This window comes from Sorex fumeus, unplaced genomic scaffold, assembly GCF_029834395.1.
Source record: "Sorex fumeus unplaced genomic scaffold, SorFum_2.1 ptg000109l, whole genome shotgun sequence".
Classification (NCBI taxonomy): Eukaryota; Metazoa; Chordata; class Mammalia; order Eulipotyphla; family Soricidae; genus Sorex; species Sorex fumeus.
In genome coordinates this window covers 5,179,600-5,323,778 of record NW_026606166.1, presented here as the reverse complement: position 1 = coordinate 5,323,778, position 144,179 = coordinate 5,179,600, and the positions used below count along the sequence as shown (strand labels likewise).

General features: G+C 41.7%; 1 protein-coding gene across 6 annotated transcripts; it reads left to right on the top strand.

Moving 5' to 3' along the window:
* Positions 1 to 27,007: 27,007 nt before the first annotated feature.
* UACA (uveal autoantigen with coiled-coil domains and ankyrin repeats) lies at positions 27,008 to 117,894 on the top strand. 6 transcript variants are annotated; one of them, XM_056134927.1, is made up of 20 exons: positions 27,008 to 27,183; positions 70,539 to 70,669; positions 78,088 to 78,176; positions 78,998 to 79,062; positions 80,022 to 80,079; positions 90,084 to 90,154; positions 90,258 to 90,364; positions 93,440 to 93,621; positions 94,727 to 94,764; positions 95,601 to 95,720; positions 96,330 to 96,398; positions 98,841 to 98,948; positions 99,387 to 99,419; positions 99,925 to 100,023; positions 104,472 to 104,508; positions 105,311 to 105,363; positions 107,514 to 110,252; positions 112,080 to 112,232; positions 114,516 to 114,581; positions 116,041 to 117,894. In XM_056134927.1, exons 1-20 carry the CDS (start codon positions 27,097 to 27,099, stop codon positions 116,110 to 116,112), a joined length of 4,377 nt encoding a protein of 1,458 aa, XP_055990902.1. In that variant the 5' UTR covers positions 27,008 to 27,096; the 3' UTR covers positions 116,113 to 117,894. The 6 variants fall into 6 exon arrangements, with proteins under 6 accessions (XP_055990902.1, XP_055990901.1, XP_055990905.1 ...); XM_056134926.1 differs by having other exon boundaries at positions 70,536 to 70,669; XM_056134928.1 differs by lacking the exon at positions 27,008 to 27,183 and adding an exon at positions 67,563 to 67,886 and having other exon boundaries at positions 70,536 to 70,669.
* Positions 117,895 to 144,179: the final 26,285 nt, after the last annotated feature.

The window sequence follows — 144,179 nt, the reverse complement described above, 5'->3', positions numbered from 1 at the left end:
CCCTACCATGTATATCCTGCATATGAGAGAGATCATTCTGTATCTGTCCCTGTCCCTCTAACTAAACTCAGCATGACATTCTCCAGATCCATCCTTGGAGCAGCAAATTTAATGATTTCATCTTAAAAAACATCATTTATTCCCCCCCAGCTATACAAGTTAAAACCTAGATATTTGTCATTAACTTTCTACTCGCTTACCTACAATATCCAAATCAATCACCAAAATCTGTTGATTAGATGCTGTCCTCTCTCTTCTCCTAGTTTCCATCTCTACTTTAATTCATGTGTCAGAAGAATCTCACACCTAGACTACTCTATCTCCCTAGCTGGTTTTTGACCATGTAAATATTTGACTTACCCCCCCAAAAAAATCATTAAAACGAATCCTACAAGAGGAGAATTGTATGAAGGATGCTAATCCTTCATCCTAACAGTCTGAATAAGATTCTGAATGAATAAGGTAACAATATGAATGGTTAACTTAATGTAATATATACAGCTGCTGGTTTAAAATAAGTGTGTCTCACTGGGCCTCACAGGATGGGGGTGGAGCCAGCCCTTTCCTCCCCGCCCCAACAAGACCCCAAGTCGTCGCCCACGAACGGCCTCTCTGGCTCCTGATCAAGCTCTTAACGGCCATGATCCCAGAGATTCAGAAACAAATCTTGAAACCCAGCGGCTTTTGGCAGAAATGTGTCTGGACCCCGCAGTAGGTTACTGTCACCGGGCCACCCCAGGGGGGAAAGGGTGCTGTCCCTCCACCTGCTCCGCTTTGGCGGCTCGGTGACTGCCATCTGCCAGAGGCCATTGGACTGTCAGGTTTGGGCCCGCAGTGACGAGACATGCGGGGGCTCACGGGATGGGGATGGAGGCAGCCCTTTCCTCCCCGTTCCAATGAGACTCCTAGTCACCACCCACTAATGGCCTTTCTGACTCCTGATCAAGCTACTTAACGTTAAGGCGATGATCCAAGAGACTCAGGAACAAATCTCAAAACCCAGCAGGTTATGGCAGAAATCCCTCCATATTTAATTGTTAAAATTTTGGAATTTCAAAATCACATGGCCACTACTGCAGCCATGCGACATCATACGTTATTCATAACCAGCAATAGAACACAAATTGTCTACTGTTGCCTTTTCAGCAGATCTGAGTGTTGGGGTAAAATCCCAAATAATATGGTGGGTCTGGTGTCAAAATATTGAATGTAATCAAAGTAGAGAGAGAGTAATGTGGAAATCATCTGCCCCACAGGTGGGATGGGGGTATACAGGGGTTTTTGGTGGTGGAGAATGGGCACTGGTGAAGGTACAGGTGTTTCATTGTGTGACCGAGACTTAAACCCGAAAGCTTTGTAACTGCTCTAATGGTGATCCAATAAATAAAATTATAAAAAATGGGGAAAAAAAGTAAGGTGAAGTTCAGTCCTAATTCAATCAGCTAATCAGTGGCTGAATAAATAGCGGTACTCTTACATAAAAAAAAATAAGTGTGTCTGAAACCAATAGAATGTTATAAACTGGTGTTACTGTGAGATAGCTGAATAGGAGGATTTGTTTATCTCCTCCTGCAATCACAGCAAATCTACACCCAAACTTGCGTTGATTATAGAGACCAGCGTGAAACCTTGACGAACAAGACTTTCACAGTGAGGGGTAAGAGAGTACCCAAGTAGATTAGAGTCACAGAGACTCCCTCACCAAGAAAGAAACCCTAAGGCTGGAGAAATAGTACAGTAGGTTGGGCGCTTGCCTTGCAGACAGCCCAGCCATGTTTAATCCCCAACACCCTTTATGGTACCCAAACCCTGATATGAGTGATCCCCAAGTGCAAAATCTGTAGCAAGATTTGAGCACTTCTGTATGTGCCTCCCCAAACAAAGAAAGAACAAAAGAAGAAACCCTAGCATGCATGGGCCAACAAGCTACAGTTAGGAAGTCATGTCTAGTGTGGTCCTGGGGAGCAGGGTGTGGAGCAGTTTGTATCAAACACCGTCATCCCATCCCATAATCCACACTCTCAGCACTGGAACAGGAGTCCAGAAACTATCATGTACAAATAGGGGTCAATCATAGTTGGGTACCATCTTGGTGGCCTCTCTCAACTGCTGAGAGCAGGGTTGGTGGACATCTTCCTCACTTGATCTCACTGTCTACAGCCCCAGACCCTGAGGAACCATCCATGTGAGAAGACCCACTCCCCTAGCAGGGAGTTAAGCTAACTGGGGGCTGAGATGGCCTTACCAAAAGAGCTAATGCCTAGCCAACAGACACAGCCTCTCCCAGCCCACACTGCTGGCAGCAAGCCACGGCCCTACCAACAGAGAACCCTGACGAGCTCCCCAAGCATCAATCGGTAACAAGGGGGCCCCGGTACCTGCTGTGTCCCATGCTCTCCCATGCCAGCCAGTCTCTCCTCTCGACCTTGGTGCTGCAGCAGGTACCAGACACTCTCAGCTCACGCACTTCCAGTCCTTCCCAGGTCTTCCCAATTTAGAGCTACAGAGGGAGTCAATTTCCTCTAACTGGGAATCTTCTGATTCCTGCCCAGGTCTACTCAAAGTCTTTATCCAGGTCTTCATGGGTTACCAGCTATGATAAGAGAGATGTAGGAGCTTACCTGTGCCGATGGATCAAAAGAGAACTCTGTCTGTCTATCTGTCTGTCTCTCTGTCTCTCTCCTTGTCTTTCTCTCTCTTATTCTCTTTCTCTCCAGGTAAAAATTATCTCCCTTATTGCCAGTAATATGTGGCAGTGGCCTGGCTTTACACCGTGAGACCTTAATCAAGATACAGTCAAATAACTATGGCCGCAGATTCTTGTGCGTGGTCCACAATTCAGAACAGACAGATTTGGGAAGGAGCATGGCTGGGGGGTGAGAGGTGGGACAGAATGGCAGTGGTGTGTCAACTGTCACAGAGGCCCTGGCTCCCTCGGGGATTGGCTAAGGCCAGTGCACCCCACAGAACAATGAGAAATTGGCAGCATGGCCCTGCCCACAACAAGCCAGGGGCCCATTGAAGATACCTTTCAGAAGGTATCTGTGGGCCCAGGTCATCCTGTACCCACAACTTTTCATCTGGATTATTTAATTAAAAAATGGATAAGGTAAAAAGGTAAAGGCCCTCCCGTTGATCGTCGATTTGCTCGAGCGGGCCCAGTAACATCTCCATTGGAGACTTTGTTGTTACTGTGTCTGGCATATCGAATAAAAAATGGATAAATTAACTTAATCACTTAACTTCCCGTTAGTCGTCAATAAATTAAAATTCAAGCAAAGCTTGGTCCTGTGGATACTGAGCCAAAATGTCTATAGTTTTTGATGTGTGTGTGTGTGTGTGTTGTATGTTGTGAGTGTGCATGTGCACGTGCGTGCACCATGATGACCCACATATCTCCAGAACTGCAGGGCCTGCGCAACATTGAATCTTTGGACCTTGTCTTTAAGTTGGATTTTAGTACGACTTCCCCAGTAGTTCTAGTTCATCTCAGTATAGAGTGCTACAAAGAGTTCACACCACCAAGATGTAGTGTTGAAGCATGCAGACTGTAATAAGTGTGGTGACACCCTGAAATCAAACAAGAAGGGCCCTGGGACTTTCACAGGGCATGTCACAGACCTCTGTCAACAGAACACAGAGGAAGCCACTAGAATCAGTCCACTTATTACATATTTTATTATTTAATTTATCTATTTATTTGTGTTTGGGGCTATATCCAGTGGTTTTCAGGTCTTACTCCTGGCTCCGCACTCAGGGATGACTTCTGGTGGGGCCCAGGGTACCATATGTGGTGCCAGGGATTGAACCTGTGTTGACTGTGTGCAAGACAGGTGCTTTACTCCTGTACTATCTCTACAGGCCCAAACCCCATTAATTTTTTTTCTTTTTGGGTCACTCCTGGCGATGCACTCCTGGCTCACGCACTCAGAAATTACTCCTGGTGGTGCTCAGGGGACCATATGGAATGCTGGGAATTAGAACCCAGGTCAGCCACATGCAAGGCAAATGCCCTACCTGCTGTGCTATTGCTCCAGCCCCCCATTAATATTTTTAAGCATCTATTTTGTACCAAGTTTTTTCAAGACATGGGAATTTAGGAGGGAATGAATCAAATTCTGGCTTCTTGAAGTTTATATTCTAGTAGATATTAATTCTAAATCTAAAGCAAGAAAATAAAACCTAATATATATGTATATATATATATTCTTCCATTTTTCAAAAGAGTATTTTGTGCAATCTTAGGGAACCCTGGCCTTGGCCACTTGGCTGGTCACTATTTTATAGGATGGTGCTGAGATTTGAACTGTGACTCCCCAAAAAAGATGTGTTCAATTCCTACCCCAGTGCCTATGAATGTGACCTTGTTTGGAAATGATGTCATTGCAGATATAATTAATAATGATGAGTAGGTAGGTCCCTCATACAAGATGATAAGGGACCCAATAACAGAGAAGATATGCCCAGAGACAAAGGAATGTTGCGTCATCTAGGGAGAAAGATGGCATGTGGTAAGGGAGTGAAGGTTGAAGTGCTATATCCACAGTTAATGATGTTAAGAACTGGGTCCAGGGGATAACTCAGTAGCTCAGAGAACCTGCCTCTCAAGCACAAGGCCTCGAGTTTGATCCCGGGTGCTGCTGTACGTACTCAGTACAATCCTGACAGCTCTGCAGACTTTGATCTCCAGAGCTGTAGGCAATTTCCCGCTTTGCTGCACCAAACACTTGCGAGCGTGTGCATGCGAGCGTGTGTGCATGTGCATGTGTGTGCGCATGCATGTGTGTGTGTGTTTGTACGTGTGTGTGTGTTTGAGAACCGCCACTAGAAGATATGACCCTGCAACTACAAAGAGATCAGGTGCCTCTGAAAAGCACCTCTATGAGCAGCCCACCACCCCTATAACCAAAATGCATGCGAGCATCATAACTAAGGGAATATGACACCCCCCATCCCACTGGTGAGCCGGAAAGTAATATAGCACCATAGCCTGTGTGTGTGTGTGATAACCCCAGTCTTTGCAACAATGAAGAGGAAGAGGGGAATGGCATAAACTCAGAAACACAAGAAGATAGAAGAGCAGGGTTCTCCCCTGAAGGATCCCAAAGAAGGGGTTTGGTCCTGTGCACAAGCAGGCTGTTAGGTTCTAGTCTCCAGAACTGGGAATGAAACAATTCATTATTGTTGTTCATGACCGTGACGAGTGTGTGGGTCTTGAAATAACTGCCCCGGAACACAGTATAGACGGTGTCTAGAGGATGATGGAAGAGGGTTCTGAGAGGAAGCTGGAGTACCAGCAGGACAAGGTGACCCAGGAACCAACCTGGGTAGGTGAGAGCTTAGGGGAGAAGGTGTGGGCAATGGTGTGAAATGCACCCGGGGAAGCAGGAAGCTGTGAGCCACGCTGCAGGAATGTGCTCCTGAGGGCAAAGGCTGGGAAAGCTGGCACAGCAACCCTGAGAGCAAGGGTGGGACTGTCAGCAGGGTGGAGGGAGATGTGTCAAGGTGGTTTGGGAAGGGCCCTGAGCGCCCAGTTCCTTGCTGCTCTGGGCTTCCCTCTTATGGCCTTGAGTCTACATCACTTCCTTTGACACACACCTGGACTTCCAGGTGATCTCCATTACAGGTTTCTCTGTTCCCTTTCCTACACACAGGACTAGTCGCAACTTTTCCATCTCGGCTGGCAGAAATTCTACCCAATCAAGTCACTGCCATAGGGCCCTATTTGTAAAGGTTTCATCAGTGGTAGCATCTCTATTTCTTGGCATGTTAAGTAGCTGTATGAAAGATAAGGCACAAAAGCATTTTTCTTGCTTATTTTTATATCACAATGCTGTCAACACAAAGGTTAGACAATGTCCAGTTCTGCTAGACTTGACTTTCTGGGCTCCCATAAAATGAAACCAGAAGTCAAAGATTTCACCCCAGGAAAGGGGAACTGGCTACCAGAAGAGGAGGGATTGCCAGCTTGCTCTTCAATGTATAGACTTTTGTTCTTAAAGCTTGGCTTACCATGCATACGTATTACTTATTAAAATTAATTTAAAAAATAAAACATTGGTTCTTCCATTTGCAATGCCATCCAGTGGGTGCCTGAGGAAGAGATGTACTACAGTTAAACTGAACACAGAAGGCAGTAACTGAGGACCAGAAAGATGAGTTTGCTAGAGTTAATAATGTCCCTGGAAAGGGTCAGATATTATCTGCTGAGCCTGAAGACAAGATTATCACTACATCAACTTGTATGAAAGAATAGATATATTAATTTATGTATTCAACAAATACTAATTTGTACTTAGCCCAACTAAGTACTAGTCTGGTGCTGGGAATACAGTAAAGAAGGAAAGTGTCAGATCATAGTCCTTACGGTATCCTAGTCTTTATAAAGCAGCCTGAAAGTTCAAAGGAAAATAATTTAAAGGTTTGTATTTCAGTGTTTACCAATGTGTCAGTCACTGAATAGTCAGAATAATGGTCTGGAAAGCTCCCCATGTCTAAAGCTAAAGAACCCACTGAAACTGTTACCTTATGAGGCAAAACAGCTTTTGCAAATGAGATTATATTATGGTCTTAGGGAGTTATCTGGAATGATCTTTGTGGGTTTGACTCAATCACATGCTTTCTCAAAATCAGAGAGTCTTCTCCAGTTGATTTCAGAGCCAGTGAGGGATATGACTGTTGAAGAATGGACAGAGAGATGGAGAGATGCTGGTTTTGAAGATGGAAAAAGAACAATGAAACCAGGAGTGATCGAAGACACTGAAAGCTGGCAAGGAGTAATCTGCTGCTATCTTGATTTTGCCCAGTGAGACCTATGTCAGATTCTAACTTACAGAGTGGTGTCGCTTTAATTTCTTATATATTTTTTTTCACATTCACTGTCACTGTCCTCCTGTTGTTCATGGATTTGCTCGAGCGGGCCCAGTAACACTGTGGCACTTGTTACTGTGTTTGGCATATCGAATACGTCATGGGTAGCTTGTCATGCTTTGCCCTGTTTTCACATTGAATCTTTTATCTACAAAGTTGTTCATGAACATAATTTTGGGGTTTTTGTTTGATTGTTTTGATTTGGGAAACAAATCAAAACTGGGAAGTGCTCAGGACTTACTTCTGATTCTGCATTCAGTGACCATGCCTGGTGGTGCTCAGGGAACAAACTCTGGTCAGCAATGTGTAAGGCACTGCCCTATTCACTGTACTATGTTACAGCAGCAACAGAGAACCAGTAAACAGAATTAGCTTATAGGCATAAAAAGTTGAATAAAAAAAGATCACTTTCCTAAGATGCTCATAATTCATTAGGGGGAGAAAGAAAGAGAGGTTAAACAGTATAGTAAATACTAAGACTGAAGTGTGTACATGGGCCTTTTCACTTAAACATTTCATTATTTGGGGAGAAGAGAAAGAATGCAAACAAAGTATAAAGACTAAGGTCTTTAAAATCTATTTGGAGACCTGTGGTTCATCTCTCCCATCTTAGACAAACTTCCCTCAATTCTATTTTCTCTGCCAGCTCCTGCCTCATTTCCTCGCTCTCCTTTGTGCTAAAACTCTTGAAGGAATTATCTTTTATTGTAGCTTCCAAGTCTTCTCCTCCCATTTCCTCTTAAAGTCATTGTAGCCAGGCCTTTGTGCCTATTACCCAATCAAACACTTGCTGAGGTCATGGCCCAGTGACCTCTGGTAATCCTCAGCCTCCCCGGGGACAGCTGGTCACAGCCCTTCTTCCTGATAACCTTCCTTTGTTGACTTCCAGGACTCCATGCTCTTGACTTTCTTCCTTCTCCTTGGAGGATGCCTCTCCTCCATTTCCTTTGCTAGCTCCTTGTGTTCTCCCAGCATACTAATGCCAAAGTGTTCTAGGCATCAGTTCTCTTGTTTTTGTCTACGTATTTATTTGTTCTTTTGGTGGTTGGACATCGTTTAATTCCAAGTATGACTTTCCAATTCTGCTTTCTATCCCAGACTACTCCTAGACTCTAGATTTACATGTCCAGTTTCCTGCTTGTCCTCTCCACATGGATGTGGCATAGTGTATATGTGTGCTACTGAAGTCCTTCTCCACAACCTGTCCCATTCATAGCCTCCTGAACCTCAGCAGATGCAACTTTCAGGCCCTGTGGTTTACAATTTTTTCACCTCAGGAAATTCTGTCAGGATGTTTTCTTAACTTAGTTGTCTGGATAGATCTATGTTTGGGTATCTGTACATCCAGAATATGCTCATTTCTATACTTCTATATGTCTGGTCTTACTTGGAATATTGAAAAACCTTAATATAATTTTCCAGATCACTCAGGGAAAAGTTGTGGACTCTTTCAACATTCTACCAGGTACTGCATCATCCAGAACCACCTTACATCTCTTAGACCACTGTCTCCATTTCTTGCCCTGATTCATTCTGGTCCAGCTAAATGTGTACTAACATTTTCATGCTCTTTGTCCTTGGAACAAGAATCAACCTGAGGAAACCTGAACAGTGCTTAGCTCTTATGAGGTACCCTTTTTAAAAAAAAAAAAAGGATTAAAGGCTATCTAAATGGAGAAAGAATGAATTTTTTCAACCACAACTTCTCACTTTGATTATTCCTGTTTTGAATAGTGTTGTTTTTGACATAGTTGTCTATAATCTCTCAGGTTTAGTCCTGGCTCTGCGTTCAGGGATCATACCTGGCAGTTTTCAGGGGACCAGATATAGTACCAGGGATAGGACCTAGGTCCCCTATGTGCAAGGTTAGCACTCTCCCCACTGTACAATTTCTCTAGCCCCTATAATTTTGATTTTGGAATGCACTATCTAGATTTTTGTTTAAAGTGACAAAAGAATGCTGTGTTGTTATATCACTTGAAAAATTGCTATATCATTAAAATCTAGGAAGCATGTCTAAAAAAAAATCCCTTCCACCCTAGGGTTTTATTTAAACTCTGGACTCTAAACCATATTTTTCTTTTGCTTCCTTTTGATTTGGGGGGGGTGGTGTTTGGGACACACCCAGTGTGCTCAGGGCTTACTTCCGGCTCTGTGCTCAGGGATCACTCCTGAAAGGGTAGGGTGCTGGGTGTGTAGGTGCTGGGTCAGCTGAACACTGACCAGCACCCTATCCAATATAATATCTACCTGACCCCATAAACCATACCTGTTTTTACATGAATCAGGAACGAAACTTGAAAGACAGAATTCTGAAGGTTCATAGAGTAATCACCTATGGCTTTGTAAAAGTATCACTCTGATGAATACTCATATTTTTAAACCTGAAACTAGAAGGTCAATGAATCTTTTGTTTAAGGTGTAATTAAGCTAATTCTCTGTCTATAAATTGCTTTCATACAGAGAACTTAGTCATTTATAATACATTATCCAATAAATCATCACCAGCTTCTCAGGGACTTATTTGAAGAAGCCATATGTTTAACCATAGCCTGGAATTACAGACATGTTGAAATATGGAAATGACCATTAAGGGAATCTCTGTATTAAATTATGTCCTATTCACTTAATCATCTCAAAAATTTAGAAAAGAAGAGAGAAAATAATAGCATGCAAAGATTGAACCTATTCCTATTTCAAATAAAAAAATAAATTCAAACAAGTACAATTCATGATGGGAATTCCCTTTTAATTTCATTCAATGTACCCCTAGGAAGATGGCTCTGATCTCAGACCTCAGAGAGCTCTGAGATCTTAAAGTCAAACAAACTCAAGGAAACAGGAGGATTGATAGTGTCAGGATCTTTATAATCTTTTTCTGGTGGTGGTGTGCCAAAGCTGACTTACGTTAGCTGGTTGGTAAATATTAAGGCACGTTAATGAGTTAGAACCAGGTAAGCAGAACTCTGCAACCTTGGACACCAGGCTCAACGGGACCCGGGAACAGAGATCCTCTGCCTGCTTCCACCAATCTTTGGCAACCCAGGGATTACACCCAGATGCCCCACCCTACTGGCATACCATCAGCAGACCTCCACTACCTCCACTACTCAGCCGCCGTCACGCTCCAGGCTGCTTTCCAGACTGCGCCATACATCATAAGACACAAAATACTCATCTTCCAAGTTCACTGCACCATATTTGGTGGGGTTCAAATATGGTTTGAACCATGGGAACACCTGCAAGGGCAATTAGAGGCCGCCCTAAAAGCCTCTATTCCTCTCAGGGAGCCTGGCAAGCTACAAAGAGTATCCCGCCTGGCAAGCTATTCATGGCGTATTTGATATGCCAAAACCAGTAAATACAATGGATCTCATTCCCCTGACCTTGAAAGAGCCACCAATATGGCAGTGTTAAGAAGGATGAGGAAGGAGAGGCCGATAAAATCTCAAGGCTGAACTATGCTGCCAAAACGAAGAAGGACAAAAATGACTGTCTGTACTTTCAATGCACATATGCTGGCATTGGATGCATCTATCGAGGACCTGATTGTACAAGAGCAAAAGATCAAGTATGATATCATTGGTCTGATCAAGACAAGAAGGCATCAATCACATCATGCCATTTTCAACACTGGAGAAGAACTGTTCCTAGGAACATGCGACAAAAGAGGTGTTGGTGCTGTTGGTTTTCTTGTCAACACGAACTTGGCCATGAGCATTGATTCATTCGAATGCCTAACAACCTGAATCGGACGATTACACTTGAATAGAGGTGGCTCACAGCTGGCAGTTTCTATCTTCGTTGTCTATGCACCAACATCCAATTATGATGAAGAAGAAATTGAGAAGTTTTACATGGAGCTGGAGAAGTTCTATAAAGAAGACCACATCTTCTACAAGATCATTGTCTGTGATTTAATGCCAAGATAGGACCAAGATCAGCTGAAGAACTACACATTAAGGACTCATGGCTTAGAATGGAACAAATAGGGTGAGAGACTATCTGAGTTCATCATGTTGACCAAGACTATCCATGGTAACTCACAGTTCCAGAAGGCCAAATCTAAATGTTGGATGAGAGTCTCTCGGTGGACAGTTCCACAACGAAATTGACCATTTCATATTCAATCGACGGTTTTGCCTGACCGATGTTGCTGCTGTTCCAAAATTCCAAAGGGGATTGGACCACTGTCTCCTTCATGCAAAATTCTACTTCACAGAGCAGGGAGAAAAGGCTACAAAGTTTAAGAAGAGAACTTTCAGAACGTCCACCAACTGGGAGCTCTTTGGCACTATTGCACAATATGGGAAGATGCCGTCATTGACAACATTGACAAGGAATATGATTGACTGGTTCAGCACCTCCATGATTGTGCAAGGAATGCCAAGAAAGAGATAGCCACAAAAAGATGCCTGTTTTCGAAAACTCTTGAGCTCATTCGCCAATGTGGCTTGGTGCAAGCCTCAGGCAACCACAAGCGAACGTCAGAGCTCGCAAAGCAGTGCAGAGATGTGATCAAGGAAGACCTCAAAGAGAGAAGAGCAGAAATGCTGGTAGATGCGGCAGAAGCAGGGAAAAGTATTCGCTATGCCCACCTGTCCTTCGCCAACTACAAGACCAAGATGACTGCCCTCTGACGTCATGATGGATCTATCACATCTTCCAGAAGGGCAACGGAGAAGATTATCCATGACTTCTATTTGGATCTCTTCAATAGCCACACCTGCCCACATACCAAATTCTGCAGGATGGATATGTCACTCTCAATGTTCTCCCTTCTGAAATCTGACACGCCATTTCATTGGTAAAGAAGCGAACAGCATCTAGCCCAGACAAGGTCAGACCCAAACACCTGAAGAACCTGCCATCAGTTTTCATCAATACGGTGGCTTGGCACTTCACATGCTACCTGTCTAAATGCAAGGTTCTGTCCCAATGGAAAACCAGCAGGACTGTACTACTGTACAAGAAGGGAGACATCCAGGACTTGGCAACTATCACCCAATCTGCCAGTTGTCTGTCGTCTACAAGCTGTTCAATCAAGTCATCCTGAATAGGATTAGTAGGACACTAGATGAAGAACAACCATGTGAGCAAGCCAATTTCCAAAAAGGATTCAACACAATCGACCATATCCACATGATAACCAAACTCATTGAGGTTTCTCAGGAGTTCAAGATGCCATTCTGTCTAACATTCATTGATTTAAAGAAGGTCTTTGATTCTGTTGAGACTAAAGCGGTCATCAAAGCCCTAGCCAAACAGGGCGTTCAAACTCAATACATTAGGATCCTCTGTGAGCTGTATTACAGATTCATTACCAGGATCTCACCCTTCTACAAGGAAGTGAACATCCATGTCAAGAGAGGGGTTCAGCAGGGTGATACCATTTCACCGAAACTCTTCAGTGCCACCCTCAAGAACGTCATGCGACTGGAATGGGAAGGAATTGGAGTGAAGATAGATGGTCGCCAACTACACCACCTCTGCTTCGCTGATGACATCATTCTAATAACACCAAACATTAGCCAAGTGGCACAAATGCTGGCTGATTCCTACTGTGAGTGTGGAAAGGTCGGATTACAGCTGAATTTCATGAAGACAATGTTTATAAGAAAGGGTCTCATTCCTGACGTTCCATTCACTCTCAAGGGAACGAACATCTCCGAATGTAACAGTTATGTGTACCTAGTTTGAGAAGTCAACATAATGAATGACCTGGCACCTGAGTTGCGCAGGAGGAAGAGAGAGGCTTGGAATGCCTTCAAGAGCATCGAAGAAATAGTTAAGAAGATGAAGGACCTCCGGCTCCAGGCACATCTCTCCGATTCCACTGTTCTTCTTGCATTAACATATGCCTCAGAGACCTGGGCCCTATGAAAACAGGATGAGAATGCTATTTCGGTTTCCCAAAGAGGAATCGAAAGAGCTATGCTTGGAGTATTATGCTTCACTTGAGTGAGAGAAAGAATCTGGAGTTCTGACCTCTGTCAGTGATCAAGAATCAGAACTGCTGTCTCGTTTGCCAAGGCATCGAAAATCAGATGGACTGGACATACAATGAGACTTGGAGACGATTGCTGGACTAGAGCCATTACCGACTGGATTCCACGGGATGTCAAAAGATCGCGTGGCCGCCCACCTAAGAGATGGTCAGACTTCTTCGTCAAGTTCCTGAATGATCTGTTTGAGGCTCTTCGTGTTCCTGGAGTGAGCAGATGCCATTGGACTACACTGGCACGCAACAGGGATTAATGGAGACACTACTGGCGCCCGCTCGAGCAAATCAATGAGTAACGGGATGTTAAGTGATCAAGTGATCAATGAGTTAGTTGATGCAAGGTTGATCTTTCATACACCAAGGTCAGAATATTTACATCATGAAAATTGGCAATAACTACTCACTAGGGATCTTTCTTTTCCTGAAACTGAAACCAGTTGTTAAACATATATCAATATTCCACTGGTTGAGTCTTTTAAATAGACTTGGTTGTTTCCACGGGGATTTCTAAATTTCCATTTTTCAGTGCTAGACTTTCTATCTGAACTTTCTTTTGTTTTTTCTTTTTTGACATTTTTGGGTCACACCTAGAGATTCTCGAGGGGTACTCCTAGTTCTGCATTCAGGAACAACTTCCTGGTGGTGCTCAGGGGACCATATGGGATGCTTGGGGTTGAAGGCGAACCACATGCAAGGTGAATGCCTCCCTGTTGTACTACTAACTCCAGCCCTATCTGAAATTTCTTCAAAGCGTTTTTTCTTTCTTTATTTTAAACTTCCTATAGCAAATTATTTACAGCAGTAATTTTCAAACTCCAGTCCATGTAGGACTTTCTACCTGTGCTTGAAAAACCAATTGCGGTTCAGCACACTGTACACATGGATAATGTAGTAGCTTTATTTACAGATATTAATGCAAAAATATCTTTATTGTAATAATTCAATACTTTTTCTGATTTGTAGCCCATTAAATATTTCTCCCATTTTCCTCACTCTGCCAATGTAAAAAAATTGAATAACATTCATTTGAATGTAAAGACCAGTTTTACTTAAGTTTGGCTTTAATCATGAACTAGAGTTTGGTTTTAAATTCATTTACATCTCTCCATACCAACATAAGGGGCCTGATTAATAAATAACTGCTGACTCTGTCCATCTTTTTCCATCTGATGAGCAAATGCATAGTCTTCAACATTAGTATAATTTAACCTTTGTAAGTTCCAGTCTCATCATTTATAAAAGTGGGATAATAACAGAACACAGGCTCCTTTAGTGGCTGGAAGTATTAAATGGAATATCACATGTCAAGAAGTTACACAGTTCTTGGCACAGAGACATCTTGGAATACACTTAAGGCATGTTGTAGTAACAGAAGTAGTATTACTTTGTGCTGTGGGAAGCACATGTGTGCTTACACACACACACACACACAATGAGAAGATGTGATGAATTAATTAATTTTTTGGCCAATCCTTTTGTAGCACAGAAACACAAATTAACTAATGTTTACTGCCTGTTCATTTAGATTTTTTGAAGGCTGCTCACCTGAGCTGACACCTTTGATGGTAGAAAGTTACCAGTCAAGGAATTTATCTTCACAGACTCTGGATAACACTGGGAATTTCTTAGATTGAGCTGACCAAGTTGGTATTGAGGAGCTATAAACCTGAAAGTTACACATATTTAATACCTTCTCAATTCTCAAACACCCAAAGTCCTGTGTCCTTACTGCCCATCTTTTACTGATGGCCATAATTCATGAGATAATGAAGAAATCTGATTAAGCCCGTTTTCTTCCACTAAATATACCAACTTCTATGTATCTTTACCATTATTTTTTGCCTGTAGCTTGTTACTATGGATCACATTTCTAAGCAGTTGTCTAAGGGATCACATTAGTTTTCACCTTCTCAAATATTTAACTCATTCTTAAGTATTCAGCTCATTCTTAAGGATTTAACTCTTCAGCTCTGTTAGGTAATTTCTTCCCCTTCTCCTGGAACTCTCAGTCTATAAAAAATTCCTTTTACTCCAGACCAACAGAATGGAAGCTCTGGTGATGGATTGCATGTATTGGTATTTACTATGTCCTTTTAGTGTTACGAGTGCACTGAACTGACTCCTTAACCTTCCTACATGTTTTTAAAGCTCAGCCACTGCTTATGCCTTACCCACTTAAATTCCCTGTCAGTTGGGGAAATAAAGCACTTAGAACTGGGTCAAGAAAGGGATAAAGTTCATTGAGTTCTGGTCTTGAGTAAATACCAGGCATTTACTAAAAAAGGGGCTTCATGCAGTCTGCTGCTACATGGTTTTCTGCCTGCTCTCTGGCCATTTCCTTCAAGCCTCCTTTGCTAATACCTTCTCATCTGCTTATTTCTTAAATATTGCAGTATCTATGTCTAGGCCCTTGGCCTACTTTGTATATATCTTCCCTGGGATTCTCAATGGGAAATTCAAACCAGCACAACCAACACAGAACTTTTTGTTTATTTTAGGGGACCTTACCCAGTGGGGCTCAAGTCACACTCCAGGACGGCCTCTTGTCTAGGGGACCATGAGGTGCCAGTGATCAACTATTAAATTTATTATTTAATATAGTAAATATATATACTTAGTTTATAAGTATAATCACTTAATCACTTAACTTAACTTCCCGTTAGTCGTCGATTTGCTCGAGCGGGCGCCAGTAACGTCTCCATTTGTCCCTGTCGCGTGCTAGTGTAGCCCAATGGCATCTGTTCGCTCCGGGAACATGAAGGGCCTCAAACCGATCCTTCATGATCTTCAGGAAGAAGTCTGACCATCTGGTAGGTGGGCGGCCACGCGGTCTCTTGACATCCCGTGGAATCCAATCAGTAACAGCTCTAGTCCAACGGTCGTCTTTAAATCTCATTACGTGACCAGCCCATCTGATTTTCGACACCTTGGCAAATGAGACAGCGTCCCTGATCCTTGATCGTCGACGGATGTCAGAACTCCGGATTCTTTCTCTCAATTGAGTGAAACGTGATATTCCAAGCATAGCTCTTTCTATTCTTCTTTGGGAGACCTGCATGGCGTTCTCATCTTGTTTGCGTAGGGCCCAGGTCTCTGAGGCATATGTTAATGCAGGAAGAACAGTGGAATCAAAGAGATGTGCCCGGAGCCGGAGGTTCTTCGTCCTCTTAGCTATTTCTTCGACGTTCTTGAAGGCGTTACAAGCCGCTCTCTTCCTCCTGCGCAGCTCGGGTGCCAGGTCATTTGTCATGTTGACCTCTCGACCTAGGTACACATAGCTGTTGCATTCGGAGATGGTCGTTCCATTGAGAGCGAATGGGGCGTCAGGAACAAGGCTGTTTCTCATAAACATTGTCTTTGTAAGATTCAGCTGTAGTCCGACCTTTCCACACTCACGGTCAAAATCGGCCAGCATTTGTGCCGCTTGGCTGATGTTTGGTGTTATTAAAACAATATCATCAGCAAAGCGGAGGTGGTGTATAATCATAAAAAATAATATTTTTAAGTATGCAAAGCTAACTCTCCAGCCCGCCAAATAGAACTCTGTAGTTGCCTTCAAAAGCAGAGTTCCTGGAATCTTCCCCACCTGGTAAATGCAGTTCACAGCCACTTAGCTGCTTCAGGTGTCACTCTCCATATTCAATTTACCAGCAAAGCTCTGTTTGTAGACAATATCCCAATTTGTTGCTTACTTCCCTACTTTCCCTTTTGGTTATTTCTGATCAAAAGCAGAAAGATCCCATTGACCCTTGACTCGTTAGCTTCTTATTAGAAAGTCAGTTAGAAAACTTTTCTTTGGAAAAAGATTTAACATCTTTACCTTAATCTTTATTTATTATTATTATTATTATTATTATTATTTTCTTTTGGGTCACACCCAGTGATGCACAGGGGTTACTCCTGGCTCCATACTCAGGAATTACTGCTGGCGGTGCTCAGGGGACTACATGGGATGCTGGGAATCGAACCTGGGTTGGCTGCATGCAAGGCAAATGCCCTAGCTGATGTGCTATCACTCCAACCCCTTTACCTTAACCTTTAAACCTACCATGTTGGCCATGCCTGCTTCTCCAAACTCATCTTGTTCAGAGTTTTCATGCTCTATGCGCCAGCCTCTTTGACCTTCAATGTACTCCTGCACTCCTCCATGCCAAGCTAGATCTTCTCTGGGCATTCTGCATTTGCTGTTTCTTTTGTCTGGAGTGTTCTGCCTTGGCATCAATAGTTGGCTAGTTCCTTCCTGTCATTCAAACTTTATTACAAAGTTATTTCTCCAGAAAGAACTTCCTTGACCACTCAACCTTCCTTAGATGCTTTTCTCCTCTACTTAGTGTTCTTTACTTTCTTCATATCCTGATATCGGAATAAATTTTGATCATTTATTTATCTCTTTGCCTCCATTCACTGTTGCTAGAATTAAACTCTACTCAAGCAGATCCCTTTGTCTATCTCATTCCCTGCTGGTATCCTAGTTACTGTCTCTGGATCATCTAACAAAAGATTTCTTAGTTGAAAAATCTAAACACTAAAATAGTAAGTGTCGTTGAGCAGATTGTCTATAATAATGTTTACTCTCCTATAAATAAAACCACATTCATATGGAACATTTATCTCTCATGCAGCCTTTGAAAGATCTACTTTTTCTGAGACCTTGCTGATATTTCCTTACCCATATTAACTGTCATTAATTATTTCCACATTTTTGGTCCTAGTTTCCTGTAAGCCATTTATTTAGGTGGGGGTTGGGGGAGGTACCTGACAGTACTCAGGGATCACTCCAGGTGGTGCTGGGAGGATCATATTCAGTATGGAGAATTGAATCAGGGTCAGCAGTGCAAAGCAGGCAACTTTATCTCTTTGTTATGTCTCTGGCCTCCAAATGACAAATTTTATTTTTTATTTTTACTTTTATTATTTGCTTTTTGGGTCACACCTGGCAAAGCACAGGGGTTCCTCCTGGCTCTGCACTCAGGAGTTACTCCTGGCGGTGCTCAAGGGACCATATGGGATGCTGGGAATCGAACCTGGGTCAGCCACGTGCAAGGCAAACGCCCTACCCACTGTGCTATCTCTCCAGCCCCAAATGGCAAATTTTAAACTCGGGGCCAGCAATAACAGCGGTTCTACTAGTGCACATAAATTCTCCCTTCCCTGGGTTTCTTCTTGTGCTTTCAGTAATATGGCAGTGACATTTTTTATAAGTCACCTAATTTTTATTTTGGAGAGAAGTGTCATTTAAACAAAATTTTTAAGTGCTAATACTTCCTCCTGGTTGTGATAATGTTGACTTAGAACAAAGTGATGCGGTGGAGAATGTTTTTGCCTACAAGGGTTAATGTGGCAGTATGACCAACCTGTATTTTCAGGTGAATTGCTGTGATTCATATTTGGAAATTCCACAGGGTTATTTAATTAGGGTTTGACTTAGCTAATAGGAGCCCAACCCTGTGCACATTTATTTCCAGAGTTTTACATTTGTTAGGGCTGGAGCGATAGCACAGCGGGTAGGGCGTTTGCCTTACAAGCGGCCAACATGGCCGACCCGAGTTCGATTCCTCCACCCCTCTCGGAGAGCCCGGCAAGCTACCGAGAGTATTCGATATGCCAGACACAGTAACAACAAAGTCTCCAATGGAGACGTTACTGGGCCCGCTCGAGCAAATCGACGATCAACGGGAGGGCCTTTACCTTACCTTTACCTTCATTTGTTAATACGGTGCATGCAGTTAGAGACCAAAAACTGATGAATCTTGAGTGTTTGTTTTTCCTCTCAGAAGTGCAAGTCTTAGTTGTAAAAGAAATGCACTTTTTAGCTTTGCCTTACAATGCTCATGCCTTGATCTGGGCACATTCAAGGACTACACCCTTTTAAGGTTCAAAGGAGCCATTCTTAATTGTTATTTAGGCCAGGGATGGTTTTGAAGTTTATGGAGCATGGTATATACATGCTTCTCTCTAGCCTGGTGAAATTAAATTAAGTCCAGAATATGAGTTTCAAATTTTTGATTTGTTATTTTATATTATTTCGTTAGTTCCAGCAGCATTTATAAAATAGAGACCAGAAAAGTTTACATTATCCATTTATGTTGAATATCTTTTGTTCAATTATTTGTCTGTGGGCATGCCTGGCAGTGCTTAGAGCTTACTCCTAGTCTGGGTTTAGGGGTCACTTCTGTCAGTGTTCAGGGGACAATAAGGGCTGCCAGAAATTTCAACCAGGGTTGGCCACATGCAAGGCAAGGGCCTTCCCTCCTTTACTATTTCTCCATCTCAAAAATCTTTGATATTTATTTTAAATAGATATAGATGATATGAAGAATATAAATAGTTAAACCACAGGAGCATAAAAATGAGCACATTTCTTTGAAGAGTGAAGGTATGTTTTGAAACAGCTGGGAAAACCTATGTGCCATGCTGAGCAATGCCATTATCTAAAGGAGTTGGGACTTCCTTTAAAATTTCCTCTCAACTATGCATTGGAATTAAGCACTGACTTAACAATACTGGTGCAAGTAGAAAGACCTAGTTTACTATTGTCTTCTTTTTTTTTTTTTTGCCTTTTGGGTCACACCCGGCATTGCACAGGGTTTACTCCTGGCTCATGCACTCAGGAATTACTTCTGGCAGTGCTTGGGGGACTATATGGGATGCTGGGAATCGAACCTGGGTTGGCCGTGTGCAAGGCAAACGCCCTACCCGCTGTGCTATTGCTCCAGCCCCCTACTATTGTTTTCTAGGAAGTAAAAGTCTGACTTTTTGGGTAACTAAATCTAAACATAAATATGTTATAATATAATATATAAACATATATGCATTAAGAAACATCAACTTTAATGATATCATATAATAAAATTATATTCAAGATTGAACTTTAAAAATATACATTTCCCCATACTTACATAGGTCCAATTTTTAATTTAAAAGTCAGTATGGGGGCCGGAGAAATAGTAAAGGGGTAAGACGCATGCCTTGTATGTGACCCGGACTGATTTGATCCCAAACACCACATGATCCTCTCAAACATTCTCATGTGTAGCTAGGGAGGTCCTGAGCACTTCTGGGTGTAACCATGGAGGCCCCCAAGCACCAATGGTGGTAGCCTGGGTGATCCCTGAAACCACAAGGACTAAGTATCACAGCTTCCCTGGTTCCTTGTGCTAAACTGCCAACTCGTTATTTGGTAATTCCTGGGAAAGTCTCCTTGGCCTCCTGAACAACAGTTGGGAGACCACTCCCCAGAAATGAAAATAAAATAATGATGAACATAAAGATGCAGGACTTATTAAGATCTTTTATGAGATCATTCTAAATAGTAGAGTTTCCTCTGATTCATTTCTTGTATTTCTGAAATACAGAACAACTAATCCAAAAATATCTATGCACATCTATGATCATCACGGTACTTAGTGCAATAGCCAAGATGAGAAAACAATATGAAAGATCAATGGCAGATGAATGGACAAGGAAGTTGTGGTCTATATCCACAGTTGAAGACTATGTAGCTATAAGAAAAGATGACTCATGCAGTTAGCTGCAACTGGGATGGAACTGGAGGGCACCATGCTAGTAAAACAAGTCAGAGTGAGAAGACAAATACCATAGGACTCATTCATCTATAGTGTTTGGGGAAACAGAACAAAGGCAGAGACAATAGTATCTGATAACAAACCCTGAGTCCTAGATACAGAACTGAGAGCACCAGATTGGCAGTGGGGGATAGAGGAAGGAGGCAATGGGTGGACTGAAAGAGAGGTAGGGGCATGAGTGGGGGACTTGGGCTCATCGGCGGTGGTGAGGTAACTGTGTACACCAAGACCAATAAATATCAGCACAATTGCAAATACTTAAGCTAACTTCACTGTCCTGTCACTGTCCTCCCTTTGTTCATCGATTTGCTCGAGCGGGCCCAGTAACGTCTCCATCGTGAGACTCATTGTTACTGTGTTTGGCATATTGAATACATCACGGGTAGCTTGCCAGGCTCTGCCGTGCGGGCTAGATATTCTCGGTAGCTTGCCAGGCTCTCCGAGAGGGGCGGAGGAATCAAACTTGGGTCGGCCATGTTGGCTGCGTGCAAGGCAAACGCCCTACCGGCTGTGCTATCGCTCCAGCCCTAAGCTAACTTAATATATATATTTGAATTATATATAATATAATCAATATATTAATACAATATAAAATAGATATTATGTGTGACTGAATATAATGACATAATACCTTCACATAAAACGTTTTAGGGGGACCATCCAAACAGTACTCAGAAGGCCTGGGCTACTTTTGGCCTTATAGTTCAGTGTGTAAGTCAGTGGTGTAAGTCATTATTCAGGCCAAGTGGTATTCAAAAGCCATGAGGACTATACTGGTCAATACCTGGGTGGGGGATGTTATTGGTTATCATACTTGGGACTTTGTGCATCACACAAGGCATGCACTCCAATGTTTTAGAGTATCTCCCCAGTTTTACATTTAAACAAAATCTAGAACTTTTAAAGAAAATCTATATATACATCATATTGTCTATGACCTTCCTTATGGTGTAACTTCAGCCACGGCCAATAGTAATCTTAATTTAGGTAAGAGCAGTGTTGAAAGAGCATCAGAGAGCTCACATTTGATGGCCTCAAGTGCATTTGACAGTGAAATCTACCCTGGTTTACTCTGTTAGTTTATTAGGGTGCTAAGCGAAAATTGGCATGGAGTAACTGTTAGTGGTGAACAATCATAATTTACTACTAATCTAATCGACAGAGTAAAATTACACACTAATATCTTGCCAGATGTTTCAAAGGTAAAAATGATAAGAAAGACAAGCTAATATGTTTATTTTTTTTCCTCTTTGGGCAACAGTCAGCAGTGGTCAGGACTTACTCCTGGATCTGTGCTGAGGGATCACTCCTAGCAGACTTGGGGAACAAGATGGTGTGATGGGAATTGAACCTGCGTTGAGCACATGCAAGGCAAGATCCCTGTCTCCGATGCTATTGCTCTAACCCCAAACTAATGTATTTAAAATATAGAGACAGCCTTTATTTTCCATAGTTTTAATTCAAAAGCAAGAAACTTTTCTATTTAAACTATTCAATATAGCTGAAGCCATTTGTCACATAGTCTGTGCATTTCCTCGTATTCTGGCTAAGATAAGAAAACTCCAAGGTCCAGAAAATGTGTACTAGGGAGTCTGACAAAATTCCTCATACCTAAACCAAACTCCATGCACATATCTGGATTCCAGGACAGGTAGTCATTTTTTTAAAAGGTAATCAGTCAACCTTAGGGTCACTGATCATTTCAGTAAAATGAAGCTGATATTTTTGGAGCTTTTTACAATTAAGGCATGATAACAAAAGTTAATTTTTTACCTATTGAGTCTACCTGTTTTCATGATATTAAACCTGAATTGAGGGTTTAATTCAGATAACTGAAGGTTCAATTCAGAGATAGCTCAAAGGGCTGGAGCACATGCTTTGCAACTTAGAGCCCTGGGTTCATTCCTGGCACCACATGATCCCCCAAGCACTGACGGAAATAACCTTGGGCACTGAGCTGGTAATAACCACTGTGTATTGCTTGGTGTGGCCTTCAACCCCCCAACCCCCAGTACAAAATACAAAAATCTTGAATTCAAAGAAATAATGGTAACAATTGACGGCTTTTAGGTTGATGCTCAAATTTTATTCATTTATTGGGTTGATACTCAAATTACATTGGGAAAATCAAATTTTGTTCCTGACCATGCCTCTCTGATTTCTTGATCTCTCAGAACTGAAACTGAAGGTAAATGATGCGTCACAGGTGAATCATAGTTTGTGAATGCCAAGGAGAAAAGAGACATAGGTGGAAAGGAAGTCCTCTCCAGGCGGTGAATGGAACAGTACCCCAAGATTGTTATAACACAGACACAACAACTCGCAGCTGGAAAAAGATAAAGTAAAAGTTATTTCTTCTTCCCATTTTTCTTCTCTCTCTAGTTTTCTAGGACGAAGTCATTGGAGAGCTTACTAGAAATGCAGATGGTTTTAAAATTAGAGTCAAAGATGACCTAGTTATTTTGTTTAAAGTGCTCTTATGCAATGTGTTTTAGTTTTGACTGTGGCAGGAGGAAAGGGTGTGAGAACCGTCCTGAGTCTCTCATTCCTAGGGCTGCAGTACGAGAACTGGGTGGGGCTGTTCCTCCTTGTGACCCCATCATCACACAGGGTTCTGACAGCTACTACCTTGTCACTTGAGCTGGGAGAGAATGACCAATGTCTTGGGCCTTCCCATGGAATTATCCACCAGCTTGGTGAGCCGGATTCCTGGGACTACCAGTAGCAGTAGAAAGATCTGAAAATGGAAAGGGAATCTGGAGTTCTTCAGTGAAGAACTTGTTGGATCATTTGGTCTGGAGATCTTAATGGAAGCTGGCTTTGAGGATCATTTTCTGTGCAAATGTTTGATTTCCTGTGCTCAGTTTTTGCTACCCCCCTCTTAAACAATTGTCTTTGTCATCTTGTCTCTATCATCTCATGCTATTAGTAAACAACTCTCAACACTGTACGATAGTTGCTCTGGACTGTCCCTTGGTTCTCCCTTCCTTGTGGCTGTTCTTCCCACCTCTGTACACTCACTGAAGCCCTATCCAATCTTGGGTACTCTCGTTTCCTGCACACTTACTTCCTGATCTTTTCCTTCCTGGAAACCTCCCACATCTGTGGTACTAGACAGTTCGATAAGCACTTGTTCACCAACTGAGCTATTTATATTAGCTTTGTTCCCCATCTAAAATACACATTCCTGGGCAGTGGGGCCAAGGGAAAGTAGACAGGTTTTCCTCTTTTGTTTTCAATGGAATATCTTTACCATATGCTTGTATAACCTATCAAAATAGTTTTTTTTTAATATGCATTTCCTTTCCTAGTTTTGTATACAGTAAAACCTCAGAATTAAAACAAAGGGGGGAAAGTCATCTTTTATTGACTAGTATGATAAAATAAAAATCTACCACATCCACCTAGTTTTGATACATGTCTTTCACTCAGAATAAAAAAATGACAGTGCTAATAAAAGTAAACCCAAATCCTGTCTGGCCTTATGCTAATAATAATGCCTTTACTTCACATGGGGGGCTTCCAGATTAGTATTTTAAAAAGTCATACTGCATATTCAAGCTGGTGCTATTTCCTTAGCTATTCTCAAATGGGAAAAAGCAGCCACCAGCTATCAAATTTCTAGCCTGGAAAAATCCATCAAGGCCACTGGACACAGACACCATGGGGACATCATGCAGACAGTTCATAAAAATAACTTGCCCAACATTTTTGGAACCTGATGCAAGTTGTACTTGCGACTCTGTCTGTTTCCATAGCTTTATCCAGTAACAACTTGAAAAGAGGCCCAGGCACCTGGCTCTGAGAACTTGGATGCTACAGGAGAAGCACAGTTTATCATTAAGCTGTAATTAATAACTCAACAGACAGTTAGCTTAGGGAGACAGAGCTACTGGAAGGCAGTTAAGACTTAAGATTTAGTTAGGGGTCGAGCTCGTAAACAGGTACTTATCTTCAATCCAGACAAAGGAGGTAGTACAGGTACAAGTATTTGAGCAGTACCTTGGTCCCAGATCATTTGGTGCTCACCGTAAGGGGAGTCCTAGTTCTGTGTTCTATCACTCCAGGATCACTGACTTTTCAGGTACTGGAGATACTAGTAGTATAACTAGCACCCAGACAAACTAATAAGGTATTTAAGTGTTCCCCTCATGTATGCCCCCTTCCAATCACTCTTGGGGGGAGTTGGATTATGAGAGATAAATGTAGACAAATGGAAAATTATTGGAAGAGGAATCAGCCTGCATATAAATGTGAATATTCAAAAGATAAATTTTGTGGATAATTTGAAGCGTAATTTGGGGGAGTTAGTGGGTCCATGTTATAGAGTAAAAATAATGCCAAGTAAAGGGGTTAACTTTTATTTACTAGTTGCTGAAGGATTATGAGCAAGAGTATTTTGTGAGAGTAAAGGGGTTAGATTTTATTCATTAGTTGCTAAAGATTTGGAGCAAGCAAGAGAGTAATATTCTTTGTTACTAATGATGTTTTAATTCTAATGATGTTTTGTAATTTATTAATGATGGAAAAGTGAGTCTAAAGGTTGGGGAACTGGTTGTAAAATGTCTGGAGTATTCTGGTATGGTATAATTTTGATTTTGATGACAGGAGAGGACAGAGTAAGGAACATCTATCAACACTCGTGTGCTCACGAAAGTGGAATGGCTGGGTCTGGAGCCAGTAGGTAGATAGGTAGGGTGCGTGCCTTGCACACAGCTGCTCTGGGCTGACTCCTAGGATCCCAAAAGGTCCCCTGAGCCTGCCAGGAGTGATGCCTGAGTGCAATGCCAGGACTAATACCTGGCCACCACAGGGTGGACCAAACACCCTTCCCCTGACTCAAAATGAGAGAGGGAGAGAGAGAGAGAGAGAGAGAGAGAGAGAGAGAGAGAGAGAGAGAGAGAGAAAGAAAGAAAGGAAAAGGAAAGAAAAATGGGATGTTTGTGGATCTTGAGGAACAGAAGTAGTCCAAGAAGAGTTCTATAGAACTAAATAAGGGACAATTTAACAAATTTCTCAGGTAGTTCAATGTTACTTTGCATTCACTAACACAGTCGATGAATGCTGTTTCTCCAAGGAAGTTCTGAAAGCTTGACAATATTTGAATACAACTTTGGATTCCTCTAAGAAAATCCAAAGGGAACAACTGACCTTTCAGGTGACAAAAAGAGTCCTTTGTTAGGCAGAAACGTGGACTGTTTGTCTTTTCAAATGGGTGCACCCTAAAATAAATATTTATCTGGGGGAGAAACAGACTCCAAGGAAGGCTTTTGAAGATAGCTGGGTAACAGCAAGATTAGGTGTTGTCGGCTTGCCTATTTCTGTATCCTTCCCTTTAAAAGATTCTCATCAGTGTAGGATAAGTGAACAGACATTTTTAATCTATAGTTTGTTTCTTCAGGAAACACTTTTTTAAGTGTCCATTATTTCTCACGCTAACAACCCTTGTGACTTGACTATGTGGGTCATTTTGCTTTTTATTGATATGATACCCACTGTCACCAATTTTTTTTCTTTTTTTTTTGCTTTTTGGGTCATACCCGGCAATGCACAGGGGTTACTCCTGGAGGTGCTCAGGGAGCCATATGGGATACTGGGAATCGAACCCGGGTCTGCCGCGTGCAAGGCAAACGCCCTACCCGCTGTGCCACCGCCTCTATCTTTTTTTTTCCCCCCGGAATTCAAAGTAGTGGGTTCTCACGTGTTTTGATTTATCACATTCGGTTTCAAAGTCTGTCGGTTCCCGCCCCCACCCCACCCCCCACCCCTCTTACTTTGTTTTTGGGCCACGCTACCGTGCTCAGGGCTACTCCAAGTTGGGTGTGGGAGGGGTGCGGGGAGGGGGGTGGTTGTCATTCCTGGCAGTGCTGGGGAGAACGTGAGGTGTCCAGGATCAAACTGGGCGTTCTGCAGGCGAAGCTTGTGCTCCAGCATTGGAGCAGTCCTCTCGAGCACTCAACGTCTGTTCTCAACACCCAGTCCTTTTGCGTGCTAGCACCTTTTCCCCCTAGAAGCGTAACTTGCTTCTGGAGCTTCTGATGTAGACAGACGGTGCTCTCGGTACTGGGGCTCAGCAGCGTGGGGAATGAGAAGATGAGAGCAGGTGTGTGCGCGCAGGTGATGCTGAAAGCCCACCTGGGACCAGGGGACCAGGTAGAAGGACGGGAACCTGGAAAAGCCCTGCAGGTGGGAAGAGAAGGGAAGGCAGGACGAGGGTGTACCTTACGCTCCTCTAGCGCGGAGGCCCACCACCCAGGCAGGCGGGCCCTGCAGGCTGGAGTCCAGTCCCGCGTCTGTCGGAGCCTCGGCGTGCCCACCTGCGCGTCTCCCCCGGGAAGCCGGAGCTCCCGACTTCTCCTGCAGCGGGCGGAGGAAGGGGGTTATTAAGTTTGAAAGGGAAGTCCCTCCCTCGTCCCGGAATCCGATTGGTCCCGGCCGGCCCCGCCCCCAGCAGAGCCGCCGTGCGATTGGCCGGGGCGGAGCCGGCCGCAGGCCCCGAGCTCTGGGCCGCCCCGACCCAGGTGGCAGGTGGGGCCGGACCGTCCGCGCCGCCGCCGCCGCCGCCTCCCCGCGCGCTCGCCGCCCGCGCACCGTGAGGACCGCGCGCGGGGAGCGGGACCGCCGAGCCCCAAGGCCATGAAGACCCTCAAGTCCCGCCTCAGGCGGCAGGACGCGCCCGGCCCCACGGCGTCCAGCGCGGCGGCCGCCGCCGCCCCCAGCGCGGTGAGTCCCGCGGCCCCGCGCGGCCCCCGCAGCGCGCTCCGTCCCGGGGGTCTCGGCGCCGGCCCGGCCTCCTCCCGCCGGCACACGCCCCGGCCCCGGCCCCGGCAGCAGCGCCCGACCCGCGCCCGGCTCCCGCGGGCCCCCCGGCGCGCGCTGTCCCCGGCGAGGGGCCAGGGCGAGGGTCGCGCCCGCGGGGCGGGTGGGCAGCACTCGGGACGCTCCTGGCTGGGATCCCCGTCGGGGCGCTGGGAGCGCGGGGCGGGCGGGGCCGGCCGGAGGGTGCGTGCTGGCCGCTGGCCGCTGTGTCCCCCCACCCCCCGCCACCCCACCCGGGGGTCGCGGGGCGGGGTGGGGGACCAGAAAACCCCGATTTGCGGAAGACGGGGAGGCGGGCCGGGGGGCGCTGGACGCCCTGCGTGGGGCGTGCCGCGGGGTCCACCAGCTGCCCGGCGTCAGGCGCGCTCCGGGCGCGGGGCCTGCGGAGCTGGCAGGGAACAGAAAGCTTGAGAAACTGCCTGGCTGCAGCTGTGGGGGGTGATCGCCGGCAGATGTGGGGGGTGATGGTCGGCGAGTTCCAGGAACCAGGCTCATCAGATCCCCTGTCACTCGCGGGGCGGCCCCTCCAGAAGGCCCCCAGAGTCACAGCGCAAAGGAGGCTGGACCGCCAGCTGCCCAGATGGTCATCGGAGTAAGTCAGGGGGTTGGGCTCCACTGCAGAGAGTTGAGCAGAAAGCTGAGAGAGAGAGAGAGAGAGAGAGAGAGAGAGAGAGAGAGAGAGAGAGAGACGGACAGACAGACACAGAGAGACAGAGAGAGAGACAGACAGACAGACACAGAGAGACAGACACAGAGACAGAGAGAGAGAGAGAGAGAGAGAGAGAGACAGAGAGAGAGAGAGAGACAGAGAGAGACAGACAGATACAGACAGATACATACAGATACATACAGATACATACAGCCACAGAGACAGAGAGACAGAGGGAGAGGCGGGAGAGAGGGAGAAGAAGAGAGGAGAGAGGGGGTGAGGGGGGAGAGAGAGAGAGAGAGACAGTGACAGAGAGACACAGAGAGAGAGAGACAGACAGATACATACAGCCACAGAGATAGAGAGACACAGAGAGAGAGAGAGACAGACAGATACATACAGCCACAGAGACAGAGAGACAGAGGGAGAGGCAGGAGAGAGGGAGAAGAAGAGAGGAGGGGGGGAGAGAGAGAGAGAGAGGAGAGAGATTATTCATTAATCTGTTTTTGCTTTTGAGTTAATTCAAAAGCTCCCTCCGCCCCTTTAAAGGGCAGACTGGAACTTGTAGCAGTGTTAGTTTCTTTAATTCTCACTTAAAGAAATAAAAAAAAAGGGGGGGGGTAAGCTTCAGATGGCACGGTTTTTGAAAATGTTGTTTGATAAAGCTTGAGGTTGTTTTATGGAAGGAGAGATTCCTTTGTTTCCCCATTATTTGAAAACTAACTGGCAGAAGTGTCATTTAGTGATCATGAAGGAATCTACAGTTCAGTTGCGTTTGGCAGGGCAGGCTGTGTTGAGCTTTCTGAAAGACACTTACGACTTCTGTTTCCCCCTTTTCTTTGCCTTTCACATGGGATTCGCATCCATTTGGAGGTTTATACGTCTTTAAAAAAATACTTTTAAGTTTTATACTGTTTTCTTAAAAGGCAGTGCATGTACTTGTTATTCGTGTTATCAGCATGCCAGTTTGCTCTTACACATTTGGAACACGAAGTGCCTCTCCTCCACTTAAATCTTCAGCACTCAGTTAACTCAGCATCCTATTTTGTGCTTGAAATAATAACATAAAACAAGAGAACATATGGTATGGATAGAACCGCTTCACTTAGGAAAAGGGAGCATCTCTGAGTTTAAGTTCAATATTAAATTCTGTAAAAATTTTAAGTGAAAGTAAAATGAGTGTTTTGAGTAATAAAGCCAAACCAAGAATTGCTAGAATAAAGTGAATGAGAGTACGGGAGAAATCGCTTCTTGCAGTTTTAGTCACTTGTATACAGATTGTTATGATCCAGTGTTCTGGTTTTTTTTTTTTTGCCTTTAAATATTTTAAATGTCTCTTATTTGCTTTCTAATACAGCAAAAGTCCCTCGCCCACCAGTGTCCTTCCACAGATCTGCTCACAGGGTCTCACGCCACACTGGTGTTACAGTTGTTGCATGTCCCTTCAGAGAGTTTTGCAGATGAAAGCAAATGTGATCATACATAGTCTTTATAGAAATGACAGGATGCTTTACTCTCTGTTCCATATTCTTTGAACATAAATTTGTAGACCAGTTCAAATCTTTTGCTAAAATGCTATGAGGACCAAGCCTACATATATTTCAAGCCTGTGCTACTTGTGTGCACATATTTTCACATGTATGTATATGTGCATGTTTATATGTTTGAAGGATAAATTCATAAAAGTGCAATTGCTAGCTAAAATAACATTTGTACCTACGTAAAATAATGTAACAAAATTTACATTTACAGTTTTGAAAATTTAAAATTTCCTTCCATGCATCATTATTATTTTAAATAACAATTGACAGAAATGTCATTTAGTGATATTGGGTGTGTGAGAAATTGTTTTCCATTTCTCTTTTTATGAATGAAGTTGAACATCATTTCATATTGAGTCCTTTGCATGTTCTTTTCTGTGAATAGTTTATCTTTTCCATTTTTATCATGTGTACTTTTTATTGAACAAATTAGTCTTTTCGGTGTGATTTTTAAAAATTAATTATTTGTCTTTGTTTATGGTAGGTTTTACTATGTAGAAAGTGGTTCTCTTTTATTCTAAATACAATTAAATTGATGAAATTTTATCTTGCAATTTAGGCTTTATTTTGTAATTTGTAGTACTAGTAGTACTAGATAAAATAACCTCCGCCCCCCAACCTTTTTTGCTACTAAGGTTTTGATTCATATCTATTTTTTTCTAGTTTATGGTAAGACATAGATAGTTTTCTCTTTTCCTTTCATTTTGTCCCTCAGGGTTACTCTAAAGCCTTCATTTAATTATCATGAAAATGATCACATTTTGCTCTGTACAACTTTGACTTGACACTGTCACTGTCCTCCCGTTGTTCATCGATTTGCTCGAGCGGGCCCAGTAACGTCTCCATTGGAGACTTTGTTGTTACTGTGTCTGGCATATCGAATATGTCACGGGGAGCTTGCCAGGCTCTGCCGTGCGGGCGAGATACTCTCGGTAGCTTGCCAGGCTCTCCGAGAGGGGCGGAGGAATCGAACTCGGGTCAGCCATGTTGGCTGCGTGCAAGGCAAACGCCCTACCCACTGTGCTATAAAATATTTTAAATGTTTATTTTATAAGTATTTAATGTTTTTATATGGAGATACATCTGCAGTAGATTGGGGTACTTATTATTGTATGGTATGATAGTGTGAAATACAACATATTAGCTTAACATGTTAAATTATAATTATATACAAGTTGCAGAAAAACTCACTTAAATATTTTGAATAGTATTATTTTTAAATATGCCAGTAGCTTTATTGTTCACTAAATGGGATGTGTTTATCACTATGAATAAATGTAGTTTTCAAATATAAACTATGGGTAAAATGCATCTTTTCCTTTAATTAGTTAAATCTGAAGATAGTTGCATCTTTGAATCATAAAACAAGATAATTTTTGTTGTTTCATTGATTTTTAATTACTAAATTGAAGGTTCACGTTTCTGAAGGGAATAATTAAATGCTTTCAGGTCTTGTCAATTATATGCACAATTATGTGTACAATTATATGTACAGTAAGAATAGACTTCCATTTCACCTAGATGAGGCTAAGACATTTGAGTAATTAAAATTATGGGACTCTCATTCTAGAACTAGTCCAAATACTGCAAAGCCAATATTGTACTAATATTGTAACTAGACTTTTTAGGCCACACCCACTGGTACTTAGAGTTTATTCCTGGCTCAGTGCTTAGAATTAATCCTGGTAGTGCTAGGGGAAGTATATGCATGCAGTATAGAGATCAAACCCTGGTCTGCATACGCACCTTACCCCTGTACTGTCTTTCTGACCTCCTTGTAACTAGACATTTTGGAAGGGGATTCTGCTTTGAGTTGTATCTATATTCAAAATTGTAGCGGATAAAATCCTTAATTATTAACCTCTGACCTGGGATTTTCTATAGTGATTATTTTTCTGTTCTTTTTCTAGGATGCTCTTAAAATGGGGGCAATGAAATGATTAATGAGCAACCAAATATGTTTGAAAGTGCCATATTAATATCTCAGAGCCCTGAGATAATATTTTTTTTCTAAAAGAATTTAAGAGCTACAAATATAGCAGTTGAAAAAAGTCTTCAAAAAACATCTTTTGGTTCCCACTGAGAACAGAATTTAGATACTCAGAAAGCAATAAAGGATTGAGGTTTTGTTTTTATTGTGATTTTGAGACTTAGGACTTGTGTCTTCCATGATTTGAGAGCTCTTTGAAAATATGTTGATGTTATTACTATTAAAATTTTTGGGTGTGACTAAGATTACAAAAATTGTTTAGTTTAGACGATTATGTTCAGGTTAAACTTATGATAATTGGGCAGTGTTTACTCATTTTCATGAAAGATACCAACCTTCCATTAAAAATGCTTACTCATAAAGGAAGCCTATTTAGACAGTTTCCTAGGGCTAGTCCTGCATTGTTTTTCTAGTAATTTTTTTTTTGCCTTTTGGGTCACACCTGGCGACGCACAGGGGTTACTCCTGGCTCTGCACTCAGGAGTTACTCCTGGCGGTGCTCAGGGGACCATATGGGATGCTGTGAATTGAACCTGGGTCAGCCACGTGCAAGGCAAATGCCCTACCCGCTGTGCTATCTCTCCAGCCTCTCTAGTGATTTTTTAAATAAGTGCATAATAAAGAAATCCTCCTAAAATTTTTGGATTTCATTCAGCCTAATAGCAGTTTTGTCCAGCCATGGTATTGATCTGAATTGCTGAACTTTATTATAATAGCCAGGCAAAGGACTAAATTACTTTTGGTAATAATGAATACAAAATAAGAAAAAGAAAAGTAGTTAAGGGTTTTAATTCTTTTAATAAGAGTGAGTTTATTAGCCTAAGAATTGAACCTTGCTCAGTAGTTACCTTATTCATTTTGGAAAACATTTATGAAACACTGAATTAAGGCTAAAGAATGAGTTAATAATTAGATCCTCAGTGAATAAATGGGTATTTTCAAGATGGGAGCAGAAATTGTTCATGATGACCAGTAATGGGATAGTTTAATCTTCTATAGGAATAATATGGTTTTAGTGGGTTGAAATCTTTAAATTAATAAGTTTGTAGTGAAAATAACAGCAAAAATATGGTAGCCCTGAATATGGTAGCCCTCTCTATCAAATCACCATTTTATAGAAAATACAGGAGACAGAAGAATGAGGAAATACAATGAACAATATTCTGATCTTGGTTAATTACAAAGTAAATGGCATAGTTTCTTCTAAAATCAGTTAGAAGGAGAAGAAGTGAAAAGGTGGTGGAGTTATCTGGAAAATGAGATTTAGGACATTATCCAATTGCAAGGGATGATCATTGAAAAAATTATCTAGGTAATAATTGAAAAAATGTAAATGCTTACAAGACAGCTTAGAAAATGTGAACACCAACTAAATGCCCATGTATTATGAACATTTTATTTTAAAAGGATTAAATGTGATGTTAGCAGTAAATGGTTGTATTTATAAAGAATTTTTGTCTTTCAGAGGAATGCTGAAAGTATGTTATTTACAGTCGAAATAAATGAAGTTTGAAACTTGCTTGAAAATCATGTGTGGGTAGATGAGTGGAAGTGAAAAGGGTGTAGTTAAAACAGACTTGATTGAGTTGTGGCTGGGTAGATCATGATATATTGTCACTGTCACTGTCCTCCCGTTGTTCATCGATTTGCTCGAGTGGGCCCAGTAACATCTCCATTGTGACACTTGTTACTGTGTTTGGCATATCGAATACGTAATGGGTAGCTTGCCAGGCTTTGCCATGAGGGAAAGATACTCTCGGTAGCTTTCTGGGCTCTCAGAGCAAGCTACTTATTATTTAGTTTTGTGATGTTATCTTTGCATATGTCCTGACAGTCCTGTCATAAGAAAGATCAGGTAAGGAATTTATGCTTGGTTAAATCTCTCTCTTACTAATTAGGGTTTATTTTGATGGCCTGGGGCCAGTTCTGGCAATATTCAACTCAGCTCTGTAGCCCTGACTCCTCAGTTCCTTTGACTTTCCTTCCAGTAGTGCCAGAGATCACTGGGGCCTCACGTGGAAGGGCTCTGGAGTCGATGCAGTGCCGGGTATCAGGCGTGGTATCTCATGCCCGCAGTGCGTGTACTCCCTTTGAGCTACCTTCCCTATCCAGTCATCAGTTTTAAATTACAAAAGTTTAAGACATCTAGACACAAAGTGGCAATACTAGTAAAAGCCATAGTCACTGTCACTGTCACGGTTCTCCCGTTGGTCATCAATTTGCTCGAGCGGGTCCAGTAACATTGTGAGACTTGTTATTGTGTTTGGCATATTGAATACACCACGGGGAGCTTGCCGTGCGGGCGAGATACTCTCGGTAGCTTGCTGGGCTCTCCAAGAGGGGCGGAGGAATCGAACTTGGGTCGGCTGTGTTGGCCGCGTGCAAGGCCATAGTAGAGATGTGTATCCATTATTGTGGAAACATGGGTGTGTTGGGTGGTATGTTCAGGCAAGAAGGGAGGAAGGTGACACTTGAGCCTGTTTGGAGAGTTTGAAGAGCTTTCCAGACAGAAGAACGGTAAGTGCAGTATTGTGAAGTTATGAAATCACCTACACTGAGGAAGCGTTGGGTCTAGAAAGGAATATGAACTATTGAGCTAATGATTGCGGCCAAGAAGTTTTTTAATTGACGTGAGATTCATGTAACATAAAAATCATAAGATTATGTAACATAAAATCATATGCTTCTGTATAACACTCTTAAAATAACAAGACACATCTTAAGCAATTCCAAGATTCAGGCCCAATCTTTCCTCCTACTGAACCCCCTTAGGACTTGCTAGGGTTCACCGAAGCTGACCTGAGACCTCAGCTCCCCTTCGTCTCCCCAGCAAACCCAACTCTATGACATTTCCTTTCTGCATTCGTTCTTGCTGTCTACTCTGAAAGGGATTTCATCCTTTCTTAGATCTCTCCGACCCACTTCTTTTGAAGCCTCAGACTGGTGGTTACCAAAGGTTAGGGGGAGGAGAGGTGGTGAGCAATTGTGGGTACAGGGTTTTCTTCTGCATTGATGAAAATGTCTTGGCACTAAATGGAGATGGTAGTTAGACAACACTGTAAATGGACAATATATCACTGAATTGCTCATTTTAAAATGATTTTTATGTTACATAATCATATGATTAAATGAGTTCTAGGTGGATTACTTTGGTAGTTGTATACCCAGGATGGATTTGAATAAATCTCTCTTAGATTTAGATTGATCATCCATGAGGTTGTGCGGTAGTATAGGCAAGAATGAATGAGAGTCTATACCATGAAAGTGTTGGACGGAAAGTCGAAGGAACTGCTTGCTGGTTCCCAATCGTTCTTACTAAGCCCCTGGGCTTGAAGCAGTGAGTGGAAGGCACTGTCCCTGAGTGGAGTAATGATACTCTAAGGGGAAAAGAACACAGTGGACATCTTCTGTGTTAGTAATTTAACCTTGTAATACAAGTGCACTTATGGCCAATTTGGATCAAGCATATGTTAATCATATATCAACTTGATCTGATAGAATTGCATATGCTCAATGTTCCCATGCAAAGTGAAAAGTACCTTTGAGAGTTTAACGTTGCAGGTGGTGATGTCTGTGATATTGGAATTTTGTACACGGGAACCCATCGTTAACAGTATTGTAAATCACAGAACCTCAATCAGTACAAAAAGTTAAAAGAGAGAGAGAGAAACAGAGAGAGAGACAGAGAGACAGAGACAGAAAATTTAACTTTGCAGATCATTATGAGCAATTTTATTTAAGGAGATATTTAATTGGTTTGCTCCAAGTTTTAAAAGCGTTTTCATTGACTAATCATTGGTTTAGAGAATTATGAAATATCAAGTGTTTAGCTTCATAGCTATCTGTGTGTCACTACTCGTACCACCAAAGAAACCCCCTCTCCTTCTCACTTGCCTTCCCTTTCTCTCTGGCAACTACCATATTTTAACCTGACACTAGGAGTTAATTTTGTTTTTTTCTTGCCAGTTCGTTTGCTTCAAAAATTCATATACCACATATGGAGTGAGATGGCAATTGTCTTTTGCTTCCTTGCTTATTTCACTTTGCTCAGTCACATCAGGCTTCATTGATTTGGTTCCAGAAGGTGTTATTTCATCTTTAACTGTGAGTCTGGTATTCCATTCAGTATACATACTACAGTTCCTTCATCCAGTCATCTGCTGATTGGAATTAAGTTGATTCTTTGTTTCAGATGTTGTAAATAATGCTGCGATGAAAATCACTGTATCATTGTTATCCTGTTGTTCATCGATTTATTTGAGCAGGCACCAGTAATGTCTACCATTTGTCCCAGCCCTGAGATTTTAGCAGCCTCTCCTTAACTCGTCTTTCCCAATGCTGCCATATTCGAAGCTCTTTCAGGGTCAAGGGAATGAGACCCGTTATTGTTACTGTTTTTGCCATATTGAACAACATGGGTATAATGCTGTGATGAACATAGGAGTGCAAATACCCATTTGAATTAGTGATTTTCATATTCTTCAGCTAAATGCTCAGGAGTGGTATTGCTGGAACATAGGGAATTCACATCTTTATCTTTTAAAGGAAACTCCATGCCAGTTTTCATCGTGGCTACGCCAGTTTCCGTCCCACCAACAGTACACCGGAGCTTCGTGCCCTCCACATTCTTGCCACTACTTATTCCAGTCTTGATATAGGCGGTTTTTATTGATGTGAGACAATATTGCATTATGTCTTTCATTTGCATATTCTTAATAAGAAAATAAGTGGTATTGAGCATTGTTTTATGTGCGTATGGGCTATTTCTGTGGTCTTTGGAGAAGAACCTACTCTGTGCCCATTTTTGATTATAGTCTTTGATTATATTGCTTTGTTGTTGTTGTTGTATGAGTTGTGTCTAAACATATATCTGAAGTTGAGATCCTGGTATGCATCACCTGTGTTCAGACCACAGTTAGGGTGACTATTGATAAGCACTTACTTATTCCCTTTCTGTCATTTATTTTCTAGTGTTTTTTATTTCTGTTGTTTCTCTTCCAGTAGTTTTTCTTTTTTGCATTTGGGTGGCTTACCCTGTGAACTCTCTCCATTTCTTCAGTTTTTCATCTAACCATTTTTCATTCATATTTTTTGGTGTGCTTAGCCATGAAAATTGTATTACACTTTTGAGTATCGCAAGAAGTTTTGTTTTGTGTGTGTGTGTGTGTGCATATGCTGGTATTGGCCCATCATCTTGTGACTTGTTTTTTGCCCTTTTCTTTCTCCCCTTACTTCTTCTATTGTTGTGTCACATCACATCACGTTACCGTTTACTCCCTTGCTCAAGATTTTGTGATCTTCTCTCTCTTCTTTTCAGAGAGAACAACTCCCTTTAACATTTGCAGGGGGCGGGGGGCAGACATGTCTAGTGGCAGTAAACTATTTGTTCTTGTTCGCCTTTACTTCTCTATCATATTTGAATGATCATTTTCCAGGTAAAGTATCCTTGGCGGGTAATTTGTGTCTTTCCATGGTGAAACTATGCCACACCACTCCCTCTACCATGTCTGTTTTTTTCCTAGAATTCTGATGAAAGTTCAGTATGTACCTTTGTATGTTACTTTTTTTCTTTTTCTTTAGCACTGTGCAGTATTTTTATCATTAACTTTTGATAGCTTAACAGTATGTCTTGGTAGAGATTGTTTTGGCCAAAACAATGTTGGTGTTCTTTCTGCTTTCAGCATATCTGTATTTCTTTCTTGGGTTTGGGGCATCTTCAGCTATTAATTCTTTGGACATAGTCTCTTCTCCCTTCTTTTTTCTTTCTGATGTTTACCTTTCTAATGGAGATGGATTTTTTTCCTAGATTTTCTTCATGTTCTTCTAAACCTTGATCTTTCTCCTCTTCCATTAGAGTCACTGTGTGATTTGCTTTGATTTTAATTTAGGTTAGTGTTTTGGGCCACACCCATGGGTGGTCAGCTGCTATTCCCAGTTCTGTGCTAAAGGGTGACTCCTGGTAGGATCAGGGGACCTTATGTGTGCTGGAGATTGAACCCAGGTCAGCCACATGCCAGCCAAGTGCCCTGCCCATTGTTCTCGCATCAGCCCCATTGCTGTGATTTTGTTATATTCAAGTTCTGACATTCTTCTCTGTGACAATGAGTCTGCTTGTTTTGCTTACTATGCCAGACTTATTCTGTGTGCTCTTAGTTGACAGAATTTTTCTTTGTGATTGATTATCTTCTTGGTGAAACACTCCTTGTGCTCTTGTAGTGCCTTTCTCATATCATGGATTTGCTTGTCTATGTTTAGCGTTGAGATTCTCTGGATTTATTTGGCTTGTTACAATGGGGCTTTCTCAGTTGTTTGTTCCCTCCTCCAATTCTGTCTTCTTCAAGTTTGTCCCCTGGAGATTTGTTGTTTTCTTTGAGGGAATATTTGTTTCTCTTTGAGCAGCATAGTTTACAGTAGCATTAATATTTATGCGTTAGGCATGCAACGTTATGTACCGCACCTATCACCAAAGTGCCAATACCTTCCACCAGTGCCCCAAGACCCCATTTCTTTTTCATTTTGAAGATGATTTTATTTTTTAAATTTGGAGCACAGTCTTATAATACTGTTACTGATAGGGTTTCATGCACGTAGAGTCGTGCATAGAGTGTTCCAGCATGACCCCTTTCACTGGACTAGCTTCTTCCCTCTGCCTTTGTGTCAGGCGCCCTTCCACCCACAGCCCCCTACTCCCATATTATTACGTCCTTGACTGCAGAATTTTTCTCCTGTATCTACAGTAAGCCTTTTTCCTGCTTCCTGCAGGTGGCGCCGTGTCTTTGTTAGAATTCTTTATTTCAGAGGTCCCTATCTGGAGCTGGAAGGAAGAAAAGGAAGAGTTTGGTCCCAGAGTCCCAGTGGGAGTGGACACAGAGGAAGAAATTCCTGCTGCCCCTTGCTATCAGGTCAAGTCCCCTCTTCTGTCATCAGTGTTCCTCCCAACCTCTGCTCTGGGCTATGACCGGATGCCGCCTTCTTCACTGATGAGGACAGGGGACAATGCCCTCAACCAGCTGCTAGTAGCCCAGGAACATGCAGGACTCACTGGTGTCTCTTTCCCCCAGAGTGCAGTCTGCACCTGGGACTGGCAGTCAGGCTGCTTTTCTACAGTGTTTGCCCGTCTCCTGCTGCTGGGTCAGGTCTGATGGCAGTGACGGCAGTTGGTTTGCGCTGAGAGCTTTCACCATCGATTCTGCTGCTGGCCGGGATCCTGCACCTTCAGGGACTGACATAGGCTCCCAGATAAACCAGGTGGAAACTTTCTTTTTTTCTGTTAAATAGTTAATTTTTGGTTGTTCTTTAGCAGGGAGATTTGCTGGACAGCATTTTTTTTCTTGCCATTTTACTGCAAATTCTAACCTTCTCTAACTATTAATTTTGATTAATTGAAAATAAAATTAGAAAGAAAAGCATAATGAACTAAGAACCATCTGCTTCGTATTAGATTCGAAGTTAATATTCTGTATTTGTGCTCCGTGTGGATGTGTATATATAAAATACACATTTTTTTTTCACTGTATGTTGCGGAAGTTGCAAGCATTTTATTTACCTTTAAATACTATCTTATCCACCACTTAAGAATGAAACATCTTACCATCTGTAATACAAGATTATATTTTAACTGTGACCCTTTATCTGTAGGTAAGGATACTTAGGCCTTATGCTTTATGAGGATGAAGCAGTGTTGATAGAAATGTTTTCTAGTTCTTCGCACTTCTTGCTATTTTGTGTGTATGTGTGTGTGGGGGGGGGGGAGTGGTTTGTACCACACCCACTGGTGTTCAGGGGTTACTCCTGGCTCTGCATTCAGGGTTCACTCCTATCAGTGCCCGGGGGACCATGTGGGATGACGGGGATCAATGCCAGGTATGGCTGCGTGCAAGGCAAATGCCCTCCCTGATGTACTATCTATCATTCAACCCCTCTTCACACTCCTTTATCTTACGTTGTGCATGCTAATACTGTCTCTTAAACTTCAGTAATATTGATGCATGATCCTGAATATTTCTGTGATATCTTTGAAACAATAATGTCCTCATAATATCCTTTTGAATAACTCCCTTATAAACACTGAAGTATCAGTAGGTTTATAGGGGAAACTATATAAAGACTAGTAGCAAAAGGGAAGCCGAGTGGTCCTCTGAACTTCAGGTATGATTCTTTGGAAAGGAGCTGCATGAAGGGGCCGGACAGAGGGAGGAGGAGGTTGGTAGATGAGCCGTGCTGGTCCCGGCTGTCAGATCTGGTACCGTACTGGTCCTGTCACTAGACCTAGCAGGGACCAAGACTTGGCTACTGGCTGCTGGTATGTGGTTTTCTCTTTCATTTCATGCTCCTAGTCCCTCTGCTACGCTTGTCCCTGCTGATGCTGATGCCAAGCAATTTAGAAACTAGGAGAAGCTGCCCATAGACTGTGTCCCCCACAGAGGTTCTTTTGCCTGTGAATTGTGCACATCTGCATGATGGTGTATAGACCGCCCTTCGAGAAATACTCACTTTCAGTACTCTGACCCTAGGACAACACTTTCCTGGTTGTCGATTGAACTTTGCTTCATCACAAAGAGTGATAGCTCACTGGATTCTTAAGCATTCATCAGTCACAGCTGAGAATGAACTCTTAAGAAAAGGCACATGTTGTATATACTGCGTATTAGACCCTGTCCCATAGAGAATGTAAATTTAAAAAATTGCAATGGTCCAGAGAGAGAGTACAGAAGTTGAGGCACTTGCCTTATGGTATCTGCAGCTGTGACCGCAGCTCCAGTTCCAGTCCCTGATATCTTATATGGCTTCCTGACACTTCTGAGCACAGAATCAGGAATAATCCCTGAGCACTGCCAGCTGTGGCCCAGTAACCAAAGAGATAAGAACCTGAAAACCACAAGCTATATTTTAATTATTTTCTTTAATTTCTTTTCTCTAACCTCAAAAATCACCAGGAATTTTATTTAAGAATTAAACGGTACCATTTGGATAGCATGTAAGTTATCGCAATATGTCTATATGTATATGTATATACTTCAATATGCATAGTAATCTACAAGTTAAATTTTTAATACGTCAAAATTTGACTGAGTGATTTAGACTGTTAAATACCTGACCATTTTGTTTTTTCATATTAGTTTATCCAAATATTTATACAATTTAAAATTTTTTCCCATAGCATAGACTGTTATTTTATTTCCCCCTGCATGAATAGAAGAGAAAGTGGGATGCAGTTTTGAAAGTATTTTTATTGCATTTTAGTGTCAATGCCATCTTAAGTAGAGAAATTTTATAAGCAAAAAAGATCAAGAATGATAAGATGTCAGAAAATCTGCTGTGAGTTCAGACTACTACTGAGAAGCCCTTTTGTACTTGGGCAAATCACTTAATTGTAGTTCTTTCGATTTTTGTTCCTGTAAGACGGTGATAATACTGCTTCCCTTTCTACTGTACCAGAGATTCTGGATAGTTAAAAATATGAAAACATTTTAGAAGTGATAGAACATTTAAAAAGGAATGTTCCATCCTTTTAAAGGATTTTTAAAAGGTTGTTATATACCCATTTTTAAGTTTTTTATATACCCATTGCACCCATACATTTGTTTTTGTTAGGTGTGCCTAAAATTGTATTCATCTCCTTCTGAAAAGGTAGAAGATTTTGCTTTATGAGATTTACAGTGACATTTATTGTTTATGTGTAGAAAGAAAAGATCTGAATTACAATTTGAACTTCTTTTCAGATTGGTTTTACATGAGTGGAGAATAAGAAGAATTAAACTTTTGTTTTTGTACAAAGGAGTTTTGAGTTGGTTAATGAAAAAAAAGCATAGTTGGGATGGAAAAATCCTTTATAAAGTAACAAAATACAACACCCCCCCACCCCCCAATAAAGTTTCATCATAGACTCAACAATGAGATTCAGAGTATTTGCAAGCTGTGGAAAATATTACAGTATATTTGACACAGAGTTGGAGCTGTGTAGAATGTTATAGTGTGACCCTTAAGAACTCATTCTGTAGTGTCATTTGTAACTATCAATGTGCTCTTTCTACTGATTAATGCCACTAGACAATATCCCGGCTCATTTTCTGGGAACAAATCTTTGGAATTCTGTAGAGGACACTTGTGTATTTGTCATTGTACCAGCTATAATTACTCTGGGACCAAAACTTTTTAGCAAAATTTAGTTCTGCTAATACTTGGCAGATTTTTACAGGTGTGTGTTGTGTGTGTGTGTTGTGTGTGTGTGTGTGTTAACACTTTCATTTCCTGCCCTCATTTTTTCCTCATTCCTAGGAACTTAGGGACTCTTTCCAGCCCTTGGGTCTGGTGTCAACCTAGTTTTTAGCCCATTATTAGTTGAAATTTAGAGAGGTCTAGGGCTAGAAAGACAAGTTACAGGGGTAGAGGCACTTACCATGCTCAAGGCCGATCATGGTTGGATCCCCAGCACCAAATATGGTCCCCAGACCATGGCCTGTAATCGGTATTTCCAGGCTTGATTTCTGAGTACAAAGTCAGGAGTAAGTCCTGAGAACTACCTATGTATCTCCTGGCTCCCTCATACACTCCTCCCTCCAAGTTAGAAAGAGTTCTCTGTTTTGTTTAGGCTGTAAAGTTCCTGAAGACTAACAAAAATATTTTTCATCTATTACATTACATTTAAATTCAACATGTATTTCTTTGGTACTGCATGCCACTCTCCTCTGCTCATTTGCTACACTTGAGTGGTGGGCCAGCAGATGGTCTTATACCAGTGTCAGTGCAGGGCTCTGCCAGCGTGACCCCACGTTTCATCCTTAGTCCTTATTTTCCTTCATGAAGCCTGAAAAGGCCTAGTTTTTCTTTTTGCTCACTTGCCTTCCTTAATTTTTATTTGTTTTTAACCTACAATCGAACTTGAGTTTTATGCTGTGGAAATTGTTACTGGTTCAGAGTTCTTTTCTTCTTGTTTAGCCAGGAATTATGATTTGGCACTGAAATGGCACTAATCTTTATTTCCTTTCACTTTCATACTTCATTTTCCCCTAAATGTTAAAACCTCTTATTGTAACTGGATTATTAACCCCCCCCCCACTAAAATGCTAATTTTGCAGAAATATCTTTGTTATTTTCAAGTAGGGGAAACTTCACCTCCTTTTTTTCTTTTTGCTGAACAAATTTTTAAAATTCATTTCATTTAATTTTCTTTCTGAGTCTTAAAATAATCTTACAGTTTATTTCTTTAACAAGAGCGAAACTGAAGTTTTAGCATTCTTGGATTGAAAAAGATTTTTAGTTCAGCGGTTAGATGACCCTTAAGCTTTTTTGAATACAAATCAGAGATTTATTTTCTGTTGTGATACATTTCCCATTTAATCCTCTTTGAATATGATGAGATAATTTGCACATGATTACATTATGATGTGGCAAATGAGGTTTTACAGCTGTAATTAAGGTTAAGGATCACTTGACTTGAGTTAGTTAAAAAGGGGATTATATAGGTGGACCTATTTTAATCATGAGTTCCTTAAAAAAACAGTTCTCCTCTGATTTATAGCAAAATTGGAAACCAGAGGGATTGGAAGGACAAGAAAGATTTGTTTTGTTGTTGCTGGCTAGAGATGGATGGGGCCATATGAGAAGAAATGTGAGTGTTCTTAAGGGACTGAGGTTCTGGACTGATGGCCACCAAAGAAATTGGACTCTCAGTTTTATAGCTGCTGTAGATCAGTAATTGACTTCTATCAGTAGCCTGAAGGGGCCTGCAAACGATTATTGGGTCAGGTCGGGTCAATACCTGGTGGAGCACAAGGGCTCTTTCTGGCTCCGTGCACAGTTGGAGATCACTCTTGGTGGTACTTGGAGCCCCTATGTGGTACCAGGGAATGAACCAGGGTCAGCCACATGCAAGGCAAACACCTTTATCCCTGTGCTATCTCTCAGACCTGGGAGGCAAATTCTCAGAGAAAAGCTGAATCTGGCTTGACCATGATTTTGGCCTTGTAACACCCTAACCAAAAGACATGACAAACTTAAAGGCATAAAGACATCACAGTCCTATAGGTCAGAAGTGCAGGTAGAGCTGATACTATCTTTTGGTTAGGGTGTTTATTTTTTTCTGCAGCAATACAAAACTAATAACACAAAACTGTTTACAATCACATGAAGAAAATTTGGGGAAAATGTTTAAGTGAAGAAAGTCAGACTATAAAAGATAGGCACAACCTTAATAACAGTCATTAGTCAATGTTTTCTATTTGTTTTGATGCTACTTTTTATAATGAAAATGATTATATTAATATAATTTGTAACAAACTCATTTGTATAAAACCAATAGTTCATTTTTATCGGGGAAATTCATTAGTGGGAACATACAAATTCTTTTTTTTTTTTTGAACATACAAATTCTTAAGTCTGAAAGACTCCTGACAAGTGTTGCATGTGAAAAGCCTCTGAATATCTTCTCCAATTTTGTTTTATTACTGTGTATATCATTAAGATAATTGGCATCAAGAACCTGTTGATAATAAACGAAAAACCTTACGTTTCATAACTTTCATTGACTAATTTGCTGAAGTAGTGTTTCTGTCCAGCTGTGAGGAGTGCGTGGGCTTGCACATTCTTTGGAAAGCCATTCTGTGCAGAGGCGTAGGAGTGACCTTTGGAAAGGCAGGTTTAAAATTGTCTATAGAGATTTAAAATGTGGGGGGAAGGGGATAAAATAAGGAAGTGAAAAAACTTGGGCTATTGTTACTTGTCTTCAAGCCACTTCAAGTTAGACTATTGAAGGGTTTTATTGCAAGAGGTTCTGAAAGCTTTTTCTATACACACCTTGCATGCAGAGAGTAGCATGCTTCCTCCTTACTGAGATCTCATTGCATTCCGACTGTTCATAGCGTGGGAAAGGGTGAGTCACAGATGAGGAAGGAACTTCACTTAGGACTCATTATAAACACTTTTGGGTGTGGTGGTGTGTTTGAGTATAATCTTAAGTCAAATGTAGTGTCTCACTCATTGCGATGAGGCTCATTGCGTAGGGGTGTTTGTTGTTGAAGATTCTAACTTCTAAGAATGAACTTTCCTATGTCTGCTTCTGACCGAGTAGCCTTGAAGGTTCTCTGTGATCAGGACAATAAGTAGGGGAGGAATAGAAATTCAGCCGCCTTCGAGGCAAGCCTCCTGTTTTTCTGGCCTTTTAATGCTTCTTATGGTGGGGATGCTTATAACTGTCTTTGTTTTTTTTCTCCTCTCATTAATAATTTTGGACAGAGGGTATGTTAGTGAAGTTTTAAGTTGGGATTGTATTTGTTCTCTTTCTGTTGTAAAACGAGGGGACCATTGAGAGTTGAGTAAAATGAGCAAAGGAGATTCATGAAGTTTAGTGATCTTTGGGGGTCTGCATCATGTATGGATAAGGAATTTGGATTGTTTGGACCCTTACCTAAAGAATTAAGTAGGCCACTGGGATTCTTGTTTGTTTGTTTATTTAATTTTTTTTAACAGAACATTCCACAATTTAGGTTGGCTTGACTATTATCTAATTATTACTTTTAGGTCAAACGTTTATGGCAGGAATACTAAACTTCAAAAATATTTTTAGCAAAAGATGACATGATCTTACATGTTTTAACATAAACTTTGACAATTGTGTGGAAATGAATCTGTGCTGTGGAGGGTAGGGGGAAAAGCCAGGAGACCAACTGGGTTATCTTAGAACTCCAGGATGCAGAGCCTGGGGAGATAGCACAATTGTCAGGGTGCATGTGTGACTGACTCATACCACATGGTTTCTCAAGCAATGCTGGGTATGGCCCTGGAGTCCCCTGAGCATCTCTGGGTGTAACCCTGGAGTCCTCTGAGCATCCCTGGGTGTAACCCCTGAGTCCACTGAGCATCTCTGGGTGTAACCCGAGTCCCCTGAGCATCCCTGGGTGTAACCTGAGTCCCCTGAGCATTTATGGGTGTAACCCCAGAGTCTTCTGAGCATCCCTGGGTGTAACCCCAAGTCCCCCGAGCAACTCTGGGTGTGACCCCAGAGTCCCCTGAGCATCTCTGGGTGTGACCCTGGGATCTCCTGAGCATCCCTTGGTGTAACCTCGGAAACTCCTACACGTCCCTGGGTATAACCTTAGAATCCCCTGCGTGTCCCTGGGTTTAGCCCTGGAGCCCCCACTGCTCTGGATTTACAGCTAAGTAAAAGGGCCTGAGGACACTGCACTGCCTAGTTCCTGAGGTGCCGGGGACATCAAAGCCAGCTTGGCAGTGCTCAGGGACAATATGTGGTGCTGTGAATCCAACCAGGTTGTCTGTTGCAGGGCAAGCACCTTACCTCTGTACTTTCTCTCTGGTCCCATGAACCATAATGGTTTTAAAGCACACTGTACCATTCTGGATTTCTCACTGAACATGTTTGACATCCTTAAAATTCAGAAAAAGCAGCTGATGAATGAAAACTCTTACACAAGGGAATCACTAGTCAACATCTGAGAACAGAGAATGGAAACTGTTACACACCATGTCTAGCTCTGCCTTTAGCCAAGTCCTAAGCTCTGGCACTATCAGCAGAGAGATTACAAGCACAAGCATTTATTAATCAATATAAATAAGCACAATCTTCCTTTGGAATAATAGTAAATATACTGGACTCCTAAGCATCATGATTTATCAAGTACAGAAGGTAGTAGTCTAAAAAGTATATTAGTAAAGTAAAAGTAAAGGCCCTCCCGTTGATCGTCGATTTGCTCGAGCGGGCCCAGTAACGTCTCCATTGGAGACTTTGTTGTTACTGTGTCTGGCATATCGAATACTCTCGGTAGCTTGCCGGGCTCTCCGAGAGGGGCGGAGGAATCGAACTCGGGTCGGCCATGTTGGCTGCGTGCAAGGCAGACGCCCTACCCGCTGTGCTATCGCTCCAGCCCTAAAAAGTATATTGAACATGTCAAAATTCTATCAAAAGTCAATATAAATGATTTTAATTCTAATAGAACAGTAAAATAGTTTTAAGAGTAGTGGAGTCAATTTCATTATAATAGAAATTGACTGTAAAACTCTTGCCAAAAATTACTTCATGCTAGTTTCAAACTTAATCACTTAATCACTTAACTTCCCGTTAGTCGGCGATTTGCTCGAGCGGGCGCCAGTAACGTCTCCATTTGTCCCTGTCGCGTGCTAGTGTAGCCCAGTGGCATCTGTTCGCTCTGGGATCATGAAGAGCCTCAAACCGATCGTTCATGATCTTCACGAAGAAGTCTGACCATCTGGTAGGTGGGCGGCCACGTGGTCTTTTGACACCCCGTGGAATCCAGTCAGTAACAGCTCTAGTCCAGTGGTCGTCTTTAAATCTCATTACGTGACCAGCCCATCTGATTTTTGACACCTTGGCAAATGAGACAGCGTTCCTGATTCTTGATCGTCGACAGATGTCGGAACTCCGGATTTTTTCTCTCATTTGAGTGAAACGTGATATTCCAAGCATAGCTCTTTCTATTCTTCTTTGGGAGACCTGAATAGCGTTCTCATCCTGTTTGCGTAGGGCCCAGGTCTCTGAGGCATATGTTAATGCAGGAAGAACAGTGGAATCAAAGAGATGTGCCCGGAGCCGGAGGAGGTTCTTCGTCCTCTTAGCTATTTCTTTGACGTTCTTGAAGGCGTTCCAAGCCGCTCTCTTCCTCCTGCCCAGCTCGGGTGCCAGGTCCTTTGTCATGTTGACTTCTCGACCTAGGTACACATAGCTGTTGCATTCGGAGATGGTCGTTCCATTGAGGGCGAATGGGGCATCAGGAACGAGGCTGTTTCTCAAAAACATTGTCTTCGTAAGATTCAGCTGTAGTCCTACCTTTCCACACTCACAGTCAAAGTCGGCCAGCATTTGTGCCGCTTGGCTGATGTTTGGTGTTATTAAAACAATGTCATCAGCAAAGCGGAGGTGGTGTAATTGCCGACCATCTATCTTCACTCCCATTCCTTCCCATTCCTGTCGTCGCGTGATGTTCTCGAGGGTGGCACTGAAGAGTTTCGGTGAAATGGTATCACCCTGCCGAAACCCTCTCTTGACATCAACGATCACTTCTTTGTAGAATGGTGAGATCCTGGTAGTGAATCCGCAATACAGCTTATGGAGGAGCTTGATGTTTTGGGCTTGAATGCCCTGATTGGCTAGGGCTTCAATGATCGCTTCTGTCTCAACAGAATCAAAGGCCTTCTTTAAATCAATGAACGTTAAACAGAGCGGCATCTGGAACTCCCGAGAAACCTCAATGAGCTTGTTATCGTGTGGATATGGTCGATGGTGCTGAATCCTTTGCGGAACCCGGCTTGCTCGCATGGTTGTCCTTCATCTAGTGTTCTGCCAATCCTATTTAGGATGACTCGAGTGAACAACTTGTAGATGACAGACAATAGGCAGATCGGGCGATAGTTGCCAATGTCATGGATGTCTCCCTTCTTGAACAGTAGTACGGTCCTGCTGGTTTTCCATTGAGATGGAACCTTGCATTCAGACAGGTAGCGAGTGAAGAGCCGAGCCAGTGTATTGATGAGTACTGACGGCAGATTCTTCAGGTGTTTAGGTCTGACCTTGTCTGGGCCAGGTGCTGTTTGTTTCTTTACCGACGAAATGGCGTGTCAGATTTCGGAAGGGAGAACGTTGGGAACGACATATCCATCCTGTGGAATTTGGTATGTCGGCAAGTGGACATGGCTATCGAAGAGATTTGAGTAAAAGTCATGGATAATCTTCTCCATTGCCGTTCTGGAGGATGTGATGGGTCCATCAGGACGTCGGAGGGCAGTCATCTTGGTCTTGTAGTTAGCGAAGGACAGGCGGGCGTAACAAATACTTTTCCCGGCTTCTGCAGCATCTACCAGTACTTCTGCTCTTCTCTCTTTGAGGTCTTCCTTGATCGCATCTCTGCACTGCTTTGCGAGCTCGGACGTTAGTTTGCAGTTGCCTGAGGCATGCGCCAAACCACGCTGGCGAATTAGCTCAAGAGTTTTCGAAGACAGGCGTTTATTTGTGGCTATCTCTCTCTTCTCGTTCCTCGCACATTCATGGAGGTGCTGAACCAGTCGATCATATTCCTCGTCAATGTTGTCAACAATGGCATCTTCCCATGTTGCCGCAATAGTGCCAAAGAGTTCCCAGTTGGTGGTCATTCTGGGAGTTCTCTTTTTGAACTTTGCCGCCCTTTCTCCCTGCTCTGTGAAGTAGAATTTTGCATGAAGGAGACGGTGGTCCGATCCCGTTCGAAATTTTGGGACAACAGCGACATCGGTCAGGCAAAACCGTCGATTGAATATGATGTGGTCTATTTCATTGTGGAATCGTCCACCGGGAGACTCCCATGTCCAACGTTTAGATTCTGCCTTCTGGAACTGTGAGTTACCATGGATGGTCTTGGTCGACATGATGAACTCAGACAATCTCTCACCCTGTTCGTTCCATTCTAGGCCATGGGTCCCGATATGAAGTTCTTCAGCTGATCTTCTCGGTCCTATCTTGGCATTAAAATCACCCACAATGATCTTGTAGAAGGTGTGGTCTTCTTTATAGAACTTCTCCAGCTCCATGTAGAACTTCTCGATTTCTCTTTCATCATAATGAGATTTTGGTGTGTAGACAACGAAGATAGAAACTGCAGGCAGTGAGCCACATCTATTCAAATGTAAACGTCCGATTCGGGTTGTTAGGCATTCGAATGAATCAATGCTCTTGGCCAAGTTTGTGTTGACAAGGACACCGATGCCTCCAACACCTCTTTTATCGCATGTTCCGAGGAGCAATTCTTCTCCAGTGTTGAAAACGGCATGGTGAGATTCGTGCCTTCTTGTCTCGGTCAGACCAATGATGTCGTACTTGATCATTTGCGCTTGTACGATCAGGTCCTCGATGGATGCATCTGATGCTAGCGTACGTGCATTGAAAGTACAGATGATCATTTTTGTCTTCCTTCATTGTGGCAGCCTAGTTTGGCCTTGAGATTTTTGTCGGCCTCTCCTTTCTCATCCTTCTCAGTGCTGCCATGTCGGTGAAGCCTTCAGGGGCAGGTGAATGAGACCAGTTGTAGTTACTGGTTTTGGCATATCGAATACACAACGGATAGCTTGCCAGGCTCTTCGTGTGGGCGCAATACTCTCGGTAGCTTGCCAGTCTTTCTGAGAGGGATAGAGGCTTTTGGGGCGACCTCTAATCACCCTTGTAGGTGTTACCATATTTGAACCCTATCAAATATGGTACGACAATTCCTGAAGATGGGTATTTAGTGTCTTATGATGTGTCGCGGGGCCGCTTTGAGGCCGCGCGGGTCCAGAAAGCGTCCTGAAGTGTGGCGATTAGTTAGAGTTTCAAACTAATCTTCAAATATAACTACTTGACTGATGTGAATATTATGTGAAATATTCAGAATGGCTCTTTTTTTGTTTGTTTTGTTTTCGGGTCACACCCAGCAGTGCTCAGGATTTACTCCTGGCTCTATGCACAGGGGTCACTCCTGGCAGGGCTAAGGAGGTGCTGGGGATTGAACCTGGGTAGGCCGCATGCAAAGCAAACACCCAACCCGCTGTACATCTCTTCAGCCCCTCAGAATTGCTCTTAAGGTTTATTAAACATTTCTAAAACACAAAATAAACTAATTAGCTAGATTACAGATCTGTAGGTTAACTTCCAAACTTTAGGTCCAGGGTGTTTCCCATAAAGGTATCTTCCAATACAATATTAAGATGATTAATCCAACATCAAATATTAAAATCAAAATACTTGAAATATCAAAAATAGCAAGACTAAAACATTTGTTATTCATTCTTTAAAAAAATTTAAAATGGAAAATTAATTTAGAAATTAGGACTGGAGCGATAGCACAGTGGTAGGGCGTTTGCCTTGCACGCAGCCAACATGGCCTACCCGAGTTCGATTCCTCCACCCCTCTCGAAGAGCCCGGCAAGCTACCGAGAGTATCTCGCCCACACGGCAGAGCCTGGCAAGCCACTCGTGACGTATTTGATATGCCAAACACAGTAACAACAAAGTCTCCAATGGAGACGTTACTGGGCCCGCTCGAGCAAATCGAGCAAATTCAAATGGAAATAATTCTTCATACTTACATAGAGTGATTCGTCTAAATATTCATGATCTGTAAAAACATCGGAAGGGGGGCGGTACTGGCTCATCCTTCACGCCCTACTGAGGTCACAAGTTGCCCCCACAAGTGGCTCTCGGGCACAGCCATAGTACCAGATGCACAGAAACCAATCTCACAATTATCTGGCTCTTTGCAGAAATCTAAAATCATTATATGATTCTCATAACCAACTATAGAAAACAAATTATTTCACAATGCCTTTTCAGCAATTCTGATTGTTGTGGGGGAAGTCCTGAACAATAATGGTGCATCTTTTGTCAAAATAATGAATGTAATCAATGTAGAGAAGAGTTAAGTAGAACTCATCTGCCTCACAAGCATTGGGAGGGGTGGGACGGGGTTCTTGGTGGTGAAAAATGAGTACTGGTGAAGGGAAAGGTGTTTGATCATTGTATGACTGAGACTTAAACCTGGAAGCTTTGTAACTTTTCCCACAGTTATTCAATAGATAAATATAAGAAGTAGAAAAAAATAAATAAAATTATGAAAAAAAAAACAGTATGTGGCAAAACAAACTGTAAGTTTGGTTTAGTCAGTCAGTATTTTTTGGGGGGGGTTTGGGTCACAATGAGTAGTGCATAGAGGTCACTCCTGGTGTTATGTGTTTATGTTGGGGGGCATGTAGTGCTGGGGATCAAACTGGGCCTCCCAAAACATACGCCCAGTCTGTTGGATTGTCTCTCCAGCCCAGCAAAGAATTTCTTTTTCACTTGGAAAAATATGCATACCAAGCACTTCACCAAACTCTTACAAATAATTTTCTGTGTATCAGAATGTACGAATAGGAGTTTCTCCAACATATTGCCAGGCTAGTTATTAGAGATGGATTTAGGACCTTTGAAAAACATCTACACCATGTTATTTTGGTGCAAATGGTTTGCCTGCTGCTCAGCTCAAGTAGAAGTTTTAAGACAATTTGAGAGAATTTGATCGTTGAAACCTTAAAATCACCCTTTACATGTATTTTATGCTTTTAGTCCTTGAGAACACTTTCATGATTATTTGCCTGCATAGGACAAATGAAAAGTATAAGATAGTTTCTATAATGATGAAATATTTCACATGTAGATAGTTAATATAAAGATGTGTGCTCTGCAACACTTAGAAGAGATATTCATTTAGAATAGAGCTGTCCATTTTAGATTGCTTCGTGTCATTTCTATGTACGATATAAAATAATTTTAGAGTAACCTACCTGTTTTGGTTATCCACATTTTTTAGTTCTTATACAAAAGTTATGTAATAAAATGAAGAGAAATTATAGTCACAATACTTTGTTCCATAGTATTTTTATGATTTTTAGAAACAAATATAAATGTATCAATTATCAACTACTCTCTCCTTCCCAAACCCTAAAAAAAATGCCAGGAAAAGGGAAGGAGACTTTTTCATTCTTTTTACATACCCTTTCTTTCTAGTGTGGGATTTGATTTTTAAAGTGTCTGCACAGCTGCCAACACTTCAACTCCACTGCTTGTCCATAAATACCTGTGGAGATATTAAACCGGTCAACTCCCAGGCACACTGATTGTCAGACTGAACTCTGGGGTCTCCTTGGAGTGAAGGGGGGCAGCCTCCCGCAACCCATGTACTTCCAGAAGCCCTGGCAGCCACATCCACATGCCACATACCCCATCACGCAAACTGATCTGTTGGCCCAGCTCTACAGATTCACGACTAAGTCTCAGAAGAGATGCAAGCTAAGCCACTAAAATCTATGGGTACACTAGCCTCCCAGATGAAAACTTGTGGTGCCCTTGGTAGAAGGTAGACACACCCATACCCCACAGCCGCCACCATGCTACAGTTTCTGGAGTGTGTGTCTGTATATGCGGCTGCGTGACACCTCCAAATTCCACAATACGGACAGCCAGTAGAAGCACACCAAATTAGATGGGAAAGTAGCATGGGAGCTAAGCCCAGTAAACAAAAATAGTACAACAGAAGACTAACAACAAGCAGTTTAGTAAACCCTCGGCCAAGAACTTAATGAGCCCATGGTGAGACATAACAATTTTCACAAAGTTTCTTTTACCGTAGTATTTTTTGTCAATTCCATTAACCATTTAGATGTAACAAGCATTATAAAGTGAATCATTTTGTGCCTGCTAAGGGGGCAGGCATGGGGAGGGGGGCTGAAAAATGGGGAGAGTGGTGGTGGGAGTGGGATTGGAACAATGAACGCCTGTAACACCTGTATTATGAACAACTTTGTAGACCATGGTGTTTAACTAAAGTTAAGACATAAAAGTATGTGCAGTTTAAAATTGTAAAACATTAAAATCTCACCCTTAAGCTAAGGAAGATATTTGGAATTCTCTTTTGCTCGATTTTGTTTTGTTTTGGGGTCTTCTCAGCAGTGCTCAGGCACTGTGGGGGCCAGTCTCTGGGACAGTCTGGTGATGCTCAGAAGGGCACATGGTGCCAAGGACTAAACCCGGCTCAGGCAAATGCGAGGCATGTGGCCTAATTGCCGCACTATCTCCTGGCCCTGACATTTGGCGTTTAAGATGAAAGTAAAGAATGTTCAGGGCTGATAGTGAGCGGAAAGATACACATGAATTGAGGCTGGGCAATGTACACTGCAGAGCTTTGGCAGGCGGCTTTGGTTTCTGTCTTCATTAAGTTCCTAGAATGAAATCAAGTCCGGACCACCCTTGCTCACGACCTTGTAGGCTCAACACAGTTCTGATTCCCATTATTTTTCTGTAATCTTTCCCTGGTTGCTCATTGTAGAACTTTATGATAAGTCCTGTTTATGTTTTCCTTAAGAAAACCGGGTGTTTATTTCTTGTAAGAGAAGCCTGAACAGAACGGTATTCATTATGGATAATTTAAAAAGTGATTATTATTTTTTTTTTTTGAAAAAAAGAGCCAAGTGGAGTTCATGCCCAATTCAATCAGCTAATCTTGTGGCTGAATAAATAGCAGTACTCCTACATTAAAAAAAAAAAAAAAGAAAAGAAAAGAAAAAATAGAGCCAAGTGAAATAAGGAAGGGTGGAGAAACTACTTTGGGGAATGTCTTTTTGTATTTTTAAAACCTCAGTTTTAGAGAGATTAAATTTTATTATGAAAAGAACAGCTTCAAAGCTTCTAAATTAGTGAGCTGATCAATGCTACTAGCTTTTACAGTTTTCTCTGTGTTAGTAGTGTCAATCTAGACAGAGTTTGAAATTAAAGCTTTGTTCTGGGAGACCTGTCCCCAGTTTGTAGGGAAAAGTCTTTGGACACCTTGATAAATTCACCTCAGAGTGGTCTTTGCGAAGACTGTTTTGATTGGAGTTGAAGCTGCTTGGTTATATTAAAAGTTCAGTCAGGTATTTAATGTTGTTTTAACAGTGGGTAGGCTGGATACATCCATCTAGTCTTTGTTTATACTTGGGAACGTAGAATCAAAACATCATCAGGAATGAGCAGTAAGATTCACATGTTTGAAGTCCAGGATGTTTTGATCACTTTGATCACCATGAATTGCTCCTACGTGGTCAATGCTAGAATTTCTGAAAATGTTCCTTCCTGGTGCTCCTCAGCTCTCATCCAAGTACATTCATATACATATGCATGTGTACTTCCGCTGGGTCTCCATCCTGACCCCTGTTTCTTGGGGAAGTTATACTGTTGAGTTCAGTTATAGTCTGTCCCCTCCTTGGAGGCTGTAGAAAATTTGAGAGATCTTTCACCGAGGTCGTCCTTGAGATTAGAGGACAACACTCCTGCATTCAGGCATAGCTTTATTGAATAGGCTTTGTGAAGGAGAGGGGCCTGGCTGTGTAACAGGGAAGGTCTGACTGGGCTTGGGAAGTCAAAGACAGTTTCTCTGAGAAAGCTGAGCTGGAATATGAAACAAAAAATGAGTCATTGTTAAGAAGTACTGAGGAAGGAAATGCTGTTCCCAGGTTCCCTGCAAGGGAACTGGAACTTTAGAAGAACACCCCTGTGAAAAGATACTGGAGGCCTGGGGAAGTTGCAGGATTACGTTTCAGACACCAGAAAGAGGCCAGAATGGAGTGTTTTTAGAAGTCATGTAATGTATTTTTATTGTCAGAGCAATAGGAAATTATTCAAGGCATTAATTACGCACAGTAAATTTGCATTTCAAGTTAAATTTAAGCTGGATTTAATAGATCTACTAAATAGGTGTTTTGAATTTGATAGGTCTATAGTAGTTCTTTTTGAGGGACAGGGTGGGGGTTGGGCCACTCCTGGTGGTGCTCAGGGCTTATTTTTGGCTCTGTGTTCAGGGATCACCCAGTGCCGGGGATTGAACTGGCTTGACATGAATAAGGCAGGTGCCTTAGCCTGCTGTACTATCTTTCCGATCCCTATGTAATTCTATAATAATTCTTTAGCAGTTATTCAATCTAGAACCACTACTCAGTATGTTGGTGGTGGTTGTGGTAGTGGTAAGATAAGTTATTAATAAAACATCTTGGGCCACTTATTCTGTGTCAATACTTTGAGGCATACACAAGGCATAAATATATGAACTCTTAATTTTTTGCTCGAGCGGGCCCAGTAACGTCTCCATTGGAGACTTTGTTGTTACTGTGTCTGGCATATCGAATACTCTCGGTAGCTTGCCGGGCTCAAAAAAATTATTGAAGTAGATAAGAAAACTGAAGTTCAGGGGGATTTAATAAAAATCCATAGCAAATAACTGATCTAGCTAAGAACTTGGTTCAGTCAGGTTTTATTAATATGGATTTTTTTTGAAAGCACTAAAAATTTATCTGCTCTATGCCTTCGGGTCAAATTGTACATTTGACAGGTTCTTGGAAGATTAAAAAAAGGTTTATCAGAGTAATACTGGTTTTTAATATTTATATAGGTTTTATGTGTTATTGCCTTTTAAATGAACATCTGTATGCATATTTTACATTATATTTGCTATCGGAATTCTAATTTCCATTTTTAAATGTTTTTAATAATGGCGAATCATGTATCATTTCTAGGCAAAATTGAGTCATTTAAAAGACTTCTCTAAGTCAACCAGTAGAGGGAGCCAGAAAGATTGATAATTGAAATAAGTTTGGAATTCTTAAGTCCACATTATTTGTTTATAAACAATCTTACTTGAAATTACATTACCAATGTTCAAGTGAAATATTTATATCATGTTTTTCATTTGAACTTAAAAGTAAATGTGTATCTAGGTACTGAAAGAAGTCGGGGTCGGGGGAACAAAAGAGAAGGTTATTAGCTTTTTTTGTTTTTGCGCTGTTTTATTTCAAGTTTTCATCAGTCAAGTCCCAAGAAATGCCCAGGTTCCGTTAAACCCCTATGCTTGGTCTACTGCTTTTTTTTTTTGTGCATAACTGGATTCATTCTTCAACATGTGAGATGGAGCAGAATTCCTTCTTGACAGTAGTCCTTGGCTCATTTTGAGAGCTTGTTTGTAAACTGGCAAGGGAGCACAGCCACTTGTGTACCCTCCTCTGAAGAACAGCCTCTATTCTAGAAGATGGTCCTCCTTGACCCAGCATGCAACCTCAAGAGGAAAGTATGCGGGGCGGCGAAGGATGAGGGGGCACTCACCTGGCTAGCCAGGTAAGCCGAGCCAGCCCTCAGGTAGCGGGGTGACATGTTGCAGCTAGAGCCTCACATCCTCTTTTGCTCGTTTTGGACAAGGAAACAGTCATCAAAGGGAAGAACCCAGGGGTTCCCCCCTTGGAATCGGGCCTGTGCTGAGAACTTCCTGCAGGAACATCAGCATCTTCCCCTGAGCCTTCCCCTCCACGCTTGCTTCTGAAGCAGAAAGTAATCCTGTGTGAATATATTGAATAACAGTTCCAGAAAAATAAAAACGCTAGCTTCCACTGCATCGCACTTTCAGGCATTCCGGGTTTGGCTGATAGACCTGTTTCCCCTCCCCCCCACCCCCCCATTGCCAGGCAAGCCCATCTCTGTGAGAAGCCCACTCTGTTCTTGGCAGCCTGAGGGCTGGGAAAGCCGGAATGGGCACAGGAATCCAAGGACTGTCCTGGAAACACTTACCCAACTAGGCAATGAGGTATCCAAGAAATGACATCAGATCTCCCCAGATGTCCATCTGAGGGCTAATCTTACTCTTGACCTTTGCTTCTCCACGTTTCAAGATGCATTCTTGAACAGACTTCAGATTTGGAAATCCCCAGCTCACAGACAGTCCACCAAATGAAGCATTTTCATGGCATGAGAAGTCATTTTGACAAAGATGCCACCAAAATCTTTCTCAGAGCAGACTTGAATGGTCTTGTGTGCCTGGAAACTCTCCCTAACAAACCTTTGGAGTGGACAGGAAAGCCCAAGGAATGGTTCGCTGATGCTTCCACGCCCCGGGGTTTCACTTCCAGCTTCTGAGGACAACTTGGTCCTGCTTCTGTCAGGAGTCATGGAGGAACTATTCTAACTGGGGCTTTGTTCCTTTCCTCTCCTATTTTTTTCCCCAAAAGTGCTTGCTTTGCTGGGGTGGCATTGAAGGCCAGTAAGCCTTCCTCTTTCCCAGAGATCCTCTGGAACCAAATGATCTTTTTCTGACCTCCTGCTCTGCCATCTCTCCAGCACTGCTGCTGTTCAAGTTTCTAACTTTCTGAGCCCTGCCTTCGGGTTCCCAGAGTTTGTTTAAGGATTTTATCAAGTTTAGTTAATAATCAGAACATGGATTTTATGCTCTCCACCATGTTACTCAATTTTTCAATTTTTAGGTGTATCAGTTTCGTTTATCAGGACAGTATTATGTGGTTTCCCCTTTTTGCAATCCCCAGTAGCAGTTAACTTGTCTCCCACCTGGTTCCAGGGCCTACACCACCTTTTTATTTCTGGGTCGTGGTTGCCCCACTTCTGGTAGCAATTTCTGCACCGCTTTAGCTTTTGTGTTGTAATTATTTTGAATTCCAGTGGCTTCAAAATTATACACTTATAGCACAGCGGGTAGGGCGTTTGCCTTGCATGCAGCCGAGCTGCCCAACCCGAGTTCAATTCCTCCGCCCCTCTCAGAGAGCCTGGCAAGCCACCGAGAGTATCTCGCCCGTAACGGCAAAGCCTGGCAAGCTACCCGTGACGTGTTCGATATGCCAAACATAGTAACAACAAGTCTCACAATGGAGACGTTACTGGGCCCGCACGAGCAAATCAATGAACAACGGGAGGACAATGCTACAGTGCTACAATGCTACATTTCCTACTAGCTTTATGTTTAGCTTGTGGGTCTACTATATTTCTGCTCTAGCCTGTGCTCTGCTCTAGAAACCCAGATCAGAAGGCAAAGGGGACAAGCCTGACATGTGTTGTGTCAATAATCCTTTGCAGAGAGCACTTAAGCAAGAAGACTGACCCTAAACTCGGGTTGCTGCCACCAGTTTTTTTTCAGATATGATGGGCGTCACATATGTTAACATTCTCTTGTACAAAATATAACTAAGGAGCGATCCCCAAATCAATAACCTGTGACTATTTGTAGCAGGTTTTTTAAATTTTGATTCTTGAAGAGTCCTTTCTATGCTAGCAAACATTTTCCTTACTTAATGTTTCTTTGCAAAACTAAGGGGAAAAATAGAAAGCTGAAGAAACAAAAAAGTACGTCTTACATTTCATTGTGATCAAATTCTACTAGAGGCTTTCACTGTCATCACTGTCATCCTGTTAATCATCGATTACTCGAGCGGGCGCCAGTAGCGTCTCCATTTGTTCCAGCCCTGAGATTTTAGCATCGTAAACTTTATGCTCTCTCTCTGAGGATGCGGCATGCTAGCTGGGTGTCCTTGGACATAATGGTGACGCGCTTGGTGGGGAATGCACAGAGGCTGGTGTTCTTAAAAAGTGGCCCCAGGTAGGCCTCGCAAGCTCCTGCAGTGCCATGACGGCCAAGCTCTGGGAGCACAGGTCGGTCTTGAAGTCCTGTGAGATCTCGGGCACCAGCCACTGGAACGGCAGCTTGCGGATAAGCAGCTCGGTGGACTTCTGATATCGATGGATCTCACTCAATGCCACAGTGTTAAGCTGGTAGCGGTGAGGCTTCTTCATGCCACCTGTGGCTGGCGCGCTCTTGCTTTAAAAGTATTAATTGTTTTGTGTTTTTTGCTTGTCAAGCAAACATAGAGTGCTTGCTAAATCTGTCCTAACTTGAGATATATATTAACTGTTGGCATTAAAATGTTAAAACTCGGGGGCTGGAGTGATAGCACAGCGGGTAGGGCGTTTGCCTTGCATGCAGCCAACATGACCGACACAGGTTCGATTCCCAGCACCCCATATGGTCCCCTGAGCACCGCCAGGAGCAATTCCTGAGTGCATGAGCCAGGAGTAACCCCTGAGCATCGCCGGGTGTGACCCAAAAAGCAAAAAAAAAAAAAAAAAAGTTAAAACTCACTAAAGGAATAAACTCTGTTTATTAGTATAAGGGGGTTGGAGTAAAGTAAACCTTTCTCAGTTATTATGTTTTGGGGGGAGAAGGGGCCCACCACACCTGGTAGTGCTAGGGGAGCCATGCAGAGCCAGAATCAAATCTAGTGATCTCACATGCAAATCAAATCACACTCCAGCCCTTGGAATATCTCCCCAGCCCTCTGTTTTGACTTCTGTGTTAAAAAATTTTACTCATGATATTTAGACTATTAAAGAACTTTAATTTGAAAACATTTTCCTATAAATATTCTTCAGAAATAAGTTTACATTTTTTCCCAAATAACAAATTTTTAATGTGCTATTAAAACCTTACAGATAGATATAGAGATAGATAGATAGATAGATAGATAGATAGATAGATAGATAGAGCGAGCGAGCTAGTCATGTTTGAGATGCTTTCTAATTTGTTGTGGTTAAATATCCACGTACATGTTTACTTTGGAATTGAATGCGTCTTTTGAGGAAGGGTGTGATATAGTAATATTACAAAACAATTACTTCCCATTAAATTTGAAGAGGCAGTTTCTTATCTGCATTTTTAAGAAACTTTTCTGGGTGCCTGTATAGTTGTAATAGAGGAAGAGAGTACCTCCAGTGTGGAGGGGTGCATAGTGGCATCCGTACCACAGAGTCTGGTACTCAGAGAGTTTTGTGGACGAATGCTGTGGAGGCGCTCTGTCTCCTGTTGTTGGGAAACCTCTGAAGTGACTTGGGAGGCCAGGAGTTTCTCCCAATGATTCAGTTCATGCCAGGGCTCTAGGGTGCTCAGGCCCTGCCCCGCTGGCAGTGTGGGGACCTCCAGAACCAATCCAGTGGTGTTCAGGGAACTTCTAGGGTAGTACCCCTCGACACATCAGGGGCCCCATGACACCAGCGACAGAACCAGGATAACTACAGGGGAGACAGATGGCAAACTCCTGTGCTAGCTCTCAGCCCTACCCACCTTTAATGTTTAAGGACTTTTCTGGGCCATTACCACCTTCATCCTTGAAGACATTAGAGTTTTTGTTATCATCATCATTGTCATTTTTCATCCTTGATACTATTACCTAGAGAACTTCGGTAAAGGAGGTTGAAACCCACTAAGGTTGAAGTCTTCGTCAGGAAAATGATTAATAGGAAATACTTTTATTTTTCCTTTCCTCCACTTGTTGAGTTTTAACTTCCAGATCATACAGTGGAAGCTTGTGGGGATAAAAGATGGAGCATAATTAGAGAAGAGTCAGGAAAAATCAGAAAGGGCAAGAGTCGGAATTTAACGAGAAAGAAGGGGGATATGAGGGTTTTGTCTTGCTTGTTTCTAACCTTCTTTTCCTTTTCTATTACGTAAGTGCTGATTTGCTGTTACATAAGAGGGAGGAATAAATTACCTTTGGACTGAACGGAATGGGGGAACTATTTCTAACTATCATCAATCCAGTGAGCTATGGAACAGTTCTTAATTGTACAGCCTAATCTTCAAGGAATGTTATGCTTCATGAGCTTTGCTTTCTGTTGTTCTGTTTTCAATTGTAGTAGAGCTTGTCTGGGTTTAGTAATGGGGAATGTTGATACTTGTAAGGCAGTAGAACCCTGTTGTACTTTGTTTTAATTAAGTATTTAGGGGAATTTTAAATGTTCAGTATTTTTAAGGAGTTTTCCCTCTGTGAAAACTTTATTTAGTTGCTTCTGGGTTCTTTCTCTTGAAGAGCCTTATTTTAAGAGTAAAGTAAAGTAAAAGTAAAGGCCCTCCCGTTGATCATCGATTTGCTCGAGCGGGCCCAGTAACGTCTCCACTGGAGACTTTGTTGTTACTGTGTCTGGCATATCGAATACTTTCCGTAGCTTGCCGGGCTCTCCGAGAGGGGCGGAGGAATCAAACTCGGGTCGGCCATGTTGGCTGCGTGCAAGGCGAACGCCCTACCGCTGTGCTATCGCTCCAGCCCTATATGATTGTGAAATCCCATTATTGGGGTGCTGTTTTTCTTTTATGGTAAAATCTCAAGACTAGGTCATGCAACTTGTTTAGGTTTCTAGTCTAGGGTGTGATATCTGCTATGTCAAGATAATCTTCAAGCTTACAAATGTTACCAAAGTTGAGCCTTACACATATTTCAAGGCAAGTTAAGATTCAATTGCTTATTGTTTCGAATAAATTCTTGGAAGTGAAAAAAATAACAGTAAGCCCGGATGAATTGTTTTTTGAGGCTTGGTTTTTTTTTTTTTAAGTAACAAAAGGAATCTTGTGGAAAAAAGAGCTGCCTCGGTCCCTAAAGAAGTCTGAAAAGTATTTGACCGGCCTGGGGAACCCTACACTTTACACCTGGTGCTTCCTGACTCCTGCTCCTGGTCTTTCCCAGGGCCCTTCTTCCTTATTATATTCAGTTGTGCTTGTGTTCTTTCAAACATGCCACACTCTTTTCACCGGTTGCTCTCTCTCTGGTTGAAGTTTAACTTCTTTCATGCTCACAGGTTCTTCCTTTTCATTTAGATTTCATCATCCATATCTTCTCAGTACTATCCAGTTGACATCTACTCTTCCAAGGAGGTGGCATTCCTGTACCAACTCCTTCCCTATTTTTGCATGATTGGTCCTTAGTTCTTATGAAAAAGCATACTTGAGGTAGACTAAGCTAACTCTCTCCTGTACCTTAAACTCCATATCATGGTGCTTTTAACTTTAAAAATCTATTCCCTGGCTGCTGGAAGGAATAAGAATCCAGGGATCAATAGTCTATTTCAGGAACTAGTCAGATGCATATCTATTTTTTCCCTTGCCTGGCAACCAAGACCATTTTGACTAACAGCCAACAAAGTATCATCTATTACTAACACTACTTTTTGCAATTTTATTTCTCCACTCCATCTTTTTCTCCTCTAAATATCCCTGAAGCAAAGACCTCAGAGGCAACAATTTGGGCTAATACCTGATTTTGAGCCCCAATTTCGCAAATCTAAGTCCCTGAAAAAGTGCCATTACTTAATTTTAGCCTTACTTTCCTCCTTCTCTCCCATTAGAAGATCAAATACAAACGTAGAACTTTTTATCCTTTAAAAATCTTGCCATAGTGAACCTCCACATTTATGATGTTTAACTTTTTAAGGGTGCCTGGATATTTATATAAGAGATTTAATTTCAGATGAGCAGAAAAATTTGAACAGTTTAAAGAGCGGATAGGGAATGGGCAGATGTCATAGTGGTTATCTTCTCTATTCTTAAGATTCGAAAATCACAAAGGGCTACAAAATGTATGTCTATTTTTCCTAATTTCTGGTGTTTCAAATCTGGTGATATTCTGCTCATCTTTTAGTGGATAGTTTAATTTTTTTCTGTAAGTTGTTTTTCTGATTTTCCTCTAATGAGCTATTTCTATACTTCACACACAGTTATGGTTATACCACCACACTATTATGATTGTTATATGACTGTTTCAATACATACCTGTGTCTTATGCTATGAGAGCAGATGGAGAAAGTCACTGGGTTTCATCCCTATGAATACCTGAGGCCAGGTCTTCTGTCTGCTTTGTTCCCCAGACTCTATCCAGCACCCACATGTAGCGTGCAAGGCAAGTGCTCTACCCTCTGTGCTATCACTCCAGCCCTGACTAACATTTTATATCACTTTACATATAGATGCTCAGTATGCTTTTCTAAGTCTTATGGCAATTTATCTCCTTGATTGTTTCATCTTAAATAGAAATAAACCTAATAACATGAGATTATTTTTCTTTCATATTACCATTTTTATTTGTGACTTGGGTAGAAATTGCCATCAACCATTTTTAAATAGTTCAGCAGTTTTAAGTGTATTTGTGGGTTTTACATTATTGTTCAGCAGAAGTTTTTCATTTTGCTGAAATGAAATGCTGTACCCATCCAATAACAGCTCTTTATTTCCCTCTCCCTTTAGTTTCTGGAAACCGCCAGTCTCTCTTTTCTATGGATTTAACTACTCTAATAGCTCATGTACTAGAACCATAGAATATTTGTCTCTTTGAGTCTAGTTATTTTCACTGACCATATTTTCTTCAAGACTCACCCATGTTGTAGCATTTGACAGAATGTTCTCCCCTTTTACAATGGAATAATACCCCATTTTATGTCCATGCCATATTTTGTTTATTCATTTGTTATCTATGGGCATTTGGGTTGCTGAGTGCTACTGTGAACAGTGGTGTACAAATACCTTTATCGAGACTCTGCCTTTAATTCTTTCAGATACACTTCGTAAAAGGATTGCTAGAGCATATGGTAGTTCTACCTTTAAATTTTTGAGGGTCCTATCTTTTGTCATTCTATTGGATGTAAAGAAGTTATTATGTTAATAGCCTCTCTCTCTCTCTTTCTCTCTCTTGTTGACTATGCTTTTGGTTACATATGAGAAATCGCTGCCAAAAAATAACATCATGAAGCTCTTTTCTTATGTTTTTTTCCCCAAAGCTTTGTGGTTGAATCTTAAGTTAGATTTTAACATCTGAAATTGATTTTTGTATATCAAGTAAGAAAAGGGTCAAACTTCAATTATTAATTGTGTAGATATCCTGTTTAGCAGCATCATTTGTTCGAGACTCTCCTTTCCCCATTGAATGGTCTTAGCATCCCTGTTAAAGATCATTGGCCTATATATAAGAGGGCTTATTTCTGGGTCTCTGTTACTTTTTTGGTTTGTATACCTCTCTTTATGTTAGTAACACAACTGCATTATTATAGCTTTGATTGTGCTTTGTAATTAGAAAACATGAAATCTCCGACTTTGATTTTCTTTTAGAGAATCTGGCAATTTAGGTTGCTATTTTTTTTGATTCAGTATGAGTTTAAGTGTGTATTTTCCTAATTCTGCAAAAAAATGCCATTGGAATTTTTTTTTTTTTATAATTTATTTATTGAATCACTGTGGGAAAAGTTACAGAGCTTTCGGGTTTAGGTCTCAGTCATGTAGATACCGAACACATTTCCCTTTACCAATACTCATTTTTAACCCCGAACCCCAATAGACCCCCACCTCCCACCCCTCCGAATTCTTGTGAGGCAGATGAGTTCTAGTTAATACTCTATCTACTTTGACTAGATAGATTATTTCGATAGAAGATGCACAATTACTGTTTAGAGTTTACGACCCCCCCCCCCCCCCAATCAGACATGCTGAAACAGTGTTGTGAAATGATTTGCTTTCTACAACTTGGTTTAAGAATAAAATGATGTCCGCGCGGTTTTGAATTTCTGCTATTTTACTTATTGACCCTGGAAGAATTTCTATTAAAAGTTAGCTACTTAAGAGATTGGTTTCTGTGCCCTGGAGTCGTGGCCGTGCCGGAGAGCCGCTCGTGGGGGGCAGCTGGCGACCTCGGTGGGGCGTGGGGGACGGCCCACAAAGCCCCCCTTCCCATGAGGTCCCCACCGCTCCCCCGAGCACGGCTCAAACCTGCTTTCCACAAGGTTCCCGTGCGGCCGCCATCTTTCTTTCCCGCCATTGGAATTTTGGTTGAGATTTTGTTGGATATGTAGTTTGCTTTGAGCAATATTAACATTTTAACAATATTGTCTTCTAATATTTGAAAACAGGGCATTTGTATATTTGCTTATGCCTTTCTTTAGTATTTTGTAATTTTTCAGCTGGTAGGTCTTTAAGTTCCTTGGATGGATTTATTCCTAGTTATTGTCTCTATTTTGAAGGTTCAGTGGAGCCTGGGATCTCACAGGCCACTCCTGGTAATGGGGAGCTGGTGAAGGGGGCTGGACATCAGATCCAGCAAGAGCCCAGCAGTGCTTGAGAGACTAAGATGCTTGGAAGTGAGTGAGGGACCTCCTGCTTACTAAGCATGTGCTCTGCCTCTTTGTGCTATCTCCCTGTTCCCTGTTTAGTGTATTTCTTTGTGCTGTTGTACATGGCATTGTTTTCTTAGCTTTGTTTTTGGGTTGTTCACTGGTAATTCGGTGGTATTCAGGATTACTCCTGGCACCATGCTCACAGGGTCACTAGAGGCAGGGACCATATTGTAGTGCCAGGGATAGAAACTGGTCAGCTACATGCGAGTCAAGTGTCTTTACCCCTGTGCTTCCTCTCTGCCCCCTACAATTGATGTTTAAAAGTTTGTCTTTATTCTTTCTTGATTTATTAATCAAGTAAGTTTTTTTTTGGGGGGGCAGTATATAAAATTTATATAGTTTCAAACATATTTCAGCAAGATCATGTCATCTGTAAAGAGATCATTTTACTCTCTTATTTGGATACCTTTTAGTATCTTTTCTTTTTTTGGAGGGGCAATAATTTGGGCCGCATCTAAGCTATGCGTAGGACTTACTCCTGGTTCTCTACTCAGGGATCATTCTTGACAGTACTCTGGGAACCGTATGCGTGGTGCTGGAGCTGAATCAGGGGCATTCATGTGTAAGGCAAGCATATCAGCCTCTTCGACCCCTTTTACTTTTTTTTGACTTATTCTGACTGGGACTTCTAACAATACTATGTTGGATTAAAGTGGTGAAAGCACAGTAAATGTTTTCAGTCTTTGATCAGTGAGTATGTTACCTGTGTCCTTTTCACATATAGTTTTTATTATAATGAGGTTGTTTTCTTCCACTAAGTTTTTCAGTGATTTTTTATCATGAAAGATGCTGACTCTCGTTGTCTGGTGGAACTTCTACATCAGTTGAAGTGTTTTTGTCTTTGATTCTCTTAGCATGGTTTGCTGTGCTGATTGATCTTCATATGTTGAACCAACCCTTATCCCAGGAATACATTCCAGTCATGGGTATAATAAACCTAAGGTGTTGCTGAATTCAGTCTTTTCTTGATTGCTTTGTTAATTTTTGAGACAAATACCACCATAGGCAATAAACTAACAAAGAGGTAACCGCATGCTTCGCGATAGTGATCAAGCAGCATGAGGGAAAGCAGAATCCTGCGGGAAGCTCAAGAGTCAGGAGGAAGCAGGGGAACTGGGTTGTTGAGAGGTGAAGTTCTGAGAAGTCCTCTCTGGAAACAGCATTTGAGTAGACCCTGGATGAAGGAGAAGTGAGGCAGATAGTATGTACAGAGTGGGGAGAGCACAGGTGGGAATTTGCTCTGAGACCTTGGGAAATAGCTAGGAGACTGAGCCCAGGGTGGGGAGGCTGGTACCCGAGAGGCATGCGAAGCCCCACTCCCCATGCAGCCTTAGCACGGAGAGCCCCTTTTATGGCCTTTATACTTCTCTCTTTCTTTTTATTTCCTTTGCCTTTGCTGTCCTATTTCTAGAAAGAATGTGCTTGCTTTGTTCACCAAAGGACAGGCCTGAGTTCTCTCCCAGATTTCCTCTGAAGAAGGGTGGAATAGAGTGGGCAGAGTGTCAGGTCCTGCCAAGAATTCATTGTGATGTTCAATGTGGTTTGGGGGTGGGGGGCGGGGAATCATTGTTTGAAAAGTAATACATTATATAACTATTTTGTAATTGAAATATGGGCCTGCCATTTTAAATTTAAGTTGCGGGGAACTGACTTCTACATGGTGTTCATAACTGCTTATTTTTTTAAAGCTGACAGCATGGTTTGTAATATATTTTATGTCCTTTAAACATACTGGGATGTTTTGCATTCCCATGAAACAATTTTCCCAAATCTGCCTTTTTGGGGAGGAAGTGTGAATTACTCACTTGCTATTGTGGTATCTGGAAGGTGAAAAACACCCTGTATCTTGCGGATGTTTGTTACAGTCCTTGATAATGTAAGGAATGTTGGTTTAAGTGTGTTCTGCATCATAGGGAATGTTAGGGAATTGTCTTTGTTGTCCCCAAATGGAGTTTTGCTTCATTGTCTAGTGTTTCATGTCAGTTTGTTTCCTTCGGTGTTTAATCGGTTTATTTGTTTCTTTCTTAATTCCCTTATTCTAGATAATTTGATTTTCCACTGATAAAATATTTACTTGTCATATCAGGCTGGGTGCTAAACTTGGGAATTAAGAGGACTAAGTTAAATTTAAAATCTGTTGAGAAGTATTCATCATAATGTAATCTATTTACTGTCTTGGCAGTGCTTCTGGCTCTTCTCATTTAACATGTGAGGAGACAGACTGGCAGCAGCTGTAACATGAAACCTGGTGGGATCGGGAACAACAGACAGGCATGCAGGAAAATGCAGAAAATTAGAAAGTGTTACTGTGTGTGTTCCCTTAAATTCAATTGTGACACAACATTCGCCTAAATAGCATTTTATATTCTGTGTCAAGGTTATTATAACTTCAGGCTAGATGATCCCAAGGAAAAAAAAATTGGCTCTAAATACTGTTTAGTGAAATGACTAAATCTGCCTCTTAATAATATTGTCATGTCCCAGGAGTTGTTTTGCTATAATAAGCATGTTTTACAATCTCTTTGCCCCAGTAGACCTGAAATCTATTACTCAGAGGCCAAGCATGCATTGGCAGTGTATTCTTAGCTGCTCCTCTCTGCCACTCAGCTGTCAAATCCTATGGAATCTAAAATAAAACCTGGCCAATGGGAGACAGGCAGCGCCGTGTTCACTGGACGATTCCGACGTGGACACTCGCTCGGGCACGGCGGCGGAGTTCAGGCAGCAGGATGCAGAGCATTGCTGGAGTTTTCAGTGGGCTCCCTGACAGGCACCGCTTTGAAAGACTCCGCTGAAGAATAAGAACTAGTAGGAGTTACATTACCTGGCTTGTGGCTGCTCCTAATGACGTTGCTGCACTACAAGGAAGATCATTTTCAAGCGTGATGAAGTCAGAGAAGGATCCTGAAGAGGAAGAAAATATCGTTAGCGATCGGAGCCAGGGGTAGCCAGCATGAAGCCTGTAGAGCCGGCAGAGGTGTAGAGGCGACAGTCGCTTGTTAGGAGTTTGTCTGAGGCTCGCTTTGTGAGCTGCAAGAGATTTGTAATCCAATGCGAAGTAGTCTGCTGTTAGCAACCAGAAACTGAAGCCTGTCTATGATGAACTGTTGGTTTTCATGTGCTCCTAAGAACAGAGTAGGTATCCCTGCAGTCCAGGCTAGCAAAAGATTCTTGCTTAGCCTTTCTGAACTCTTGATTTTCTTTTTTTAAAAGGTACCACTGTCTTAACTAACTTTTATTTCAGTCTTAGTCTTTCTGATTCAGTTCATTAGTACATTGGAGTTAGTGACAGAAAACAGAAGTTCTTGTTTCATTTTCTGGGTTTACAGTACGCATCCTGGAATCTTCATAATTGAGCAGTTTGTTTTGTTTTGTTTTGTTTTTTTTTCTGTTAACTGACACTGGACTAAACAGAAAATGGTGCTTGGTGAAATAGGGCTGAAAAAAAATACATGATAATGAAGCATTAATCATCTCCGGTAATCTTTGTGAAAGCATTATTGCTAGATTTTACATTTTTAGTATTTTGAATGGTTCATTTCTCTGCCACCAATTGGTAAGTGAAATTGAGGCTTTTAACTACAATAAACTGATCAGTCTAGAGCAAGGACTTTGTGCTAACCACGACTTAATCCCTTTGGCAATTGGAAACAGTCTCCTCTGCTTACTTCTACGACCACTCCCCAGTCTAGAGGAAGTTTTTGTTTTAAAACGTAGGAAAGGAGATGCCTAACATCTAGTTCTGTTCAGACCTTGAGCCCGTAAGTCAGGCTGCTCCCTAACTTAAAAGGGGCAATTTGAGTTTCTGAAGTTTGAAGTACCCCTCCAAATTTACTGAATTTAGAAATCATTCTAAAGTCTTGTTTTGGTACCTGAGCCAGATTCTGTTGAAAGAGTAAATTTCAGGATTGAGTTAAAATTTTTAATGTAGTTATGTTTTCTTTTTTATTTTTATATTCATTGTTTACTTCAGCTATTCTAGTGAGTCTGTTGCTTTTATTTAGTTAGAAAACTGGGGAAGAGGAATTGAGGGGAAGGTTTCAGAAGGGTTACTAGATACAATATTGATCAAACATTTAGAGGCTATACTTCTTATAAGTATAAATTCCTAGGAGGAATTTGTTGTATTTGTGGGCATAGGATTTGCTTTGTAAATTAAGTGGAAAATAAAAGCTTATTTTGTTGCTCTAGAGATAATAATGGTTGTAGCACAGAATTTTACAATAACTTTAGAATGAAATCTTCTGAAAGGCTAAAACCTTAATGCCTGAATACCTGTTTCCCTTGCTATCTGAAAATAGAACAGTTTCATTTGGTATGATTTGGTAGGTTTTTGGGATCTGGGAATGCAATTAGCCAATCATTTAAATGAAAAAAAAAAATGTAGACTATTCCCAGACCCTCAAAATAACCTTACAATATGTGCCAAATAGGAACATTCTGCTTTTGGATAGTGGTGTAAACCTGTGATATGTATTTTTGTCTTGCATTATGGAGTTTCTGCTTGCTAAGGAAAAGATTCACGTTATTTACTTAAGAATGTCTTGAATACATTTTCTTCAATGAAAGCTAAATATGATCTTAATACAACTAAAACATTATGTGATAAATCTTACCTAAAATGCCTTTTATCCTTTTATATATACAAATATTGAATTTTTATTAAAATAAAAATACTTTTATCAAACATAATATCTGTTGAATGTAAAAGAGGAAGAAGAAAAGTGAAAGTAAGACTATTACTTTTAGGATTTTAAGTATCTAGGATTTTAAGTATATTTTAATATTTTAGAACCCTTTCTAGTTTTTTTCTAAGTGAAACTACATTTCTGTTCTAGTATATAATCACTTGAACTGTTTTCTCTGTTGGGTATATGTGTGTATATAATGTGTCCAACAGTGGATTTTGAAAAACAAATGTATTTCCAACAGTGCCTTTTGAACAAGTGCTGTGGTAGAAAGGAGTGACAATGTGTACCAAATACCATTGCATCCGAGGATCTTGAGATATATGTAGCCAGAACCAAATCTGACATTGTAAGTTAGAGTATAGGAAAAGTAACAGTGATTGTAGAAGTCATAAGTGAGAACTTGTGGCTGGGCATTTAGTGACTTGGATCATTTAATATCTCCAGTGCCTTAACTTTTCTAATCTGTAGAAGCAGAGTGATACTCCTCACCACCACCCCCCCCCCCCCACACACACACACTTCCCCTCCTGCGACCCCAAAAGCCTTGTCAAAGCAATTTGTACCTGGGTAGATGTTCAGTAATTATTTTCCTTTCATTGCTTTGAAGGAGAAAGAAAGAGAGAGTGAAAGAGAGGAGTGAGAAAGAGAGAAAGAAAGAGCAGAGAACACAAGAAACCTTGCTTTTTCTCAAAATACTATTTAGAAATGATGTCTGTGCCAAAGATGTAGTACAGTGGGTGAAGCATGCTTGCTTTTGCTCATAGCTGACCCCAGCCTGAGTTCCTGGTACTGAGTACGATCCTCCCAGGAATGACCCTTGAGCCAGGGGTCACTGTAAGCCCTGAGCATGGCCGGTGAAATGCCCTCCCCCCCAGAGTAATTTCTCTATAGTCTGTGTTCTGGAAAGGGGTCCTAACTCCGTTACTCCTGTGAAGCCAGCACCGTGGGAGGAGGAAGCGCGGGATGCAGCAGGAAATTGAGTGACATGTCCAGAGCACTTGCTGCTTTCCCTTCTGCCTTCTTTCTTTACAAAGTCTTACAAACATAGCCTCGTGGTATGTCATGATTGCCTTTTCTTTTTCCTTTCTCACAGCAGGTAGCAGACTGGAACAAATATGATGACCGATTGATGAAAGCAGCAGAAAGGGGAGATGTAGAAAAAGTTTCCTCAATCCTTGCTAAAAAGGGGGTCAGTCCAAGCAAACTAGATGTGGAAGGCAGATCTGCGTAAGTATTCCTCACGCATGGCGGGTCTCTGCAGGGAATTGGGGCGAACCTTGTCAAACAAATCACATTTGTGAATTGTGCTTATTGACTGCTTAATTAAAAAAAAAATCCTTATCAAAACTCACTGCATGTAGTCTCCCAAATGTCACTATCCAACATTTTGGACTAGCGATTGTTCCATTTGAATTGTTTTCGAATCAGAGTGTAAAAAGTACCCCCCAGCAGTCCCATTGTTAGGCCCTGGAGCAAAAATACAGCCTGGGTCTCTGGGGTGCACATTTGTTTATATGCTCTGTACGGCCCCTTCTGTTTGGTTCCCGCAATCACTCTCAAATGGAAGAAGGAAGTTGACGGAGGTTAATAACTTAGTCTCATCTCTTGAAGAGACACCTGGACACCAGGTGTAATGTGAATCCAAGTCTTTTCTTGGAAGAGTTCTTTCAGTCGTCTTTTCTCTCTGGCCCTCATTCACTTTTGCAGTTGGCGGTTTCTTCAATCTGAGACTGTTTAGAGCTAAAAGGGTGGCAGAATAACTAGTATTGGAATTGGACCAGGTGATCCAATCTTTTAGGGTTTTTTTAAAAAATTTTTTGTGTGTGTGTTTTTTCCTGAGGACTAGCTTGCTTGTTCATATGCAAATGAGCCAGATAGCTTTCACCCACCCTTGCCCTATCTTCATCACTTTCCTTCTTGTTGAAGGTAGGGAGTAGTTGGGTTAAAGGTCCTCTGGGTTCTGGTACTACTCTACAATTAGAGCTATTGAAATCTTCCCTGGGAAACCTTCCAAAGTTAGAGGTGAAAAGTCTCATTTCCTAAAATTCCTCAGTCTTACGCTTGTATGAGTTTACTTAGAATGTTCTAACTGGAAACTAGATACTGATTATAGAAATAAATGTTAGGAAGTGAATATTTAATGCTTTAAGTGGGCCACTCTCTTGGAATATTTAGATATTAAAACATAGTAAAAATAGCAAAAATAGGACTTAAAATGAAGTAGTTTTGAGAGTAATAAAGTTAGAAAGCTCCAACTTTTTAAAATATTACTTTAATGTTATCAAGAAGGCAAATTGATAACCTCAGAAGCTTGGTTTATTTTGAGTCCTAGCCCTATTTTTATTAAATTTAAAGCTGTATTTAGGGTGAATCCAAAAGTAACCTTGTTTTTCCTGTGTCTTCCCCTTCTCCCACAAATGCCAAGACATTGAAAGGTGAGGGGGGTCAAATGATAAAAGGAATCTTTGGGTTGATTATCTTTAGTGAACTATTATTTCTTTGCAGTTTTTTAAAAAAATTTATTTTTTATTCTTTCTATTTTTATAAAGTAGTTCACAATATTTCATTACATTTAATACTCGAACACTAATCCCACCACCAATCCACCTTCCTACCACCATATTTTGGATGTTTCCATCCCGAATCCCCACCCCATCCCCGCAGAACTGAAAATAATTAAAGCAAAACCGAAATAATTCATTTTATATTGTTTGTTATGAATGAACCACTGAAAATGATTCAAAAAATTTCCTTAGAGAAAATTTTTATGTGATGAATGTTGTATTTCACGCGGGGCCATTAAGTCCTTCTATAAGAGATTTAACAACTAAACGTTGTTAAAGATTGAACCTTGTATACTTTTATATAGAACCATTATTTGTTCAGTTCTTCCCAACATGCTTTGAATTTTGAGTCACTTTTTCCCCCAATTAACAGAGTTACAAAAACCGTGTGTAATTTGATGAACTTTGAACTATAGTTTGTCAAACATTTTAGTAGCATTAGTCTGTGAGGTTTTCACCCTAAAAAGTATAATTTTTCTGAGATTCATTGTATAAAGTATTTTGCATCTGCAAACTGTACTCATCCATAAATAAAATATTTTTCATTTAGTCACAAATACATCTTCGGTATTATCTTTAATTACAGAAATGGTTATCTGTATGTCTGTTTCTATTTTTGAAATAAAAGTAAACGTGATAAGTACTTCTTTAAAAAAAATTTTTTTTTATTAGTGAAACACCATGAGGCACAGTTACAACTGTCTACAGACTTACAAACTTTTGTGCTTGGGTTTCAGTTATACAATGATTGAGCACCCATCCCTCCACCAGTGCCCATTTTCCACCACCAATAATCCCAGTAGCCCTCCCACCCCCCCCCACTCCATCCCCCCACCCCGCCCCACCTTTGTGTCAGGGCATTCCCTTTTGCTCTCTCTTTCCTTTAGGGTGTTGTGGTTTGCAATAGAGATATTGAGTGGCCATTGTGTACGGTCTATAGTCTACTTTCAGCACGCATCTCGCATCCCGAGCAAATCCTCCAAACACCCTTTACTTGGTATTCCCTTCTCTATCTGAGCTGCCTTTCCCCCCCAGCATGTGCTGCCAGCTTCCGAGCCGAGCCGTGGAGCAGACCTCCTGGTACTTTTCTGAACTGTTCTTGGGTGTTCATCTCCCATTCTGTTACTTTATATTCCCCAGATGAGTACAATCTTTCTATGTCTATCCCTCTCTTTCTGGCTCATTTCATAAAAGTGATAAGTACTTCTTATCTCAGTCCTGTTTCAAAAATGAATTCTTCAGAGCCTAGCTGTAATTTCTATAAGGATCTGTTTTCACATTCATTGCTTTCCTTGAGTATGGCCCTTTGCTGACAAAAATGGGGTGATTCACAGGGAGACCTGGATGCCTTCCCTCTCAGTTGGTCAGAAGTACTCTTCAGTTCCCAACTGTTTTCTTGGAATCAGATGGTCCAGGCATAAAGTAGCTGGTTAGAGAGGTAGCTCTCTAAGCCTCAGATTCTGGCATCACGGACTTTTCACCATTTGTTAGCTCACTGGTTTCTTCAAGCATATGTCTTATATTTTCTGTAGCTCTTTGACTTGTCCTCAGAGGTAGGGAGTTTCCAGATTACCTAGATCACTGTGATTGAAGCAAACCTTGCATGATTTAAGGCTGACTGTTAAAATTACATGATTGCTTCCATAAAGCCCTTTTCCTTTCTAGCTCTCTGAATACATGACTAATTGGCTTGTCTTCTTTCTGGATCCACCTTACTGCCCTGAGCAAGCAGCATTAGGGAGTGTGGATGTGCTGTGATGTTTGCCCTTAGTGCAGGATCAGTGTGCTATTGATATTTTTTCAAGAACTCTATCAATTTTTCTGAGCCAAGAAATAAAAATAAAGCAAAACAAAAACCAGCAGGTATCTCCAAGATTGTTGGGCGATGAAAAGTCTCTGCTTAAGTAAAGTTGTCATTGCCATGGAGTGTGGCCCATCGCATAGTGTGATTTCCCACTGAAGTGTCAGATATTATTCGATACTCTCAGCCTTATAGTAGTTTAATTCTACTATAAAGAGAACATATCCGTCTTATGACACTATATCCCTTTTATCAGAGCACCTTTTTCTGATTCAAATGATACACAAATCTGTTTTGTCTAACTTGGTGCTTGGTCCTTCTTTTCCTTTATACCTGTCATAGTTCCAATAAAGAGGCATGGCTGAATGTTGTAATGAGAATAAATTTGAAAGTCATTTCCTGATATTGTCTCTAATCATTTATTTATTTATTTTTTCTTTTTGGGTCACACCCGGCGATGCACAGGGGTTACTCCTGGTTCTGCACTCAGGAGTTACTCCTGGCGGTGCTCAGGGGACCTTATGGGATGCTGGGAATCGAACCCGGGTCAGCCGCATGCAAGGCAAATGCCCTACCCTCTGTGCTATCTCTCCTGCCCCCCTAATCATTTATTAAATATTTGTAAGTCATATGGTATAGCAACATTACATATATAAAACAGTAATATTGGTTAAAACAAAGAGATAGTGTAGCAGGCAGGGCACTTGCTTTGCATGTACCTGACCTAGGTTTGATTCCTGCAACCCAGTATGGTTCCCCAGGAGTAACTGAGCACAGAGCCAGGAGTATGCCCTGAGTAGAGCCAGCTGTTGCCCCAAACCCACATAAATAAGTCTATACTTTGTTATTTATTTTAAACAAAAGACAAAGTAAATAATAAACAAGAATAAACTGTTTTTTAAAAATGTGTAGACCTAATGTCTGCTACACTTTTGGTTCTGGGGATATAATAGGAAGGAAGCCAGACCAAAACTTCTGCTTTCTTTGAATTTATAGTTGAGTGGGAAGAGATAGATAAACCACAGTGAAAATTAATCTTGAATTCATATATGATGTAAGAAAATGTGAAGTTCTATGTAGGATAATAAGGGCAAATAATTTAAGACACAGATGGTGGACTTGGGATGTTTTAGGGGATGGGAAAAGGTAGACTGTAAATGATGTGGTCTACAAAGAGTGACCGGTGCTGAGAACGTGGCCCAGAGCATGTATGTACCCGGGCACCTGCTTTGTGCTCACACTTTTCACATTCCCTGGCAGGACTGTTTATTGTGCTAGATTAGGGCTTCAGTTCTTTTTCTTTTTCTTTTTCTTTTTTAAATAATGTGGAGCGATAGCACTATGGTAGGGTGTTTGCCTTTCACGCAGCCAGCCCGGCCAAGCCGGGTTCGATTCTTCCGCCTCTCTCAGAGAGGTTGGCAAGCTACTGAGAGTATTCAATATGCCAAACACAGTAACAAGAAGTCTCACAATGGAGACGTTACTGGGCCTGCTCGAGCAAATCGATGAACAACAGGAGGACAGTGTTTGTTTGTTTGTTTGTTTGTTTTGTAAATAATGTAGGAGTACTGCTATTTATTCAGCCATTGATTAAGATAATTGAATTGGGTCTGAACTCCATATTACTTTTCTTAAAAAATTTTTTTAAATTGGGTATCCATGAGATAGACCATTACAAAACTGTTCATAATTAGGCTTGGGCTTCAGTCATACAATGACCCAGCACCCATCCCTCCACCAGTGTACATCTCCCACCACCAATGTCCCCATTTCCCCACCACCATCCCCCTCCCCCCACTCCCACTTTCCTTCTTGCTCTCTCTATCCTTTTCCTTGAATGAATTATGGTTTGCAGTATAGGTGCTAAGGGGTCATGGTGTTTGTTCAGGGCATTCAGTATTTTTATTGGGACTGTAAGCTGAAGTGGCAGCTTTGGGGTATGAATGCGACTTCCAAGGCTTCTGGAAGTACAAGGAGGTGGAGGGAGGTAGCCCATCCCAACCCTGAGAAAGCCTGGAGATTTCAGTTACAAAACCCACATATCCAAATTTTCAGCAGATTATATCTTGGTGAGGTCCGTCCTGAGATGGTGGAGTCAGGCCGGGGATATGGCAGCGATTTTGTATTGTGAAAGCAAGTGACTGCCATGGACTCTGCTTGGGTGGGCAGAGGCCATCCCAACCCCCTCTGATCTACCCCAGTCTGTTCATCCCTGTGCGGGTCTGAAAGTAACTGTGGCTTTTGATCTCTTTCAAGATTTATCTATGGGTATCTGAAATAAGACCAATAAGTGAACTTGTATAGTTGAGCCAGAGGTGGTTTGTGTGCATGGCTCCCACATATCTATCTTTTGGCCATTTAGTTTCTTGGTAAACTTGATCCTAAATTGTTGGGGTCTAGCCAAAAGCACAGCAGCAAGGAGCAATTTTGGGGTGTCAGGAAGCCTTAAGAAGCCATCAGGCTGCCGATGCACTTGCCCTGCAGGTAGAGGTTGACTGTTGGTGACACCATACCGCCATTCAGCTCTTTTTCAACCCAAGTTCATTTTTCTTTGTCATCAAGTTCTGCTGTAGTTGCCAGTTTGGATTTGGTAGAGTATAATCTATTTCAGATTTTATTGCACACAAAATATTTCTGTGTTGTACATAAGTAATTTGGTGATTAAATATGGGATATCTTATTATCTTTATCTCAAATGCTTGATGGTTTACATTTCTTTATTTGCCTTATTACAAACTTGCCTTATTATACATGTGTCAGGGAGGAAAACTTTTTCCTTCTTCCCTTCTAAGTTGTTGGCTTAACGGTTAAGTTAATGTAAAACAGGTTAGTAGGAATAAATCAAATTTCATACATACCAGAGTATGAAAGAAGGGAGACCCAGAGACAGGCCATTGGAAAAGGAAGAATTGGAATTTAGTGGCTCAAAGGGGCAGGAGAGAGGCAGTTCACAGCATGAGAATAGCAAATGTTTGGTATGTGTGCCGCGCCGTGCAATCACCCGTTATCTTTGGTATTTGCTCTTCCCTGGTGCAGACACCTAATATTTTTTGGGGGGTGGGGGCAGGGGTGGTGAGGGTTTGGCCCCATACCCTGCATAGCTCAGGGACTATTCCTGGCTCTGTACTTTATTAGAAGAATGACCCATGGTGTTGCATGGGGACCATATGTGGTGACGGGGATTCAAACTGAGGTCCCCAGAATGCAAGACACATGCCTTCCCCCCTGTACTCTGTCTGGTACAGGCACATACCTCATTCTTCTAGGCAATATTGAGGAGAGGTAAACAATCCTTCCTGAATCTGTTGTACCTTGACTATCTTTAGCTAGAAATAATGCACATGCCGTAGTGGCATATTTGGGGGTCACATGTTCAGCTCCCATTCAACTGTCTGTGTGACCTTAGCTTGTCTTGTTCATCCATTAGTAAAAATAAGAATTAGTTTATAGTTGAATTGATTAACTGGGAAGAAGTTGACTACAGTTATTTTATTGAGGAGGGCGGTTCAAGAGTAGCTAAGTTTTTTTCAAGAGCCTTTAAATGCCAGGTTTAATTTGTTGATTTCAAGAGGAGATGGGTAAGTATTTTGGTATGATTTTGACTTTTATCATTCTCCTGTAACTTGCTTTTGTTAGTATGTGGAAATTTTAGTTTATTTGAAACTAAGCCAAATAATCTGATGGAAAAATTGCAGTGCATTTATTAAGTTTCAAGTACCAGTGCCTATGCTATTGATATAATAGAATTAGTGATAATAGTTTTAAAATTTATTATTAATGGGGCTTATTAAATTATTATTAAGACTTTTATTTTGCTTTTTGGGTCACACCTGGTGATGCACAGGGGTTACTCCTGGCTCTGCACTCAGGAGTTACTCCTGGTGGTGCTCAGGGGAGACCATATGGGATGCTGGGAATCGAACCTGGGTCAGCCGTGTGCAAGGCAAACGCCCTACCTGCTGTGCTATTTCTCCAGCCCCTATGAGGACTTTTGAACATAGTAATATTCTTTTGGTCCCAAGGAGTTATTTTCAGAAAGCATTGACTTTATATAAAATTGGATCAAATGAATTTTTCAGTAATACAAACTATATGTGATGTATCATTTGATCTGCTAGATATATATGTGGGTAGACATGTGTATGTGTGTTTCTCTTTTTTTTCTCATATCAAAGATATAAATAGGTTAGAGAGAGAGAGAGAGAGAGAGTGTTTTGAATAAATGTTCAGTTGTCCTTTGTTAGTTTCCGTGGCATAACAAATACTTTCTTTTTATTTAGCTTCCATGTTGTGGCCTCAAAGGGGAATCTCGAGTGTCTGAATGCCATTCTCATACATGGAGTTGATATTACAAGCAGTGACACTGCAGGTATGTTTGCAGACATCGTCACTTATAAAGTGGTAGGGGATACACGCCTCATCAATTTATTTATTCACCCGAGAACAAGAGAATGTACAGAATATAATTGCTGCTTTCTGGCAGAAAGTGCTTCTTGTGAAGTCAAATCATGGTTTAAGTTTTTGAGTTAGAGCACTAAAGATTAGAGGCTGTGATAGTCTGATAAAACTCATATGTTTCACCATCCAAGAGAGAAATACATATAATGAGTACAAGTCAGAAAAAAAAGAATTTGATTAAAAAAAGAGTATTCTCTGCCAATCCTCCTTCACTACAGAGTTAGTCTTTCGGGAATCTCTTTCCTGCCCTCTTGCACCCCCCAGCCCATTTTGTTGTTTCCCTTTAAACAAAATTTCAATGCCATGTTCAAGTCTTATTTGTAGATACACAGTCTCTTAGAGGACTTCGAATTTTAGTTGAAATATAAAAATTAGAGAATTACCCTTTTTATGAATTCGTCTCTGTCTCCATGTTCACAACTGTGCTTCCAGTGTGGAGATAGAGTGTGAAATCGAAGCATCGCCCCTCTTTGTCTTTCTCTTCCTGCACCCTTTACATGCCAATATTGAATTTAATTAGTCTCTCAGGTATGGCTTCCAGTGTTTAATTTTTCTTCCAACTTTATTGTTTTGGTGTGCTTGTTATTTGTTATGAAAATAATCAAACTGGGTTAAATTCCTTAGGCACTGAAAAGATGCTTGTAACTTAAATATCTTGTCAACTAATGTTTGGAAAAAGTAAATCATGTCTTTTTGGGAAATTATCTATATTTTCCATGATTTCTATTTTAGGGAGAAATGCTCTTCACCTGGCTGCAAAGTATGGACATGCATTGTGTCTGCAAAAACTTCTACAGGTAATAAATAGTGATTAATACTGAAACTTTATTATTATTTGGTTTTTGGCAATACCTGGTGATGCTCAGGGGTTTACTCCTGGTTCTGCACTCAGAAATCACTCTGGGCAGGGCTTGGGGGACCAGATGGGGTGTTGGGGATCAAACCCAGGTAGGCCACACATAAGGCAGGTGACCTACCCGCTATACTATCTCTCCAGCCCTTAAAACTTTATTATTTTGACTTCAAATAATTATGTTTTGAATGTGTTACTGGCATCTGAGATCAAAGAAAATAGTAGTCTGATTTTTTCCGGCTTTCATAATAGTTTTTCCATCATTTATGAAAGAATGTGAACAATAAAGCACAAAAACACTGAGGGAAGTGAATTGCATAACTCCAGTGTATTAAAAATAAATAACAAAGGCTTGACCTTCCTGTTGACATTAGCTGGGGATTGGAATTTTCTGTTGTCTCATATATAACATAAGATAAAATGACACCGCCTAGCATCTTTCTTCCTAGATAAACATTTAATAACTTAGATTACCACCACGTAGTTTTAATCAGGCAGACACAGCATTCTATGAGTGTGTGGGCTGTGTTATGGTTTCAGCTCAAGAATCCAGTCATATATTTTCATAAACATTTTGCCACTGGTTTTCACAGTAGAACACACTTGTTTTTCTGAATCAGTTCAAGTTTTTATTCTTGCTGAAACACTACCCAGATAATAACATAGTTTCTATATCCCCATGCCATTGTCATGTGCCTTATGTTTTTCTGTTTTGGCGAAATACTGTTAAATTTTGCAGTATAATGTTATTATATTTGTTCCACGTCAAAATATTTAATGACTTGTCATCTTTAGCTTTTGGATAAATGGAATAGTTTAAGCTTGAATAACAGATGTTCATTTGAGCATTGATACGTATTTTAAGCAAAACTCCTAAATGATGAAGTTTCTGTGTTTGAACAGTACAATTGCCCCACGGAGCACGTCGACCTCCAGGGGAGAACTGCACTCCATGACGCAGGTGAGCGAGGGCTTCATTTGGACATAGACAGCTACCTGCTAACATGGCTAAGCTTTCCCTTATGCTCAGTGTGTCAGTGTGGATATACTTGTGTAATTCATAGAGAAACAAAATATTAAGAATATCGTATTCATGTGAATTTGAAATACATTAGGGTCTAGGCTTAGAAGAGATTCATTCAGCCAGTAGTTATAGGCTAGTATACTAGATCATAAAAGTCCAAAGTTGATGAATTAGTCAAAAGTGACTTTCAAGTGTTATAGGAAATGTACAATGGTCAAAAGGCCAACCCAGAAAGAAGATAAAATGGTTATTAATATACATGCACCAGAGGTGGAGAGATAGCACAGTGTGTGAAGCATTTACCCACATGCAACTGACCTGGGTTTGATTCCTAGCACTATATATGATCTTTCAGTCACCACTCTCAGGAGTAATCCCTGAGCACAGAGACAGGAGCAAGTCTTGGGTATAGCCAGGTGCGACCCAACCAACCAACAAAACAAAAATATGTACATGCACAAATATAGGTCTAATTAACAATTATTATTGGGCCTAAGGGGAATATGTTAACAACAATATAATATTTGTAGGGAATCTCAACACGCCTCTGACGGTAATACAGATCTATTAGATAAAATAAATTAACTAGGAAATCACTTGACCACTTTATTGCTTGACATCCCGTTACTCATCCCGTTACTGGCTCGAGCGTGTGCCAGTAACATTGCCATTCATCCCTGTCGTGTACTAGTGTAGTCCAGTGGCGTCTGTTCATACTAGGAACACAAAGAGCCTCAAATCGATCATTCAGGGTCTTGAAGAAGAAGTCTGACCATCTCACAGATGGGCAGTCACATGATCTTTTGATGTCCCGTGGAATCTAGCTGGTAATGGCTCTAGTCCAGCAATCATCTCCAAATCGCATTATTTGTCCAGCCCATCTGATTTTCGATGCCTTAGCAAACAAGACAACATCCTGGATTCTTGATTGTCGACAGAGTTTGGAACTCTGGATTCTTTCTCTCACTTGAGTGAAGTGTGATACTCCAAGCATAGCTCTTTCAGTTCCTCTTTGGGAGACCCGAATAGTGTTCTCATCCTGTTTTCGTAGGGCCCAGGTCTCTGAGGCATATGTTAATGCAGGAATAACAGGGGATTCGAAGAGATCTGCGCAGAGCCAGAGGTTCTTTGTCCCTTCGTTATTTCTTTGACGCTCTTGAAGGCGTTCCAAGCCGCTCTCTTCCTCCTGCACAACTCAGGTGACAGGTCATTCATTATGTTGACTTCTTGACCTAGGTACACATAACTGTTGCATTCAGAGATGTTCGTTCTGTTGAGAGCAAATGGAATGTCAGGAATAAGACCCTTTCTCATAAACATTGTCTTCATGAGAGTCAGCTGTATTCCGACCTTTCCACACTCACGGTCGAAGTTGGCCAGCATTTGTGCCACATGTCTAATGTTTGGTATTATTAGAACAATGTCATCAGCGAAGCGGAGGTGGTGTGGTTGCCGACCGTCTATCTTCACTCCCATTCCTTCCCATTCCAGTCGTCTCATAACGTTCTCAAGGGGTTCAAATATGGTTTGAACCATGGGAAACCTGCAAATGCGATTAGAGGCAGCCCTAAAAGTCTCTATCCCTTTCAGAAAGCCTGGCAACCTACTGAGGATATCCCGCCCACATGGCAGAGCCTGGCAAGCTATCTGTGGCATATTCAATATGCCAAAACCAGTAAATCAATGGGTTTCATTCCCCTGACTCTAAAAGAGCCACTGATACGGCAACATTAAAAAGGATAAGGAAGGAGAGACTGATAAAATCTCAAGGCTGAACTAGGCTGCCAAAATGGAAAAAGATGACGGTTTGTACTTTCAATTGGATGCAGCCATTGAGGACCTGATGGTGCAAGCGTGAAAAGATCAAATACGACGACATCGTTCTAACCGAGATGAGAAGGCATTAATAATATCACGCCGTTTTCGACACTGGAGAAGAACTGATCCTCAGAACATGCGACAAAAGAGGTTTTGGTGATGTCAGTGTCCTTGTCAATACGAAACTTGGCCATGAGCATTGATTCATTCGAATGCCTAACAACCCGAATTGGACAACTTGAATAGATGTGGCTCACTGCCGGCAGTTTCTATCTTCGTTGTCTACACACCAACATCCAATTTATGATGAAGGAGAAATTGAGAAGTTCTACATGGAGCTGGAGAAGTTCTATAAAGAAGACCACTCCTTCTATAAGATCATTGTTGGTGATTTTAATGCCAAGATAGGACCGAGAAGAGCAGCTGAAGAACTCCACATTGGGACCCATGGCCTACCCAGAAGGCCAAATCTAAACACTGGACATGGGAGTCTCCCAGTGGACGGTTCTGCAACGAAATTGATCACATCATATTCAATCGACAGTTTTGCCTGACTGATGTCGCTGTTGTCCCAAAGTTCCAAATGGGATTGGACCACCGTCTCCTTTGTGCATAATTCTACTTCATGGAGCAGGGAGAAAGGGCTGCAAAGTTTAAGAAGAGAACTCCCAGAATGACTACCAACTGGGAGCTCTTTGGCACTATTGCAACAACATAAGAAGATGCCATCATTGACAACATTGATAAAGAATATGATAGACTTGTTTAGCACCTCCATGATTGTGCAAGGAATGACGAGAGAGGTAGCCACAAAAAGACACCTGTTTTTGAAAACTCTTGAGCTCATTTGCCAACGTGGCTTGGCACAAGCCTCATGCAACCACAAGCAAATGTCTGAGCAGTGATAAAGGAAGACCTCAAAGAGAGAAGGGCAGCAGTGCTGGCAGCTGCGGCAGAAGCCAGGAAAAGCATTTGCAATGCCTGCCTGTCCTTCACCAACTACAAGACCAAGATGACTGCCCTCCAACGTCCCGATGGATCTATAACATCTTCCAGAAGGGCAATGGAGAAGATTATCCACGACTTCTACTCAGATCTCTTTAATAGCCACGTCCACCTCCCCACATACCAAATTCTGCAGGATGGATATGTCATTCCCAACATTCTCCCTTCCGAAATCCGACACACCATTTTTTCGATAAAGAAGTGAATAGCACCTGGCCCAGACAAGGTCAGACCTGAACACCTCAAGAACCTGCCATCAGTACTCATCAATACACTGGCTCGGCTCTTCACATGCTACCTGTCTGAATGCAAGGTTCCATCCCAATGGAAAACCAACAGGACTTACTACTGTACAAGAAGGAAGACATCCACAACCTTGGCAACTATCGCCTGATCTGCCTGTTGTCTGTTGTCTACAAGCTGTTCACTTGAGTCATCCTGAATAGGATTGGCAGAACACTAGATGAAGGACAACCATGCGAGCAAGCCGGGTTCCGAAAAGGATTCAGTACAATTGACCATATCCACACAGTAGCCAATCTCATTGAGGTTTCTCAGGTGTTCAAGATGCCGCTCTGTCTAACGTTCATTGATTTAAAGAAGGCCTTTGTTTCTGTGAGACTGAAGTGGTCATCGAAGCCCTAGCCAAACAGGTGTTCAGACTCAATTCATCAGGATCCTCCGTGAGCTGTATTATGGATTCACTACCAGGATCTCACCATTCTACAAGGAAGTGATCATCCATGTCAAGAGAGGGAGGGGTTCAGCAGAGTGATACCATTTCATTTCATTTCATTTCATCATCCTGTTAATCGTCGATTGCCTCGAGCAGGCCCCAGTAACGTCTCTTTCATCCTAGCCGTGAGATTATATTCACGGCTCTTTAGGAGAATGAGACCCATCATTGTTACTGGTATTTGGCATATTTGGTACGCCACGGGGAGTTTGCCAGACTCTGCCCTGTGGGCAGGCTACATTCGATAGCCTGCAAGTTTGTCCAAAGTAGGAATGAGATAATAAGATGTCGCGCGGCCGCGAATGCGGCCGCGCGGTTCCGGGATCTGGATTTTATAGTCTCTGAGTCTTGGCCGCTGATGGGATTACACGGCGCCAGGGGGCCAGGTGGTGGGTGTGACCCCCGCCTACTGGAATTTGGAGGATCTGGGTGGAAGATGCTCGACTCCAATTCGAGTAGGCATGGAGGTCTCGGCCCCGGAACCCGCGTGGCTGTGTCCCTCTGCCAGTACCTTCATGGGTGCGGAGAGTGGTCTCAGCATGGTGGTGGCTGGTCCTGGAGGTCTTCGGCTGCCGTAGCCCTGGTCGGGGCGGGGAGGAAAGCTCAACCCGCTCCCCTCCAAGGGACTCCGGGAAGGAACACCCAGGCGCGGGGGCAGAGACTGCACTGCTCTCGTCCGGGATCTGGATTTTATAGTCTCTGTAATTTTATAGTCTCCGTGTAATCCCATCAGCGGCCAAGACTCAGAGACTATAAAATCCAGAGTGATACCATTTCACCGAAACTCTTCAGTGCCACCCAACCAGGAAATAATACCCTTAAATTAAGTAAAGAATCAGGTGAATTTAATAGATAAGCACAAAAATTTCTATCACCACCAAAGTGAACGTACAATTTTTTTCTCAAATGCTCATAGGACAGTCTCAAAGACAGATTGTATCTTGTGACATAAAAGAAGTCTCAATCAATGGATATTGAAATGATGCAATAATTATACCAAGTGTCATTTCTAATTACAGTAGTGTGACTCTAGAAATGTTATAAAAAAGAAAGCTGGAAAATACTACATAGCTCAAGACTAAGCCACATATTTCTGAGTAACTTTTGGGTCAAGAAAAAGAAATAAAAAATCACCTGGAGACCGTAAAATGAAGACATGAACTCTCAGATCCTATGGAATGCTTCTCAGAATCTAGACCACTTCAGAAGAAGTCACAAATAAACAATGTAATCTTCCACAAAAGGAACTAGAAAAAAACAACAAATGGAACAGCAGAAGGAGGGAAATAAAAATTAAAACAGAAATAAATGAAGTGAAAAGGATAATACAAGAGAACAATGAAACAAAAAGCTATTCTTTTGTAAAAATGAATAAAATTGGTAACTCTGTATCATTAAGAAAAAAAGAGAAAACCCTAACCAAAAAATGAGAAATAGAAGAAGAAATGTTATAGCAATTATGGTAGAAATACAAAGCTTATAAGACACTATTATGAACATCTACGTGCCAACAAGTTGGACAATCTTAAATATATGATAAATTTTAGAAGTTATAAAATCTTCTGTTTGACTGTTCTCCAAAATTATTACCTTTGCAGATGTCATGATAATGCATATAGGGAGTCCTAATTACTCACACAGAACATTACTAGACATAATTAGTGGGTAGTTAAGTAGTAGGATATAAAGCAAATATATGTGTGTGTGTGTGTGTGTGTGTGTATACCTGCTGCATTTCTGCATATAAACAGTGAATTTGAGAAAAGAGAAGTTAAGAAAACAGTTTACAGGTGGAAGAAATGAATAGCTTGACCAAGTCATCATAAATACAGAAATCAAAATAGCATTAACAAGTATCCCCAAGAACAGAAACCAGGAATTAGATGACTTCACCCGTGAATTTTTCCAAACTTTCAGTGGTAACAGTATACCGTCGCCTCAGTATAATATCATTGTCATGCCTATTGCATTTGAACGTGTGTTCAATATCTTCTAATGATTGTTTATTTCCCCCTGGTTATTTCTGTTTATTTTCAGTTTTTAAGCTTTGTTGAGTATTACTGATATGTTAAAATTGACGTAGTAGCCAGTGAGCTAGCTCATGTGGCAGAGGACACTGTCTCTGATGTACAAAACCCTGGTCTCAAGTCCCAGTAGGCATGACCCCCCCCACACCCCCCACCCCCACCCCGAGCACCTGGTAATCCCTGAACACTGCTAGATGTGGCCTTGGCACAGCCCACCACCATCCCTGTGGTCTGCTCCCGCCTGTGAGCATTGCTGGATAGAGTCATCAGGCTGACCTTACAGGGCCAAACATTTTCTGGAGTGGCCCCTCAGCTTTTCCAGCACTGCTGTTTCTGGCTCAGAATTTTAAAAAATATGGCATTATATGCTTTTGACGACATCAGAAAGATAGACCGCATGTTAAATGTATGCCCCTGCCTTCATCACATACATATGTATGTGTGTGTGTGCATACACCCACATCCGCCCACACACCCACACACACAAATGCACACAAGAGTACGAGGGATTCTTTAAAGGCAGTGTAAATCCTTAGTACCTTGACTCCAGTGATTGTGTGGTGTCACTGTATTTGCTTACCAAATGTGTATACTTAAGATGTGCCGTTTTTGTGTTCTATAGAATTTATTATCCCTATATTTAAAGCCAGTGTAGTTTAACCACTTGAAATCTTAATTGTTCAGTAGGTATATGGATGGTGTTTGATTGAACACTAAGCTGACATAATAGGACCACTCCAATATTAGTCGCTTAACAAAAAATAAATATATGATGAGTGGTGTAGGTTGGCAGCACATGCAGTCACACCTGTGTTCAGGCTAGCAGGAAGGGGAAAGAGAGCATGAAAGAACGCCCCAAAAGCTCAGTCCAGGTTTCAGTTGCTCCTCTCTTATTCTGTCAGGGGAGAAAAGTCAATGGACTGTATTTATCTGCAAGTAGGGCTCAAAAATGTAATTTTTGGTCACTAATCGGGTTCCACCACCTGCTCTGTAGAGTAAGGGCAAACAGATTCTGGCAAAACTGTTTCACTCTCTACCACAGCCCATTTCTGGTCATCCAGATGTGTGTGTAGACCGAGCTTTCTGCATGAAAACCCATATTCGATTTCTAAGGGAGAGGGGGCTGATAAGCCAATCCATTTACTGTAGTTAGCTCAGAGTCTAGAATTTCTGCATGAGCTCAAAGAGAAAAACATCCATGAACTCAAAGAGAAAATATCTGTACCTCAAAATATATGTTACAATGGAATGAAAACAGTTATTGGAAAATTACAACGATAAACACAGCTGGTGAATAACAGATATCAAATGTCACAGCAGCAAACTTGCAAGGCTGAGGTATTGCAGTAAATGTCTTGTTCTCCTCTGGATAATCTTCCTAGTTCTGTTTTCTAGAAGAAACCATTTATCCATTGTGCCTTCTGCTCCCTATTTCTGTCTGTGGAGAGAGTTTTGTCTGTTCCCTGCCAAGGTTACAGACAGTCTCGGTGTTGGAGATTATGTCCTATGCAGAGGCAGTCTACAGGCTGGAGCAATCATGAATTTTCAGCTGATGAGCTTTTTGCTGAGCTTCTTGCGCTTGGGATATGGTAATTCCTCCAAACCTTGGTAGATTTCTGGTCTGTTGGTTGCCAGCTTCTTGCCTATGTCAAGAACTATCTTTCTGGACATATGGCTTTTAACTTCTATGTCCTTATTTCTAGACTCCTGACTCTCTTTTAGTGACTGCCATCTCACAACATTTGCAATCATTTAATAATTACGGATATTCTTTTTTTTTCCTTTTTGGGTCACACCCAGCAATGCTCAGGGCTTACTCCTGGCTGTGCACTCAGGAATTATTCCTGGCGGTGCTCAGGGGACCATATGGAATGCTGGGAATCGAACCCGGGTTGGCCACATGCAAGGCAAACTCCTTACGCACTGTACTATCGTTCCAGCCTCAATTACAGATGTTCTTAATCTGATGTTTATTCCAGGATTGACTCTTCCCCTCACCACCTCCCCCCCACACACACCTTTTTTACTTTTTTAATAGGAGTTCTTTGTGAAGAGTTGTGAGCATCAGTATCCTGTTGATTGTTCTAAAGAAACGATTGGCCTCTCCATACCTGCAGTGCCCCAGATGCTATACATTTCCATCCTGTCGATATATGCTTGACCTTCCTTCCACCCCATACTTTTCCAAAAGAAGAAAGCTGATGTGCCAACATGCCGACAGTTGTGTGTTGACCCTTCCCCAAGAAAAGCTCCCTGCTCCATCGCTACAGATGAAAGGGCTCTATCAGATGTTTGGCTGGAGATGAGAAAAGTCACAGGTTTCTTTATTTCCCCCCTGTGCCCCACTACTAGAGTGATGGTATTTCATTTAGGTGTTTGTTATGGATGCTCCCCATTTTTCTGAGGGGCCTCCCAAGAAGGGGGCACTGGGAGCCACTCCTAATGGTTCTCTGCCAGCTGGCTTTGGGCTCAGTGCAAGGGCCTGAGGACGCTGTGTCAGGCCTTGCAGGCGGGGAACACAGAAGGCCAGCTGACGGCCTTCACGGCCACACCAGAGAGATACTGGGTGCCATGTTGTCCAGGGACCTAATCAGGTGCCTGGCCCTGCATCCCACCCGTAACAGCAACGAAGTTTGGGATAAGGCTAAGCTGCTGTGATAAAGAGACTCCAAAACAACCTTGGCTTAAAAAAAAAATATTTTTTCGATTTCGCTGTCCCGATCCTCAGTTTGGCTTGTGTCGCTGCTTTGTGTGGTCACTCAGGGACCCAGATTTTCTTCCATGCTAAGTTCTATCATCCAGGAGTCTCGGCCTTGATTTCTGGGGCAGCTGAGAGCAGACTCTTGTGTTTTTCTGCTGCAAGAAGGAAATGATTATGGCAAGATACACCCACTTCTTAGAGCCTTAGGCTCAGAAGCTGGCTGACATCACTTGGGCCAGATTCCATGGGCATGTCTGTCTCACCTGCCTGCAGGACAGATGCAGGACTTGACCTCTCTGAGCAGGCCTGTGCCCAGCACCATGTCCTTACCTTGGCCGGCGAGAGGGACGTGAGCTCACTGCACAGCCAACTCTTAGTACTTTGTGTTTTAGGATACTCTGGACTTTCATGCTTTACATTTCTTATTGGTGTTTATAATTAGGCCCAAATGGTTGTTATTTGTTTAATTCTCACCTTAATGTTTTAGTTTCAGGTTGTCATTTTATGAAGGTTGATTACAAGTTTTATGTGATACCCTTACTGAATGAAGGACTTTAGAATGAAATTTTGCTTTATTTTCTAATACGGGTCTTTGATTTTCTTCTATTGAATTTCACACTAAAAAACACTGTTCTAATACTCTGTTATTAACTCACATGACTTTAGAAAAAAAATATGTGGGAAATATAAACACAATCCAATTTTACAATGTGTGTGTGCGTGTGTGTGCGCGTGTGTGTGTGTGCATGTGTGTATGTGTAGTGTGTAATTGGGCCACATTTGGTGGTGCACAGGGGCTATTTCTGACTTTGCTTGGGAGTGACTTCTTGCAGTACTTGGGGGACCGTATGTGGTAATGAGGATTCAAACCAGGGTTAGTGGGATGCAAGGCCCTAACCCCTACACTATCCCTCTGGCCCTAGCGGGTAGGGCGTCTGCCTTGCACGCAGCCAACATGGCCGACCCGAGTTCGATTCCTCTGCCCCTCTCGGAGAGCCCGGCAAGCTACCGAGAGTATTTGATATGCCAGACACAGTAACAACAAAGTCTCCAGTGGAGACGTTACTGGGCCCGCTCGAGCCCTTTTTATTAATTTAATGATACAATTATGAGTTCTAGTGATGGTCACAGGAGAAGCGTCATGCAATTTTTATAATGTAAATTTTATTAAAAATGACCATACTTTCTATCTTTAAGGGAGACGTTGTGATGTTATACTTTAAAAAAGAAATATTAATTATCAGAGCCATGCTTTGTTTGTATGACTTTTCCAGATTAAAAAAAATCTGACTCTTTAAGAAAAAAATAAACTAGAACCTTAATAATTTAGTTATAGCCTTGTTTAAATATGTAAATGGAAAATGTATTCTGATTTTTAATTATCTGAATCTGCTCTTAGAATAGAAGTAATTTTTTGGGTAATTTACATTATGACAGTATTCCTGGGTCCTCCCAGATTGTACAAATTTATTAGATGATCTTGTCTAATGAGCATCTGGATAGAAAGTTGGGCTTATTAGGCTACACTCAAAGTGAAGGCTGTGAAGTTTGGAAGTTTGGAAACTTAAAAATGAGAGGATTGATGCTCAGCATGGACCTTGCAAACTTCTCATGAATCTGACCAATGCTTGCTGTTTCCCTTTGTCTCTGGAAGCTATGGCAGACTGTCCTTCGAGTATCCAGCTCCTGTGTGACCACGGCGCCTCAGTGAACGTGAAAGATGTGGTAAGTCCGCCTGGGTTCGCTCTCATTTCAGCTCGGGTATTGTCACCTTCACGTTTGGGGAGATTGATTGTCTTGATGCTGTTTTATTTTTCTTGTTGCTTAGGATGGGCGGACACCGCTTGTTCTAGCCACTCAGATGTGTAGGCCAGCAATATGTCAACTGCTGATAGATAGAGGGGCGGACATTAACTCCAAAGACAAACAAAACAGGTAATTCCGTTATCACAGCTCTCCAGACATCAGCTGCATGCGCAGTGATCGTGAAACAGCTGCTGAGACGTGGCCTTTGATTTCCTCTGGCTCCCCTCTTCCTTGGAATTAGCACCCACTTCTAATCCCCATCCTCCCCACTTCCCCCACTCCTGATCCCCACCAGAGGAGGGCTTAAGAAAGAAGCTGAGGGAAGTAAAGGAAAATGAGAGGGCACATGTTGAATAAAACACGTATGAGGGCTTGTTTTCTGGTCAGAGAACTGAGGGGAAAGAGGAATGGCATCCCAGTCATGTGAAGGTTTTAAGAAGTCTTCAATCAAATGGGTGCAGATAAGAAATAAGGCAAGCATAGAGCAGCGTCCGTTTACATTGTATGTGTGTTTTCATTAGTGAAACATGAGATGCACTACTAAAGTGGTTGTGTAGTGGGCTGAAGCTGGCTATGTCCCACAATAGACGTTCTGAAGGTCTTTTTATTTCATACCCTGTCCGGGCACCAGGCTAATTCCTTCACCAAAACTGAGTTTGTTCTCTACCTCAGAATTCCCTGAGGTTATTTTTATATTTTACATTATTTTTTGTTAGTATGCACTAGTAACTCTGTCTATAATTCTCCCTTCCCCCTTCTCTAGATTTGTCTTTCATAAACTCTGTTGCTATGTGTAGCAATATCTCTATTATTACTAGAGCTATTGTTATTTTGATGCTTTAGGTCTCAACGTTCCTGACAGCAAAATATGTGAAATATATCTCCTTTCACTAGTTAAGTTTTGCAATATTGTAAATCACTAGTATTTCACTGGTTAAATATTTCACTAGTTAAGTTTTATAATTTTGTAAATTGGGAGTATTATTATAAAAAATATAAAAAATGATTATTATTATAAAAAATTTTTTTACTTAATTTTATTCTTTACATCTAAACATGCATCCTACTGTAATTTGTTGGAAGTTGGTAAGTGTAATAAAAGTCTTTAGATGTCATATTTTATGACATTTGTTTTTATTGTTTAGACAGCTCAAAAAAAGGAAATTCTTAAGCAGTTAAATCATAATGTGATTATTAAGAAAGTGATTTTGTTTACTTTGTTTTTGCAGTTTCTATAATCTGGTTTCAAGCATGGCTATAATTAAATATAAATGTTATTTTAAATTTTAACATTTAAAAAATTTTATCGTTTAATGTTATTTTTAATCAGAGAGGGATGATCTAATTAATCCATGTATAATGGCTTGTCTTTTCATTTATCTTAGATTGTTCAAGTATGTTTGTGTCTCTTTATTTATTTATTTGCTTTTTGGGTCATACTCGGCTATATACAAGGGTTATTCCTGACTCTGCACTCAGATATTACCCCTGGTGGTACTCAGGGACCATATGGGATACTGGGAATCGAACCCTGGTCAGTCACATGCAAGGCAAATGCCCTACCCACTGTGCTATTGCTCCAGCCCCCTGTTTGTTTCTTTTTAATTGAAACTTTACCAAAACAAATGCAGGAGGGTATTGAGTAGTGTATAGTCTCTATTCAATGGTTTTTTTGTGGGCATGCAGATTGATATCTGCAGATTAATACTAGTATGCAGAAATTTCCTGCTTATATCCAAGATGTATTGCTATTTAAGATATGATATGCTGAACAGAATTTTCACTTTATAATATTACTTAAAAACAAATACACAAAACACAAACAAATTTTTTAAAAAATTCTTACATTTTTTTACTTTACCATACTTACACACATTTTTTTTTTTCTGTTTTTGAACCACAATGAACAGTTCTCAAGACTTAGTCCTGACTCTGCAATCAGGGATCATTCCTGGCAGTGCTCACAGGATATATGGGCTGCTGGAATCAGACTTAGGCTGGCCATATGCAAGGCAAGCGCTTTACCAGCTGGCCTTATTAGTGCTAATTTTTGAGACCCTTGAGCATGGAGCCAGGAGTAAGCCCTGACCACTTCCAGGTGTGACCCAGAAACAGGAAGGTAGGAAGCACTGGACTATACAGCAAATTAGGCTTTCTTTCTGTTCTATCTATAGCATTTTCCTGGGTAGGGCGTCTGCCTTGCACGCAGCCAACATGGCCGACCCGAGTTCGATTCCTCCGTCCCTCTCGGAGAGCCCGGCAAGCTACCGAGAGTATTCGATATGCCAGACACAGTAACAACAAAGTCTCCAATGGAGACGTTACTGGGCCCGCTCGAGCAAATCGATGATCAACGGGAGGGCCTTTACTCCCTAAGCAACAAATTCTTTATTAATAGCTATGTTTAGAAAATTGTGTAATTGCAACTATAGGAGAGTCTTAAAGAGAAATAGCAAAAACAAGAATCCTTTTCTTTCAAAAAATTCAACAGCTGAGTTAAAGAGGGAAAAAGTCACTTGATTTCATTATGCACTGATTTCTCAGAAGTAAAAACAAAGGATGTGGATCAGTTGTCTCACAGCATTATTGCTATTTACTTATATATATATACTACAAACTGTATACATGCTGATGATTCTGCCGTGACAGAATAAAGCCGTGATTCATTTACTAGAGTTAATTTAAGAGTTGTTTGAGGATACAGATTTTAAGTTAAGTGTGAAGATGTGAAAAGAAAAATTAGGACAAGGATTTGAATTCTTTTCTTGAGAAGAAAGTATTTGTTGAGTAAGTTTTCCTGCTAAGGTTTATGAAAATAACTCGAATAGTTTTTTGTTATAGATTTTGTGCAAATAATATAACAGCATCAGTTGTGCGAGATTTTTGTGGTAATTTGCTTGTCAGGAATTGATAGACTGGAATGAAGAGAATTAGTTTGGGAGTAGAAGTAACAAAAATATTAAGTTTTGAGGGGGCTGGTGTAAGTTTTTAGCTCTGTAAACTAAGACACAAAGCAAATATTTTATGAAAGTGGTGAAGTTACACTAAGATAAAGATGTGAACAAGAACTGGTTTCTGTACCAAGTATGATATTTGAAAGAAATATCTGTCCTTTACGGAGCTCCTCAAAGAATATTTATGAATTGTTTTTTTTTTTTTTTTGCATCTTTCTCAGGGTCTTTTATTCTTCTGTTTTCCTCTTAGAACTGCTCTCATGCTGGGCTGTGAGTATGGCTGCAGAGATGCTGTGGAAGTCTTAATTAAAAACGGTGCTGATGTCACTTTGCTGGACGCCCTTGGCAATGATTGTTCTTACTATGCAAGGATTGGTGACAATCTGGACATTCTCACCTTACTGAAAAATGCCTCAGAAAATACGTACAAAGGTAATGGGTTTCTGTGACTAGATAAGAGTGCTTGAGAAGCTTAGAGGGCAGATGTGCCATTTGAAAGAAGGGACACACCTTACTGACGAACAGTGTTTATTTGTCTTCCTTTATACCCGGGCTTGACATTTTTACAGGATAGTCGTTTGTCTTGAGGCAGTCTGTGTGTCAGATTGTCTAGTTTATTGAGTCGACTAGACTGTGGGTGATTTAAGAACTAAGGAGAAAGGTGCCAATACGGTGTTTTTTCCCCTTTTTCCTATGAGAAGGGTAAAGCTCATAACTCTTACATTGGACGATTTAAAAGATATTTCAAATGTATATATAAAACATCCAAATAATAGTTATCAAAAACTTGTGCCAAGTATTTTTTTATGCTTAAGAGTCACTAGAAAATGCATAAAACCATAACAAATAAAATTATTCTTCCTACTTGGAGGACAAAAATCTTTCCCATCTTTTCCTGGGCATATTGTTTTTATGTGTAATATTTTCTCAAGAGTGATTTTCACTGTTGCACAAAATTCCTTAGGTTTGATTTCATTTAATTAACCAGTTTCCTATAGATGTTATATAAATTGTTGTTTTTTAATGATATAAATAACATTTTAGTAACTGCCCTATACATAAATATTTTAACATATTTTTATTTTGCCTTTTGGGCTAGTTCCTAGAAATTGAATTACTAGGGTTTTAGAATATGTACATTTCTTTCAAGATTTTTTAAACTTACATTGACAAATTATCTTTCAATTAAAGGTATCTCAAAGTTTTTATCTTTCCTTGCATTTCCTCCCTAGCATTGTATATTTACCTACCTGATTGTTGTTGCATTAAAAACAAACTAGGTCATATTGATAGGCCTATATAAATTATTACAGCTATTTTAACTGAAAACAAAATAAGTTAAAACTCATATTTGATAAGTTTTTTTTTTTAATGTCCAAGGCTAGTACCCATAACCATGGAAGCTGTTTATTTCCACTGGGACACTGATGTTAAAATAATCTCCCATGTTTACTTAATTGAAAATTATATGAATACATATATATTCAGGGTAACCTGCTGTTTCATTGATCCTCTTTCTCATCTCTTTAACTTTTAGGGAAAGAACCTTGGAAGAAAGGGCCATCTTTACAACAGGTAGGACTTAATTTTAGGTTTTTATTTATATGTATTGTGTAAATTTAATAATTGAGTTTAATTGAAGTAAAATTAAATTTAGCTAATGATAACATATAAGTGTCTTGAGTGTAAATGCATGCTGTTCTCTCTCCTCAGTTAATCATGCCCACATAGAACTTAACAATAAAGAATATTCTCTAATATTCTCTAATATTATCACTTAGCTTGAGTCAATGGATTTGTTTTTGGTTTTGGATCACATCTGGCTGTGCTCAGGGCTTACTTCTGGCTCTCCCTGTGCTTGGGGATCACTCCTTGGTGGATTTGGGGGCCAAATGGGGTGCCAGAAATCGAACTTCAGTCAACCACATGCAAGGCAAGTGGCCTACCTGCTGAATACCTCTCCAGCCCCAAGTTAATGGATTTTTTTAAAAAGTAATTTTTATTAAAAACACTATAATTAAAAAAAAACACTGTGATTTACAAAGTTATTCATTCTACAGTTCGTTTCAAGCATTTAGTGTTCCAGTGAACATTTAAAAAAATGTTGTCAAGTATGAGATATTGGACCTTGTTGAGATTCTTAAATGATGACTTTAACCTGAGGCCATAGACACTTTTTTCCCTAGCCTGCCTTAGTAGTTCCAAGATGCTCACTATTAGGGGCAAGTAAGAAGTAAAGAACACAGCATTTGAGACTTAAAGTTCGGAATACCAATTTTGAGTTTTTATTTTTAACATCAAGGAATGAATATTAGTTTATTAAGAATTTGGTGGGTTAGAGCAATAGCACAGTGGTTAGGGCGTTTGCCTTGTACGGGGCCAACGCATGTTCGATTCCTCCATCCCTCTAGGTGAGCCTGGCAAGCTACCGAGAGTATCCCGCCCGCACAGCAGAGCCTGGCAAGCTCCTCGTGACATATTCAGATATGCCAAAAACAGTAACAACTGGGGCTGGAGCGATAGCACAGCAGGTAGGGCATTTGCCTTGCACACATCTGACCCGGGTTGATTCCCATCCTATATGGTCCCCTGAGCATAGCCAGGAGTAATTCCTGAGTGTAGAACCAGGAGTAACCCCTGTGCATCGCCAGGTGTGACTCGCAAAAAAAAAAAAAAAAAAAACCAGTAACAAGTCTCACTTTGTATTCCTGGAGCAAGCTGATGCCATTGGGCTACACTAGCACGTGACAGGGATGGATAGAGACGTTACTGGTGCCCGCTCGAGCAAATCGATGAACAACAGGATGACAGTGACAGTGACAGTGCTAAAAATAAATTACACTTGGTTTTTTAAAAGCCGAACCTATATTCTTAAAAAGTTTCTTTCGTTGGAGTTTTAAGTGGAAATACTGCCACCTTGTGTTCTGTACAACAGAATTTAATATAAGGTTTATATTATAATAAAATACAATTTTTGTTCTGTACAACAAAATGAAATATTTAATTTTAAAATTTAATACATTTAAAAATAAATTAATTTGGCATAATGCCTCTTGAGGAGAATGTGCATACTGTTTTATATTTGCTCTGTTTCATTCTGTTTCATACTTGCTAAGTCATGTTTTCATGTTTTACCAAAGCGAAATTTGACACACTTTCTAGATGAAGTAAATATGAAGTCAAATCAGAGGGATCATCAAAACACTCAGGTAAAAAGGAAAAAAGAAGCTTTGTACTTTCCTTTGCAGAGAAATCTGGTATTTGTCACATAGTGTGGAAAAGAGAGGAGAATGGGCTGGAGAGAGAACAATTTATTATGTTTTGTGACTCTTTAGCTTTGCCTAATCCCTTCTGAAAGAATTTTGATATTTGAGTTTTAAATGCTTGAATGAGTATATATTGCAGAAAAGTTTTAAAACATTTATTAGGGAGCAAATAAGTAACAAGTTTATATAATTTTTACTTATTATATCTGTTTGGAATTCTATACCAAAATTTATAGTCATTAAAAATTATATTGATAAAATGATGATTGTTATTATAAGTAAAATACAAAATCAACTTTGAAAGCATTTTTACTCTGCTTAAGCACTAGATGTAACCTAAGGACAGTCATGGGTACCTTGGTGGTGGTGAAGATGCAATGACTTTATATATAAAAATCATAAGTCTTAATACTCTAGTAATAATGTTAACTGAACTATAATAAATTTTAAAAGATAATTAAGGAAATTTTATATTATTTCTAATGTAAATAAAAAGTGAATCTTTTTTAAAAAAATATTTATTTTGATTAATAAAAATAGTTTTATTAACCAGAAAGAACTTTTTTATGTTTGTCTACATGTAAAGAGCACTCTTATTATGTTGAAAGAATTCATAATTAAGTGGTTTATTTATTTCTTTTTATAATTTATTTCTTTATTGAATCACTGTGGGAAAAGTTACAGAGCTTTCGGGTTTAGGTCTCAGTCATGTAAATATCAAACACATTTCCCTTTACCAATACTTATTTTTAACCGGGAACCCCATTAGAACCCCACCTCCCACCCCTCCCAATTCCTGTGAGGCAGATGAGTTCTAGTTAATACTCTATCTACTTTGACTAGATACATCGTTTCGATAGAAGATGCACCATTATTGTTTAGAGTTTACGACCCCCACCCCCCCAATCAGACATGCTGAAATGGCGCTGTGAAATGATTTGCTTTCTACAGCTGGGTTTAAGAATACAATGATGTCGCATGGCCGCAATAGCGGCCGCGCGGTTCTGGATTTCTGCTGTTTCACTTATTAACCCTGGAAGTATTTCTATTAAAAGTTAGATAGTTAAGAGATTGGTTTCTGTGCTCTGGAGTCGTGGCCGTGCCGGAGAGCCGCTCGTGGGGGGCAGCTGGTGACCTCGGTAGGGCGTGAAGTACGACCAGAACGCCCCCCTTCCCATGAGGTCCCTGCCGCCCCCACCCGCGGCTCAAACCTGCTGTCCACAAGGCTCCCGTGCGGCCGCCATCTTTCTTTCCAGAGAGGAGAGGGTGAATGGGGCAACACCCTTTCCCCTCCGGGCAGGCATGCTGGCGCGGTTTAACACATAGTCCATTTGCTTTTCTGCTCCAAGCGGGTGGCTTTCTGTGCTAAGACTTTGTGCGTCCGGGGCCGTGGCTGTGCCAGAGAGCCGCTCGTGGGGGGCAGATGGTGACCTCGGTCGGGCGTGAAGGACGGCCCAGAACGCCCCCCTTCCCATGAGGTCCCTGCCGCCCCCACCCGCGGCTCAAAGGGTGGTTTATTTTATAACTACATACCATTAAGACATAAATTGAGTAGCTGTTTTCCAAATGGCAAAACCAAAGCATTTTATTTGTATTTTCGTGATTTTTTCAATGTAGTATTAAGAAAATGAGTGGTAGCCTTATGCTAGAGCCTTAAGTATATTATCTGAGGACTGACATGATGATTAGTTTCACAAAAGCATTAGAATAGTCTCACAAACTCGAGTCAAAATATTGTTATTTTCTATTTCCAATAATGTGTTTGTTTTTCTAATTTGAAATATTGGTCTTTTATGTACTTATAATTAACATGTATAATTTTATTATTTTTGATCTGGAGCCCGGCAAGCTACCGAGAGTATTCGATATGCCAGACACAGTAACAACAAAGTCTCCAATGGAGACGTTACTGGGCCCGCTCGAGCAAATCGATGATCAACGGGAGGGCCTTGATCTGGATAAAAATAATTTATTTATAACTGGAGCGATAGCACAGTGGGTAGGGCATTTGCCTTGCAATTGGCCATCATGGAATTGACCTGAGTTCAATTCCTCTGCACCTCTTGGAGAGCCCGGCAAGCTACCAAGAGTATCTTGCCTGCACGGCAAAGCCTGGCACACTACCCATAACGTATTCGATATGCCAAACACAGTAACAATTGTCACAATGGAGACGTTACTGGGCCCGCTCGAGCAAATCGATGAACAACGAGAGAACAGTGACAGATTTTAAATCATTTAATTATCATTGAAACTCTTCTTTCATTGTACCTAAAGTAAGAAATATGTGTACATATTTGTATGTGATAGCAAAAAAAAAAAATTCTTACACAAGAATTGCTCTTGTAAGACTGGTTTAGAACCTGGTTTTTTTTGCAATTTAAGGACCTGGAGATTGAAAATGAAGATTTGAAAGACAGGTTAAGAAAAATTCAGCAAGAACAGAGAATATTATTGGATAAGGTCAATGGTTTACAACTACAGCTCAATGAGGTAAATGATTGTGTAATAGGAAAGAATTCCAAAGCTATTTTAATATTTCTAATGATAATGTCAATACCATAATGTCAAAATCGTGGTTTTAGGTGTTAAAGGAATGGGATCAAGTCATTTTCCTTGGAGAGAGTAATATCTTGTAGGTCCTTGTGTGAAACATATCTAATATCAAACTAATATCAAACTTTAGCACAGAGAATATATTGGTGTCTGGTTCTATTTGAGTCCTCTGAAGAAGAAAGAACAAGTAGGAGTTAATCTTTGATGGCTTTTCAGGAGAATTCAGTGTATTTCTGAACATTGTGATAGAATAGACACTTTCTTCTCACATCTTTGTTCCCAATTGTAAAGCTATGCTAGTCTTCTAAGAAAAGATAGTTGTCAAACCATTCATACTTTCCAGAATAAAAATAAACTTTTTCTTTTTGAATTTAGGAAATTATGGTTGCTGATGATCTGCAGAGGGAGGTATGATGATGAATTTACTTTTAAGCTATTCAATTTCATGTGAACTAAAGATGTTATTGCAGGAGCTTAATTCCTGAACCAACATGGAGATGAGGATTTCATTTCTGCTTAAGAACCAAAGCCTGCATGTGACTGTTAAAATTAACACTTTGAGTGTGGTGGCTTAGTTATTCTGGGCATTTTGTTGTTATTGCCACTGCATGTCTCATTTACTCGGAAATGTTTTCTGAAAAGATGCAGTGTTCTAAATATAAGGAAATGTCTGAAAAAGCAGTACCCAAAACACAGTAATTTGAATTTTATAATATTATTTATCTATATTGTATGTTCTATTAGTAATTTTTGGAAATTATCAAGACAACTAATACTTAAAAATTCACCAGATTGGACATTTTGTTAACTCTGGTCTTCAATTTAATTCTAATGTACATCTTCTAGAACACAATTTTAAACTAATTTCAAGCACCAGCTGATTTTGCTATGAATTTATTCCTTTCCATTTCAGAAAGAAAAGCTGAAGTCACTTTTGGCAACTAAAGAAAAACAGCAGGAAGAAAGCTTAAGAACTATTGAGGCTCTGAAAAGTAGATTTAAGTGTTTTGAGGTATTGAAAGTGTAAATAAATTATTCCATAGAATTCAGAAGGGCGGTGGTAAAGGCTTGGAATCCAACTGGAATTTGGATCACTTTCTTCTTTATAATGAGAGCTTGAGCAGTTTTACATAGTCTTTGAGCTTATTGCCTGTTTGGTAAAATTGGGGTAATTATTCCTTTCTCCAAAGTTGTTAGAAAAGTTAAAGGAGATCATTGAAATGTAACTATCATTTGGCTCATTTTACTTTTTTCTTCCCCAGCATCCTCTTCTCTGTCACCTTTTCAAAACTGCATATGTTTGCTTATAAGTTTGAATATTTATAGTGGCAACACCAGCAAAGTTTTATGAATGAATACTGGTATTTCCAGGATTAACTCGGAAAGAGAGAATCCATATAATGCATCCATGGATTAATTAGGGCACTTCTCGAGAGTAGTAATAATGAGACTCAGATAGTATACTTGTCTGTGGTGGAATCAATTAACTTTTAGTTTTACTGGAGCCATTAAAAAAAAAAACAACCTTTTATTGAAGAACACACGTGATAAAGTATATGGGACAAAGCCTTTCACAATTTAAACACACCCAGATCAAGGCACAAACATCCCCAGTACGTTCCGTTTCTTGTCACTGCCCCCTCCCCCACCCCCTGCTGAATGGGGCCACTCTCCCCACCACTAACGGCACAGTTTTATTTTGCAAGGACATGTATATATATATATATATATATATATATATATATGTATATTTGTGGGCTGGAGCTATAGCACAGTGGGTAGGGCGTTCGCCTTACAAGCGGCCAACATGGCCGACCCGAGTTCGATTCCTCCGCCCCTCTCGGAGAGCCCGGCAAGCTACCGAGAGTATTCGATATGCCAGACACAGTAACAACAAAGTCTCCAATGGAGACGTTACTGGGCCCGCTCGAGCAAATCGACGATCAACGGGAAGGCCACCATGTATATTTGTACACACATATATATACACATATATATTTCATATGTGTTCATCTGGGTTCACTGAAGAAGATGGCTGACTCCATGTGATCTTTACCTGAATTGTGGAATAGAATTAGCAAGTCTATAGCAAAACTAGTGTTTACTAGATAAAAAGTTTCTTATACACACACATAAAAACACACACACATATATAACATAACAAAAATTTTTCTTCTTTGTAAATAAAAATATCTGTGCAGCTGTGAGAGAGAATGTAAAAATATGGATGAAGCTTACTCGGGTAGTGTGGCATGAGCTAAATCAGACTCCAAGTGTATAATGCATGATTCCTTTCATATGGAGTTCAGAAGCAGATGAAACTTAGCTGTGGTGACAGAAATGAGAAGAGAGGCTTGCCTTTATTGGGAAGGGGGGCGGGGGGAGGGTGTTACTGATTAGGAGGGTTTCTAAGCTGGGAATGTTCTGTATCTTGACCTAGGTTGATTCTACAAGGCATACAGAGGCAAAGATTCATTGCACTCTTCATTTAGTATTTGTATACTTTGTTGCAGATGAGTTATTCCTTGATACATTTTTGCACAGTAAATGGAAAAATTGTTTCTAATATCTATATGGCTGAATTCTGAAGATTGTTCAGAAACAGTTTTAAGCATCAGGGTCCCTGGGCTCAATCACAAGTACCACATGTGCCCCTTAAGCACCCTGGGAGTGATCCCTGGACAGCTGGAAACAGAGCGTGAGCACTGCCACGTGCAGCACCCCTTAAACCCAAAATATCAGAGACACATTTACAAGTGGCTGCTATCTCTTGCACAATGTTTGAAGACTTTTTGAAAGTTACTTTCTAAACTAGCAAGAGCTCACATCTTTCATAGCACAGACCACGTTACCAGATTCCATTCTGTGCCCTTTACGTGTATGACAAACTCAGCCACTCTTTAGAGGGGTTTTTATTATTGCACTTTCTAAGTGAGGAAACCAAGCTGTTTTTAAATAGGTTTGTAAGTATAACCAGCAGAACTTGCACCCAGACAGTCTTGTAATTCTGTGCTCTTAACTCTTAACTCAATGCTAGTTTCATATTTTGAATTGTCTAAGAAAATACAGATGTATGTGTGCATCCTTTGAATAAAATTTAACACCTTTAGTTGGATCCCATTTATGTGTGGCTTTTTTCTAAAAGGAGACTCTTAAGAGTCAAGTCCCTTATTTTTCAAAAGGCTACTTATAATAAACAAGAGAAAAATAACTTTTCTTATCACATAATAAATCTTTTAGAAAAATGGAAACCATAGTTTCCATTTATATTTATATTTTTTAAATTTTTATTTATTTAGGCTGGCAAGCTACCCATGGCGTATTCAATATGCCAAAAACAGTAACAACAAGTCTCACAATGGAGATGTTACTGGTGCCCACTCTAGCAAATCGATGAACAATGGGAGGACAGTGCTACAGTGCTTATTTATTTTTTGCTTTTTTGGGGTCACACTCAGTGATGCTCAGGGGTTACGCCTGGTTCTGTAATCAGGAATTACTCCTGGCAGTGCTTGGAGGACCATATGGGATGCCTGGGATTGAACCCGGGTGGGCGGGGTGCAAAACGCCTTACTGTACTATTGCTCCAGCCTGGAAACTATAATTCTAACAAAAACTAAAAAGCACCTCTCATTCTGGCTCTCTTAATACCTGATGGTCCCCGTTCAGACCTTACCTGTTTGTCTTACAGACACCTTCAACAGCTGGGATCAGATTATATGTCTACTTTATTGTAACTTTCTCATTCAGTGTAACTGGGATTTCTTCCCAAACCTGTTATACTCATATTTTTTAAATTTTTAATTAATTTTTAATTGAATCACAGTGAGATAACAATTACAATGTTATTCATTGTTGGGTTTCAGATATATAATGTTCCAATACCTGTCCCTTAACCAGTGTGCATTTCCCACCACCAATACCCCCAGTTTCCCTCCCGACCCCCAACCCCCGCTTCTATGGCAGGGACTTCTCTCTCTTTCTTTTTCCCTTTGAAGGTTATGGTTTGCGATACAGACGCTGAAAGATTATCATGAATATGGGTTCGACTCCTCCGCCCCTCTTGGAGAGCCCGGCAAGCTACCGAGAGTATCTGGATATATTCAATATGCCAAACACAGTAACAACAAGTCCCAAAATGGAGACGTTACTGGGCCCGCTTGAGCAAATCGATGAACAACGGGAGGACAGTGTTTGTTTGTCCCTTTACCTACTTTCAACATTCAGTTCTTGACCAGGTCATCATTTTGATCATACTCATTTTTATTCTATTTTATTTTATTACCTTTACCTTTAGTATTAAATATTACATAGGATAGGTAAAGGTAAAAAGGTAAAGGCCCTCCCGTTGATCATCGATTTGCTCGAGCGGGCCCAGTAACGTCTCCATTGGAGATTTTGTTGTTACTGTGTCTGGCATATCGAATACTCTCGGTAGCTTGCCGGGCTCTCCGAGAGGGGCGGAGGAATCGAACTCGGGTCGGCCATGCTGGCCGCTTGTAAGGCGAACGCCCTACCTGCTGTGCTATCGCTCCAGCCCATTACATAGGATAAAGAACTTAATTAAGCTTACAGATGTTTTCCCATGATTACTTAAAATGATTAGTAGAAGTGGCATTAATTTAGTCATGTAAATAAATTTTATTGTTCTTATTATGGTCATCTTGCTCCAAGTTTGACACACAGCTTTTAGTACTAAGCACATAAATACACAAACACAAACTGCATATAAGTTTATATTTGCCTTTGAGGTTATGATATTTTAATTTGTGTTAGATTATTTATATTTGGCTTACTTGGGGAAATGAGCAATCTAATCTTATCTTGATTCAGGCTATCTGAAGTTTCTTTATTATTCTCTTTTTTCTAATGATAATGCTTTGATAGATTTATTATTGTGTGTAGGTCTTTGACTTGGTTTTATTTTCTGTCTGTCTGTCTGTCTGTCTGTCTGTCTCTCTCTCTCTCTCTCTCTCTCTCTCTCTCTCCCCCTTTGCCCTCAGAGGTAATGGGTATTTTAAAATTCTGAAAGAAGCTATTATTTCACAGCCTGTGAGAAAGGGCTCCCACCCCCAACAGTGGTAAAGGAAAATGAGTACTTTATATGAATGGGACTTCTTCCTCTTGAGGTAAAGAAGTAGCAGACTGGACTGAAAGTTACTCAGGTTCATTTGGAACTCACCTATATTTCTCTCTCTCTTTCTCTCTCTCTCTCTGTGAAGTTTTTCCTTGAAACACTTGGGTGATTTTATTAAAGTGCTTAGTGAAGTAGTTTATTCCCAGCTGATCTTCCTAATTGTTGCTCGTGTTGTATCTCTTTGTGGGTTTGAGTAGAATATGATACTCAGGAGGAACAAGGAATGCTGAAATGTGGTGTTAATGATTGGACCATTCTGAGCTAAAATAGATGTTGAATTTAACAAAATGAAGCAGTATGGTAATGCATCTTTCTGATTTCAGGGTGATCATTTAGGATCAGGGATCCATTACAGTAACCGTAAGTAGAAATTGTTTCTCATTACAGTTCATCCAGTTAAAGCAAAGATGAGTTTTTTATGCCAAAAGATTTTGTCTTTCTGTGCCTCGGCATGGGTCTCGGAGGAGGTTAAGATGGTTAACATAGCTTCTAGTGTAAAATTTGATAATCCTTGAAGCTCTTACTCCCTTTACCTCCTAGATTTTTAAATTATAGACTGTATAAATTGCCAAGTTTGCCTTGTCAATTAGTTGACATTGTCTTTTGATATCTGGGGCTCATTCTTTTGTGAAAAAAAGCATGAACATAGTTTTCTGATTTGGAGAGATCTTTATATGTAGTCTCAATATCGATTTGCATTTTAAAATTCATTAGAAGTCCCATAAACGATTTTCAAGACTATACATATTTTTCTTTTATTCTCTATTTTAAAACATATTTTTAGAAAATTTCATTATTGCTTCACAAGGAATATTAAATTATCCTCTAGCTAAATGCAGTATATAAATTCTGTAGATTGTAAAGCACACCATTTCTGTTGTCACTGAGTAAAAGATACATATTCTATAATCTTGTGGCACTTTTGTCCTGTAACAGTCATAACTTAATATATAATTCAGAATATATAAAATATTATATATTACAGTATATAGACCTAATAAGAAAAATATGGACTTTTAGAGCAAGAATAATATAAAATTCTATTACAACTCAACAATTTTCTTTTGTTTGAATGTTAAAGGGAAGGAAAGTAATATCTAATATTTGGCCACTCTTGCATAGGAATTTAAAGTAAGATGTAATATATTTATAACATTTTTAGGAAAAGAAGATATGCTTCTTAAGCAAGGTCAGATGTTCCCCACAGACTCACAGGTAAACACTATTTTAAAATTCTAAATATATTTGTGTCTTTCTAAAAGAAAAAAACAGTATCAAGTGTGTATACATTGAGTATAATTTTTATTACCAAAGAAAAGTTAGGGGCCAGAGAGACAGTACAAGAGGTAAGGTGCTTACCCTGCTTGCTGCCTATTCTGACTCAGTCCCCAGCAATGTATATGTTACTTGAGCACTACCAGAAGTTACTGCTGAGCACAGAGCCATGAGTTAAGTCCTCAGCACAGCCAGGTAGCTCAAAAAACAAAGGAAAAAGAAAAGAGGAGAAAAGAGAGAAGTTGTATTGTTCAGTGTAATAAAAGCAGATATCACTGGATTTGGTGCCCTCTGGAGTGTTTCCATGACAGTGAATTAAATGAGAGATTTGAATTCCAATTTCATTGTCTTTTGTAGTAAACCTCTATTCATTAAGAACAATCAGTTAACTCTTCATGCTTTCTTCTATAAAAGGAAAGACAGTTATGAATAATTCAGCTGCTATTTGTTTGTGTTTTGAAATATATTTTCCTTGCATTTATGCATGCATATATGCCTCTGTGTGTTTTTTGAAAATCACCTGATAATAGAACTTTTAAGAGGTAATATTGTGTGCTTTTCTTACGTTACTATTCCTACTTCTAATTTCCAGGTGATACACAGTTTGCATTTCTAGCACTTCCTGGGTACTACAGAATTGACAAATAGTTGGGTTTTGAAGGTTATTTTTTTAACATACCTTCTTGTGTAGGCAGAGAAAACTAGTCTACATGATGTCTGAAATTGCTTTAAACTGGAAATTCCTAAGATTCTAAGGAGGGAATGGCCATCAGCTGAATGTAGTTAGAAGATTAGATAAATATGTAACTCTAATAAAGATTACGGAAATTGTGAAGCTGTGCGAGTCACTTGTTAGTAAATTATAGTAGTTTTAGTCTAAAGGTAATTGGTAATTCGAAGCATATAGAAGCAGACCAAGCCTGAAAAATTACTGTGTTGTTCATTTTTTTCCTTCTCCATCCATAGAAAGAAAGTTCAAATTTAGCAAGCAGTCATATTTGCATAGTAAAGTAGTGGGATATACTCATAGCACACAGCTTTTATCAATAATTTAGTGCTCATAAATGATTCTTATTATAGAAGACTGAATATACATAGTTAAAATTTAGTCTTTCATGATTATGTCTTTTATTTATGAATGATTCCACCGAGAGGTTTAGTTATACGTTTTTGGATAACATTTAATAGAAGAACAATGTCAATCAAGTTTTGTACTAAGATCATATGCTAAGTTCTCTTTTTCCTTTCGGGTTTTTTTGTTGTTGTTTTTGTTGGGTCTTTGGGCCACACCTGGTGGTACTCGGGGCTTAGTTCTGACCCTGTGCTCAAGGATCACTCCTGGCAGGGTTCAAGAAACCATATGGAGTGTTGGGGATTGGATGCTAGTAGGCTACATGCAAGACAAGTGCCTACCTGCTGTGTTATCTTTCTGGCTCCTCATCTGTCAAATTTTTTCTAACCCATCTTTCTGTTTGAGAGAAGAAAACTTCCCGCTTCTTGTGAGTTGATTAAACATTATTCTTTCTACGACTCGTACTAACTGGGTTTATTTTGATGGTGTTTTTATGACTAACACAGGATGTTACATTGGAGATAGCGAATGTCCTTAGAGGCCAGCTATCTTACTGAAAAATAATATATAGTTCTGTTATTGGCATATTTAGAATGGCAATTCTCTATTTTGTTCTGATGTTCAGGATTGGAAGTTCTGAGTACATGGTGTGCCATTAAACATAGAACTAGTAACTATATTTTGATAGTTGACATTCATGTGGGGGTAGGTGTCGTGACTGGGGGAAGGGAGAGAAGTTAGTGCCAGAGGCGACAACTGTTTCTCCTTCTTTGTTCTGACAGAAAAAAAGAAAACCTTCAGTGAACAGACTTTCAAAATCACTGCCCTAAGAGCCTATTATGGACTCTTGCCCAGAGCTGTTTTTTCTTACTTCTGAGTTATGAAGAAAAATTTTCTCACATACTCATCTGAAACCCTCAGTTACTGATAATGTAGAAATGTCCCATACATACACTTGGTAGATATGTAAGTGTCTTCTTTAGGCATCGGTGACTGATTTTCCCCCCTCTCTTGGCAGTGTGCTTCCTCAAGTATACCAGGCCACATGCAGAGCAGGTCTATGTTAAGGCCACTGGAGCTGTCCCTCTCCAATCAAGCCTCATATTCTGAACACGAGATGCTCAAGAAGGAGTTAGAAGCCATGAGGAACTTCTACGAGTCTGCCAAGCAGGACCGGCTCCAGCTCCAGAATGAGCTTGCTCACAAAGTGGCCGAGTGCAAAGCTCTCAACTTAGAATGTGAACGCGTCAAGGAGGATTCTGATGAGCAGATCAAACAGCTGGAGGATGCATTGAAAGATGTGCAGAAGAGGATGTATGAGTCTGAAGGAAAAGTCAAACAAATGCAGACACATTTTCTTGCCCTGAAAGAGCATCTCACGAGCGAGGCAGCCACCGGGAATCACAGGCTCGTGGAGGACCTGAAGGAACAGGTGAGAGACATGAAAGCGAAATATGAAGGTGCCTCAGCAGAAGTGGGCAAGTTACGGAACCAGATCAGACAAAACGAGATGCTAATAGGGGAGCTGAAGAGGGATGAAGGCAGGCTGAAAGAAGAAAACAAGCAATTGCAGAAAGACGTGAGTATGGGCGAGGCGGAGCAAGAAAAAAAGTGGAGGAGGGCCACCGAGGTGGAAAGCCAGCTAAAGGACCTGTCGGCAAAGCTGTCGCTCTCCATTCCGGCAGAGAAATTCGAAAACATGAAGAGCTTATTATCTAATGAAATCAACGAGAAAGCGAGAAAGATCGCCGAGATGGAAAGGGAATACGAGAAGTCGCACTGTGAAATTAGACAATTAAAGAGAGAACTTGAGAATGTTAAGGCCAAGCTTGCTCAGCATGTCAAACCAGAGGACCACGAGCAGCTGAAGAACATAGCAGAGAAAAAGTCTGGGGAGCTTGGGAAAAAGATCACTGAATTAACATTGAAAAATCAGACATTGCAAAAGGACATGGAAAAGTTGTGTCTGGATAATAATCTCCTCAGTCAGCAAGTACATAGCTTAAAGATTGAAATGAAAAATCACTATGTTCCTCTAAAAGTAAGTGAAGAGATGAAAAGGTCCCATGGTGCGATTGTTGATGACCTGAATAAAAAGTTCTTAGATATAACACAGAAGTATACAGAAAAGAAGTTGGAAATGGAGAAATTGCTGAGGGAAAAGGACAATTTATCTAAGAGCGTTAGTCACCTGGAGACTGTATTCATACCGCCCGAGAAGCATGAAAAAGAGATAAAGGCCCTGAAGTCCAATATTGTTGAACTTAAAAAACAGTTCTCTGAACTGAACAAGAAGTGTGGGGAAGACCAAGAGACAATACAGTCGCTCAGGTCTGAAAACACTAACTTGAAAACGACTCTGAGTAACCAGTACGTGCCAGTCAAGACCCACGAAGAGGTGAAGAGCGCACTGAGCAACACACTGGATAAAACCAACAGAGAATTGCTGGACGTGAAGAAAAAATTGGAAGACATGAGTCAGCAGTTCATGAGCTTAAAGGATAAGAACGAAATACTGAAAAGAAACCTGGAAAACACCCAAAACCAAATAAGAGCGGAGTACATTAGCCTGAAGGAGCACGAGGAGAAGATGAGCGCTGTAAATCAGAGCATGAAGAAGGTGGAGGATAGAAGTGCGGAGATTCTCGCTGACTACCAGAAGGGCCAAGCCAAGATTGTGACGTTGCACGCGGAAATGGAAGCCCAGAAGAAGGAACTCGACACCATCCAGGAATGCATCAAGTTAAAGTATGCACCCATCATCAGCTTCGAAGAGAGTGAGAGAAAATTTAAAGCCGCCGAGAAAGAACTGAAAGAACAGCTGTCTGAACAGACACAGAGGTGCAGGGCCAGGGAGGAAGAGACGAAGAAAAGCAAGCAAGAGAACGATGCCTTGAAGGAGGAGATCCTCAGTCTGCAGAAGGATGTAAGGGAGAAGAACCTTCTTGCTGAGAATTCTAGAGAAGTGGAAAGAGCTTTAAGCAGGAAGACAGAAGAGCTCAACAGTAAGTTCAGAGACCTGTTGGAGAAACACACTGAAGCAAAGAAGGAGAAAGAGAAGCTTGTGGGAGAAAATGCCAAACAGGCGTCTGAGCTTTTGGCAGCGCAGACGCTTCTGCAGAAACAACAAGCGACACTGGAACAGGTCGAGACCCTAAAACAGTCTCTGAATGGTACGATTGAGAATCTAAGGGAAGAACTTAAGAACAAGCAGCGGTGTTATGAGAAGGAACAGCAGACAGTCACCCAGCTGCAGCAGATGTTAGAGAATCAAAAGAACTCCTCTGTGCCCCTGGCTGAGCATTTGCAGATTAAAGAAGCCTTTGAGAAAGAAGTGGGACTCATAAAAGCCAGCTTGAGAAGAAAGGAAGAAGAAAGCCAGAACAAAACGCAAGAAGTCTCCAAACTTCAGACTGAGGTGCAGAATACTAAGCAAGCCTTAAAAAATCTAGAGACCAGGGAGGTGGTTGATTTGTCCAAATACAAAGCAACAAAAAGTGATTTGGAGGCACAAGTTTCCAACCTAAGTGAAAAGCTGGCCAATCTGAATAGGAAATATGAAGAAGTGTGTGAGGAGGTTTTGCAAGCCCAAAAAAGGAAACTGTCAGCAAAAGATGAGAAAGAATTGCTACATTTCAGCATTGAGCAGGAAATCAAAGACCGGCAGGAACGGTGTGATAAGTCCTTAACAACCATCACGGAGTTGCAGAGGCGAATACAGGATTCTGCTAAAGAGATTGAAGCAAAGGATAATAAGGTAGGCACCCAGCAGTCTGCCTGGCTTTGCAGAGGATGCCCCAGAACTGCCAGTTGCAGGGCAGGGTTCCTGAGACAGGATTACACAAGCATTAATGAAGGGATCCATGATCACTGGCTCTTTCCAGTTTCAATACTGGGGTGCAAACAACCTCAGCATTGAAAAAAGTAAAGTCTCCTCTCTCTCTGGCAAGCTCCCCGTGACGTACTCGATATGCCAAACACAGTAACAACAAAGTCTCCAATGGAGACGTTACTGGGCCCGCTCGAGCAAATCGACGAACAACGGGAGGGCCTTTACCTTTACCTCCTCTCTCTCTCTCTCTCTCTCTCTCTCTCTCTCTCTCACTTGCTCTCACTCTCCCTCCTCCTCCCCCCTCTGTAATTGAGTAAATATAAGGAAACTCAGATTGACCTACTTCATTGTTGACTGGTCAAAATCCAGTGGGTTTTAGGCATCTGAGTAATCTGATGATGGAGAGAGAGCTAAGAGCTTGCAGGAGTTGAGGAGGCCAGGGAATGTGCCATGCTTGCTGCTGGCAGTCTCTCATGCCAAGGCCCTGCTACACTACCCCCATCCCATCCTATACACTGGGTCCTCACTCCAGATGCCCAGCCTCCTCTCTCCTGAGCAGCATCCTTATGAATAGGACTTTATCACTTACCTTCCTCCTCCTCCACTGTCCAAACTGCCTGCCCTATGGCGACCTCTCTCTCCCTAACACAGTTACACTGAGCTGTCCATTTGAAACAGATGCACTCCCAGATCAACACTGTGCAGTTGGTCCTCCCAACCATTCATTTCGAACAGGTTTACAGCTTAACTTTCTTTCTCATCATTCACTCTCATACAGAATAGAGGCTCAACGGTTTCTCCAAAGCTGGTAGTCACAAAAACTGTGCACTGTGACAATGAGACATCAGGGTGATGGCAGGCAGCATCAGCCAGCCTACAGTGGTTTACTAAGTGTACTCTCTGCTTGCCAGGTGCTATGCTTAGTTCTGGGGTAAAGCAGACACAGCCTCAGGCCTCTTAGTGTCAAGTCACAAACACTACTTTTCTGGCACATCTGCTTTTAGGACCCAGGATTTCAATACTCTTTGCTTATTTGGAAAGTGATTCTGAGTACAATAAGATGTGATGATTATAGCAACTCATTAACATCTCTTCCTAATTGTTACCGTTTATTGAGCATATACTGTGTGCCAGGCAAATAATCATGATTGTGTTGGTTTTCTTAACTATGAAAAGTGCTCCCTTTCACTGATTAGGAAGCTAAGTAAAACTCAGAGAAACAAGGACATTAGCCAGGTTCATACAGCTATTGAGCACTAGTTCTGTCTAACTTTAAAGCCTGCTTGTCCTCATTCTACTCTTCCAAGCAGCCTCTTTCCTCTAAAATAGTCTAAAATCTTCCTGAAAGGAACAAGGTGCATAGGTTAATTATATATTTACATGAGGCACACTGGTTTCTTTTTCAAACTTTGCTGGAAGAAAGCAATCCCATCTTAATTCAAATGACCTAAGGTGTGTGTACATTACTTACAGAGAATCTAAAACTAGGGTGACTGGGATCGTACTCAGACCTTAGTGTATTTGTTCTTAATTTGATGATGCTTTTGTAAGGAATTTAGTGAAAGATTGCAGATTGTACATACTGTTGATGAACAACGTTAGTGACATGTGTTCCTGTTAGGCCTCAAAACTGAAAGACAAATGTTGGGTCTCCATGAATGGTTTCTGGGTGATAGGTGTTCATCATAGATGACCAAGTGAATCCTCTAAGCTCCGCCCGCACTGGTTTTCTCCCCCTCTCTTTTCCATAAGATAACTGAGTTGCTTAACGATGTGGAGAGACTAAAGCAGGCCCTCAACGGCCTCTCGCAGCTCACCTACGCCAGCGGGAGCCCCAGTAGGAGGCAGAGCCAGCTGGTGGACAGTCTGCAGCTCCAAGTGAAGACTCTGCAGCAGCAGCTGGCTGTGAGTCACGGGCCCCGGGTCACTGTCATTGCTCCTTTGTAAAGGCTTCATTAGAAATCAGGAGAAGGATCACTAAGAAAATGATGGTTGGAAGGATCGGTTGGGATGGGAGATGTGTGCTGAAAGTAGAGAAAGGACCAAAAGTGACGGCCTCTCGGTATCTGTGTTGCAAACCATAAGGCCCAAAAGTAGAGAGAGAGTATGGGGGAAATTGTCTGCCATAGAGTCAGAGGGAAGGTGGCAAAGGCCCAGGGGTAGGGTTGGGGGGAACTGGGGAGATTGGTGGTGAGGAATGTGCACTGATGGAGGGATGGGTGTTTGATCATTGTATGACTGAAACTCAGTTTGTAACTGTATCTCACGGTGATTCAATAAAATAAAATTTGAAAAAAAAAAAAAAGGAAAATCAGGCAGAGTTGTGACTCTGCTCGGATCCAAGAATGTGGTCCCACGTGCCAGAAGATATTAGCAGGGTCATACTGGGTGCCTACTTCATGCCACGCACCACACGAAATGTTTTGCCCGCCCTCTCTTCCCATTTTATCTTCATCACAATCCTACTAGGTTTTGTTCCTCCCACTCTTTTGTTTAGGAAAGGATCTATTAAAATACGGGACGCCTCTGCCCATCCAGTTAGAATGTAATCATGAAATTAAATAGCTGGCTCCAAGTCTGGCATGGGTCCCAGAGACTCCAGATACTGCAACATACTTTCTGAAATATTGGTCTACCAAACTAAAGGAGGAAGAGTAAGAGCAATCCTCTGGGCATGTGAAAACAAGAGGCACTCCTAGGGACTTGTACCTTATATCCCTAGGCATAAGAGAAGACATCTCTGTGTGTTCAAACATCTGTTCAGATAGATGCGTCTATAAGGCTCTATATCCTATACTTAGTGAAAGAAGCCGAAGAGGAGAGCTCATTCCTGAGCTCATTCCTATGGCTTCCTCATCCATAAAATAAGAGCTGCTTAATTGCTCGATGTTTAAACTGAATTATCTAGTACTCGTTGAAATGTTCAACAAAACATAGCCCAGTCAAATGTAAATTATTTTCAGTATTTTCTGATTCTTAGAAATTTCTTAAAAGTTGTTTTTTTAAGAGAAGGAATCTACTTTTTAAAGTGTTCAGATATGAGCCACAGCAGACCACAGACTTGGTGTTCAAATGGATGTGACTGTCATTTCAGCAATCAGGGATATCTTCTTCTTTATTGTGCCCATGACACTGTGCTGGACACTGACAGGCTGTAAAGAACCTGAAGCTCCTGCCCCAAATGAGTTCTGGGTAGTGAGAAGGGCAGAAATAAAGTTACAGATAGTAACTACAAATACTAAAATGACCAAATATGAAATATCAATATCAAATATGAAATAAGGTCCCAGGTTCTAACTGTTATTTGTCCCCAAGAAAGGAGGAAAAATTACAGGGACAGTAGGAGCTACTTTCTGAAAGGGGGAACTAGAACTGAACTTACAAATTGATGGTGGTCGGAGAATCTCGGGGATGGGAGCAATAGTAAGCAGGTAGACCACTTGCCTTATGCAGCAGGCAGGGTTTGATCCCTGAAACCCCATATGTTCTCCTGAGCCCTGCCAGGAGCCAGGAGTAAGCCCTGAGCACCTTCGGTGTGGTGCCAAAACAAAAACCAAACCAACAAAACCAAAAAAAGGTAAAGTGTAGAATCTTCCTGCAAAGGAAAATAATGTGAAGAAAGACACAGAGGTGAAATGGACGCAAGTGGCATGTCCAACGCTGGGCATGTAAAGAGTGAGCATAGGAGCCACCTTGAGGCCAGATTGTGGACGCTGTTGCAGATCAAGCTGATGCGGCCAGAGTTTCTCTCACCTACAGTGAGAAGGCTTCTGGGCCAAAAGTAGCATAAAGGGCTACCCGAATGTCAAGCATGATAGGGTACAAAGACACAACAGGAAACTTCTGCGGGAATCCAAAGCATGTATTGATTAAGTGTCTCATAATATCACCTTGTTAGATGTTTACTAAGGCGAACATTTCCTGCCATGGAGGCTCCATGGCATTGCTTTCCATGGCTCTGCTTTCTCTTATAATATCCCCTCATATTTTTTTCAAATGTGATGTTCTGTAGTTATGTTATAGAAATCTGCCTCTGGTGGTTCAACTAACCTGTTTGTTCTAAGAGGTAGCAGAAATACCTTCATCCTATCAGTTCTTTGTAGCAGCCAGCCCTGGGACAGTATTGTCATAGCCTTCGTGTGTTTGTGAACATGATGCTGATACCGGTCCGTCTCTCCACATTTCTAGGATGCTGACAGACAGCACCAAGAAGTAATTGCGATTTATCGGACACATCTTCTTAGTGCCGCACAGGTAACGCATTGCTTCTCCTTTGGGAAGAAGGTAGTTAAAAGAGAAAATTGCTATTTAAATTTTTTTCAAGTAAATTTATGTGAAAATCATTGGTGTTTAAAGCAGTTGTGCCCCATATGCTTATTTAAAAATAATTGTGGCCTTTTTTTTTGTAATCATGGCTTGCATTTCTCCAAGAGAAATTTACAAAGCTATATGGCTCCACAACATCTCAAATTTAGTCTTCTCTCCATCTGCCTGTCACTCATTTTATAGACAGTTTGGCAACATATGATGGCAGCACACGCTAATGGTATTGTGAGACAAAGGCCCTGCTTTGACACGGGGCTGTCAGCTGAGAGAGGAGGTGGAAGGGACTTCACTGCATCCTGATAGCTCAGGATCCCTTCTAAGAGTACAGAAATGAAAGTTAGATGTGCATAGGATTAAAATAATTTAAGAAAATAAATTGGTTCTCTTAGGAAATTAATATTTATTGAGCTTGAAAATTCAATGAAGCATAGGATTAACAATTCCCAGGGTGGGGGCTGGAGAAATAATACAGCAAATAGGGTGCTTGGCTTACACATGGCCAACCTGGATTCCATCCCCAGCATCCCACATGGCCCCTAATCCCCACCAGGAATAATTCCTAAGTACAGAGCCAGGAGTAATCCCTGAGCATGGTCGGGTGTGACTCCCCAGACCCACCCCTCCTTAAAAAAAAAAAAAGAATTCCCAGGATGTGGGGCCCAAAGATAGTGCAGGGTTTAAGATGGTTGCCTTGCATGTAGCTGGTCCTGGTTGTATCCCTGACACAGCAAATCTTCCCCTTCACCTCCAACCAGAGAGCCAGAATAAAGCCCGGAACCAGGTAAGACCCCACACAAAACAAATAAATAAATAAATAAATAAACCTTCCAGAGTCCTGAGCCTGAGATAAACTCAGTGGGAAATGTATGTTTCACAAACTTGGTGGACAGCAAAATAAGACATTCAGGAGAGGACACTATAGGAATATGGAAAGGAGGAAAAGTATGTTAGAGAAGATAAGGAACTGACTGATTGAACCAGGGGGAAGAGCACACACTGGCCAAAAGACACACACTGTCACAAACCATCCTACTCCAGGTAACAGTATGCTTCCAGAATTTGAAATTATTTTCTATTGACTCCTAGCGAAAACAACAAAAGCAGTGGGCATCTGAAATTTGTCCTGCCTTCTGGCTGCGTAAAGTTAACTAAGAACATTTAGTTTAAGTCAACTCTGGTTAATGTTTGAAATTTAATCACCCTGCCATTATAGAAACAGATTTTGGATGCAAAAGATTTTATATTAATAGGAAGTGTTGATGACGAAGCCTCGTCAAGTGATCAGGCGAAGAACAGGGAGAAGGGATGACGAAAACCCATTTCCCAGTTTTGTGCATTGCTTTGCTTTGAATCATAAAATATTTCTGCCTTTCTTCTTTCTCTCCAGGGTCACATGGATGAGGACGTGCAGGCAGCCTTACTCCAGATCATTCAGATGCGGCAGGGGCTGGTGTGCTAGCGTCGGGCTCATGCAGCCCGACTCCTGCCCTTCCTGCTGGTGCTGAGCTTTTGCCGCCACAGGGCCTTACTGTGACAGTGTCATGGAAATAAAGCATACTTTGTTCCACCCGTAGGGTCTCTTAGTGAGATGACTCTCTTTCTGAGTTTTCCAGCATCACTCCCAACCTTCCGTGCTTTCTCTAGATGTTCAGCCCACAGCGAGACCCACAACCTGTTATTTTGCCTTGGACGGGCTACATATTTCTAAACTGTTGAGCCCCTCTTAAAACAGGGGCCATTGACTGGGTCCCCTGGGAAAGGGGTTAGGCTTAAATAATCATGTAAATATTTCTTAAAATTGATTTGGTGGCAGCCACTTTTAAGTGGATCCAAACATCTTTTAGGTCTTCAGATGAGCCATGAGACCTAGTGAGATTTCAAGGAATACTTGCAACTTGGCTGGCCAGGTTGCATTTTTTTTTTTTATTGAAATAATGAGTGTCTTTGACTTTTTTGAGGTACTGATAGTTTTCTTCTTACACTTAAAACTTTTGTGCCTTTTAAAATACTTTCTTGTCAGAAATGGTTTGCAGTGCAAATTAGATTAAGAACAAGGCAGGGGTGGAATATATTGGGAATTTATAGTAAAACTTCCTCATAATCTCTACAAACAGTTATCTTAATTTTAACTTGTGGTGACTTTTCTTGCCACAGTATTTAGAGAACTATGATAAATGATAATACTAGATTTCTCAAAGTGTCAAAAATGTTAGACTTGTTTTAGCAATTACTTTGACATTTGCTACTATAGTAACCAAGTCCTCATTATACATTCATTCTCCAAATGTTTCCTACTTATTTATAGGAAAATTGCACTAATGAGATTAATAATGTGAAATGCAGTTTTCTTACAAAATTAGCATTAGAGAATTGGTTTTAGAAAATAGATCTTTAAGGTTATGACAGAAGTGCAATAATACAGTAAACTAAAAATATACATAGCAAAAAAAAAATAGACCAGTTCACTATTTATAGAATTCTCTAGTGTAATCAGCCATTTTTATTAACTACACCTCATTAAGGAAAATTTGTTTTGCAAATTTTATTAATATTTTGTTTACCATTCAGATTGAAAGATACTAATTTGTTAGCAAATAAAAGAAATTAGTAATTTAGGTAGGTTTTCTGGAATTGTAAAATGTGCCTTAGCATACTGAACCAGATTTTATAAAATGCTGTTATTGTATAATAATGACAGATAACCATCAAAAAAAGCTTTCCCACAAAAGTTAAGCCATCATTTTTTTTTAACAGTCTGGAAGCAAAACAGTGAAAAGTCAGGATTGGGTCTAATTTCATTTCTTTTTAAGTGAAAATATCCAGTTTACACGGCAACATTTGGATTCTTTCATTTATGTTTTATGTTCCTCTTCAGGGATAGTTTTGATTCATGAATTTTAGGTCACATATTGAAGCTCTATAGAGTAGAGCAAAGTTCTCAAGTGAGTACTCACATTTCAATGTTGGATCTTCCTCATTAAGGGAAGGGAAACGTGTATTTTATCTTGTCTTCAATGATCAATAAAATGTTCTCTGTGGAAAGGTGTTTTGAACATGCTTGTAAAGATTTATAAGCCAAGCCAGTCCATTGTATTGTCTTTCGGAGGATGGTGTTGAGAAGATGGTGTGCAGATCACGGAGGATGACATCCATTTCTAGTCCATTTTCAGCTATGTGGAGAGAAGTATCAGAACACCCTCCTTGAATTAATCCCAGTTTCCCATTCACTCACCTTTTGCTATCTGTGGCAGTCTCATATTATAACACAGAAAGCTAAAGCCTTTTAGAAGAAAATAAATAATAAAAAATACATAATATGTGAAGCTGGTCTTTTTACCGTTGAGTGTCCAGAAAAAGCCAGTATCTGAGCTTTATGCTTAAACTTTCCATGTTGGGCTGAATGCCCTGCGATGCGCTCTGCAGGCACAAAGTCTCTGGAATTTTCTCTAGGATCTCCAAACTCTTCAATTCCCTGAAAGAGCAGGAAGTTAGTTGGACTATTGCATCTAAGTTAGTTAGACTATTGCATCTAAGTCACTGAATTTCTGCTGGTGGAGTGCAGTTCTTTGCTAAAAACTTTATTAATTTTTACATCGTCTTTTCCTTATCACTCTTGCTTATCAAAAAACTCATTCCATTTGACAGAGCATCCATGTTACAACTTGCTTTTAAAGTATAATCAAATAGTTATGGCAATGAACATCTTACATTTTTTAATAGTATAGTGACTGTAATCACTAACTATATCTGTAGCATACAAAAATTTGTAATGAATTTAGCTTCATTCCTCCTTCTGGCTGGCTTTGTAAATTTTTGGTATCTATGATGACTAGATATATCAGTGCCTGCTTATAATAATGCTGAACATTAGGGAGCAGTGTTTACCAGCTTCTCTCGATAACTGCTGTACAGCCGGTGGGAAGTAACTACTTCCTAGTGCCTGTTTTATTTCCTCCTCGCTGGCTCCTGCAGCCTTGTGATGATCTTTTTCTTCTGCATTAAAGTAATGGCAGTTCCTCTGGGGCCAAAATAAGGATTGAAGGAGGAGTACTGTGAAGCATGTGTAAAATATGATTGCACGTGTCTGGACCTTGCTCCTGGCTGTTAAATGTTGTGAATAATCTTCTAAGAGAAAAGAATGGCACCAGAAAATATATCAGGCACAAAGGGAAAAGAGACATTTCAGCTCTCGTTTCATTCTATATTGTTCCTGGCCACGGTGACACTAAGACTTTGTTGTTGGAATCCATGATTTAGCCATGGCTACTTGAAACAAGACTGGTTAGATTCAGCCTCTTCCCAGCACACACATACACACACACACACACACACACACACACACACACACACACACACCCTGTTTTGCAAATCATAGAAATAGTTTCTGTTTCTTACTGTATATACAGGTTTTGGACTCATAAAACTCATGGAGGAGAAGATTTTTTTTTTTAAAATGATGAAGCTGTAGCAGAGATGGCATTCCAGTAAGACTCCCTGGGCAGCGAGAATGCTTGTGTTTAGCATAATTGGGCATGTGGCATCACTTATGCATTAGAGGGCATTTTCATTATTTATACCCGCATGAACAAACATTGATGATGAATGAATTCAACCCAGAAGGGAAGGTTACAAACATGTCGCATGTAAATGAAAAAGAGCTAAGGCTCATGACAGTTGCTTCCCCTGTTATATATGTATAATCATATACCTACATAGTGAAATAATGGATGAGACATCACTAAAAACAATGTCCCTTATCATTGATATTTGGCATCAAACAGATGGACTTAACGGGTCCGATTTTTATTTTAGATTTTAAACAGGTTTACAGTGGTCTTTTTTTTTTTTTCCAAGATAGCAGTCCTGGGAATATTCTGAATTCAGAAAAGAGTTTAGAGAGGTTATTGCCTTCTTAATAATTTAGAGCTTCTATTGCTCTGCCAAGTCAGAAGATTAACATTTAATAGAAAAAAATTATATATCTATAATTCAGTCACGGCTATTAGATCAGATGGATTTTACATTAAGTGAAAAAGATGTCGAGCATTTAAGGACCATTAAACTGCAGGACTCTTTTTATTGAGTTTTAAGGCTTCCAAGCCTGGGTCCTGCTGTGAAGAGTATTTATTTTACATATACAGAACACATTAAGGATGGGAAAAGGGCATGCATTTTAAAAGAAAATAGGCCATGAAAAAGTGTGATTTTCCACACCGTGAGCAGCTACCATACAGATTCTGTCTTATTTTATAATAATTAGTTTTATGCATCATTAAGTAGCTTTCTTATAGACTGGAAGAATGTGGTGAAGGCCACTTTAGAAGTGGTACCTGAAGAAACCCAAGTCCAAACGTCCAAACTCTTCTCTGTTGCTGTTTCCCTTCAAGAAGCCACACATTTCATATTTTCCTGGTCACCCTATATTGTGACAAATTTAAGCCTCTTCCTGTGGTCTTAAGGAAATGAAAGAGTATGGGGAAAAGGCCGAAAGAGGTAAAGTTTCTTCAAAGTTTCTCTCTCACACACACACACACACACACACACACACACACACACACACACCCTCACTTTTTAGTGATGCCCAAATTACCAAGGAAGGAGGACAGGAGGAATTCCACTCTTAAAAAGAATTCCTCGCCTCTAGGGAGAAAGTCTACAACATTTTTTTTTAAGTACTCAGAACAATTTATAGTGTTATAATTAAAACATGACAAGCAATACCTTAATAGAGTCTTTCCTTACAGTTTCTGCCCTCCTTCCCGTTCCTTCCCTGACCTCCCAAACAGGAAGTTCTCTGTAGTTGTATAAAAAGCAAATCGTCTCGGGGAGGATATGGAAATGGAGTTAATATAATTCGTCACTCCCCCCCTCCTTTCCAATGTCCAAACAAATTTTGATTTCTCTGTCTTGCTATTCTGAGCTTTTTTTAATTGCCTCTAACTAAAGTGGCACCTTATGGGCTGCTTCAGAAATTCTCTTCGGGATTTAAAAATGAAGCCAATTCATATTCAGAGTTTCTCTGCTGAAATCTGTTAAGCCAAAATAAAAAGGACTGCTACTTAAAAATCCCCCTCTTTGCTGTTGCTCCAAACAGGGCCTCCTTTGCAGGGTTTTTGTTCAATGGAGAGAGAAGCCCCTGCCGGCACAAGCCCCGAGGATGGCTCTGCCCACCTCCATCAAAGAAAGGGGAGCTGCTCTCTTGAGCTGGGAGCTTTTCTTTTTTAAAGTGAATTATTCCAGTTGGCCTTAATCCCTCAGCAATGTAGCTCCTCTAAAACCATCTTTATTCATTCACACCAATTGACACTTGAAGAAATTCCCCCAGCTACTGTTCATCTAAGTCTATATCTGTTAGACTCGAATGCGTTTAAGAGGATTTGCAATCTGTGATTATCCAAAGTACTATTCATCGTCAATATTTTTGGTGTGCCATAGCCAATCTTGTTAAAGCGTACACGGCCACTTAACGGCAGCAAAGCCCAAATACATGGCAGGGAGCGGGATCTAACCTGGAGGGGGGCTCTCTTCCAGCTCTCCCGCGACTGTTCTGGCACAGCCTGGAGTGGGGTTATGAACATCAGAACGATTCCTTAATAAGCTCTTGCTCTCCTTCCAGGCCCTTTTGGGCAAGCTCATCCTCCATGTTCTCTAAGTAAGAGCAGTTACCAGGACAACAGAGAATTGGAGGAAGATTTAATTGTGATCTGATGTCTAGCCAGAATAAAGAGCTGGTGCCTCGAATTTATATGCTAGGTTCCCAAGCAAATGTCAATATGCATATTTATTATTATTATGAGTATTGCCTCCGCCCATGCTTCAGAAGAAGAATTTGGAGGCTTGCAGTGTTTCACCCTTAATAGGGGGATGGAAGAGGGACGGTAAATGCAAGAAGGGCATAAAATAAGCAGTAGACTGAGAGCCAGCACATACGCACCAGTTCTAGATCCAGCCTCCTTAGATAGAGCTGACTTCTGCTTGACTTCTGAGGAGCCATCCAAAAAAAGAGAGCAAAGACCCCCCTACAAAGGCTCCTAAGCCAGAGTGGCTAAAGAAGCAGCTGCCACTCACTCTACAGAGCCATCTCAGAGTTCTCAGGCCCCACACAAATGTCCTACCAAACCATACCCCACACCCAGCAACCCTGAAGTCTCATTACCTTGGAACAGTAGCGGGTCAGTTCAGTGCACCTAGCCTGTTAAGTGTTCCCGCAGAAGGAGCCCTCCACCGCTCTTGTCCCCGGGGGCGCTGTCACCAAAACAGCACTGAAAGCTGCTTTTGCTTTTCACCTTTTGTGGTAAAAGCAGAAATCCACTTCAGATTTCTGTGGGTCAGGGGAGTCAATGTTTTGTAAATGCCAAGCGCTTACTTCACTGGAGTCTTTGAAGATTCAGGGGATGCCCATATCTCCAGAGCTTACGCAGTGCCAGGACAACCTGGGGACCTCATCCATCGGCTTCTAGTGGGGCTTGTCTGGTAAGAAAACGGCTCTTTCTAATTTAGAAAAAATTTTTTTTACTTGGGCCTGATTTGCAACCTATGAGATGATGAAAGCGGAGTAATAATAGTCTACATTTTAGGTCCCTAAAGAAAAACTCCGGTTTTGTTTGTTTTCTCTTATCCTGGGTACACACATGTTTCCAACACATTTCTAAAGTAGACGTCGATCTGGCGTTTTTCAACTTCCCGTCTGCTCTCTCATTTTTCATCCATTTCCGATGTCTGTCCAGGGCCCACTGGCTCTCTCTGTACCTGACACCCACACTTTGGTGTTGCGTTTTCCCTCACCCCTGCTCCTGTTTCCCTCCATCTCCCCAACCTCTCTTTTATAATAATATATAGTGTGACTCAAAACCAAACTGGTGCCAGTTATATGTTACTGAAAATATGGTAACTGCTAGAGATGAAGTCTCAATGCAAGAGCTCATATTTTACGCCCATCAATGGTAGGTAATCTTAGGAAAATAATAATACGAAGAGGAGAAATTCCTAATTGAAGAAAGGGCTTACTGTCAGTGACTTTCATTGCCCTTGGGCAGATTTTATGCTCATCCCCGTTTCTGACAATTCTCCCCAAACCACTTTCCCCAGAATCCCCTCCTCTGTATTTTAAAATGAAAATTGTATGTGTGTGTGTTTGTGTGTGTGTTGTGTGTGCGTTTCATTTACTGCTTCCTGGGCTACCCAGCAATGTGAACTACTTTTCTATGTCTAGACAATTCTCTGCTTTATGAGTCTTAACAAGATGAAGATATACCAGCTAGTTGTAGAGACAGAAAGTTCCAAATGTTTGTTTCTCCCCAGCATCCTGAGATAAAGATACAGGGTCCAGATCAGGCCATTCCAGCAAATGTGCCTTGGACTTTGACTAAGGGGCTTAGGAATGGAAAGAGGCAGAGATGGAAGTGCTTTCTCTGGTACAAGGGACAATTGTGTTTGCTCCAAGACTAAGTTTCTGGTGCAGAGACAGAGGTAATTCAGATATGAACAGTGAATGCTTGATAGAACAGCTGTTGTTTCTTGCACTTGCAAAGTCCCCAGACAGACTTTGTAGTGTGATTCAAGAGCTGCTTCTCTCTGTTCAGGCTCAAGCCTAGTTTTGTGCCTTCTCTGCAATTCAGTGAACTACCTGTTACAACCTTAATAAATTCCCTACTTGCTTACAACAGCCAAAATTGGTTTCTGTTGCATACAATTTAGAACCTGGGTTGAAAGAAGATTATGTGTTATTTCTTACAATAAAATCATAAATCCATTTATTATATAAACATATTCCATGTTAATCAATTATGATAGAAATAAAATGATTCCTTGCTTTCCAAAACAAGTACATTCAATTTAGAACATTTCAGGAAATACAGTACAAGGAAAAAGGATATTTTCACCCCTAACGCAAAAGAACCACTGTAAGCACTTTGATGTATCTTTCCAGTACTCCCACGTGTACCTTTTCCCAGGATAAGCCCTGTGGGATCTCGTCCGGGATCTCGTCCAGATCCCGGACGAGAACAGTGCAGTCTCTGCCCCCGCGCCTGGGTGTTCCTTCCCGGAGTCCCTTGGAGGGGAGCGGGTTGAGCTTTCCTCCCCGCCCCGACCAGGACTACGGCAGCCGAAGACCTCCAGGACCAGCCACCACCATGCTGAGACCACTCTCCGCACACATGAAGGTACTGGCAGAGGGACAAAACCACGCGGGTTCCGGGGCCGAAACCTCCAAGCCTACTCGAATTGGAGTCGAGCATCTTCCACCCAGATCCTCCAAATTCCAGTAGGCGGGGGTCACACCCACCACCTGGCCCCCTGGCGCCGTGTAATCCCATCAGCGGCCAAGACTCAGAGACTATAAAATCCAGATCCCGGAACATCTTACTATCTCATTCCTACTTTGGACAAACTTGCAGGCTATCGAATGTAGCCTGCCCACAGGACAGAGTCTGGCAAACTCCCCGTGGCGTACCCAATATGCCAAATACCAGTAACAATGATGGGTCTCATTCTCCTAAAGAGCCGTGAATATAATCTCAGGGCTAGGATGAAAGAGACGTTACTGGGGCCTGCTCGAGGCAATCGACGATTAACAGGATGATGAAATGAAATGAAATGAAAAGCCCTGTGGAAGGATAATAGTACAGGACTTGGGATCAACTACTTCCTAGTCAGGGACTCAAATAAGTAGGCTTCCGACTTTTGTTTTAAGAATTGGTGGTGGAGAACGGGCACTGGTGGATGGATGGGTACTCGATCATTGTATGACTGAAATGTAAGTATGAAAGTTTATAAGTCTGTAACTACACCTCATAGTGATTCATTAAAAATTAATTGATTAATTAAATAAAAGAATCTCAGGTGAAGAGTGCATACTTGTATTGGAGCAGATAGACAAGAATTGCTTTTAAAGTTGTAGCTAATGTATTGATCATCTATAAAAAGAAATCAGATAAACTACAGTTACTTCCTTTCATCTTGTTATTTGGTCTTCAATTAAAAAAATTTTTTTTAGATCTTGTGGTGTAGGGGATTGAACCTAGGGTTTCCACAAGCCAAGCACATGCTCAGCCCTTGAGCTATCTTTCCTGCCCTGTTCTTTAATTTTATTTCACCTATATGTCAGAATCTGTAACTTTATACACAGAACTGTCAATCTTTAAGGTTTCTTGCACTGGTTTCTTGCACTTCTAATTCTTACCAAAGATATTCATCTATATTTTATCTAGTTCTTTCATCATACTCTTATTTATATTTAAATAGTAATCCACTTGCAATTTGTTTTATGGTGTGATGTGAAGTACAAGTTCTGAGTAATTATCTGTACAGCGGTAGGGCATTTGCCTTGTGCGCAGCCAGCCCAGCCGAGCCAGGTATGATTCCTCCACCCCTCTCAGAGGGCCCGGCAAGCTACGGAGAGTATCTCGCCCGCACGGCAAAGCCTGGCAAGCTATCCGTGATGTATTCAATATGCCAAACACAGTAACAAGTCTCACGATGGAGATGTTACTGGGCCAACTTGAGCAAATCGATGAACAACGGGAGGACAGACAGTGACAGTGTGTTATCCAGTTTGTTTGATCAATTCATTTGTTTGATCAATTTGAAGCTTCCATACTTATTTGACCAACTATCCCCTTTTCAGGAAAAAAAAATAAAAAGTCACTCACTGCTCCCCAGGAAATCTACCTTCTTTATAGAAATAAACAGAAACATCCCCATAGCTGTACCCTGTTGTTCCAGTGGCCCCTGAGATTGGCGTCCCTCACTTTGGTAACACTGTATTTATTCCATTATCTTTCATTTATCTTCAATAATATTTGCTTTCTCCTCCGGTTTATAATTTTACCTTGAGAAAGACTTCGGTTCTTTCATGTGCTCGAACTATTTTTGACTCTTCTATTCTGTTAGCCCACCAGCCTCTGACCTTCACTCAACTAACTATAGATTCTTCCTGTTCCAATCCTTTCTAGAATTGCTCTTGGAAAAATAAATGACTATGGATAGAGAGTCAAAATTTTGGAGAAATTGTCAATTGGGATTGACTATCTTGGAAAAACGCTCTTATTTAAAGTGGGCATGGCATGGAATGTTCTGGTTAATATTACAAGTGACTGTGCTGAAGAAATTAACTTCGCCCCTGAGAATTCACCAGACCCGTCAAGACCTTGTAGGGTCTCAGGATCACATTATCATCATGCTGAAGGTGTACTGATGGGCTCGTTCGCAGAGCCTGAGCAGAATGTGAGAGAAAGTTGAGCTGGCTGTGCTTTTCTCCGTGGATAAGAGGAGTGAAGTGAGAGTTGGAGCCTTGGAGAGAGGCCTCAGGCCTGAAGGTTTGCTCTGTGAATTACCATATCTGCCCTAAGCTGATGAGTAGACGGTGTGAGTTAGAACTAGTACAGCCTGGTACCTAAGGCAGGAATTCACACATCTATTTCCTAAAGGTGGGAAGTTGCCTTCTGGACTCTGAGCTCCAAATAGTTTTCAGACCAGAGGGCCAAAACAGTAATACCATAGAATACCTCTCCTTCCCCTCGAGTCTTAGAAGACACGTCCATAAAATTTCTCACATTGGCTGTATGTGAGGAGGGCTAATGGTGTCCTGTGGGAGGACTGAGGGATGAGTGAGCTGGGCACTTGTGCTGCTGTTTCTCCCGCTTTCCCTCCCAAGGATTCTTCTCTAGTCTAGCCGAACTGGCCCATGTTCGCACCATTGTCCTAGGCCTGCCTGCCTGCTTGCTCTGCTCCTCTTATCCCACCTCTCGCAGTGATGTCATATTCCATTTCTTCCTTGAATGTCATCCTTTTTTCATTCAGCGTCACTTTGTTATGCCTCTGATACGAATGACCATGTCCCAGCCAGGACCTCAGTCTGTATGGAGTTTGCCTGTGCTCCCTGTGTTTGTGTGGGTTTGCTCCAAGGCCTCCTGTTTTCTCCCTCATCCCATAGATGTGCTGTGCCATGTTGTTTCTCAGTGTGCCTTACTTGCCCTAGTCTGTCTATGTGTGTGTGTGTGTGTGTGTGTGTGTGTGTGTATACTCTATAATGAAAAGGAATTCTGCCCAGAGATAGCTCTCACCTTGCATCCCGAGCAGCCAGGAAGCCAGGATAGGCTCTGGATTCCCGTGATTCTGAGCTTAATAAGCAGGTTTAATGAATAAACTCAGCTGTTTTGTGTTTTGTTGGTGGTGTCTGGAACCACACACAGTATTGCTCAGTACTTACTCCTGGCTCTGAGCTGAGGGGTCACCCTTGGTGATGCTTGGGAAAGATAGGGTTCTAGGGATCAAACCCCGGGTCAACTACGTGTATAGCAAGGCCCTAACCACTATACTGTCTTACCAGCTCCCACAAATGACTGTGTAAGAGGCATTGGTTAAGGTGTTTACTCAGAAGTTTGGTGATTATTTTTGTGACCAGAAGTACATTATTTAAGCTTATTTATGTCAATCAGCCTATGGGAAGGTTGGCTTTATATGTTGTCATATGAATCAAGGTTTCATTTAATCAAGATTTTTATCAGAAAAAAAAAATAACAGAATAGGCCCTGGTAAGAAGCCTTGCTTCTGCTAAAGGGCAAGGAGAAATGAATGACAAACCACAGGAAAATTGCATCAGCTCACAGCCTGGATTGCCTGAGGCGCACAAGCAGTCGTGTATCTATCTGATGGTGGCTGGTAGTGGTGCTCGAAACTGGAGACTGGCCAAGGGATTCGTGGAAGGGCATATGCCAGTGGTCACAGTTCTGAGCAGACCAGACACTCAGAGGATGGATGTCGACGCTGGCCAATATCATCCTTAACATCTGTGACCTTTCAGGTGTGGCTCAGACTGTAGTGCTGACAGAAACTTAGTTCTGGGGCTAAAACTCTAAGGACAACTTGAAGCAGAATCCTGGTGTTTTAGGTTCCCGGCCACTGAGATGGCTGAGTGCCCTCCCTCCTTTCAGAAAATTGAATAGCTCAGAGATTTTAGTGAAAATTCTAACAGAGATGCTGTGCCTGCAGAGCACATTGCAGGGCATTCAGCCTGACATGGAAAGTTTAATAAGCATCTCACAGACGGCAGAGAATAGGAAGCAAGCTTAAGTGGCAGCAGTGACTCCGAGGGAAGAGGAGAAAGACGCGAGACTTAGGAAAGCTGAAGAAATTCTATGGGAAATATCTAAGCATCCATTAGAAGAGTGAATAAAGAAACAACGGGCATTTGAGGTGGGGAGGGTGGGGAGGAGCAAAGACCCTACGTCAGGGAAAGAATAACTGAGAAGTTCTCAAACCTGGGGAAAGAACTAACCAGAGATATCCAGGGAGCAGAAATAACAGCACATATTTAAAGTTCAAAACAACCTCCATGTAGAATGTTAAATTATGAAAAGTCAATAATAAAGGCACTGGATCTTTGGTGGGTGGGTAGGTCAGGGGGAGGCAGTGAGCCTCACACAGCGAGATGTATAATTCTACCTCTGAAACTCCTTTTCTAGGAACCTATCAACTGCATTAAATGTGGGCTCATGGTATGACTCATCTAAGTTTTTTCTTCTTTTTTTTTTTTTTGGTGGGTGGTTGTTTGGGCCACACCTGGCAATGCTTAGGAGATACTCCTGGCTCTACACTGAGAAATCACTTCTGGAGGTGCTCCAGGGATCGTATGGGATGCCAGGAATTGAACCTGGGATGGCCACGTGCAAGGCAAATGCTCTATCCTCTTACTCTTCCACCCCTAACTCACTTAATTTTTCAGTGACCAATTCAAATCCAACTTCCGTGAAGACTTCTGAAAATTCTCTTTGTGGGGAAGGTGGGGACATCTCTTACTCTGCACTAATGTAAACACACACTTATATGCATATATATATGTATTATATAATGCAACTTCTTGACAATTTTCCATATAGTTGAAATTCAGTGCTAGTCAAGTTGGGAAGTATATAGAGTTCCTATGGCTTATGGTTTCTATAAGAATTGACCACAAATGGGATGGCTTAAAACAACAAAAATGTATTCTCTCAGTTCTAGAAGCCAGAAGTTTGAAATCAGTTTTACTGGATCCAGATCAAGGGGTTGGCAGGGCTGCTGCTTCTCCTGAGACCCAAGGGGAGATTTTTGTTCCCTGCCTCATCCAGCTTTTGGTCTCTGCTGTTTTTCTTGGCTCATGGCCGTATCACCCCATCTCTCCCTCCATGGCTGCATTGCTTTTTCCTCTTCTGTACATAATTAAGTCTCCTTCTGCCTCCTTCCTAGAAAGATATTTATGGTTGGAGTTAGGGCTACCTAGATTATCCAGAGAAAACTCTCCCCCTCTCAAAATCGTTCATCACATCTGCAAATCCCAACCCCTCTCCACTACCATGTTTGCCACATGGACTATCATGTACAGCAACTGAGTATTATGGAGACATAGATGACTTTTAGAGGTCAGCAAGAAGCAAAACAGTGATCATTGGCTTTATCACTTGTAACATTTTTAACACTTAGGACTGTGATACTGTGGTTTTTATCTGCTAAGCCAATTTATAAGCTACCAGGTGGTAGGATAGTATTGGGAACCTTGAATTTCAGCAGCAGTGGCTGCACCAGTCCATAGTATTTGTCTTGAATAGATAAAAGTATAAATAAAATGGCACATGAAAAAGATCTGAGAAAGGGCGAGGAAACAAGCACTCTGAAAAAAATATACACATACATTCACTTTCACCTAAGACATGAACCCTCTTATAGAACATTCTAGCAACAACACAATCATCACAATGGAGAAAAAATAAGTGGTTGCTAAACGAGAGGTGGGACTGTATATGAATAATAGGACTGAGTGTCATGGGATAATCCAGAGGAGATGGGACAGTGAGGGTGAGGACTAGGTCAGTATCTTGATTGCCATGGAGGTAGATTGTGGCACAGCTTGGGCTAACCCAAACTGGAAAGAAGCACACACTATAACAATAGCAAGTCTCTGGTTTGGACATTTCCTCTGATTTCTGTAAGCTGTACCCATTGGAGGGAAGGGTGTACAGGAGCCAGCACCTCTCTGGAATATATAAGTATGGCCTGCTCTTTGCAAGTCATTGTTATGCTATGTCATAAAGTTTGTTTTATGAAGCTAACTTTGTACCCACTTTTTGCTAACTGAAAGAAATCTGGAGGGGGGCTTGGTTTTAGCAACGGGAAGAAAGTGAAGACAGTATCAGTGTTGGTTTTGTGCAGCTTTGTAGAAGCCCAGAGCAGAAAGTGCAGCTTCTCCTCCAGACTCCTTCCTGGGGAAATCCTTAGTACAGGCTGTGCTTCTACCATCTCATCTCTGGTCTTACTATATGCTGGTGCTATTTTGGAGATATTTTGGAGATATTTGGAATGTGGTGTTTTGTATCAGATGGTGATTTTTTGTGTGTGTCTTGCAGTGCTAAACATTTTTTCATATAAATGAGTGCGTCTTCATTTTCTGCCATTTCAGCTGTTTTGCGCAACACTGGACATTTGGGGGAGGGAGGGCCAGAATTTGTAGATTTAAGACTTTAGTGACTATAATACACCAAAATTCCAAAATAAATTCACCTTCTTTTTTTCAGAAAAAAAAAAGGAGTGACTTATAGAAATATGCATTTGGCAAGATAAAAAGTAATACTATTAAGAAAATGGGTGGGTTAAGATTAAGCCAGGGATGAGGATGAGGGCCTTAAATGCATTGGGCTGGAGCGATAGCACAGCGGGTAGGGCGTTCGCCTTACAAGTGGCCAACATGGCCGACCCGAGTTCAACTCCTCCACCCCTCTCGGAGAGCCCGGCAAGCTACCGAGAGTATTCGTTAGGGCTGGAGCGATAGCACAGCGGGTAGGGCGTTCGCCTTACAAGCGGCCAACATGGCCGACCCGAGTTCGATTCCTCTGCCCCTCTCGGAGAGCCCGGCAAGCTACCGAGAGTATTCGATATGCCAGACACAGTAACAACAAAGTCTCCAATGGAGACGTTACTGGGCCCGCTCGAGCAAATCGACGATCAACGGGAGGGCCTTTACCTTTACCTTTACCTTAAATGCATTGTAGAGCAGCTCTGAGGTTCCTCATGATCCAAGAAAATCATGAGTCTTTTAGGGATGCCTTTGTTTTCCCCTGAGCTGTGTCTCTCAATCCAGATAACAGCACCTTTAGAAGCTGACCAATCAAAAGAGTTTTCCTATTTTTTTTTTTGGTATTAAAATGAAAGCTTTGAGCAGTTTCCTATTTTAATACTTTCTCTTCTTCATTTGGAGTCAAGTGTATACAAGAGCTTGATCTTTCTGGTTTATACATTGACTGTAACAGCCTGCAAGAAAAGCCAGGACTCATGGTGAGAAAACCAGAACCATGGAATTGATGAAATGTTGAGATCCTTCCAAAATTACTCTGCATGAGAGGAGATATTAATGTCTTATGGAGAGAAATTAAGTTAGATCAATCAAGAGAAGTCTTTTAGAAATTAGTGGGCTCAATTGGATGTTGTGACTTGCCTTTGTTGAGGAAGCATCTTCATTTCATTGTGTGGCTCAGTATCAGATTAGATAAGATCTCTGGACCCTCCCAAGATGTATTTAACTATGTGAACTATACAGAGGAAATAAGATTTGGTTCTGACTCTTACTTATTGATTGTTGTGACCCTGTGTAAATAATCCTACCATCTACACCTGAATGAGAAGGGAGATACTCTGAAGCACAACAACAAAAAAGCTTTTTCAGGAGGTTATTTTCCTGGCATATTTTTCCAGGTTTGTCTTGGCATTTGGATCAATCTTGCATTTTCCATTTTTTTCCACATTTGGAATTTTGATGCTGTGTCTGGTTGAGATGTATCTGTATGCAAGTCTGTGACCCCTCACCTCTGGAGTTATGCATTCAGTGCCTGTGGATTGCATTAACTATAGAGGTTAAAAAAAAACACACAAGGGAAAACCAAGTCGTACCAGATATAAGAGCTACTCTGCTGTGGCTGAAAAATGAGCCACATGAAAGGAGAAGAGATTAAAAGAACAGAGTTCCAGGAGCTCACTTTGGAAGTGGGAAGTTGGCGCTGGAAAAGGACTCAATGAGGAAAGATTCCAGGGCTGCTTAAAGTGACTCATCATGCTCCTTTAACCCACTTCAGTCTGTTGATGGGTGATCCTACTTCCTGGGCCACTAGTCCAAAAGTTAGAGACCCTATTACTTTCCCTTAGGAATTATTTATGTAGTATCTACCAAGGGCATGAGCAGATCCGGCCCCAAGCAGCTCCTCGGAGCAGGGCGGAGACGAGGGCAAGTGTCCACGTGACCCTCCCCGGCTCCCTGCCTGGGCCACCAGTCTGGCGCCTGTGGAAAGGTAGGACTACAGCTGAATCTTACGAAGACAATGTTTATGAGAAACAGCCTCGTTCCTGATGCCCCATTCGCTCTCAATGGAACGACCATCTCCGAATGCAACAGCTATGTGTACCTAGGTCGAGAGGTCAACATGACAAATGACCTGGCACCCGAGCTGCGCAGGAGGAAGAGAGCGGCTTGGAACGCCTTCAAGAACGTCGAAGAAATAGCTAAGAGGACGAAGAACCTCCGGCTCTGGGCACATCTCTTTGATTCCACTATTCTTCCTGCATTAACATATGCCTCAGAGACCTGGGCCCTACGCAAACAAGATGAGAACACTATTCAGGTCTCCCAAAGAAGAATAGAAAGAGTTATGCTTGGAATATCACGTTTCACTCAAATGAGAGAGAGAATCCGGAGTTCTGACATCCGTCGACGATCAAGAATCAGGGACGCTGTCTCATTTGCCAAGGTGTCAAAAATCAGATGGGCTGGTCACGTAATGAGATTTAAAGACGACCGTTGGACTAGAGCTGTTACTGATTGGATTCCACGGGATGTCAAGAGACCGCGTGGCCGCCCACCTACCAGATGGTCAGACTTCTTCGTCAAGATCATGAATGATCGGTTTGAGGCCCTTCATGTTCCCGGAGCAAAGAGATGCCATTGGGCTACACTAGCACGCAACAGGGACAAATGGAGATGTTACTGGCGCCGCTCAAGCAACTCGACGACTAACGGGAAGTTAAGTGATTAAGTGATCTACCAAGGATTTAGACAGCCAGCTGTTTAACTGGAGAAGAAAGCTAATTTACCGTAAAAAAAAAAAAAGCCAGGAAGCTCATGGAACCACTAAAAATATAGAAGGACAAAGTCTGAAGGTGACATGGTCAAGTCAAGCTGCAGATTTGCAGACATCTCGGGGAGATGCCACCCTTATCAATCACTCACTGCCACCTCCCGGGTTTGCATCTACGCTGCACCAAGTCCTTGTTATGTGTAAAGTAATTGTGGGGGAGTCCTGAAAACTGAGCACTTGTGTCATCAGCACTTAAGACTCATCACTGAAGACTCTGCAGTTGGGAATTTTCCAACTTTTGTAATGGCTCAAGGTCTGGGACGCAAAAAAAATTAAACAAACAAATAAATACAGAGGTCCATGAAAGTCTTTGTGTTTGGTGTCCAAGCACATCAAGCCCTGTTGTAATGCCACAAGTAAGTTACAAAGACATTCAAGTCTGTAAAATGTGAGGGGTGTGATTGGTAAAGCAAGTTAAATAAATGGGTGAGACAGCACAGCTAGCTGGAGTGTGGATCTGAGAGTCCCACTGCATAATTCAACTGGGTCCATGTCCCGGCTGCCATATGGTGCCATTTGGGGCAGCTGTCAGTTCCAACTTAAATATCAAGAGAATGCTTCTGGATTCTGTAGTGGGAAGGGATTCCAGAGCAGTTGCAGTGATTATAAAATTCTTCTGCTTGGTTGGTTCCCATTTATTGTCCTGATCTGAGAAGAATATTAGTGATGGAAGAATATATCTCCTCTCTACCTCTCTCCTGTCCCACACAGGCTCCCTGCTATTTTCCTACTTGACTTCATTCTCCTTCAGTATTTCTCAGTCTTCCTACAGAAGAAGCCTTCCTCAATTTGAAAACAGGGGTAGAGCAGAGATCAGAAGCAATTACCAATCTGTCTATATCTTAGTTTGCGTTATGATGTGGTCTGTTACTGAAGAACTAATTTTTTTACCTTATCAATAAGGTTTCTTCTTTACATATTTTGCTTTTAAAACCAAAGTAAAGGTAAGCTAAAGGTAAAGGCCCTCCCGTTGATCGTCGATTTGCTCGAGCGGGCCCAGTAACGTCTCCATTGGAGACTTTGTTGTTACTGTGTCTGGCATATCGAATACTCTCAGTAGCTTGCCGGGCTCTCCGAGAGGGGCGGAGGAATCGAACTCGGGTCGGCCATGTTGGCTGCTTGTAAGGCGAATGCCCTACCGCTGTGCTATCGCTCCAGCCCAAAAAACCAAAGTAAGGCAAAGCAAATATGTAATATTTACAACCTTCACATAGTAAAAATATACTCATGTTTGTTCTCAAAGGAAGACAACCCAATGTCACCTAAGAACTATGACCAGCCCAAGTCCAACTGACAAGTCCAAGTCCTGAGTCTCTGGGACTCCTTCCTCCTCTTGTTCTGTCTCAGCCTTTCTCACCATTCTGTGAACTGACCTAGAACAGGGTCAACTAACTCAGAACTAGAGAATAATGACAGAAAGGACAAAGAAAAGGAGTTAAGACCAAGCATATACACGGAATGCCCAGAATTACAGGTATCTGCTCCAGTTTCAAATTTTACAACAGGACCAAGGGCAAGATTAGAATTGCCCCTCACAACACTCACCTTGTCTTTAGCCAGTACCTCCACTGAATTATTTAATGAGTAAAGATGGTTCCAAACTGTTCTTGAGGAATCTGAGTCCTTGATGATCCTTTGTGCATGGACATTCTTATCATTGGTATGCTGGCTCTGCCTTGTTTTGGCTCATGCAAATAACTTAATCTTTCAGCAACACTGTAGACAATTTGATTAAAATGACCATGTTGTCACTGTCCTCCCATTGTTCATCGATTTGCTCAAGTGGGCCCAGTAACATTGTGAGACTTGTTATTACTGTTTTTGGCATATCGAATACATCAGAGGTAGCTTGCCAGGCTTTGCTGTGCAGGCGAGATACTCTCGGTAGCTTGCCAGGCTCTCTGAGAGAGTCTGAGGAATCGAACTTGGGTTGGCCGGGTCGGCCGCGTGCAAGGCAGACGCCCTACCGGCTATGCTATAGCTGGCTTGAAAAGACCATAATTAAAAATTATACAAACTTACAACTTTTAAAATTACATGATAAATATGCCAAACCACTTCCTCTTTATTTTACTATTATCTATCTGTGTGAAATTATGTCTTTCACACGTATGATAGAAATGCCATCTAAAGATATGTTGTATACTGGGTTCACCTTATCACAGCTACAGTATCATCACAGAGTCCAGTATCATCCTTGTTGATAGCTTGAAAGTAGTCTTGGGAAGATTTTTTGTTCTAAGGACATTGGCAAACACTACAATACTGTGCCACTGTGTAAAGTTTCCGTTCACTTTTTACCTCTGAATATCACAGTTTTGAGAGAAATCCCAGGGGATTGATTCTGTAGCTTCCACCTGTACTTTTTTATACCAGCATTTTGTCCCAGCTATGTTGCAGTGCCATAGTAGCATGGTTTTGGTTTGAAATCTAAATTCTTTAGGATGGTTGATCTTATTCTGAGGCTCACTATTTGTTTTTAGCATTACAGCCCAGACCTATTAATTCATTCTTCCCCAACCCTCTATCCCAAGCTCCTCCCCTCCCCCAGCCTTTGCATTTGTCTAGAAGACACATACTTTCACATGCCCTCTACCTTGACTCTGTAGGACTTGACTGCCTTGATCCCTCTCCTCTAGGGAAATGGGCCTTCGTCATTGATCTTTCTCCTCCAGGGCATGGGGCCTTCGTCACCAGCACTCTGTACTACCCTGGAAATTCATTCTATTGCAAAAGGCTTATTAGGAGCAAGGGAATGTGCACTGGGAGATAATAGGCAGGTGTCTGCTGTAGCTGCTGTGAGTTACTTGGGTGCAGTCCACACAGTTACAGGAGTAAGGTATCCTGGGCTGATGAGAGCTGGGCTAGGACCTCTGGGCTCTTCCTGCCATGACTCAGGGGCCAGGAAAGGTGCTGTCCTCTCTGGGTTGTCTCAGCACATGAGATAATGAGATGCCACCTCACTTCGCCAAGGACAACATCTAGTGAGAACCTGTGTTGGGAACCACACAGGGTCGCCTCCAGGAACCACTGCACATACCACTTGGCCTTTGAATGACTGGAGGGAAAAAAGTTGTGTAGTGAAGATTCAGGTGTCATTCCAGAGCTGATAATTACCTCAAGTGGCTTCGATGTTTCTCCCCAGTCACTTCTGACCAATGTGTAGAATACAGCTGTTTGGATAGCAGCAAAATTGTGGAGAAATAATAGATTCTGCCTTCTTCCTTGAATGTTGCTAGTGGTGAGAAGTGCCAGATTATATCTCACAGTAGGTCATTAGTCTTTCAACTTTTTTCTTTCTTTTTTAAAAAAATTTAATTTTCATAAGGTTGTTCACATTAATTGATTACATTCAATATTTCAACACCAATCCCACCACCATTATTTTGAATTTTCCCACCACCATTCAAGCCTGCCTGCTAGGGGAAGATGCTAGATAATTTATTTTCTATTGTTTATTATGGTTTTCCATTGGGACGGAAACTTGCATTCAGACAGGTAGCATGTGAAGAGCCGAACCAGTGTATTGATGAGTACTGATGGCAGGTTTTTCAGGTGTTCAGGTCTGATGTTGTCTGGACCGGGTGCTGTTCGTTTCTTTACCGATGAAATGGTGTGTCGGATTTCGGAAGGGAGAACATTGGGAACGACATATCCATCCTGCGGAATTTGGTATGTTGGCAGGTGGACATGGCTATCAAAGAGATCTGAGTAGAAGTCATGAATAATCTTCTTCATTGCCCTTCTGGAAGATGTGATAGATTCATCAGGACGTCGGAGGGCAGTCATCTTGGTCTTGTAGTTGGCGAAGGACAGGCAGACGTTACGAATACTTTTCCCAGCTTCTGCCACATCTACCAGCACTTCTGCTCTTCTCTCTTTGAGGTCTTTCTTGATCGCATCTCTGCACTGCTTTGCGAGCTCAGACATTCACTTGCAGTTGCCTGAGGCATACGCCAAACCACATTGGCAAATAAGCTCAAGAGTTTTTGAAGACAGGCTTTTTTTGTGGGTATCTCTCTCTTGGCATTCCTCGCACAATCATGGAGGTGCTGAACCAGTCGATCATATTCCTCATCAATGTTGTCGACAAGTGATTGTTTATTATGAATATCATGAGAGATCATGCAGCCGCAAAAGTGGCTGCGTGCTTATGAAATTCTAAAATTGTAAGTGCTTGGGGGTCCAGAGACATCTCTGTAGGGAGTAATCCATTTTGAGATTCATTTGGGAGTCTCTAGGTCAAGGTTGTTGTTGTGTTGAAATGGCCCAGAGGCAGATCAAGGGCATGGCAGCCAGAACCCCAAGCAAGTGGAGAGACAAGAAGGGTCAGCTGTCTCCACTGCTGCCATGTGACCTGGAGTCTTAGTCCTTGAACCCCCAAACCTGGGTTTTGCATCTGGAAGTTGTGATCATAGGGATTTCATCTAGAGTGGGTGGAGAGGGCACGCCTCGTCCATCTGAGGTGCCCTGTTGGAATTGTCTTGGTACGGGTCCGAAGAGATCTCCAGAAAGCTGCTGTCTTCGGGAATTCACTACTTTGTCTCTGGATCAAGGCTGCTGGTGAGCTGAGATTGTGCCTAGAGGCAGATCGTGGGCTTTACAGCCAGGACCCCAAGCGTTTAGGGAGACAGGAAGGGCTGGCCCATCTCTGCTGCCGCCATGTGGCCAATTTTTTTAGAATTTTTTTTTATTCCCTTACTATGTGCTTTATTATCCCACCTATGAGAGAGATCATTCTGTATCTGTCCCTCTCCTGACTTCTTTCCTCATACGAGACCCCTCCAGATCCACCTACGTAGCAAATGCCTTGTGTTCTCTTTCCGTGTAGTCAAGTATCCCATTGTTTCTTTATCCAGTCAAGTGTTCTCAGACATTTGCACCATTCCCAAATTTGGGCCACAGTGAAGAGTGCTGCAATGAGCATAGGAGCGCAAGTAGGGTAGGTTGAAGCGGGGACACTCTGGTGGTGAGTACGGCGCTGGAACAATGTCTGTGTGAAATGCTATCATCAACGGTTTTGTCAATCATGGAAACTAAAATTTAAAAATAAATTTAAATTTAAAAGTTATTTTTGTATTAAACCTGCTCTTACAGGACTTCCACAAATGGGTGGAAGCCTAAACACAACTCACAAAGGTGGCTGAAAATGGCATTACCTGTTCGGGGTTTTGATAGCCACATTCTGTCACAGCGTCTTTCTGAACTTACCCTGTTTCTTCCTGAATTGTGTGGCTTAAGCTAAGGTACCAGAGATGTTGCAAATGGGCAGGAGATGGCAGGAGAGAGCCAGCGAGTATCATGGCAGCCTCCTCAGAACTATGGCTGTGGAGCCTCAGATCTAACTGGTGGAGAGAGAAGCACAAAAGCAGGTAGAACTTGATCCTGGGGTGAGAAGCAGGGAAAGAGGTTGCATAGAAACTCCAAGCCAGGTAACTAGAGAGGAGAGTTTGAGTGTTGGTGGGTCAAAAGCAGGAAGTAGAGTCAAATTGTCATGGAGGTCTTCTGAAGTCCCACTGCCCAGAAACAATGCAGGAACAACTTAAAGGGCAGCAGGGGGCAGGGGGAGGAACAAATAAATCTTGCCACCGGTATTGGATCTTCTATATACACTGCTAAGGGTGTTTATAAAGTTCTAATGACAGGAATATCGTGTCTTGCTTTGTTTTGTTTTTTACTTTGGGCCATATCTGGTGGTGCTCAGGGGCTACTTCCGGCTCTTTGCTCAGGAAAGACCCTTGATGGTGCTTGGGGGACCATATCTAGTGCCGGGGTAGAACTGGAGTTGACAGAATGCAAGGCAATAGCCTCAGCCTCTGTACTATCTCTCCCGTCCTCAGAAATGTTTTAAAGTTGAAACTGAACGTCATGCCATTGATTCTCATTATGTAGCAGAACTCTGTGATGTATATGCATGCGCATTGCGTGAATGCATGAATAAATATTCTGAACATACATCTCAAAGACAGAAAGAGGTTAATCAAAAAGTTAACATTTCTAAAGTTTCCAAATCTGCCTGAGAGAGAATATGTTATGTCTTTAATTAGAAACTGCAGTCAGCGTTAGCAGGCTTTTCAGTTGTTAGTAATTAGGATACAATGAAAAGAGCACTGCTTAATACCTGGAAATTTGAATTGAGCTCTTTTGATTGAATTGACTCACTTATTTTGTGCCAGGAATGGGACCCAGGGCCTCACACATGCAAGACAAGTGCTGAGCCACATCGCTGTCCCTGAACCGAACCCTTTCAAGGAAGGTTCCGTCATCCCATGGGGTTGTACATTATCTCATCCACCAGCTCATTATCAGACAGGAAGCATGATCTGGGCACCTGAGCTGGCACAGAGGATCCAGAGGAAAGAAATCTCTCTTGTGTTGTTAGTTGCTACTAAAATGACTATGTATCATGTAGCAGGACTTGGGAGAAATTTCTGCACATCGCACCACCAAGGTTAAGAGATAGACTTCATTGGGAGCATCACATAAAGTAACAATGAGCAAGGAGACATCAGGCTGTATGCTAAAAGTAGATAGAGAACCGAACACCATGGCCTCTTAGTATCTTACTGCAAACCGTAATGCCCAAAAGGAGAGAGAGAGAGAGTAAGAAGGAAATTGTCTGCCATAAAGGCAGGGGGTGGGGTAGAGTGGGCGTGGTGGGAGGAATACTGGGGACACTGGTGGCGGAAAATGTGTACCGGTGGAGAGATGGGTGTTCGATCATTGTATGACTGAGACTCAGTCATGAAAGCTTTGTATCTCACGGTGATTCAATTTAAAAAATATTTGAAAAAAAAAAGAAAATATCAGGCCCCCAATGTCACATGCCATGCTGAGGGATGTGGCAGAGTGCAGGAGAGCCACTGCCTTACGTGTGGGGACCTAGGAGTGGGCCCTAGGGGAGTATCAATAGTCTTACACTCACTTTGGGAGAAGCACAGGAGTTTCCTGCCGAATGGCAAGATGAGCAGTGGTTGCCTAGCCTTGCAGAGAAACCACTTGGGTCATTTGCTCCAAGGAGACCATCCTCGTTCTCACAAAGCACACAGCATCCTGTGAAACATGTGCATGCAGAAAGCCCAAGTCCACTGACCAGTGGAGGCCACTCAGTCATAGAGCTGCTTGGTCCTTTATTTGCAACACAGTGTTTTGAATTTTGCTATCCCACACGGGCTGTAATTGGCACATTTGACACCACATGGCCTCAGTGTCTTCTCCCTCGTGACCAGAGGTCAGCCTTTCAGCCAAGCCATCAGCAGATGCCCAGAACTGACCGAATCTGAGGGTTCACCATCACTCATCTCCAGGAGCGTATCCAGGTGCTCCCAGCCCAGTTCTCCCTCCCTCAGGGGTTCCAGACATCACCAAGGCTTCTTACCTGTGAATTTCCCACCACCATCCCAGCCTGCCTCTCCATGCCTAGACCTTGTCTCCTGCTTCTGTGCATCCATGACCTCCTCACCTGTCCCTGGGCTTCTACTACCTTCCTTCTCTGACCTTCCTGTCTTTCCCACAAGAAACAGGTTCTTAAACATAGACATGTGCTGGCATATTGTTCAGCCACAGAAGAGAAATGGATATATTCTTTCACAAGGAAGCCTCAAAGAATGATGGCCAGCAAAGATGCCAGAGGCGAAAGGCCACCGATGGTGAGATTCTGTTGATTGGAAGAGTCCAGAAATGGCAAGTGGATACAGATAGCAGATTAGTGGTTTCTAGTGGCTGTGGAAGGAGGGGTTGGGGGTAGGATGTAGGATATGGCATCATGTGAACACGTGAGATTCTTTTGGCATTATCACAGTATTCTAAAGCTGGACTCTGGTCGTGATAGCATGATTTTATAATTTACTAATTTTTATTGAATTGAACTTTTAAAAACTGGCACAGTTTGGGAGTAGAGGAAGGGGTTGATGAGAATGGATGAGGCAGAATTTCTTGTTATTGTTCTAGAAGGTTCCAGTACATTCTAGAAGGTTCTGGTATGTTCTATGTTAGGTTAATGCATGGGATTAACATTGCACCAATGATTTATCCTTTTTTACCAAAGAGATAGTCAGGGTGCTTTTATATGAGAGATTATCTAGGCATGTTGCCTTCTGCTTCTCCTGGTCTGGACCCATGTGTCCATGGAAGCACACCTGTGCAGTGTTCCCATCCTATCGCCACTGCTTCTCTTTAGGACCTCAGCTGTTTGCCACCCTGGGGTGCCAGGGTGTCCCCAGTATGGAGGCACCTCTCATATCTCCAGTCCCTTTGTCTCCTGCTGGTGTCTGGGTAATCTACTTAATAGAGTTGGTGTGGGTTATGTAAAGACTGTTTTCATATTTCCATCATTAAAGCAGCTTTCCTACTCCAGGAAAGTTTCCTGACGGTCTCTCTGCTGACCTCTGAGTGGCAGGAGTGGGGGCAGAGGGGACTGTGCCTTTTCTGGTTGTGTACTCCCAGAGCACAAGGTGGGGACGCAGGGGCTCATTCTGTATTCCTCAGGCACTAGAGAGCTTCTGAACCTTGGCACTTCTGATAAGTCAGGGCAATTCCCGGTTTGGGGGAGTTTTCCCTGTGTCCTGCAGACAGTGAGACAGCACCCCCAGCCTCTGCCCACGAGCTTCCCATGCCCCAAAGGCCCACAGTGGTCACACGCGAGTTGGAAACCCAGCGAGGCCTCCAGACCTCCCCCTGTGCCCAGCCAGAAAGCAGCTTGTCTAGAGCTTTCTCGGGGGTGGGCACTGGCATTCGGTCTGCATTGTTTCTGGGAAAATGGGCTGAAACCAGGACAGAACCTCTTGCTGATTCTGCCAAGGTGCCTAAGAGGAGCTGTGCGAGGCCTCCCTGGCTCACAGCGTCTGCGGCCCCGATTCTGGTCTGGACCCCGGGTTGGCACGAGCTGGGCTGTGTTGCTCTCTCAACTCCACATGGTGTCATCATCTAGGCAGGAGGGAGACTAGGAGGAAACTGGAGGTTACCATCTCTGCTGTCTCGTGGTGGCTGCTTGGCTGCACGCAAAGGTGAGACCCTCCTGCCCTAGGTATGGAGCCACTCGGATGACCTCTCCATGTCTTGAAGTGACCACCTGGCAGTGTTTTGGCTCTCAGCACTCACTTACTGGCTGGTTGGGTGTGTGTGTGTGAGTGTGACTATGTGTGATTGGGCTACGAGAAAAAGACATGATGTGTGTATTATGGGTCTTGTGTATGCATGTCTGTGTATGCGTGGGTGTGCTGGTGGGAGTGGTGTGTGTCTATTAGGAGTCTTGTGTATGAGTGTGTGTGTGTGAATGTGTATGTGTGTGTGCTGTTTAAAGGGCTGTGTATTCTTTTGTGTGTTTGCATGTGTGTGTGTGTGTATGTGATTGCGTTGCTGAGAGGAGATATGAGACCAGGGTATATTATGGGTCTTGTGTGTATTAATTTGTATGGGTGTGAATGTAAGTGTGTATCAGCACGTGGAAGTGTGGGTGTATGAGTATGTATGAGTGTGTGTGGCAGTGTGTGTCTGAGCACATGTGTGAGTATATATAAGTGTATGTGTGAGTGTGCATGTGCGCGCATGTGAGTGTGTGTATAATGTGTGCGTGTTATTGGTCTTGCTGTGGTCATTGCTTTCGGACCCTTATTAGGTGCATGCATGATTGAGTGGGAGAATTCTTGCCTGCCTTCTGCCCTGTGTCCCTCCAACCCTCCACCATGCCACCCCGCCAGATCAGCATCTGTGGAAACTGCTGTGTTTCTGTAGGTGCCCCTGAGGGGACAATTATTTGTGTAATCCCCGGGCTTGGAGCCTTCCTTTTGGCTTGAGCCGCCCTCCTGTTTCTAGAGGCACCCGCTCCCTAAAGTCTATAAATAGCCCTCATTTCAATATGAAATATTTACGTCCTAGTCAGGGCAGATTCCAACGCAGACTGCACCAGTCCGCAGCCTGCAGGCTCAGCTCCTCCCCCAAGGGTGCTGCTCACCTGTCTCAGGGTGGGTCCCTCCGCAAATGCCCCCCAAACAAGCATTTGAAAGCCGGTTGGTTGGGGGCACAGTGGGCCTGGAGCCATGGGAGAGGGTGTCGAGGTGAGACAGGAAGGAAGGGGGAGAAAAGCTGGGAGGGGAAGGGCACCTGGCATAGGGGAGGCTGAGTTTGCTCTTCATGCCTGCCCAGGTGGAGCTGTGATAGGCCCCAGGAGCCACTGGATGCTCAGTGTTTCATTGAGTATCACTCAGCTCAAGCATCCAATTGTCAGCCTGTACCATCAAGCAAGCATTGCAGTGGGGGAAGCTGTTTCCTAAGGCCTGGGAAGCTCATGAAATGAGTCAGTTTGAGCTTTCACCACCAGGGATAGCACCTCGTCCCACTAGGGACCTGGGAGAGCCTGGGGTGCGACTCCCCCTTCGCCCCCCACAGCTGAGGCTACAGGGAGAGGAAGAAGGGTGACTCAGTGGGTGCCACTCCTGCGGACACTTCCAGGAGCATAACCGGGCCCCCTTCAGATCGCCCCACCAGGCCTGGGTGGGCCGTTGAAGGGAACCAGGGTGGCATTGATATCAGCACATTCATCTCTGCCTCTTTTGCACACTCAAGGCTCACGTTGGTGTTAAGGGAGGGGCGACCCTGTCGCCTGGGGGGTTTCAGTGATTCTGGTAGAAATTCAGCCTCATCCTCTCCTCCTCACCTGCTTTCCTCCACGATGGAGACCCCAAGAGCACTCCTTCACAAGAACCCCACTCCTGCTTGCAGTCTCAGGACCTGCCCCCGACAGCCCCTGTCCAACCCTCTGTGCTTCTTGATTGTCCATCCTTAACCTGAGCTTTGACTGAGAGAATGCAGGCAGTGACCCTCTGACTGTTTTCCTTTATGGTGGGGCACTGTTGGAGCACTGTTTGGTGCGCACTGTTTGGAGCACTGTTCCTAAGCAGTGCTCAGGGGACCCAAAGACATTCCTGATGAGATTCAACCAGCATATTGGTGGTTCAGTCCTCAGCCCGAGGGCGCAGTGTTAGGGGCCACCAAGACCACCCTCCACAACCATCAATGTGCAAGGCCCGGGTATGCTGGTGCCAGGCATGCTCCAGGTGTGGCCTCATGCATGCCAGGTGTGCGCCTGAGCCCCTATGTGGCCTCCAGTTCCTTCTCCCTGACTTCTGAGTCCTTCCCAGGAGACCTGCCTGGCTGCCGAGCACACAGGCTGCTGGAGGAAACAGGCCGATGGGAGACTCCCTCCCCGATGAGCACGGTCACCTCAGATTCTCCAGATCCCCCCCTCCCTGGGCCACCCTGCTCAGTGGAATATGGCTCCAGAGATGAACATTGCCCCCTGAACCACCCAAACTCTGGCCCAGAGAATTACTCCCCAGCGGATATTGTCTGAGACCCTGAGTTTGGGGGTGAC

Excerpts from the sequence above, each read along its gene's own strand:
- UACA (XM_056134926.1), top strand. The coding sequence starts at position 27,097 with ATGAAGACCCTCAAGTCCCGCCTCAGGCGGCAGGACGCGCCCGGCCCC. Across the intron at positions 90,155-90,257 it reads CAGTGAACGTGAAAGATGTG|GATGGGCGGACACCGCTTGT; the intron begins GTAAGTCCGCCT and ends CTTGTTGCTTAG. Across the intron at positions 104,509-105,310 it reads AGGGATCCATTACAGTAACC|GAAAAGAAGATATGCTTCTT; the intron begins GTAAGTAGAAAT and ends TAACATTTTTAG.